The sequence below is a fragment of the Callorhinchus milii genome, unplaced genomic scaffold (assembly GCF_018977255.1).
Source record: "Callorhinchus milii isolate IMCB2004 unplaced genomic scaffold, IMCB_Cmil_1.0 Scaffold13, whole genome shotgun sequence".
Lineage (NCBI taxonomy): Eukaryota > Metazoa > Chordata > Chondrichthyes > Chimaeriformes > Callorhinchidae > Callorhinchus > Callorhinchus milii.
This window is the reverse complement of record NW_024704754.1, coordinates 17945475-18089653: the sequence shown is the minus strand read 5'-3', so window position 1 is coordinate 18089653 and position 144179 is coordinate 17945475. Positions and strand designations below refer to the sequence as shown.

The 144179-nt window shown below is 51.9% G+C and overlaps 1 protein-coding gene across 5 annotated transcripts; it reads right to left on the bottom strand.

The window, feature by feature from the left end:
- Window positions 1–49006: 49006 nt before the first annotated feature.
- On the bottom strand, window positions 49007–109080 carry LOC103172138 (protocadherin-1-like). 5 transcript variants are annotated; one of them, XM_042339892.1, is made up of 5 exons: window positions 108627–109080; window positions 102248–105289; window positions 71191–71442; window positions 65598–65673; window positions 49385–49434 (listed from the first exon to the last, which is right to left on the bottom strand). In XM_042339892.1, exons 2-4 carry the CDS (start codon window positions 105221–105223, stop codon window positions 65599–65601), a joined length of 3303 nt encoding a protein of 1100 aa, XP_042195826.1. In that variant the 5' UTR covers window positions 105224–105289; window positions 108627–109080; the 3' UTR covers window positions 49385–49434; window position 65598. The 5 variants fall into 5 exon arrangements, with proteins under 5 accessions (XP_042195824.1, XP_042195825.1, XP_042195827.1 ...); XM_042339890.1 differs by lacking the exon at window positions 65598–65673 and having other exon boundaries at window positions 49007–49434; window positions 71223–71442; XM_042339891.1 differs by lacking the exons at window positions 65598–65673; window positions 108627–109080 and adding an exon at window positions 107272–107343 and having other exon boundaries at window positions 49007–49434; window positions 71223–71442.
- Between the last annotated feature and the right edge of the window lie 35099 nt (window positions 109081–144179).

Genomic DNA, 144179 nt, shown 5'->3' with positions numbered 1-144179 from the left:
TGCACATCAATCGAACTCTATACATAATAATCCACAAAATGAGGGCTGGCTTTGGGAAGTAGACTTACTCAGTTTGTTCCAATTTCTTCTGGCGGTTGAGGGCAGGAAGCTGAGACTCGTTCGAAGAGCAGCTCAACGCTGCGATGGGAGGGCGGGCGTTCTGGAGGGACGAGATAAAATGGGACTTTCTTCATCCAAACCAGTCATTCTCTCCCCTGAGCTCCCAACCCAACCAGCCAGGGCTGCCTCCATCTGGTTGTCTATGTGGTGCACCTGTGCCTCTCCCAGTCCCCTTATAAGGGCTACTCCCTCATTAACAAAAGGAGCTTTCACTGGGCCCATTCTTTTTGCAGCCTCGGTCTCTCAGTCCCGGCCTCCCCCGCTGTTCAGCGCTCCGAGACGCTACCCCCATGTGAAGTGCACTGCGTAAATAATAATAATAATAATAATCCTTGCACTTGACACAGCCCTTCATCACGTCGTCGAGACGCCTAAAAACACTTCAGAATATACTGTATTAATTAAGGGAATTAATTGACTGTATATTTTGTGGGTGAAACACAACAGTCAGCAGTGTCCCACAAACAGTCATGGATTGAGTGACCAAATTATTATTATTTTGCTTCTGAAGGGGATTGTTACCCCTGGAAAGTGATCTGATGCCCATCAACTAACCACCGGGTTCCTACTTACTGTTAAGTAAACAGGGGGCGGGTGTGTGTGTGTGTGTGTGTAGTAAGGAAACTTGCCTAAGGTTTCGCCCTGACCCGCCCGGGAATGGAACCCAGGTCTTCTCGCTTGCGAGGCGAGCACACTAACCGCTATGCTACACGATGAAGACCTCTTTCCCGGCTGGAACAGGCAGATGCTTAGCAAACTGACAGCGATGATTTATTGCTGTTGGAATGTCTTATCGACGGAGCACCTGAGAGATTATTATTGAGTGTGTATCTTGTGGAGGCTGTTGATGTTCTCGCGCGTTCATCACAATGTGTAACCGTTCAGTTTACAGTCTTCACTGACATCCCAGCAAAAAGGATCATCGTCAACAGACCTCGACAGCATACAAAACAGCCTTGCCCTCAGTTTAGCTTTGTTGTCCAAAAAACCTTCCATGTTCACGAGTTCTCTTCTGCACTGCACATTTCTTCCGGTCTGTATTGCTGTCAGATTTCCCTCACCGGCGAAGGCATAGAAGGTGGAAACCAGGCAGTGGCTGAGGTATTTTATTCCTGAATGCCATTTACAAGCCAATACTATTTTACTGTTACAAACACCCGGCCTTTGACAATTCACCCGGAGTTCTCACCAATAAAACGGCTCCATCATAACAGTCTGCAAATGCTTGACGTATATTCTTAATTGTATTGATCAGGTCCCACCCACAGACGTGCAATGGCATTGAGCTTAGGGGGGACACCAGCAATTTCCAGGAGATTAGAATATGTCATTGATCCGGCGAGGAATCTAGGCGTTTGTTGAATCAGAGACGTTTACAGTGCAGGAGGAGGCCATTCAGCCCATCAAGTCTGTTCTGACTCTAAGAGCAAGTCCATTCAATCCCACCTTTCCCCCAGATCCCTTCAAGCCTCTATCCTTCACATACCTATAATAATAATAATCATAATCCTTGTATTTGATACAGCGTCTTATCACATCTTAGACATCTCAAAGCGCTTCACAGAAGATACTGTAAAGTATTGACTGTATATTTTGTGGGCGAAACGCGCTCAGCAGCGTCCCCACAAACAGTTGTGGATTGACTGAAATTTTTTTGGAGGGATTGTTAACCTTCCCGGGAAAGCGATCCGCAAATCGACTAAGAACCAGGTTCGCTTCTCACCGCTGTAAACTGAGGTGTGTGGAGTAAGGAAGTCGCTGTGGGTACATCGGCTGCTGTGTTCGCCCACCAAACACGCGGTGGCTGGACTTTACAGTAAAACCCTGTGAAGCACTCTGAGGATTTGCTCGGATTATTATCATGTGGATCGTTAACAATAAAAAGGATTTTTAGTGTTGAAGTCCAAATAGAAGCTGGTGAGAGTCCCTGTCAACATTGATATCCTGTTCTGCTCTCTGTAATTACTGAGGGGTTTTAAACACTGCGGCACTTACACCGATGTTCAAAACTAGACGGTATATTTTATCTCCGAAACTCATTACCCAGTTCAGAATTTCAAGTTGAATTTGCTTTCTCCTGCGGAGCGCAGAGGCTCGACCGGTGAATTAATCTGCTAGGTCAGTAGTTTGTACGATAATCTTCCCCTTAACCCTTTCTGTGTGGTGATAATTGGATTCTAATCCGGTCGAGGAATCCTGACTGTAAATCCCCTCCGCCTTTCCCGGGGATGAGAGAGGATGGGGAGCGTGAGGAAAGGGTTGATATTGTGCACAGCCTCCGATGTGGGAAGGGGGAACCGAGGGACAGAGGGAGGGAAGGGGAATAAGAAGGACAATAGTTATCCGTTCGCTTCCCGGCTGTTTGCGGCGACGTCGCTGCCCGACTATTGACTGCCGTGTTCGCCCGCAAAACACACAGTCACTACACTTTGAAGTGAATCTTGTGAGACGTCCTCCTGACTTGAAAGGAGAGAGGGAGTGAGGGAGGAAAAATAACAGAAATAGAGAAAGAAAATATAGAGCCCAATGTTTTACCGGGGACTAGGGGGGGGGGAAGGCGGGAGGAGAGAAAGGGGTTTGGGTCGGGTTTAATTCATCACCGCGATGATGTGAGGGTGCGAAATCATCACAGGAAACGTGAGGGAGTTTGTGGCTGGGGAGAGAGGTGTCAGCAATTAGCTCCTGTCAACGTGGGATTCGTTTGCATAAATTGCGACAGGAACTTTGGAAAACACACAGACAGACACATAGGCTTTCACACACACACACACGCACTCACACACACACATAGGCTCACACACACACACATAGGCTCACACACACACGCACTCACACACACACATAGGCTCACACACACACACACATAGGCTCACACACACACACACAGGCTCACACACACACACACATAGGCTCACACACACACACACGCACTCACACACACACATAGGCTCACACACACACACATAGGCTCACACACACACACACACGCACTCACACACACACATAGGCTCACACACACACACACACACACGCACTCACACACGCGCGCGCACTCGCACACACCATCCTGCCGCAGAGTGACAATCAATAACAAAACATGTGGCTTTGGGGACATTAAATAATGAGATTCAATCTACTAAACTGGAGCAGGAACCGAGTGTGCGTGTGGGTGTGTGTACATATACAGGGCGAGGAATAAGGCGGTGGAGGAGAGAGAGGGAGATGTGATTGATTTATATCTGCTGCGTTGATTAACTCTTTCAAGAAAGAGCGGGTTAAGTGGTTTGATGGGAACCGGGTAAGAGGTTGCACCGATGATCACAGTCCAGGCTGATTCTCCAGCGCAGTGCTGCCTTGTCAGAGACGCCATCCTTCAGATGAGACGTCAAACCGAGCCCCCTCCCATCGGTGCCCCTGTTCAGGTGGATGTTAAAGATACTCAGGCGCTGTTTGAAAAGGGAAGGGAGTTTCTCTCTCTCTCTCTCTCTCTCTCTCTCGCGCTGCGACAAACCCCCAATTTTGCAAAACAAAAATCAATCATTCACTTTGCTGTTCGTGGGACTTTCCTGCAGGCAAATTGGCTGCTGCGTTTGCTCACAAAACACACACCCAGTCACTACCCTTTGCAGTAAAATCCCATGTAGGGCTTGGAGATGTCCTCTCGCCACGACACGGCGCCGTATCAAATGTGAGAACTTATTATGATTGGAGCGACGCTCATTTAGAAAGTGCACGTCCTCAGTTATTGGGGGAAAACCTCAAGTGGCATTCCTTAACGGCCGTACCTGGTGCTAATTAGCACAAGAAATGGGTTAGGAAAGCTCAAAATGCTGAGCTGTTCACTGGCATTGATACTTCAACCTTGTTGACTTGACCTGCGTCCGATAATACATCAGAGATTGTTGCCGTCGGCAGCCCGAGTACCATTAAACACACACACACACACACAACGTTATTGTTGTTAAGATCTGCCTGAAGATCTTTCTTTTCAACTGTGCATTTGGTCTCCCTTTCTCTCTTTCCACCCCGACATCCCCCCCACCCTCAAACCAACCGCCCCAACCCACCCCCCGACACACAGACACACCGCACGCGCGCGCGCACACACACAGACCCACACGCAGTCACATACACACACACGCCCAGTGCTTTGTCTTCTCCCGTTTGCTTTACGCTGTGATCCTCATTGCTGCGAATGTAAGCTTTGGTTCTCAAGTGAGGGAGGGCGTTAATAAAGGCCACAGACAGCAGGCGGGAAAGGCAACACCTATTATAGTCAGCGCGAAGCTTCCTCACAGGTTTGCTTATTGCCGCGCACTCTGCTCTCTGATCACACAGCAATCAGTCACTCTCCATCTACATCACATAAGGCATTAGACGGTTTGCAGAAGGTGCTCAGGGTTGAAGGAGCGAGGATTCGACAGGCAGTGTGTTGCGACACATTTGCTCAATGGGTCTCCTGGACTCCCTGGCCTCCTTCAAGGCCCAACTCAAGACCCTCCTCTTCATCCGTGCCGCCTTCGGTCATCCCCCTACCCCAACCCTCCCCGCCCTCCACCCCTTCCTGATCCCCAAGCCCCAGCTCGGGTCCAAATCCCTGACTGCCCAGTGGCTTGGGACGTCCTCAACGATGTGAAAGGCGCTGTGTAAATCAAATTTGTTGTTGTTGTTGATGATGAGGCAACCGGTAACCAGACTGGGCGAAGACGGCAAACCACGGCACAGACTGAGGGCTTTGAGAAGGCGTTTCATAAAAGTTCCCCAATGTGAGGCGTTTAATTATTATTATTATTATTATATAAAAATGCACCAGTCTGTGGCTCAGTCAATCGTCCTCTCGCCTGCGAGTCAGAAGGTTGTGGGTTTAAGCCCCCAACTTTACATTGGGGTTGCACCCCACCCCCCCCCACCACCAATGTAGTGGGGGGTGGCGGGGGGCGGGTGGTGGATAGGAGAGCGCTCATTCCCAGGCTGTGCCCTGTTGGGGTGGAACTTGAAGGATCCTCGCTCCTGGCATCCTGGCTGACAACCGAACGGTGTGTGCCTGTGTGTGCGTGTGTTTGTTTGTTGGCGATCTCTGCGAACAAATTGGATTATTATTACTATTATTATATTAACGTGGCGCAAATAATTGGCTTGCTTGGGAAGGAAAATCCATTGAGGATGAGTGTGAGAAACGTGGACGCTGATTTACCAAATAACACAAATTAGCTCGCATCATTTCAGACTTCAAGACGATTAAATCAAATGCAAACACGGGAAACCGTTACCCAGAAACTGGCATTTCCTCAAACTGGCGCCTCTGCCAACTCGGGCTTCCCGATCCGACGCGCCAATTTTGCAACGGGACGGAGGCATCTCTTGCGCCCTCGTAATAATCCTGGCGTTTCCCACGCCTCGCGAGGAACGTCATCGCGTCGCCTCGAACCGCCCGCACGGGATTCACCCGCAACGACAACCACAACCACAGCAACAACAACAACAACAAAAAGAGTGCATTTATAGAGCGCCTTTCACGTCGGGAGGACGTCCCAAGGCGCTGGCCAGTTAGGTCGGGACCCGAGCATTTGGGGGGAAATGGTGAGGGGAGGGGAGGGAAGGGAGGGAGGGAGCGAGGAGGGGGTAGAGAGTCGAGAGGGGAGCTGAAGCGACTGTGCGTTCTGCACCCCGGTGCGGCAGGTGTGTGTGTGTGTGTGTGTGTGTGTGGAGTAAGGAAACTTCTCTACGGTTTCTCCCCGCCTGGGAATCGAACCGAGGGCTCTGACCACAGAGCCACAGGGCTCCAGAGAAGAGGTAGGTTTTACGGTGGGATTTTCGAAGATAGATAAAGAAGTGGGGAGAGGGCGAGGAGCATTGACAGAGACAGGGAGTTCCAGGGGTCGGAGGCAGAATGGCTGAAGGCCAGATTGAATTGAAGGATTTTCCACCATTAAGTAAATATGAAGACAAAACAGTCTGACGGACTGAGGCTAAGGCCGGTCGATGAGCCGGATATCCGAATCCTGCCGCGCTCGGAGCTCTGCGCTTCCCCCTCCGGCCCGGAGCTTTCTCTCGCGATCTTGTGAACTCTTTCACGGTGACTGCCTCGTCTCAGAGCTGCACGCTGGCAGCTGTGAGTCGACACATGGCTGCGTTTCGAAGCTAATCCTGCCTTCTGGATGAGAGCTCACTGATTTAACTCCGGGTCACCTGCACGCAGAGTTCCTCTCTCTCTCTCTCTCTCTCGCCGCAACGCTCCAACGCTCCCTTTCCCTGGGACGGAGGGGACGGTTAGGCAGGGCAAGGGGGAGTTACTCCCTGACCGTCTTGAGACCCGTGGCTCCAGTGGTTGGAGCGCTCTCCTCCCAAGCGAGAGGACCCGGGTCCGATTCCCGTTCGCACGGGAAACTTAGGCAAGTTTCCTTACTCCACCCACGCGCCTCTGTTTACGCAGCAGTAAATAGGATAGCGGTTCTTGGTCGACTGGCGGATCGCTTTCCGGAGGCAATAATCCCTCCTCCCCAAAAATAATAATAATAATAATTTGGTCATTCCATCCACGGCTGTTTGCGGGGACACTGCTGTGCGCAATTGGCTGCCGCGTTTCGCCCACAAAATACGCCATCAATTCAGTTTACAGTGTATCCTGCGAAGTGCTTCGAGATGTCTCGAAGACGTGATGAGGCGCTGTGTCAAATGCCAGAATTATTATTATTACGTAGTTACACAAACACTCTGTAACTGACTGTAACTAAAACAAACCACGCAGGCTTACAAACATTTTGGGAGGTAACTGGAACGTTCGCGAGAGAAAGAGAGATCTTTATTTAATTTAATATAGCGACACTTCCTACACAGTTGCAAAAAAAAAATTGTGGCGCAGTTTCTATCTGTTATGTCACATTAGTACTCCATTGCAGGATCATTTGCCGCTAAGTAATTAGCTCGTTAATAAGCATCCCATTAAAAATTAAAGATTACTCCTATTTTTTTTGTGTTGTTGAATAAACCAGCGATGTGGCATTCAATTATTTCGCTCGTTGGAAAGATTAATTGCATACGCAGACACAGGAACCCGTAGCAATGCGAAGTTGGTCTGTTACGTGAGGACATTGTGACTGTGAGTACTTTTGTGGGGGAAACGCGGAAGCTAATTTGCACACAACGTTGTCCCACAAACAGCCGTGGAGCGAGTGACCGATTTTATCAGGGGGATTGTCGGCCACTGTGAGAGAGAGAGAGAGAGAGAGGAAAACTTTGCAGGATCTTTAATGTCCTCTCGAACAGGGCACAAGTCTCTGACAACGCTCTCTCTCCCCCCCCCCCACCACCACCAGTCACCGCACTGGAGAGGCAGCTTAGACAATAAAGGGTCCCAAATATTTTGAGACGTTCTCCCGGGTACGAGAGCCTCTTCATCGAAGAGACTATTAATATTATAATCATTACTGCCTGGACAAGGAAAGAGAAAAGAGTAGGGAGTTTCTCTCTCTCTTCCTCTCTCTCTCTCTCTCTCTCTCTCTCTCAATGTCCTGGCCGACAATCCCTCCTGATAAAATCGGTCACTCGCTTCGAGGCTGTTTTGTGGGACGTCGCTGCGCGCAAATTGGCTCTTGTGTTTCGTCCACCGATAACACAGTCGTTACACGCGACAGCGAATCCTGCGAAGGGTTCTGCTTTGCCGGAGTGTGTGATCCACTGCTGTCTGTGAGGCTACTGTGAGGCTACAGCGCCTCGGGACGTCCTCCCGACGTGAAAGGCGCTCTGTAAATGGAATCTTGTTGCTTTCTGCAGCGATGAGAGAGAGGGGGAGCGTGAGAGAGGGAGGGAGAGAGAGATGGGAGGGAGCGAGAGAGCATGGCAGAAAGCTGGAGCGAGAGAGGGGGAGAGATAAAGAGGGCAAGAGAAAGAGAGAGAGAGCAAAGAGAGAGAGAGAGTGGGAGAGAGATGAGAGTGAGCTGGCAAGAGAGCGGGGTCAAACGCGAGGAATATTGTTCTTATTAACAACGGATGAAAAAGTTTAGAGAGACTGCGTCTCGTGAGTGTGTGTGTGTTTGTGAGTGTGTGTGTGTGTGTGTGCGTGAGTGTGTGTGTGTGTGGTGAGTGTGTGTGTGTGTGAGTGTGCGTGTGTGAGTGTGTGTGTGTGAGTGTGTGTGTGTGTGGTGAGTGTGTGTGTGTGTGAGTGTGTGGTGTGTGTGAGTGTGTGGTGTGTGTGTGTGTGTGTGTGTGAGTGTGTGTGTGTGTGGTGTGTGTGTGAGTGTGTGTGTGAGTGTGTGTGAGTGTGTGTGTGTGTGAGTGGTGTGTGTGTGTGTGTGTGTGTGAGTGTGTGTGAGTGTGTGTGTGTGTGAGTGTGTGTGGTGGTGTGCGTGTGTGTGTGTGTGAGTGTGTGTGTGAGTGTGTGTGAGTGTGTGTGTGTGAGTGTGTGTGTGAGTGTGTGTGGTGTGTGTGTGTGGAGTGTGTGTGTGTGAGTGTGTGGTGTGTGTGTGTGTGTGTGAGTGTGTGTGTGTGTGTGGTGTGAGTGTGTGTGTGAGTGTGTGTGTGTGAGTGTGTGTGTGTGAGTGTGTGTGTGTGTGTGTGTGTGTGTGTGAGTGTGGTGTGAGTGTGTGTGTGCGCCTATTGTGTGTACAGATACTGGTTCAGAAGCTCCGAGGGGATCATACATCATCTGATGTGCGGATCACAATCTGTGCAGATCGTACAGGTTCGAGCGATCAATACAGCATATCCATTGTGCTGAAGAGCTTTCACATCTCCGGCCCAGTATCTCTCTCTGCTACCAGCAGTAATCAGTCCACACTTTGTACCAGATAATCTCCTGTGGGAGAGGGGCTTGGTTGCTCTCCCCCCACCGCCACCCACCCCCCCATACCCCACGCTCGACCCCAAACAGAGCCGTAAAAGTCAGGCTATTCTCTGCCTCAGTCCCTGCCTCCAACTCGCGCTCCCCACTCCCCCCCTTCATCTTTGACCATCTTCAGATCACGCGTTGGGTAGAGCTCTCGCCTCGCAAGCGTTTCGGTTCCCGAGCGGCTCAGGGGGAAACCTTAGGCAAGTTTCCTTACTCCACACACCCACCCACCCACCTCTGTTTACCCCACAGTAAGCAGGAACTCAGTTGTTAGTCGATTGGCAAATCGCTTTCCAGAAGTGACAATCTCTCCAAAAAAAAAACCCCACTAATGATAATTTGCTCACTCAATTTGTGGGGGACGCTGCCGTGCGCAATCGGCTGCCGCGTTTCGCCTATAAAATACGCAGTCCATTCACTTTACAGTGTGTCCTGTGACGCGCTTTGAGACGTCTCGAAGACGTGACACGGCGCTGTGTCAAATGCCGGGATTATCATCAGCAATTGCGACAGGTGAGGAACGATTGAGAAATCCGGACGTCATAGGTTCAGCCGATCTCAACCAACTTGTGCAATCTGGGCAAACACCACAGTGACTGTAAACGTACTGAGCACAGTGACTAACCCCGCGTTTCCTGTGAGTAACTTGTGCCCGTGTCAGACTCGGCTTGTGGCTGGATTTGCAATGTGGTGTCTGCTCTGTCGAAGGCGGCAGATGGCAATTCTAACCCTGTTGACAAAAAGTGGTGAGATCCCGACTTGAGACTTCCTTCCAGGTCAACTATAGCTGTTAATGATTTAGAGTGCGAATGCTCCACGATCGCACGTCACGCTGGCTAGGGTTGTTTACCGATCTCTTCACTACCCTGGCACCTCCCTACCTCTCCGACCCGCTTACCCCCCAACCTACTGCCTCCGCTCAGCTGGCTCCGACCTCCTGCTCGTCCCTCGTCCCCTCCGCTCCACCATCGGCGGCCGCGCTTTCAGCCGCCGCGCCCCGAAGCTTTGGAACTCCTCCCAATCCCTTCTCCGTCTCCGAGACGTGAAGGGCGCTATATAAATGCAAGCTGTTGTTGTTGTTGTTACTGTTGAACTAACGCACTAGCGCGTGGCTCGTTCACCCACAAAACACACAGCACAGTCACTTCGGTCAGTTTGAGACTGACATGAAAGGAGCTGTTGCCAAACATAAGGATTATTATTATTGTTGTTGCTGTTGTATCGACATGAGCAAAGCTGATTTATTTCCCTGCTGCTTTTCCCCAATCCCGTTCTGTGCTCAGTCACTCGCCCTCTCACCTTAAGCGTCAGGAGATTGTGGGTTCGAGCCCCAAGTCGGGGAACTTTGAGCTCAGCACTAGGGGAGGCGTCCTCCAGTTCAGACGTTAAACATTGTGGACTCCTGTCGCTCAGTGGTTAGAGCACTCGCTTTGCAAGCGAGAGACCCGGGTTCGATTCCCGACAGGGGGCCAAACCTTGGGCAGGTTTTCTTACTCCGCACGCCTGATAATATTCCCTCTAACACACCAATAATAAATTAGCCATTTCAATCCACGACTGCTTTGCGGGGACGCTGCTGTGCGCAATCGGCTGCCGCGTTTCGCCCCCACAAATATACGGTCAACTCACTTTACAGTCTATTCTGTGAAGCGCTTCGAGACGTCGGGAAGACGTGAAAAGCGCTCTATCAAATGGAAGGATCATTAAGCTCCTGTCTGTGCCTGGTCAGGTGTATGTTAAAGCTCCCGTGGAGCTGTTGGAAAAGAGAAGGGAATTTCTGTCAGTGTCCGAGCCAACAGTTCCGCCCCCACCCCCCACCCCCCAAGGATTAAAAAATTGGTCCCTCACTTCAACTTGGCAGCCGTGTTTCGCCCACAAGACACACAGTCACAGGGCTTGACAGTGATTTCCTGCGAAATGCCTTTTGATGTTACAGGCACTGCATCAAACACGTGGATTATTATTGTTATAATGTGACGCCCTCACATCTCAAGCCAGTGAACTCGAGACCCTAATCCTTCACATATTTCCTGGGTTTTTTGTTTTGCAAATCCAATCGCTTCGCCTACCAAACACACAGCAGGACCCTTCGAGATATTCTCCAGGCGCCTTAATAACAATAATGATAATAAAAGTAATAATAATAATCCTCGCATCTGATACAGCGCCTCATCACGTCTTTGAGATGTGTGGGTGTGTGTGTGTGTCTCTCTCCCCCGTCACTCTATGTGTGGGTGTGTGTGTGTCTCTCTCTCCCCCGTCACTCTATGTGTGGGTGTGTGTGTGTGTCTCTCTCTCCCCCGTCACTCTATGTGTGGGTGTGTGTGTGTGTGTCTCTCCCCCGTCACTCTATGTGTGGGTGTGTGTGTGTCTCTCTCTCCCCCGTCACTCTATGTGTGGGTGTGTGGGTGTCTCTCTCTCTCCCCCGTCACTCTATGTGTGGGTGTGTGTGTCTCTCTCCCCCGTCACTCTATGTGTGTGTGTGTCTCTCTCTCTCTCCTCCGTCACTCTATGTGTGGGTGTGTGTGTGTCTCTCTCCTCCGTCACTCTATGTGTGTGTGTCTCTCTCTCTCTCCTCCGTCACTCTATGTGTGGGTGTGTGTGTGTGTGTCTCTCTCCTCCGTCACTCTATGTGTGTGTGTGTGTGTCTCTCTCTCTCCTCCGTCACTCTATGTGTGGGTGTGTGTGTATGTGTGTCTTAGCCTTGAAGTGTGATCCATTGTTCGAAAACACAAACTCCCCCAAACAAGTTACGAATTAAAAGGCTGAGCAAACACTTTATCCGACCGATCGATTCCCATTGTTTGGAGTTTCATTCAGGGTTATTGAATCTTCAAAGGAGGCCTTCATCCCACAGACAACCAAACCCTGCGATCTTACAACGGTGATGGTCACAAAGCAACAAGGCACGGAAGAGCACAAGGCAGCAGTCAGCAGTATAAATGACTAACACTCACATCTTGGTACAGTGTCCCCCCCCCCACTCCCCTCACCACCACACCCCCCCCCACACACACACACACACAATCCCCCTCAACCCAGCTCTGAGGGTCTCAGCCTGGCTCAGTCGGTAGCACTCTCAAGCCTCGGAGTCAGAAGTTTGTGGCTTCCAAAGTCTAACCTCCCCCACACACATCCCTGCCCTAACCCATTTCGACAGCGGGTGGGTGGGGGGGGGGGGGGGTTGGGGTGAGGGTGGGGTGGGGGGTGTACCAGATACAAGGATAATTATAAATGAGCAAATTAGGAGAAATTTAGGAGCTAATTAGTTAGCGCTGAGCCACGGGGAATGGAGATGCGTTGCCTCTGTTCCTGCCCGCCCCCCCCCCCCCCTCACCACCCCCCGCCAGCACTGGAATGCTTCCTGTTGGTGAGTTAGTAACAGTCGGCCTTGGCTCCGAGCTCCACGGGGTGTATCAGCAACGATTACAGAGGCTGAACAGAATGTACAAGGTGTGTCTGAGGCAGGGAGCGAGTCTTTACACATCGCACTCATTTAGAACCGGGGCAATGTCAGCCTGACACACAGCGCAGGTTTTATCGTCCAGGCAGAGGGCGAAACCTTGGGCAAGTTTCCTTACTCCACACAGAGCCTAATAATAATCCCTCCAAAACCAAAAACAATAATAAATTGGTCATTTTCAATCTACGACTGTTTGTGGGACATTGCTGTGCGCAATTGGCCGCCGCGTTCGCCCACAAATATACAGTCAATTCACTTTACAGTGTGTTCTGTGAAGCGCTTTGGGACGTCCTCCCGACGTGAAAAGCGCTATATCAAATGCAAGGATTATTATTATTCTTATTATTATTATTTATCGGGATCGTGTCAGCCCGTGGGTCGGCCTGGCACAGCTCGTCTCGCCTCTGAGTCAGAAGGTTGTGGGTTCGAAGCTCCCTTCCCTTTACCAATAGCTCCGCTGGATATTTAACGTCCAACTCAGCAGGCAGACGGGGAGCGAGGTTTAACGGCAATGCAATACATCCCCTCACCTCCGCCCCCAACACCCCCCCATCTGATTCAAACCTCGCGTGTTTGGACACAGTATTCAGGATTTCAGGATCTGGGTAGAAACTTGCCCGAAATCCATAAAGTTTTTAAGTGTCTCAAGTCCAATTGCCCTCCAGGGCAGACATAGTTGTTTCATGGCACAGATATTTTCACACACACACACACACAACACACACTCAGAGAGACAAGTTTCAACTGGTGAAGAGCGTCAGTGCCTTGGGAACCGGGTCGATATCCCCTGGGCTTCACCTGCACGTTTCGCCCACAAAACACACAGTCACCACACCGGACTGTAAAACCCAATGAGACGCTTTGAGACGTCCTCCCGGCTCGAAGGGGCACCGGCCACTGTTTTATAATAAAGAGATCTTTGTACTCGACACAGCCGTCGAGACGTCTCAAAGGGCTTCACAGGATATATTGTAGAGCGCATTGACTGTGTATTTTGTGGGCGAAACGCGGCAGCCAATTGCGCACAGCAGCGTCCGGTGGGTTGAGTGAGCGGATTTTATTTGTGACGGGATTATTACCTTCAGAAAGTGATTAACCACCAGGTTCCTACTCACTGCTCGGTAACCAGAGACGCGTGGCGTAAGGAAACTTGGCTGAGGTTTTGCTCTGCCCCGGGAATCGAACCCAGGTCCGCTCGCTTAATCACAATAATTTGGTCTCTCAATCCACGACTGTTTGCGGGACGCTGCTGTGCGCAATTGACTGCCGTGTTTCGCCCACAGAGAAAAAAAAATCGCTCCACTTGACAGGATATGCAGCGAAGAGCTTCGGGACGTCTCGACGGTGTGACAAGGCGCGGTGTGAAATAACAAGGACGCAATGAACCGACAGAGGAAAAAAACACTTTGATGCAAAATAAGACAAACCAGACGCGAAGACGTGGAAAGTCGCAACGTAAATTATGCACGAGGGGGAGCAAGGGATAAGTCAATGCTTAGGGGTATTCTCCAACTAAGATATTCGCAGAGCTAATGGGAGGCAATTCATCACACAAGTGTAATAGTCACGGGGATTTTGAAAGTGTATTTAGGTTTCTTGCCACTGAAACAGTCGCTCAAAACCTCTTTGTGAGGTCAAACGGCTTCTTTGACGACAGAATAATTTACGGGGGAGTAAATTTATTGGGCGGTAAAAGCAACTTGCGACCTGGAACACGACATGATCGTTATTTTTTAATCCCCGTTCGTTGTGGGGGTCCTGCAGTGTGGTGGTCAGAGCCCTCGCCTCGCAAGCGAGAGGACCCGGGTTCAATTCCCGGGCGGGTCGGGAAGAAACCTGAGGCAAGTTTCGTTACTCCGCGCGCTCACGCGCACACACGCGCTCCCCCGTTTGCCCAGTAGTTAGCAGGAACCCGGTTGTTAGCTGATTAATGGAGCGCTTTCTCGGGGATAATAAGCCCCTTCAACAACGACAAAAAAGAAGAATTTGTTCGCTCAATCCCCGACTGTGTGGGGCCCACAAAATGCACAGTCGCTGCACTTCACAATGTATTCGGCGGAGCGCTTCGAGACGTCTCGACCACGTGATGCGCGAAGCTCGACAGCGCACTGGGGCCCCTGAGCAACAGACAGCGCCAACGATTAATTGCATTCAAAAGGCGCCTTTCACGTGGGGAGGATGTCCCGAGGTTGACCTCCGAGACCCTGTTCTGCTTTCTCTCAGTGACAGGTCCTGTCGTGCGGACGCACACACACACACACACACACACACACACAAAGCTCTGTTGTTGTGCCGAGATTCGTTGCGTCCGTTGCTTCCTAACAGCTCCAACGCTCTCATAAATAGGGCTAATTATCCGTGCGGAACATCTGAGACTAGTTAGCGAGCGTCTGGGAAGGATTCAACCAACGAACTTGTCCGCGTTGCCTCGCATGAGAAGGCAAGGGAGGAGACAGAAAGGGACCTCGGTCACAGAGCCGGGGAAACGAACCAGTTCCAGGCCGACCCTCCAGCCCGGCCCTGGGTCAACGCTGAGTTGTCGGAGCCTACACCTGCCCCCCCCCACCCACCACACCACCCGCCCCACCTCCCCACCCTACCCACCACACCACCCGCCCCACCTCCCCCACCACCCACCACACCACCCGCCCCACCTCCCCCCCCACCCACCACACCACCCGCCCAACCTCCCCCACCACCCACCACACCACCCGCCCCACCTCCCCCCCACCCACCACACCACCCGCCCCACCTCCCCCCGCCCACCCCACCATCCCCCCCGCCCACCCCACTTCTCATCCCCCAATTTTCTCATTGTAACTGAGGACCCTGTGAAACAGCCCTAAAGCGTGCGCGTGTTTGTGTGTGTGTGTATGTGTGTGTATGTGTGTGTGTGTGTGACCCCCCCCCCCCACCCCCCCCACTCTCCCCTCCCCACAGACTACATGTTAGCAGACAAGCTGTGCTGTGTGCAGTGGGACTCCCTTTGATGACTAGCACAGCTGTCAGACATTTCCAGCTCCGCGCTCTCTCCTCGGCGCTGGGGAGAGAGAGAGAGAGAGCGAGAGAGAGATAGAGAGCGAGAGGCATGTTCGAGGGCAACCCCACTCCGGGAACCGCGGGCAAAGGCGAAGGGGCTGAGCTACAGTTACCGGCAGATGAGCGAAAAGCTCTCGTTCCAGTCCAGTGCCGGGGGGAGGGGGGTGGTGGGCAACACCGCACAGTCAGAGACGCCGTCTTCGGGTGAGACTTTAAACCCCGCTCTCCCCCACCCCACGACCCTGAGATGCCTCGCCACCCCCCCAAACCCCACCCCACTTAACGGACGAAGGGCATGTTTGGGCAGGAAGGTGGTCGCTGGGCAACCCATCGGAAGACAGGGTACAAAGTTCACCCTCTCAAAGAGTTTGGCAGCTCCGTCCTGTTGGCACAATGGCTCCTCGCAGCAGTCGGAGCCATCGCATAGCGTTTGCTGTGACACCATAGCTCCGAGAGAGAGAGAGGGAGAGAGACGAGGAGGGGAGGGGAGGGGGTGGGGAAGAGAGCCCTCTCTATTTCACACCCCATTCCCTTTTGCCCTTTCCTTTCCAGACCTACTCTCTCTCTCCCGCCCCCACCCACCCACCTCGCCCCCCCACCCCCCTGACAGCCCGGCTCCTCACCCCAAGGGCTGACAAGTCTTGCACAAGCCACCGATGCAATCATAAGCAAGTTCCCTGGAATTGCCTGTTTGCCTCGGGGGGGGCGGCGGTGGGGGGATGGGGGGGGGGGGAAGGGGTGGGGTGGGATGGGGGGGGGCGGAAATAACATATTTTTATCAGAAAAAAAGGCGAAAAAAAAGGCTTTTCACATTCCAGTGGAAGGAGTTTCCACGACGTGTGGAAAAATTAGAGGCAGAAGAGTTTCGGCAACAACAACAACTTGCATTTACACAGCCCCCGCCCCCTCAAGCAGGATAGCGTCCCCCCACAGAGTGCCTGACAATGGCGGGGCACGACCTCTGAGCCGGGGGGGTGGGGGGGGGGGGTTGGGGGTGTTGGGGGGTGACCGTAATCACGGTGGAAGGGGAAGGTCTTCGGGGACCACCTGAAGATGGGGAAGGAGGGGACAAGGCGGAGGGATAGAGGAAGAGAGTTCCTGAGTTTCAAGGACGTAGATGGGGCAATGGCGGCGGGAGGGGCGCGTGGGGTGTTGGGGGGGGTGAAAGAGAGCAAAAGCGCCGCATTGTGAGAGGCTCTTTGACCGTGGCTTCTGTCAGCCCACCCCCACCCCACCCCGTGTCTTCCCCACCCCCAGCTCGGGTGCAAACCCTTCACTGTCCAGCGCCTTGGGAGGTCCTCCCGATGTGAAAGGCGCCGTGTAAATCTAATATAAATTTGGTGTTGGAAGCTGAATGAACACTAGGTGGCAGCACGCTCTTCCCTCATGCTTCTGCCTCAACAACAACAACAGCAGCAGCAGCAGCAGCAGCAACAACAACGTGCATCTGCACCGAGCCCTTCACGTGGGGCAGCGTCTCAGAGCGATGCACAGCGGCAAGGTGAACCGGGGGGGGGGCAGGGGGGGGGGGAGGGGGAGGTGACTCTAGGCTCGGTCGGAGAGGAAGGTCTTCAGGTGAGATCTGAAGATGGAATAAAGAGGGGACGAGGCAGAGGTCGGTTTCCACAGCGTTTAAACCCCGAGGCAACTTTCCTTACCCCACACGTCTCCGTTTACAGCGCAGTAAATAGGAACCCAGTTTTTAGTTGATTGGGGGAATCGCTTTTCCGAGCGGTAATAAGCCCTTCAAAAAAAAATCTGGTCACTCAATCCAGGGCTGTTTGTGGGGGGACGCTGCTGTGCACAATTGACAGCCGTGTTTCGCCCACACGATACACAGTCACTCCGCTTTACAGTATATTCTGCGAAGCGCTTTGGGACGTCGAGATGACGTGAAAAGCGCTATATCAAATGCAAGGATTATTGTAACAATTATGATTAAGAGACGGTATTCCTGGCTGAGCGCTGTCACACAGTGAGTGATGGCTTGGACGGTGATCTGTCTCTCGGTGTCGCGCTGATCTCTGCTGACAGCTCTGCCTCGGGCGGGCAGGTGGCTACTGGTGATCAGCAGACGACAGGCCAGGCTAACGTGCTAAGCTTCTGGCAAGGAATATTCTGGAGTTGGCCAACACATGTCATCCTGTGACTCAAACCTCCCAAAGACATCAGTTTTTGTTACGATGCGAATAATAATCCTCGCATTTGAATACAGCGCCTTATCACGTCGTTGAGACGTCTCAAACAGCCTCACAGGACGTACTGTCGAGTGGAGTGACTGTATATTTTGGGGGTGAAACGTAGCAGCCAATGGAGCAGCGTCCCACAAACAGCCGTGGATTGAGTGACCCATTTTTTTCCCCCTGGGATTATTACCTCCGGAAAGCGAACCATGGAGCGTGTGACTGATTTTATCTGGGTGGGGTGGTGGGTTGGGGGGGGGGGGGGGCGCAGATTGTTGGCCAGGACACCGGGGCGGGGAGTGAGAGAGAGAGAGAGAGAGAGAGAGAGAAACTCAGCTTCTCTTTTAGAATAGCGCTGCGGAATCCCAAACTTCCAACCGAACAGGATGCAGGTGGGGAACTCGATTTAAACGTCTCATCCATAGGACGACACCTCTGACAACGCATCGCTCGGGAGAGAAAGAGAGAGTGTGAGAAAGAAAGAGAGGAGAGAGGGAGAGAGAGAGAGAGAGGGAGAGAGAAAAAACATGCAGCTCTGTCCCGGGAGCACAGAGGATCCTGAGAACCCGGTGTCCGAACAAGAGAGTCAACGACTTCCCACAACCCAGAACATTCTGGGACCGAGCGTGGGAATTGCGGAATGTCGTTGACACGCGCGAGCGACGACAAATGGACATCCCCTGCACGACTCTCTCCCCAATCCCAGCCTGGCCCACGAGCTGAGTTTTCTCGCCGAAGCCACGGAGGAGAGCGGAAAGTTGTGATCTTTAATACTTGTCATTCCCGAAGGCTGGATTCAGTGCGTTCAAATGCCAAGTTCCTATTTTAGTCACACGCTGTTATATTTATGTATGTATATATATATATACAAACACACACGCGCGCGCTTAATGATTCCCAGGGACTAAGCGAGGACTGAATAGCAGGGATTGGGCTGTCGTGTCTGTCCGTTTAGCTGGATGTTGGCGAGTATCTGGGTCACTGACCCTCAGGGCGAGTGGGCAAACCAGCAATGGAGTCATTCAGGGGGAAAGAAAGTGGCAGTTTCTTACATTTGCTTATTTCTGGGCGGCTGGAACGTCAGCAGCGCAGCTCGCACATAACTAGGGCTCGCTCTAATCCCCTCTCTCCCTCGCTCCCTTCATCTCTTCCCCCCACCCGCCTCCCTCTCGATCTACCGCTGCGTCCTGTGAAGCGCGTTGAGACGTCTCGGCGACGTGATGAGGCGCCGTATCAAAACTCGAGGATTATTGGTATTGTTAATCGTATTATGATCTTATTAGTATTAAGCAGTGACCGGTCCTGCCCCTGGCCAGGCGAACGCCGAACGTCCCCGACCGGAGCCTTTACCAGACGACAGGTGGGGTTCTGACACCGAGCCACAAGAAAGCCAGGAAGCAGCTGTGTCGCTCAGCTCTGCTGTGAGGTTCACACTCGTCTCGCTGAATGCAAGGAAACACTTTCGTCCACGACCGTGAGAACTCGAGGAGAAGCCATTTCTCCCCCCCCCCCCCACCTTCCTCCCCCCGGGGCAGGTACAATACACTTCCCTTGTCTTGCTCTGTTTCTTTCTCTCACTCCCCTTACATTGTGTATCCCCCCTCTCTCTCTCTCTCTCTCGCGCGTTCCCTCCCTCAACATAGACCGCTCGCATCTACACAGCGCCCTTTCACGCGCAGTAGAGTCTCGGAGTTCTTACTCTTTAGACCGCGACGACAACTTGCGTTTACACAGCGCCCTGCGCGCAGGTTAGCGTCCCAGAGCGCTCGATGCTGGTGGAGGGAGTGGGGTGGGGGGTGAGAGAGCTGAGCGGAAGCGCGGCCCAAGACGGGAGGGGAGAGCTAGAGGTCCGTCTCAAGACCCTCCTCTTCGACCGACCGCGCCTTCGGTCACCTCGTCATAATAATCCTAATAATAATAATAATCCCTGCATTTCCATACAGCGCCTCATCCCATCTTCGAGACGTCTCAAACCCCTTCACATAAAATATGCTGCAAAGTGTAGCGACTGTACTTTTCGTGGGTTGTAAGCTTGAGGCTGAAATGAGGGGAGGGGAAAGTCTCTGAGAGAGAGAGAGAGATCCCCCCCCCACCCAACGCAAGCCAATTCCGCCAGCGCCGTCTTAACCAGAGGAAGGCGGTTCAATGAAAAATGGGAGCATTAGAGGAAGAGCTTTATTATTCCTCCATCGTGACGGTGCGAAGCAGGCGCGGGCACAAAGCCTCATAAAGTATTTATCCTCAAGAACACTCTAATAAAACCAGGCATCGTAATAAACTGCCAGGATGTGGTCGGAGGCAGGAGATGTAGAGATGGTTCTCTTGGTTTGAACACACTGTTCGGCGATGATGAATGACGGTTATTTCAAACCACTGCAATCTGCAGGGTTATTTCGCTTGTACTGTGGAATGAATCAAATATAAATATTGCCTCTGTTTGATCACCTCTCGTTGTAGCATCATTTTTTATGCTACAAAATTGTGTCAGGGGTTTTTTTGTCTTGGTGTAGATTAGTGCTGCTTCGCGCACTCTCTCCCTCTCTCTCTCTCTCGCACTCTCTCACGTTTTCTCCATTTCTCTGAACTCTGCTTTTCTTTCTTGCACTCTCTCCTTCTCGCTCGCTCTCTCTCTCTTGCACGTACTTTCTCTCGATTCCCCCCCCCCCCCCACCCCTCAGCCCTACCGCATCCTCCTCTCTCTCTCCTTTTCTCCCGCACCCTTTCTCTCGCACTTTCTCTCTGCTGTGTGAAAATTGTCGGCCGCGTTCACCCACAAATACACTCAGTCACTGCACTTGACAGCAGTTGGGTGTGAAGTCCTTTGAGACGTATAGATGTTAAGAGGCAGGTCTCAAAGTGCTTCAGATTATACCGTAAAGAGAATTGACTGTAACTTGTGGGCGAAACTGGGCAGCCAATTGCACACAGCAGCGTCCCATGAACAGTGGTGGATGGAGTGACCAAAATTATTAATTTATGGATTTATTTTATCTTTTGAAAGCCATCCGCCAATCGACGAACAACCTGGTTCCCAGTTACTGCTGGATAAACAGAGGTGTGTATGTGTGTGGAGTAAGGAAATTTGCCTAAGGTTTCGCCCTGACCCGCTCGGGAATCGAACCCTGCTCCTCTCGCTTGCGAGGCGAGTGCTCTAACCCACTGAGCTACAGGACTCCAACGAGGCGACGGAAGGGAAACTATCAGGAGACGGCCCGACCTTGGGATTCGGGAGTTACTGGAGAGCAATCTCCGCCAAGCGCTCGCTCTAAAACTGCCTGACCCTCAATCACATTGTGGTCTCATTCCTCACGTGAAATTATAATATTGCGACGTGGGTCCTTTTGTTTTTGTCCCGGATCCAAGCTTTTGTCCTTCCAATTTCCTCTTGGCTCAAAATCCTGACTGTATTTTTGGAGTTGCTCTTCCTGTCCAGCTGTTTTCGGAATTAATTCCAGCAATGACAGTGCTCTGGGTGATCAGGGTCTTTCAAATGCTTTTCCCGGGGGGTTGGTGTGTGGGGGGGGGGGGTGGGTGGCGAAGGGCGTCTGATTCACAATCTTCTCTCCGCTCCTCGTTATGGAATCTTGTCGCTCAGTGGTGAGAGCGTTCGCCTCGCAAGCGGGAGGACCCGGGTTCGATTCCCCGGGTGGGACAGGGTGAAAGCTTAGGCAAATTTCTTTATTTCGCACACACGCCTCCGTTTACCCGGCAGTAAGTAGGAACCCAGTTGTTAGTCGATTGGCAGATCGCATTCCAGGGGTACTAATCCCTTAAAAAATATAATATATACATATATATATAAAAACACATAATAATAATTGTCACTCAATCCACGGCTGTTTGCGGGGACGCTGCTGTGCGCGATTGGCTGCCGCGTTTCGCCCACAAAATCTACAGTCGATTCACTGTGCAGTGTATCCTGTGAAGCACTTTGAGACGTCTCAACGCCATGATAAGGCGCTGTATCAAATGCGAGGATTATTAATATTATTAAGACAGCTATTTTATTCCCATTTCCCTGCCTTTCCTCCGCACCCCTTTAATCCTCTCCCCTTTAAACATCTCCGTTGATTTCGCCTGCCCGGCCTTCCTTGGGACGAGACACTAAGGCAGGGGTTCGAAGGGGGGGGCGGGGGAAAAAGGGGAGAGAAATGGGGAGTGAAAGGGTCGTTCGCAAAGGAGCTGGCACGGACACGATGCGAATCGCTGCGGTTCTGAGGAGCGCCACACAAAGCCGAGGGGTTGCCTTGTGATTTCAAGCTCCTTCTTGGCTTTTGGGATCTGCTCAACAGAGCATCAAAGCACTAATCCCGAAGGTGTAGGCCAGACAGCAGCTCGTGTCAGCAGATGGGTCAGACTCGCCTGTTCCTCACTGTGTCTCTTAACAGATGGCTTCAACCACAACACCGCCCCGAAAATTCAACAGGTGTTGGAGAAGGCGCGAAGAATTTTTAACTCCGGTCTTCGGTGGGGAGGATAGGATGTCAAGCTCAATATGATTCGATCATTCAGGCCATCTGTCTCGCTTAATAATAATAACCACAATAAGAATAGCAACAACTGCATTTGCTATGGCGACTTTCACATCAGGAGGACGTCTCAAAGCGCTTCGCAGGTTATGCTGTGACGTGTAGTGACTGCGTGGTTTGCGGGCAGTCAATTTGCGCACAGCGACGTCCCTGCAAACAGCAGCGAAGTGAACCACCAGTTTTGTTTGGGAGACTGACTTGACGCAGAGAGCTCCAGTGTGTGTGTGTGTGTGTGTGTGCGCGCGCGGGTTTGTGCGTGTGGGTGCATGGGTGGGGGGGGGGTAGCAAACGCCAGCGCAGACACGGTGGGGAGGGTGGTGGGGGAGGGAGTGGAGATGAGAACCGAGAGCTTGAGTGAGAGAGGAGCGAGCACCAGCACGGACGCGATGCCAGCATAAATTAATAAACGGTTTGTTGGTACGATAAACAGCGAGGTATTGACATTCTGTTCCTAAAGGACGGAAACACTTAGGCAGCCATGGACTCAGTGAACTATTAAGTGCAGTTTTGAAACCCTGGATTTCAAAGGACGTCTCAAACCATTTGCCGTTCTCCCCAGCGGTTGTGTTGGGCTCCCACTTCCTTCGCCGTTTTAACCTAATCGGAAGCTTTATGCTGAAATGGGTTTCATTTCCCCCTCTGCTCTGAGAGAAGATACAGCGCCTTATCACATCTTCGAGACGTCTCAAAGCTCTTCACAGGATATACTGAAAAATTAATTGACTGTATATTTTGTGGGCGAAACACGGCAGCCAATTGCGCACAGCAGCGTCCCCGCAAACAGTCGTGGGTTGAGTAACCAAATTTTTTGGGGGGAAGGGTTTATTACCCCCAGAAAGCGATCCGCCAATCGACTAACAACCGGGTTCCTACTAACTACTGGTAAACAGAGGCGTGTGTGAGGAGTGAGGAAGCTTGCCTAAGGTTATGCAATCTTCCACACTCACTTAAGGGTGCCATAAAGAGAAAACTTCACTCTACATCACAGGAAAGTCCTGTGAGGTACTTTGGGACGTCCTCCCGATGTGATAAGGTGCCTTGCTACCAAATGCAAGGATTATTATTATTATTATTTTTATGTGGAACTCCACCCTGGAGTTCCTCTAACTCGCTCTCTTTCCCTCCCCTGTTTCAAGGCACATTCTCACAGATATTTTGAGTGTGTTTTCAGTCACTCCTTTCCCTCCTCCACCAGCCAACCCATCCCCCCACTCACCCTCCCCACATCTCGGGGAAGCTCTTTGAGACAACCAGGGGTCCATAAAACTAAATTGCTTTGTATAACTAGAGAGAGGTAAAGAGCGGGTCGTTACCATTGGAAATTAATTGGAATGGCTTCACCTTACGGTTACGATTGAAAGTCAGGAAGATGGAAAGATTCATTTAGGAGAAGTTAGGGGTTAATGTTATGACTCCCGCCTTGGGCTACTGGAAGAGGTGCCTTGGTGTGATGTGCCAGACAGGTTTGCGTGTGGTGTGGGTTTGTGCAGAGTCAGCAAACTGTTCGGAACATGTTTCACATGTTTCTTCGTCAAGGGCGAGAGAGCAATCATTCCTTTCACTGTAGAACCGCAGAATAATTAATAATAATTGATAATAATAATCCTTGCATTTGGAATACTGTGCGTTTTGTGGGTGAAACGTGGCAGCCAATTGCGCACAGCAACGTCCCACAAACAGTCGTGGATTGAGTGACCGCATTAATTTTTTACTTATTTATTTTTTGGAGGAATTATTACCTCCAGAAAGCGATCCACCAATCGACTAATGACCAGGTTCCTATTTACTCTACACGCCCCTGTTTACCTGGCCGTAAGGAAACTTGCCTTAGGTTTCGCCCCACCGCCCGGAGAAATCGACCCCGGGTCCTCTAACCACTGAGCTACAGGACTCCGAGGTGGGGGAAACTGTCCTTGTTGGTCACCTCGATGCCCGGCTTTGAACCTAATGAACACGTCTCGAAAATACTTTAAAGGGAATGTAGAAAGTTCTCCCTCTGGTTCCCAGCAAAAGGGTTTTTCTTAAGTTGTTATTTCTATTACTGGTCGGGGCTAATGAGGAGAATATATGCAACAGTTTAGGAGATCAAAGAGCTGCACTGGCTTCGTGACTGCAGCCTCTGATCCCTTGCGCTGGTTTTCGCGCTGGTGTTGCTTCGCAAAGCCTCCGCTCAAACCTCTCAGTCTTGCTCCATATCTCTTCGGAGGCCACTATCAAGGCTGTTACCTCACCCTGAGTCACAGAGCAATGGCTCAGGTGCCTGTGGGTGTATGAGGTGTGTGTGAGCTGTGTACCTGGCTATCCACCGAACTGCCTGTAGCTGTTTTTTGTGAGAGGAGTTTGGTTCGATTCCCGGGCAGGGCAAAATCTTAGACAAGTTTCCTTTCTCCGCACGCTCCAACACGCTTCTGTTTACCTAGTAGTCAGGAGGAACCCGGTTGGTAGTCGACTGGGAGGATGCCCCAAAGCGCTGGACAGTGAAGGGCAGACAGGCAGAAGGCCCGACTGTTGATGGTGGGGCGGGCAGGGCGGGGTGGGGGTGGTGAAGGGGGAAGGTGGAGCAGGTCAATGGGGGGGGGGGGGGGGAATGCTTCGACCAGACGAGGGGAAGGGAACAGAAAGGGAAGAAAAATGCACACAGGAAGGAAGAGCCAACAAAATATCCAGCGTTGGAAACGTTCGGTACAGCGAGCAGCACAATAAGTGTCCCAATATAGGAGTTCAGCCCTGCGCTGATCGATATGTCTCATTGCCTCACATCCTCTCAGACCACAGCTTGGCAGAAAATGCTAAGGTTAAGCATCCGATGGGAGCAATCAAGTCTTCAATTAAGGAGAGATTAGACTGCGACTGATAGTCATATAACCCACTGACATCCTGGAGCCCGACTCACACAAATGTCAAGTTGTAATACACATGTTAATGTCAGGAGTGTGCCTTGGTGATGGGGTAGCCTAGAGCAAGCTCAATCCAGAAATGGCTAAGGGTAGATTTTCTCACGCAAAGGGTAGTGGGAATCTCGGACTCTCTCGCGCGCTCTCTCTCTCTCTCTGTCCCCCTAAAGGCTGTGGATTATGGTTGGATTCACTCACATTTTCAAGACTGAGGTGGATAGATGTTTGTGAGGTCAGGGGATCAAGGGATTCGGGGCATCAGCCCATCACGGTTTATATAAAAAAATAGATTTGTCTCTCCCCCTTCCAAGTAACTCAGGAAATGCATTAATAACAACAACAATAACACAGTGGGGTTTCCTTCCCATACCCTGAGGTGGACAGATATATTTCAAGACTGAGTTGGAGAGATATATGTTAGGTCAGGATATCAAGGGATAGAGGGCAAAAGCGGGTAATTGGAATTGATGCACAGATCAGCGATGATCTTATAGAATGGCAGAGCAGGCTCGAGGGGCTGAATGGCCTCCTCTTGTTCCAATGTTCCGCCCCATATACATATGAAATAAAATGAATTACAAGGAACACCAGTTGTATTTCATGCAGTTGGCATGTCAGTCTTGCCGTACACGATGATAAACTGAGCTCAGTGCCTGAGGCAATCAATACATTATCTTATCTCCCCCCCACGCTACAGACACACTGGCAGATGAAGAACAAGGGGCTTATTTGAAGGAGGTCTACAATTTTCCCACCAAGAGCGCATAAATCACAATGTGTGATGAGGTGCATTCCACCCTTCAGTTCAGGCAGGCAACCACACGCTATGTCGAACTTTCTTTGCATCTCTCTATCTCTCTCTCTCTCTCTCTCTTTACTCTCCCCATCTCTCCTCCTTCTCTCACCCTTCCATAAGGTATTTTAAAATAAATGTTTTATTAAAGATGACTCTTCGCTTGACTACGAGTGCACAAGATCATGGAATCAGGACATAATAATAATAATAACATTTGATATAGAGCCTTATCACAACGTTGAGACGCCTCAAAGCGCTTCACAGAATATATTGTGGATTGACTCTGTACTTTGTGGGGAAAGTGCAGCATTCAGCTGCGCCCAGTAGCGTCCTACATTTATTTTCTTGGAGGGATTAGGGATTATTACCCCCGGAAAGCGAGGTGTGTGCGTGGAGTAAGGAAACTTGCCTGAGGTTTCGTCCCGCCCGGGAATCGAACCCGGGTCCTCTCGCTTGCGAGGCGAGCGCTCTAACCCATGACACATCAACTCTCATCCAAAGTCCAAATCAAAATCTCCTGATCGCAAGTGGGCGAGGCAGTTATTAGACAGCAGAAAAGATAATATCTTATTATGAATCACTAAACACACTCCCTGCTGTGTTTAACAGGCTAATTAATATCCCCAGCTCTGCCTTCCTTTCATTCCCTCGATCATTCCGCAAACATCCGTGACTCCTATTCCTCCCGCCCCGTCAAGCGTTCCGAGCTCTCCACGTCTTTGTTAAGCGGAACAAATGGCAGAGTTTCCCTTTGAAGTTTGGGACCAAAACATGCAAAATAAAATAAAATAAAAGGCTTCCTTCCTTTTCTACAAACCGCCATAGAAAGCATCACATTCGCTAAAATACTGTAGCAATAATCCTTGCGTTTCGATAATATGATAATAATCCTTGCTTTTTGATACAGCGCCTTATCGGGTTTTTGAGACGTCTCAAAGTATTCACAGAATATACTGTAAAGCGGATTGACTGAGTATTGAAAGACGGCAGTCAATTGCGCGCAGCAGCGTCCCCACGAACAGTCTTGGATTGAGTGACCAAGTTATTGTTATTCATTTTGCTGAAGGAATTATTTTTCCGCTCGTGGAAAAAAAAAACCACCTCCCACGCTCCACTTGTGAGCGAGGAAAGGGCTCGATTGTGACAGCTTCAATTGCTCAAAAAACCTCTCCCCTCCAGGTCGACAACTCAGAAATAATACATCGCATGAGAGGTTTGGATGAAGAAGCCCCTATTTGATCCTCATCCCTACAGAAACCCACCCAACCATCCACCCGTCACAGTTATGGAGCTACTTGTTAGACGAGTCCCAGCATCCTGGCCTCAATCACCCTTCCTGCTAACCTTGTTCCACTCTTTAATTCCCCGCTGAGTAAAGAAAAACTTCCGGTCTCTGTCCTGAACTTGCCCCCTTTGCAACTCTAAACCTGTCTCCTTTTGTTCCATTGTCTCGGTCCATCTGGAATTGTCATTATTCTGGGCTTATTTTCTCCGTCCAGTTTAAAATGTTACGTATCTCTGGGAGGTCCCTTCCCAAGGAAACTTCCCTCCAGACTGAAGAGCCCCGAGCTTGTCAACTCGTGGCTCGTTCCCCCCCCCTTGGGACGTCCTCCCGACGTGAAAGGCGTAATTTTGTATTGTGTTTGCTGGGTAAACAGAGGCGTGTGTGTGTGTGTGAGAGTGTGAGTGGGGGGGGGAGTGGGGAGTAAGGAAACTTGTCTAAGGTTCTAACTTGTCTAAGAACCCGGGTCCTCTCGCCTGCGAGGCGAGGGCTCTCGCCACTACGCTATGGGATTGCACAAATCGCTGCTTAATCGCTGAACCGGGTGTCACAGTACGGAAGTGTGGGTGGAGATGGAGAGAGTTCAGCGTGGCTGTGATTGTGACTTGCTCCTATTGAGAGGTTAACCGTTGTTTACTGTTTGGCCTCTTTTACCTTAAGCCACTTTACATAATAGCATTAATTGCCTATTTGTACTCACAGTGCCTGATGTTAACTCTGATCTCGGTGTACACGTCAGCGCAGAGGTTAACCTCACCACCTGCTCTCGAGCTTAGCAGCAATTTCCACTTAACAAAAGAAACTGAATTGGAGCTTTCCTCTTGAAGCCCACACACACACACACACACACACACACACATACACCACACACATACACACATACACACACACACACACACACAAACACACATACACACACACATACACACACACACCAGCACTGCACTGAAGCATCAGCCTAGACTGTGAGCTCAAAGTCCGCCCGTTACCCCCCCACCTCCCCTCACCCTGACTCCCCCAGTTCCTTTTTGAACGATCACATCAGGGGGGAGGAAAAAAAACACAGGGCGTTCAGAAAGTGGGGCGGTGGGGGGGGTTGGAGGGGGTGGGAGGAGAGAGGATTATAGACTGGCAGCGGCAAGAAGGCAGTGGGCGACAGAGAGAAAATATTTCTCCTTCCAGAGAATAAATGTTTCTCTTTAACTCCCTCGTCCTCATTTTAAAGTTAAATCATTCAAATAAGCTCGATTCCTCCTCCCCATCATCTGTTCTCCTCGCCTTTGTACATCCTCCAGAGTGTCTAATTGTCCAACACACACTGTCTGAGATTCTGACATCGTTCTGTTTGTTATAATGCCTCTCTCGCTCTCTCTTTGTTGTTTGCATTTTAGATTGTATTTGAAGCCTAACTTAACTGTTTCACTGCTGCGCTCCGAGGACTACACTGAGCTATGCATCGCCCTTCGGATGAGACGCCAACATGTTGCGGAGTCCCATAGCGTAGCGGTTAGAGCACTCACGGCCCCACAGCTGTCTGTGGGGACGCTGCTGTGCGCAATTGGCTGCCGCGTTTCACCCACAAAATACACAGTCACTACACTTTGCAGTCTATTCTGTGAAGCGCTTTGAGCCGCCTCAAAGACTTGATAAGGCGCTGCGTCAAACGGGATTGTTATTTTCATTATCATTTATAGTGTTATTGTTTTTATTACCATTGTCATTATTTTTGTTGTTATTATTTTTGCTTTTATTATTGTTATTACAATATCGGTCATTCACTTTGTGACGGTTTGAAAATCACAAATCACTGCGTGTGCTGAGAGAGAGAGAGAGAGAGAGAGAGAGAGAGAGAAAGATAGAGAGAGAGAGAGCGATGGCTCGAAGCACCTGATTTCCATGTAATGAGGGGGCGATGGGGAGGAGACGGCACAAGTGATCCAATATGACATGACACGGCGACGGGAAGCGAAGTCAGCCCTTGCGGATCAGATTTCCCCAAATGGCGCTTAATGTCGGGGTTGGGGTGGGGTGGGGGGAGGACCGAATGGAGGAGTTAGATGATGGGTTAGAGCCGGAGGTTGCCCGGCGCAGGTTAAGACTTGCATCAGGTAAATGAGGAAGGACTTTTTTTTAAAGCTCTCATTGGGGGGAAGCGGAGAGATGAGTAGTGTCCCTTTGATGAGGAGCGAGCCGGTTGATATTCTGGCACAGGTTTCTACAAAGCAACACTGCATCCTCATTCCTCTCTCCCCCCGCCCCACCGCCCTCCCTTTCCCTTCCTCCCTCCCGCTCATGGCCCCCATTTCCCCCTCCCCCTGCCACAGTCTCATTGCCTTATAATGTTAGCCTTTTCACACAGACACAATGCAGCCATTCTGAAGGTCTGTGGGTCTTTTCAATCGTCAGTCGGACACTCAACTAATGGGACTGATGCCCGCTGGCAATTTAGCGGCTGAATCCCAGTCGGAATGCCAAACGCACACATCAGCGGGCACCAGAGAATCAACCAGCACAGATCACCCATTGTGCCCGGAGAGAGAGAGAGAGAGAGAGAGAGAGAGAGAGGGGGGCGGTGGAGAAAAAAGTAACGTCAACTGCATATCACTGATGTTCGCTCATATTGAAGCATCTTCTAAATATAGTTCGCAGGGGAATTTTGGAACACAAGGGGGTAATAAATATTAATAATAATACTCCTTTGCATTTGATGCAGCGTCTTATCAGGCGTCTTGAGTCGTCTGAAAGCGCTTCACGGGGAGATGACGCTGCAAAAGTGGAGTGATATTTTGTCGACGAAACGCGGCAGCCAATCGCGTCCAGCGGTGGCCCGCAAACCCTCGTGGATTTAGCGACCGAATTATTAGTGTTGTTATTATTTTGGAAGAGATTATTATTAACCCCGGAATGCGATCCGCCGATCGACCAATAATCAAGGTTCCGAGTTACTGCTCGGTAAACGGAGGCGTGCGTGGGGAGTAAGAAAACTCGCCTCAGGTTTCGCCCTGACCTTTCCCGCCCGGGAATCGAACCCGGGTCCTCTCGCTTTGCGAGGCGAGCGCTCTAACCCACTACGCTACAGGACTGCGGTAGTATTCCATCAATTTCACTCGGTGTTTGGTTCAGGAGCGAGGGAGTGAGCGAGGGAGGGAGGGAGGGAGGGGGGGAGATGGGGGGGGGGGGGGAGCTGAGATGTCAGAACAAACGTATGCTGTGTTAAAGATCACCAACATCCTTGGCTGGAGGCGACGTTGTCAAGTGAGATAAAGGGATGCTTTTCCCTCTTGCTGTTATAAATAGTTTACCTTAATCCATCCCCGTATCACGGGGGGAAAGCGAGGAGGGCGTGGGGAGAGGGGGTGGGGGTGTGTGTGTGTGGGGGGGAGTGCGGGGGCATTAGATGTGAACCTGTCTCGCTGGGGGTTCTTTAAAGCCGGACGTAAATCACCTGAGAGTGAAAGCGACCAAAGGGGAAACCCACACTCGCTGTGTGTCAGCTTTCAGAGTAGGATTCATACTCCTCTCCATCTCTCCCTGACAGCTCCTGGCTCCCGCTCAGGAGATCAGTCAGCTTAATGCTCGCCCACTCGCAAACACTCTCTACACAAGAGCTGTCAGGGACACACACCCAGGACTTGGCGTTACTGATTCCAAACCGAGAGCGAGAGAACACACCAGGCCCAGGGCTGATTACTGCCGAGTATCAGCCTGTGGCTCAGTGCTAGCGCTCGCTCTCTCTACTCTCTAACCCCCACCCAGGTGTCCTGGCCGACAAACCCCCCTCCCCCCCCCCCAAATAAAATCAGTCACTCGCTGCACGACTGTTTGTGGGGGGACGCTGCCGGGCACAATTGGCTGCCGCGTTTCGCTCACAAAATACCCAATCACTCCACTTGACAGTATATTCTGTGAAGCGCTTTGAGACGTCTCGAAGATGTGAAAAAACGCTTTATGAAATGTAAGGATTGTTACTATTATTGAGCCCTCTCTCTGTCCTAAGAATAATGTCCTTGCAGTTGGCGCAGCGCCTTTTCAACATCAGGACGTCCCAACGCGGATATAGTGTAAAGTCTAGTGACTGTGCGTATTGTGGGCGAACAGAGCAGCCCGATTCGCGCACAGCGACGTCCCCTCAAACAGCCGTACGTTGAACGACCGATTTTATTTGGAGGCTTGTCGGCCGGGACACTGGGTGGGGGCGGGGAGTGGGGGGGGGGAGAAAGAAAGAGAGGGAGAAGGCAGATGACAGAGTGAACTAACAACACTCCAGCCAGAACATGCGATTATTTTGCTAATATGAACCTCGCAAATGAAAGGGCATTTTGTGTCATAAATGTATAATTTCACAAATCATAAGCAGTTCCAGAGTATCAACAAATATGTTTTTATTGCTGCGTTACCTTAAATTATAGATGGATGGATACATATATCTAAAAGTGAGTAGCCACTTCACTGTGCAAAATAAACACTGGGATACAAAGCTGCGTTTCCTCATCAAACCAAAAAAAAAACACAAGCACCACCAACAAATAAGTCACGTTCTCCGCCACAGAGAGCGACTGTGGGAGCGGCTGTGCATTTTGCGGGCGAAACGCGGCAGCCAAGTGCGCACGGCAGTGGCCCCGCAGACAGCGGCGGGTTGAACGACTCAATTTTTTTTAACGTTATTATTACCGCCAATCGATTGACTAACAAAGGGGTTCCTGCTAACCGCTGGGTAAACAGAGGCGTGTGCGTGCGCGCGCGCGTGCGTGTGTGGAGTATGGAAACCGCCTGAGAATCGAACCCAGTTTGTCGACCAGGACACTGGTGGAGAGAGAGAGAGAGAAAGAGAGAGTATGAGAGGGAAGGAGAGAGAGAGACTAGCGAGCACCCCGCTTAACGCTCACCTGAACAGGCGGACGGGGAGCTCGGTTTAACATTTCATGCAAAGGATAGAAAGTCCCAGAAAAATCCGTCTGATTAAAACCCCGCTCGCTTCATTAACATTGCTAATGGGGGAAAATTACAACCGTCTCTCAGAAGAGTGGCTTGCAGCCTGTCCTGAGCTCCCAGCCATGGGAACCGGTCGAATACACAGCCTTCAATTAAACTTTAATAGAAATCTGCTACGTCTCAAATAAGCGGTAATGGGAACTGACAAATAAAGCAACAGAAGTGGCGCCCAACTCTGCTGGGTGTTGGACGAGGGAATTCTATCTCTGCCTCCGCTGCCAGGAAGCAAAATAGGCCTTAACTTTGCTGCGTTTTCAGAGGTGCTGGTGTGTGTGTGTGTGTGTGTGTGCGTGTGCCGAGCATTGTCATTGCGCTTTGAGACGTCTCGAAAACACGATGAGAATAATAATAATAATAATCATCCTTGCGTTTGATATAGCGACTCATCGCGTCTTCGAGACATCTCAAAGGGCTTCACAGAGTGCAATGGCAAGGGAACCGACTGTGTATTTTGTGGGGAAATACCGCACCGCATTGCGCACAGCAGCGTCCCACAAACAGCGGCGGATTGAGTGACCGACCGCATGATTTTTTTTTAAAGAAAAAGGAATTATTACCCACGGAAAAGTGATCCACCACTCGACCAACAGTCTGGTTCCTACTTACTGCTCGCTACACAGAGGCGCGCGTGTGTGTGTGTATGGAGTAAAAAAAACATGTCCAACATTTCGCCCTGTCTAGTTCCACGTGGGAATCGAACCCGGGTCCTCTCGCTTGCGAGGCGAACGCTCTAACCACTGAGCTACAGGACTCCCACGTTAAATTGGTGGGTCACACGCGCCAAGTCCCAGACTCGCTCGCTTTCAGCGTCCCGGAGTTTAAAAATGAAAGGCAGATTGTCCCCCCGAGCCATTTGCTTCTGAGGCTCTCATCAATTCCAATGACTTCATTGCTTCAAAGGCATTACTCACAGCTCTGGATTTGTGGGGTTAGTGGTAGAGCACTGAAGTGGTGGGTGGGGGGGGGGGGGAGGTGGGGAGAGGAATTATGAGGGGCTTTAATAGAGTAAATGAGTAGTAACTGTTTCCTCTGGCAGACAAGACAGATTTAAGATAATTGACAAAAGAAGCAGAGGGGAGATCAGATGAGGAGACATTATTATCATTATTATTATTATTATTTTTTTTAAAAAAAAAATCAGAGAGTTGTTCCGGTCTGGAAAGCGCCGCCCGAAAGGGAGGGCGGAGAGCAGGTTTGATGGAGTCTTTCAAAAGGGAATTGACCAGGTTCTCGAGATGTTTTAAGCACAAATGGGACCGATTTCTGCTGGAAAGTAATATCTGGGGGGTTACGGTGTACAGTTTGCCACACGACATGTCAAGATGGTGGAAGACGCCCTCGGTCAAATTTCACCAGCAAATTCCTACGTACCTAAGAATGTGCGGGGTTACGGAGCGAGAGCTAACGTGAGTGGGGGGGGAAGGCGGGGAGTGGGACTAGTTGGTAGCTCTTTCAAAGGGCCTCCTTCCGAATGGCCTCCTTCTGTGCCTGTACGATTCAAGGACTCGCAAAAAAACGGGGGATTTTGCTCCTCGCCTCGACGCAAAAGCAAAGGCTGGTGCAGAAATGGTGCGTCCGTGTCTGAAACAGGTTGTGCTGCGTGTCTGCCTGCTCTGTTTCTGCAGCCCCGCGAATAGATTTCCTCTCCCAGTTAAATCAAATCACTGACAACAAATAAATTCTGGTGAGGCCAAGGCAAGCGGGCGACAGAGGCAGAGAGAGAGAGAGAGTGGGGGGGCGGGGAGAGAGAGAGAGAGTGTGCGCCTGGGGCTATGAAACACACAGTCAATGACTTACTATGTTCTGTTAATGGAAGAATAAGGACAATAAGACTCAATATCTCTTCCACGAAGGGTGAGCATATTTTTTCAAACCAAATCTGGGGACAGACTCACACACACACACACACACACACACTGAACTCACATCTCCTGACACAGGCAGTTGGTTACTGGAGAGACGTGTGAGATTTATGGCTGAGTGGCTCTGGTCCTCTTCTATTTTATAAAATAGCATCGCGTCACACTTGATGCAGTGTGTGTTTTTTTTGAGGACGTCTCAAGGCACTTGGCAACGTGGGTTTATACGTTGATTTGATGCGCAGTGACCGCACGCGTGTGTGTGTTTTGTAACCCGGCCCTTTTGTAGTTCCGTAGAAGGCAGAGAGTTCTCCTTAATCTTGTTAATAACAACAACAGCTGCATTTATATGGCGTCTCCGAACACCTTATAGCATTCGGTCTGAGCCAAAGCACCTCCAACCTCACCACACTGCAGGTGTGTTCTACAACAGCCATCAACCCAGCGAGCCATCCTAAAAACCATTAAACTCCCCCCCCCACCCCCCGCCACCCACCTTGTCCCACCCGCACGCACAGGGTCGCTGTTAACCGCTTTGTGCCCTCCCTTCCCATGGGATCCCCAAACGAACATGAAACCACAGGATGCCCTGTAGCTCAGTGGTTAGAGCTCTCGCCTTGTAAGCGAGAGCACCTGAGTTTGATTCCCGGGCGGGTCGGGTCAGGGTGAAACCTTAGGCAAGTTTCCTTACTCCACACTTACACTTACACACACACAAACACACACACTCGCGCGCGCCTCTGTTTACCAGCAGTAGGAACCCGGTTGTTAGTCGATTGGCGGATCGCTTTCTGGTGTTAACAATGCCCCCCTCCCACCCAAACAATACATGCGGTCACTCAATCCACGACTGTTTGCGGGGACGCTGCTGTGAGCAATTGGCTGCTGTATTTCGCCCACAAAATACACGGTCAATCCACTTTAGAGTGAAGCGCTTTGAGACGTCTCGACGACGTGATAAGGTGCTGCATCAGATGCAAGGATTATTATTATTAATTATTATTATGCCTTTGCCCGGCTCTGCGCTGCAAGCTGTTTGATGGACTGGGAATTGGCACCAAATTGCAGCTCCTCACTTCATTTCCAAGCCACGAGTTTCGAGCAGGCAGTGAAATGTCAGCGATTGATTAAAATGCGGAGCGTGATGGAACACAAGTCTAATGGGCTTCACCCAAACGTGCTCTGACTGGTCTCTGACTCCAGCTCCCAACATAACACCCGCTCGCATTCACAGGCCCCGAGAATTCCACCGGCCTCAGCTCACAAATGCAGGCAAAAACCATCAGCCTTACAAAACCCACAGTCACTACGCCACACTGCTCCCGACCTCGAAAGACGCTGGATCAACCGAGAGGATCATTAACTGCATTCATTATCCTGCGTGAAGGACGGTACCCTGTGTGAGGGGACAAGTTGTTGTTGATGATCAGTGGGCAGGATGTTGGGGCTGGGGGAGGGGGGAGGAAAGAGGGGAGAACCCCCCGCGCCCCCCCCCCCCCATTCTCATCAACCCACTCAGTGCCGTGTAGACATTTCCAGTGTGGATGAGGCCATTCGGCAAATTACACCGGTAATCTTTTTGTTTCTACTTAACCTCCACTTCCCAACGGGTTCTCCACATCCCCTCAGCGTATATAATAACCGTCGCATTTGATATAACGCCGTCTTATCACGTCGTCGAGGTTTCTCAAAGCGCTTCACAGGATGCGCTGTTAAAGTGGAGTGACTGTGCATTGCGTGGGTGAAACGCGGCAGCCAATGGCGCCCAGCGACGTTCCACAAACAGCCGTGGAGCGAGACGAGGAGTCAACTGTGTACCAGTTTCCCCGCCAAGTTTCTCCTCCCTCTGTTCTGTCCCTTCAACTTGTCCAAGTCTAGTTTCTCTGCTCGGTCCTGTCCAGTCCTGCCCTTGAGATGACTGTTGAGGTCTCTGTGCTGACAGAACATCTCACTGTGTCCCCGAAGGAACATCAGCGGCGATGGAGACAAGTGGCGTGTGGAATAATGTCTTGAGATGCTACAGCGCGCACCTTGCCATCAGGTTCCTCAAGCTGACCCACTGTGCTAAAATGTCACCCCGCAGTTTGTAAAACACTGACCTTACCGGCTGCCGGCTCACAGATCAGCGCTCACACCGACACGAGAGAACGAGACAGAGAGAGAGAGAAAGGCAGCGGAGAATACGACTTAACCTCTTTCCTCCCTCCCACTCCCCGAAGACCTCGTAAACAGCTTCGGATGATATTATGAACTCAACCTGCGTTTACAAGTCATGGTTGACAAAAAAAAAAGCTTTGATACCAGTGTCTCTCTCAATTCCCGGTGAGATTGGTTTCTGTGGATTGTTGTTAAACTCTGTTTCCCTGGAATCCCCTTCTCTCTCTCTCTCTTTCTCTCGTAAACTTGGCCAAAATCCAGAGAGAGAGAGAGAGAGACAGCAATGAGTCCCAGATAAGCAACTTGTGGATATAAGGAGAGGATTGTAATAATAATAATAATCCTTGCATTCGACACAGCACCTGATCACGTCTTCGAGACGTCTCAAAGCGCTCCACAGGGTATACTGTCAAGGGGATTGACTGTACATTTTGTGGGCGAAACGCGGCAGCCAATTGCGTCCCGCAAACAGTCGTGGATTCAGCGACCAAATCATTTTTATTTATCTCGAAGGAATTATTACCCCCGGACAAAACGATCCACCAATCCACTAACAACCGGGGTTCCTACTTACTGCCGGTAAACAGAGGCGTGTGTGTGGAGTAAGGATACTTGCCCAATGTTTCGCCCTGGATGGGAATCGACCCCCATGTCCTCTTGCTTTAGCGAGGCGAGAGGGGTCTCACCGCTGAGCGACAAGACTACAAAAGCTTCCTGCATCGCTCTCCCCTCCCCTCCCCTCTGGGTAGTAATAAACAAATCCTCCGAATATCTTTCGGAGACGAAGGGTGACAATTGCTACGGGCTGGTGAATTGAAATTGCCGTTTCCTGAAGCTTTTATCTGGTTACGAAAGGTTAAACCACTCTCACGTTCTCGTGGCTTTTCAGAGATTTATACTGAATTGTGTCAGCCTGGCTCTGTCACTGTGCACAGCTTTTTTTTCTACACACACACACACACAATTCTCCAGTCAAAGGCAAGGGGTGAAATTACATTGATCCCTTATCTGAAATGCAGACATTGTCCTCTGGCTGGTAAATGTAATGGTATTTCCTCACTTTCTCACTCTCCCCCCCCCATCTCGCGCTCTCTCTCTCTCTCTCTCTCTCTCCCCACCCCTCCCTCTCTGCTGGATGGAGTCCCATAGCGTAATAATATCTTGCATTTGATGCATTGCTTATCGAGTCGTTGAGACGTCTCAAAGCGCTTCACACAATATACTGCAAAGCGAATCGACTGTGCATTTTGTGGACGAAACGCGGCAGCCAATTGCGCACCGCAGCGTCCACCACACACGGCCGTGGATTGAGTGACCGAATTATTCTAACTTTTTTTAAAAAAAGGGGATTATTACCCCCCCTGGAAAACGATCCGCCAATCGCCGATCAGCCGGGTTCCTACTTACTGCTGGGTAAACAGCGTGTGCGGGGAGTAAGGAAACTTGCCCCAACGTTTCACGGATTTTGACCTGCGCAAATACTGTCTCGCTCACAGTCACTTCGCTTCACCCTAAAAACCCTGCGAAGCGCTTTGAGCCATCTTGACGACGTGCTAATTCGCCGTATCGAACGCAAGGTTTTATTGTGTTCCATTATCTGCGGACGAATCGCTCTCTCTCTCTCTCTCCCTCCCCGCAGAGACAGACAGAGAGAGAGAGAGAGAGAGAGAGAGAAGCACACAAAAAAAAGTGAATTGCCAGGCAATGTCTTCTGAAAATAAAGATCAAAATCAAATTAAATTTGAATTTAGTTCGAGGAAAATGTCGCCTCCAGCTACATTCTCTTCTCTCGACTTCCCCGTGTTAGAATTCAATTGGAATCCGTTGCTGTGCGATACCAGTCGAGGAGACGGGCTGCACAGACTCACTGCTCAGCACATGCGAGACAGGGAGATGGAGGAACGGTAGAAAGCAGGGATTTTCTGCAGAGATTCTTGTGATAATTAAGCTACGGAATGCCTCCAATTCTACCCCACAACTTGCAGACAGTAGCGGCGAGGTTCCCGCTGCTTGTCCAGCTGGCGTCACCCTTCCCGTCAGGGCTTTGGCTTGCGGGGTCAGCAGGAGCCGAGTGGGAGGACTCCCTGCCCCCAGCGACTGGGCATCAGGACTTGGGGTTGAGATACCACCAACACAATGTAATGAAGCCTCGCTGTGTTGTGTTGTGTTGTGTGCCAGGCGTGAAAGGTGGGTGGAAGAGGCTAGCACCTCTCATCATCTCGAGATAAAACACATTACTGAAGGATTGCAAAGGCAGGAAGATTTGATCAAGTCGTTTTATCCCCTGAGACACAGGAGGTGTGAGAGAGACAGAGTGAGAAAGTGAGAGAGAGAGAGAGAGAGGATCTGGAGTTAGAATGAATGAATATCTTGACAAATCTACCTCCACACAAGACACGATCTGCCCGTTTACTGTCACACACATCTCAGATCACTGTGGGCACATTGTTAACCGCTGGGCAATCTCAGAACAGTTTTACGTGGCCCAATAATAGTTTATCACAATAATAATTGCAGCACCATTGAGGTCAGCGTCACATCATCCCAAAGCGCTTCACAGAACACACTGCAAAGCGCGGTGACTGTGTGCTTTGCGGGCCAAACGCGGACGCACAATTTGCACGCAGCAACATCCGGCAAATAGCCGTGAAGCAAGCGACCGATTTTATTTGGGGGATTGTTGGCCAGGACGACACCGGGGGGAGTAGGGGAGAGAAAGAGAGAGAGAGAGAGAGAGAGAGACTTTGAGCTCACAGTCTTGGCTGGTTCTTCACCAAGGAGTTACATGCTCCAGAGCTAAGTACACGAAGGATCAAACATGCAAAGCCGGAAGGTGAAATCACATTCTGCGGTCTCATTCATTCATTCATTCATTCACACAAGACATCGGAAGGCGCAAATTATGTTCATGTAACCACAGCAACAAATCTGGTTCCTGTTTCCTTTCCCGAGGCCTTTCTGCCACCCTCACACACACATACACGCACTCACACTCACACACACAGGGTGCTGAGAGACTGAATATCGTCCTTGTTCTGGGGACACAGTGCAAGTTAAGGCAACATCTTTCCCAAACAGGTGCAGGTCGAGCGCAACAGGAGCAGAAAGGATGTCCATTTAACCTGGAAAGCTCAGAATGGGAGGCTTACTTTCGTTCAGGAGAGACGTTAAACCGAGTTCCCCATCTGCGTCCTGTTCAGGTGGACGTTAAAGATCTCACGTACACGAGGGCGGGAAAGAGCATGGAGTTTCTCTCCCAGTATCCGAGCTGAGAATGCTTCTCCCAATCCCCTCCTGGTACAATTGGTCAATGAGCAAAGATTGAATTCAGGTGTAACCACTTCTCGGACATTCGTAACATCAGAGCCAGACTCACTCCCCCATCCATTCAAACACCAGAACTCGATTCACTCCTAACCCTTCACAAGATCAGACACGGATCCCTCACAGACACATTAAAGGAAAACACCACCAACAATCGCGGTGATAGTAATCAATTATCATCATCTTTCCATTTGATACAGCGCCTTTCATATCATTAGGACTTCACACGACTTCAAAACGCTTCACAAGTTTCACCATCAAGCGTAGAAACGCAGCAGCCAATGTCCCAGAAACAGTCGTGGATTGAGTTTTTTTTTTGAAGGGATTATTACCCCCCCCCCCCGGAAAAGCCATCTGCCAATCGACTAACAAGCGGGTTCCTACTTACTGCTGTGGAAACAGAGGCGTGTGTGGTGCACGGAAACTGGCCGAAGGTTTGGCCCTGCCCGGGAATCAAACCCGGGTCCTCTCGCTTGAGAGGTGAGGGCTCTACCCACTGAGCTACAGGACTCCACACACACACACACACACACAGAGAGACATAGGTAACTTTGCACATATTATTTACGAGCGAACTGCATGACAGTCTTGAGCTGCTTTTAAATTTGTCACAGGTGACATTTCAAAAAAATAAAAACCAGGCGCGGGTGAGAGGCAGAAAAGATAGATAAATGCCCCCCCCCCCCCTCCCCACAAAGATGCTGCGCTCTTCAAAGGGCACAACATCCTACTAATTAGAATAAAATTCTGACTGTCACTCAAGTCCCTGGTATTTGACTCCACTTAATGTTCCACAGCACTCGGGAGTGTTGGTGATATCGAGAGCAAATTAACATATTAAAGTAAGACGAGTTCTTATGAAGACTCTCAACTCCGCAGAATCTCCGAGTATATTAATCAAACCTTGCATTCTTCCCCCCCCCCCCCTTAGTCAATTCCACCCCACCGCCCCATCCAATATATTCCCCTCCTCTTCTCCAGACTTCTTCTTCCTATTCCCTCCCCCCACCTCCCCCGATTGGGGGCATCAGCGGCCGCTAAACTTTGGAACTTCCTCCCACCCGCCCGTCCGCCCATTCCTCTTCTCACTCTCGCCTCTGAGTCAGAAGGTTGTGGGTTCAAGCCCCCCCACGTCAGGACACACACAGTCTAAGCTGAGGCTCCAACGCAGCCCTGGGGGGTGTGTTGTATTGTCGGAGACGCCGTCTTTCTGATGAGACGTTAAACCTCACTCCCCGTCTGCCTGTTCAGGTGGACGTTAAAGATCCCGCGGGGCTGTTGGAAAAGAGAAGGGAGTTTCTCTCTCTCTCTCTCTCTCTCCCGGTGTAGTAACTATTTTTATTGATCGCCAACTTGCGCCCAGGTGATCGGGCACGAGTTGGTAATAAATAACATTTAACAGTAGTAATACTTCCACCTGATACAGAGCCTTATCACGTCGTTGACGCGTCCTAGACAACTTCACAGCATATGTAGTACAGTGGAGTGACTGTGTATTTTGTGGACGAAACGCGGCAGCCAATTACGCGCAGTAACATCCCCACAAACGGTCGTTCTTGTTGCTGAATAGATGCGAGTTTGCGGATGTAGGGAGTGAGAGTTGACGGTGATTGGGGGCCGGGGAGGAGGGGGGGCTGTGGGGGCGAGATGAGATTTATTGGGTCAACGACGTGTTGGAGAGGGGTGGGGGGGGGGTTCCTCTTCCGAACGTCACTTGTGCACCCCCCCCCCACCGTCCGCCCCCCACCCCCCCCCAGGATGCAAGAGGAGAGTTCAATTGCAATTGGAAGTTGAACGGCTTGGGTTCTAATAAGCTTTTACACCACTCTTCCCGCTTGCAGCTATCAATTAGCCAGATAATACATGGTTGTTCCCTCTCCTCCATCTCTTCGGGGTGGGTGAGGGGGGGGGGGTAGGCAGTAGGGGAACCTCGAGTGTAATCTACATTAATCTCTCAGACATTACCTTCCCTAACTCTGTGTGTGTGTGCCTTCACGTGGAGGCTGGCAGTCTTTATTTCGCTGAAATTGGGAGATTTGTTGAACTTTTACTTTTAATTGGATTTGAAGGTCGCCTATTTTGTTCTGGGTAATGAATCGTTATTCTCCTTCATTGTTCCGCGCCTCTCTCCTCCATCAACCCCAAGACTCTTCGCTTTGAGTTCCACGCGAGGCGTCTTGCACCCCTCCTGGCGTCCGTCTACCCTTAAGACCTTCCTCTCACAGCCCCGCTCTCTGTTTTTGGCTTCTGGGGTAGAGGTTAGACCGCACTCCTCGCACACGCCTCTGTGTACACAGCGGTAAGTAGGAACCCGGTTGTTAAGCCGATTGGCGGATTCAGGGGTAATAATAATAAAACCAAATGTGGTCACTTGAGTTCCGGTCTAAAGGGCGCTTGGGAGCGGGCAAGGTCAGGTGGGGTGGGATGGGGTGTGGATCTCATGCAGTGCGAGACCGAGGAGAGCAGACCGATGCAGCGAAGCAGTTGTATCGAGGCTTGGGGAGGTGGCACCCACACGCAGTTGGATATCAGTTGATCGCGAAGACATCAGCCTGCGGGTGCCTTGTGTTCACACTGCTGTACGGTGTCTGTCTGACAGCAGATTCACACACTCATTTCCATTGTCTTCAGGCGCTGCTGTGAATCCGTCCCCTCTCTAACACGATGCAGACAGCATCATGTTGCCAGAGAATACATTAGATGCTGACACAAATTCCTGTGTTACTCACGTGACCTGCCTGGTTGGATGTTTTCGAGCTCGCCGTCTCGGCTGACGCTCCCAACGACACGTGACATCCACACGGCGTCTTTCACGTCGGGAGGACGTCCCAAGGCGCTGGACAGTCAGGGATTTGGACCTGAGCTGGGGTGTTGGGATCAGGAGGGGGTGGAGGGTAGTGGTGGGGTGACTGAAGGCGAAGTTGGTCCAAGAGGAGGGTCTTGAGACGAGCCTTGAAGGAGGCGAGGGAGGGAGTGGGGGTGGTGGGTGGGGGGGTGAGGCGAAGGGACTGTGGGATGGAGTTCCAGAGGGTGGGGGCAGAGAGGTCAAAGGCCCGACTGTTATGGATGTGGTGGGGCAGGGCGGGGGGACCGGAACCGGACGCTGAGCGGCGGGAGCGGACGGGTTGATATCGAGTAACCGAAATTATTATTATTTTTTTAAAACATTTTCTGAACGGATTACTGTCCCCGGAAAAGCGATCCACCCGCCGATCGACTAACAACCGACTTCCTAGTCACCGCTGGGTAAACAGAGGCGTGGGCGCGCGCGCGTGTGCGTGCGTGTGCGTGTGTGTGTGTGTGGAGTCAGGAAACTTAGCTAACGTTTTGTCCTGCCCCACCCGGGATGGGAACCCGGGTCCTCTTGCTCTCAAGGCAAGTGCTCTCACCAGTGAGCTGCAAGACTCCACGCAGAGACCGAGCTGGGGTTGCCTGTCACCAGGAAAATAAATGGAAAGCTTTCGAATTTGATATCCATTAGGGTTTAAGAGAAATTCTGGGAAATGTAGGTCAAGTGGGTAGCATATTTTTTTTTAATTATGCTTCTCCGTGCTTTGCCTGGAGCTTTTCTCGGGCAGTAATTGTGGAAACGTATATAAATTACTGAAGTGGCGCAAGGCATCGGAGAAGTGATTGAAATAGAGAGAACGAGAGAACGAGAGAGAGAGAGCGAGAGAGAGTAGTCAGGCAGAAATACTATTAAACATGTCTTTCATAAATGTTGGATAGGCACTGAGTGTGTGTGTGAGAGCGAGAGCGAGAGAGAGAGAAGAGAGGACATTCCCACTATGCACAGTTTGCCTTCGGGTCATCTAGAAAATAAGATTCCAAATATCTGGAGAGATATAAAGCGCTCTATGAATTTCAATTTGCCCAGAGTTGAGCAGGGAATGTGATGGCAATAATTCTGTGGAACGGTGCCTGCACTCTCCCCGTGTTACCCTCTTATCCACACACTAGGTAACTGTGTGTCTGTCTCTTTATCCACATCAAGACCTGGACTGGGAGGTAAACTCAAGCTGCAGTGTGTCACTGAATAGCTTTAGTTGTTGCTCAAGTGTGTTACTCAACAGCGAAGAGAGCAAATGCAGGTTCGTTCGCGAGAGAGAAGAGAGACACACAGAGAGATGGAAAAGCCCAGATAGAGGAAAGGCAGACAGGGAAACAGAGAGAGACACTTACAGAGAGATGCACAGAACCACAGAGATAAGAGCGATTGTATAAAGAGAAACAGAGGGAGAGAGAAACAAGAAAGACACGTACAGAGAGACAGAAAGAAACATACACATAACACAGAGATAATGCACACAGGCAGACAGAGTGATGGAGTGAGAGGCACATACATACAGAAAGAAACACACACACACAGTATTGACTCATGCGGAGTGTTAACTCAAGCTGAAAGGCCTGTTTCTGCGCTGTACAGTCTTTGTACAGCGAGAGACACAGGCAGAATGAGCGAGAGAGACAGTCACACACAACACACACAGTGAGAGACAGACACACACACAGCGAGAAACACACACACTCACATTCAGTGTGAGAGACACAGAAAACACACACACAGTGAGAAACACACACACACATTCAGTGCGAGAGAGTCACACAGTGAGAGACAGACAACACACACAGTGAGAGAGACAGACAACACACACAGTCAGAGAGACAGTCACACACACACATTCAGTGCGAGAGACAGACACATACACACAGTGAGAGACAGACACACACACACACACATTCAGTGCGAGAGATAGACACACACACACAGTGAGAGACAGACACACACACACAGTGAGAGAGACAGTCACACACACACACAGTGAGAGAGACAGACACACACACACAGTGAAAGACAGACACACACACACACATTCAGTGCGAGAGATACAGTCACACACACAGTGAGAGACAGACAGACACACACACACACACAGTGAGATAGAGACGCGCAGAGTGACAGAGAGCAACAGAGAGAAGCCACGAAGCGACAGACGCAAACACTGGACCACAGAGACTCCACTCCGGGCGCCGTTGGGCGCGTGCGTTTTTTTTTTCTGTTTCGCGTTCCATTTTTGTTTTTGGTTTGAATTTTTTTTATTGTAAAGCTTCGAGGAAGGAATAATTACAATGAGTTTCTTCTGCTGATTGCTGCCGCGTAAAACAAAAGACGAAAAAGAAAAAAACACGAGAGGGGGGGGGGGGGGGGGAAAGGGGCGGAGAGAGAGAGAGAGAGAGAGAGAGATAAAAATCATATATCACATGCTCAATCGAAAATAATAATAATAATAATAATAATAATAATAATTCAAAACTGTGCTTACCGTCTGAACAAACCTCATAAGGTAAATTTTACCAAAAAATCAGTGGTGTAACTAGTTTAAAAAGCGTCACATATCCAAACAAACAGCTTATGGTTCTGAGTACGCATATTAAATCCCATCTAAAAATATCAATGCATGTTGTTTTTTCCCGATCGGGCTGATTTTTCTCTTAAATATAAAAGCAACACTTCTGCATGTACATAAAACTGTACAGAAAGACAATGCATACAAGCAGTTAATTTGTATATATATATTTATATATATATAGAGAGAGAGAGAGAGAGAGAGAGAGAACCGACTTCGAATGGTATTTTTATTCCCCCCCCCACCCCATCCCCACCCACCCGGCAGTGAACGAATGGTGTGTTTAATCTACCCCGAACCCCACCCTCCCTCCCCCCCCCACCCATGTTGCTGTTAGTCTTTGTTTCTCAGCCAATCCCCCCACACCCACCCCCACACCACCCAACTCCCCCTCACTCACACACACACACAAATCCCCCCCCCCCCGACCCCAAGATTGCAGACCCCATATAGGTCCAGCTGAACGCATAATTGCCTCGTTCCCGAATTTCCTAAAGCTTCCCCCACTCCCCCCCCCTGTTATCCTACGTTCCCATCCGTGTCCCCCCTCCGCACCTCCACCCCAACAGACAACCCCCCCCCCCCTTTCCCCCCACAGTGGCTGACTGACAAGAGCGAGGATAGTCAAAGAGGCTACCAAACACTGATCATATTCCCACCACACTTCCAACATCACCCCCCCCACTCCCCACACACTCCTGCCCCCCCATCACCCCCCACCCCTCAACCACACACAGATTTTCCCCAACAAGTCAAGAGGGAGGAAGGGATGGTGGGTAGGGCGGTGGGTTTGCATCGATCAAACCGCGCTCTCTTGGCCTCTTCACTCCCCCCTCCCACGTTAAAAAAAATCACCACCATTTCCTCTCCCCCCCCATCTCCCCCTCCCATGATTCTCATTGAGCTTACAGTCTCGTTGCCCGCTTCCCCCCCCATTTCCCCTCTTCCCCGTCGAGCCCTATATGGGAGTGGGGGGTGGGGTAGTAGATTGTCCCAGCGTTTGTGGGGGTGAGGAGGTGGTGGGGGGGGGGGGGGGGGAATGGGGCACAGATAGATTAACCCCTTCTACATCTATCGATCACACTGTTCGATGACACGAGTGGATCGAATGCCATAACCCAACGAGCAACGACAAACAAATTGCATTTACAAAAGCACCTTTCATGTCGGGAGGACGTCCCAAGGCATTTGACTTCTCCCCCCCCTCCCTCCCCGCTCTCAGCCTCCCCCCCTCCCTCCCTCCCTTCCTCCCCACTCCTTCCCCGCGCTCCCCACACCTCACCAGCTACGCACCGACTGCACTACAAGGCACTGTTAACCCTCTGACTCCACTCTCTCTGGGGGTGGTGGGAGGTGGGGTGGTGTGGGGGGGGGTTCTAAAATTTCTGGGGGAATGGGTGGTGGTGGGGGGAGTGGGGTGTGTGTGTGGGGGTGGGAGGGGTAAGGGAGAGAGGGTGCAGGTGACTTGGCGTCCTCGCTCAGATACCTCGGTATAAGAAACGTCGCAAAATAAGACAAGTTTAGCACATGCCCCGTTTGGTCGGGCGGTCGGTCGGGAAGTTTGCACTTTACGCACGGACGGTTTAGTTTACTACGATTTTCCACGTTAAGGCTCCGGAGTTCTCTGTATGTACGGTCAGTGGGGGGGGGAGGTGGGGGAGGGGGGGCGGGGGCAGAGGGGGACGACACCCAACATCTTCGCAACCAGAGACGCCAAACGTCCGAAACTTCCTGAGAAAAACACCAGCAAGGAACCCCAAAACATCCCAAGGTTCCCGGGCGGGGCAGTCTTATGTTGATCAACTCAATACACTCCACCACACCCCCCCCCCCACCCCACCCCACCCGCTCCATGCCCCCCCCCCACCCCACCCGCTCCATGCCCACCATCTCTCAGTCTCTTTCTCTTCCCCCCTCTCTACCATCGCCTGTTCTCATCGCCACACTCCCTATGGAGCAAGGCACAATGTAATCGCTCTCTCTCTCTCTCCCTCTCTCTCACTCACTCACTCACTCACACACTCTCTCGCTAGCGATGTCCGGTCTCCCTTGACCTCCGAGACGCGAGGCGCCAACACCGCTCTCGCCAGACGGGATAGACAGGACAGACGGACGGGTAAACAGTTCTTTCATTCCATTCACAGCCCAAGCACACATGGGGGAAGGAGGAAGCCATAGGGCGTGTGGGTGTGTGGGTGTTGGGGTGGGGGCAGGTCAATGGGATTGAAAGGGTCGCTCTATAAAAGGCCCACAGACCGGATGGGCTGTAAGTTTCTATTGGACACTGTTTTTTTTTGTGGATCGCCAAGTGTTAATTCATATTAATGTTGTTTACACACACACACACACACCCAACACGCACACCTCCTCTCACACACACAGCCAATACACGCGCACACCCACCCAAACACACGCAACATACATTTACACACAACATACACGCGCAACATACATAAACAGACACACCGACTCTCACACACACCCGGACACAAAATACCTACACACATACTGTCGCTCTCACACGAGAGAGGAGAAAGAAGCCTGAAGAGAGCAATGTTACACTTCAGCCCCCAACCCCCCACTCTCTCCCCCCTTCCACACCCCCCCGCCCACCCAACTCTACTCTCCCCCCCACCCCCAGGCCTGTGCCGCCCGCACTGCCATCCACACGGAAACTGAAAGATACGGAATCCGACACAACGCAAATGGCTTATTTTGTTTTGTTACACTGCGAAATGAGAGAGAAAGAGAGAGAGAGAGAGAGCGCAAGAGAACCAGAGGGAGAGAAAGGGAGAGAGAGAGAGAGAGAGGAAAGAAAGAGAGAAAAGGGAGAGAAAAGTTAGAGAGAGAGAAAGAGAGGGAAAGAGAGATAAACGAGAGAGAGAGATGCACACAACAACGACGACGACAACAACATCAACCACAACAGTGCTGTAAAGCTGCAAAATTAACACATGGCGCACTCGGGTGTGATTTCATTACCATCCGAAGTTCGGCTATTTACAGAGTTACAGTAAAGCAGAGCCATGGTCCGGGCGACAGCTCAGTCCCCCCCCCGGTTACAACCCAAACCAATGGCCGGACACCTTCGGTCCGTACTAGAATAATGGCCTCTTCCTTCAACCCCCCCCCACCCCCGCGCGCGCGCCACCCCACCCCACTCCCACCCCCAACACCTCGCCCCGGTCTTCATTTTGTCCGATCAATAAAAAATAGCAACACTGCAGATGTATAACCCCCCCCCCCACCAACCACCCCCCAAACCATCATAGCTCAACATCACCCCCTATCCCTCATCCCTCCCATCCCCCCCCTGTCTCCCGCCCCCCCACCCCCAGTCCCCGTCCACCACCGCTCAAAACAGATGATATGAAGATTTATTTTTTCACAGGAAAACAAACAAATGAAATAAAAAATTCAACGCATGCACCGGGGGCACGGATGGGGGCACGGATGGGGGCAGGGGCTTTGCCAGCATCAATGGCAACACGTGAGTGAAGTCCAGTGAGAAGTTTCCGTGCTCCATGTATTGGAACCAGCCTTTGGAGGAGGTGTGTGTGTGGGGTGGGGGGGCTGGGGGGGGGGGGTGGGGGTATACAGGGTAAAGGGGGTGTGAGGGTAGGGCTGAAATGTCATCGATTATCGTGGAAAAATAACCCTGTGGAAGTACGACTGGTGGGGGGTGGGGGGAAGGCTCGGTGTCAAATCTCGTACAATCTTTTTTTGTTAAAAAAAACATTCAAGTTTTTTTTTGTTTCTTCTTTCTTTCTTTCTTTCTTTCTTTCTTTCTTTCTTTCTTTCTTTCTTTCTTTCTTTCTTTCTTTCTTTCTTTCTTTCTTTCTTTCTTTTTTCTTTCTTTTCCTTCCTTCCTTCCTTCCTTCCTCTCTGCGGAATCATGGACGCTCAAAAAGAAAACAAAAAAAGTCTTTTGTGGCGTCCGCCTCTCCTTTTTGTCAGTCCTTCGCTCACTCTCTCTCTCTCTCTCGTTCCGAGCTCTTTGCACGTTGTCCGTCCGTCCGTCCGTCCAATAAAACAAATGGCTGCCGGCACAGGCAACAGTAAATGCCCTTGATCGCCGTTCCTTCCACTTCCTCCGCCTCCTCCTCCTGTCCCCCCCTCCTCCTCCTCCTCCTCCTCTTCCTTCTCTCCGTCCTTTCTTCCCTTTCTCCGCCACCTCCCCCTCACAGGTAGATCTCCCGCTTGGAGTTTTGGGAGCCGCTGGGCGGAGTGTGCTGGAAGTCCGTGGTTTGTGTGAGAGGGATTTCCTCGAGAGCGCAGTCCGGTCCCGGCTCGTGGTTGGAGAAGGCACTGTACGTGGGGATCAGACGAATGTTGGCCACCTTGGCTTTTCGCTCGTCCACTAGCCGGGGGCTGCCACCGGCCGGTCGCTCCTGCCCCGCCCGCTCCTGGTAAGGCACGAAAGTGGACAGTTTGGGGGCGTTCTTCTGCTTCTTGTTGGGGGACAACTGGCCGGGCATCCAGCAAGCGTCCGAGTGTCCGAACTCCGAACATTCCCGCGTGCAGTTCCCAGTCATAGCCACGTCAGGGAGCGGTCTGAGATCTAGAGACGGACAGAGAGAGAGAGAGAGAGAGTGGAAGCTCCTTTAGGCTTACGTTCCACCACAACAACAGATCAAACGACTCAACATTGCCTCTAAGTATTCCCGCAGGGTTGGGAAGGAGACCGTAACATGCTCTCTCTCTCTCTCTCTCTCTCTCTCTCGCTCTCTAAAATTCCCGGTTTGTCCCGTCCGCAAGCAAATATAACAAATAAATAACCTTCCCTCTAAGACATCGCCCCATTGTCATTGTAACGTCTCCTCTTCAAGCAATCCAGCGAACCCGGGTTTGATTCCCGGGCGGGACAGGATAGGGCGAAACCCTGGGCAAGTTTTCTTACTCCACACACACACACACACACACACACACACACACGTGATCGCCTCTGTTTAACCAGCAGTAAGTAGGTTGTTAGTCGATTGGCGGATCAGTTTCCGGGGTTAATAATCCATCAAAATAATAATAATAATTTGGTCACTTCAATCCACGGCTGTTTGTTTGTGGGACGCTGCTGTGCACAATTGGCTGCCGCGTTTCGTCCACAAAACCCACAGTCAATCCGCTTCAGAGTGCAGTCTGTGAAGCGCTTTGAGACGTCTCGACGACGTGATAAGGCGCTGTATCAAGTGCAAGCATTATTATTAGTAATAATAACAACACTAATAATATAGTGGCCGAGATGCTCGCGGGAAGTCTGGCATCTGCCGCTATTATTCCGAGCAGTTTACCTGTTGCCCGGAACACAGTGCAGGATTAAGCACCAAAGTCCAAACACAGTGTGAAAGCACTCCAGTGGCGATTGATTCCGATGCGTAGACAAACACACACACACTCGCTCACACATTGCTCTTCAATATCGCTCGTTCCCTTTCTCTCTCTCTTTCTCTCTCTCTCTCTCTCTGGAGCTTTCAACCTCCGCTCTCTCTCTCTCAGCGAGAGACAGCAGGAACCTCAGGCACCACGTCTTAAACTGCGAGGGACGTCTGAAACGGTCCACAGCCTGCCGCTGGAGACCAAGGCAAGGCTTCCTCAAAGGGTGCGTTAACGGCCCAAAACATTTTATAACAGTGTCTGGGGCCAGCGGAGCGACTGCGGATCTGCCAGTCAAAGACGGGGAAGATTCTCGCACTCGTCTTCAAATCCCTTTGCGGGCTTCCTCCCTCCCTCTCTCTCTCTCTCTCCCCCCCACTTCCTTCTTCTCCGTCTCTACCTCCTTCCTTCGCTCTCTCTCTCTCTCTCCCTCCTCCTCCAGTCCTGTCCTCCATGCCTCAAGACACCCACCCGGCTCAAAAAATTAAACCCCCCCAAAAATCTCTATACATGTGGGTTGTTACACAGTAAGATTCACATCAGTCGTAACAGTCGGGACCATAACATTTAATATGACTTACGCGAAGTCCGAGCTGCAGGCAGACTGTAGGAGTCGTAGAAAATCCAATTTAATCAACAATCTGCACTGCGCAAGCATAATTTAACGCAGTCGGTGAGTGTTCATGCGTTGACGGGTCAAGGCGCCATTTCACCGCGAGTCAAGGCCAGCCGGTAAGCGCGAGAGCAATGGAGGGGAACGGAGTGGCGATACGAGTCAGGAGGCGACTGATACGAGTAAGTGCAAAGGAATCTTATGTGGTTTCGAATGGGACTCGTGTGAATGTGTGACTTAAGCATGAGATGGAAGTCCTGCAGTTTAGTGGTCAGAGCTCTCGCCTCGCAAGCGAGAGGACTTTGGTTGGATTCCCGGGTGGGACAGAGCGAAACGTTGGGCAAGTTTCCTTACTCCAAACACACACACACATGCGCACACGCGCCTCCGTTGGCCCAGCAGTAAGTAGGAACCCGGTTGTTAGTCGATTGGAGGATCATTTTTCCCGGTGTAATAATCCCTTCAAAAAAATAATAATAATTTGGTCACTCAAATCACGACTGTTTGTTGGACGCTGCTGTGCGCGTTTCACCCACAAAATACCCGGTCAATCCACTTTACACCGTGTCCTGTGAAGCGCTTTGAGAGGTCTCGGAGGTGTGATAAGGCGCTGTATCAAGTGCGAGGATTGTTATTATTGTTATCGTGATCAACATGAGATTTACGCGAGTTTTACTGCGTTACCAAATTCTGAAACGTGGCATTGATCCAGCATTGGTCTGGATGGGGTTAGGGTGGAGATTATGAGGTTACAAATATTCTCGCCTCGTGGTGTTGATGGGGGGGTGCTGGGGGCGGGCGGGAGGGCGGAGGGGCGGTGGAGTAAGATGTGATATCCAGCACTAAGTGCTGACACTTGGGAGACAGCTAAGTTTGCAAGGAGTTCACCTCTTTGCCTCCGATCGGACAGGCTGGGGGCAGAGGTGAGGACCTCATCTATCACTATCTTAATTATAACAGTCCTCCTGGGCTGTGGTGAGATAGTTAGGGCCACGGACGAACTCTGGAGGCTCCGAGCTTCCTCAACACCGATGGGGAGCGATTTACACCGCCCAGCAAACACTGAGAGCAAGATTCAACCCACTGGCCGGGGAAAAATCAGGCGGGGAAAAGAGAGGGAAAGACAGAGAGTAACAGCAATAATAGTAATAATCCTCGCATTTGACCCAGCGCCTTATCATGACGTTGAGACGTCTCAAGGCGCTTCACAGGATACACTGTAAAGTGAATTAACTGTGTATTTTGTGGGTGAAACGCGGCAGCCGATTGTGCACAGCGGCGTCCACCACAGACAGCCGTGGATTGAAGTGACCAAGTTTTTTTTTGTTGCTGTTGAAGAGTTTATTGCCCCCGGAAAAGGGATCTACCAATCGACTAACAACCGGGTTCCTACTCACTGCTGGTAACCAGAGGCGTGTGAGTGTGTGGAGTAAGGAAACTTGCCTAAGGTTTTGCTCTGCCCGGGAATCGAACCCGGGTCCTCTCGCTTGAGAGGCGAGAGCTCCAACCACTAAGTTTACAGGCCTCCATAATTTGGGGAGATGGAGGCTTTACTGTTGGCCAGGAAACCGAGGGAGGGAGGCAGGGAGGGAGGGAGGGAGGGAGGGGAGAGAGAGAATTTTTTTTTATATAACCGTCTAAAGTGCTTCTGCAAACATTTTCTCCCGAGATGAAAATTCCTGGCACAGGGATCCATTCATCAACCCGGAGAAGCTCTCTCTCCGGAAGGTTTTTGGAAGCTGTAAATCTTGAGGAGTGTTTCTTTTCTTTAGTGGTTTTCAATATAGATCATCCTGACCCAATCTCATTCGCTGCCTGATCTGTACTGCGACCCCTTCTGAAATGGGGGCCTCGAGATTAGGCTTTCCTAAAATTACACTCGAACGTAACCCGTTCCGTTGTGCCTGAAGCCGTAGAGAGGGCGTAGCAGAGGTTAACCTCGCAGAATAAGAAGCATAGATTCTTACGAGCGCAGAAGGAGGCCATTCGGCCCATCGTGCCTCTGCTGGCTCTTTGAAAGAGCTTCCAACTAGTCCCACTTCCCCCCACCGCCCGCTCTTAATACTAATAATCCTTGTGTTTGATAGAGCGCCTTATCCTGGGCATTGCGACATCTCAAAGCGCTTTACAGAATGTGCTGCAAAGCGGATTTGTGCGATTTATTTGGGGGTTGTTGACCAGGACAGTGGGGAGAGAGAGAAAGGGAGAAGAGAGAGAGAGAGAGTGAGAGATAGAAACTCTCTTCTCTTTCCAGTGGATTGATAACGTCTACCTGATCCGGTCTTAAGGTGTGATCTGAGTGGACCTCAGTTTAAGGTGTAAGGCGGTCTTAAGGGACCAGGGAAAGAAGTGGGGGGGGGTGAGGGTTGATGGTTACCTGGTGTGAGAATTCCTGAATTGACTCGAAATAGACTCCCGGTGAAAAGTATGTGGAGTAAAATTTGTTCGATGATGAGCAAGGCAGGAGACTCTGAAATCTGCCTTTCTCCCCAGAGAACCGCTATCATTAGGCTTCAAAAGGAATATTTATTCAGCCTTGATGAGGACGAGAGTGTTTGACGAGATAGCCCCCCCCCCCACCAAAAAAAAATCTCGCTTTTTTCTAAAAGAAAATCTAGGCTAAAAGACGTTAAAAGTTCCAGCTTCTCACCCCGGAGTTCCCGCTCTTGTGGTCAGAGCTTTTACCTGGCAAGCGAGAGGTCCCGGGTTCGATTCCCGGGCGGTTCAGGGCAAAACCTTAGGCAAAGTTCCTTACTCCACACACTCACGCGCACGCCTCCGTCGACCCAGCAGTACGTAGGAACCCGGGTGGTTGTTAGTCGTGGTTGAGGGATCGCTTTCCCTTCAAGAAAAAACTGGGGAACTCAACCCACGGCTGTTTGTGGGGCCGCCGCTGTGCGCCATTGGCTGCCGCGCTTCGCCCACAAAAGGCGCGAGTCAATTCCCTTTACAGTGTATTCCGTGAAGCGCTTTGAGACGTCTCAACGACGTGATAAGGAGCTAACCACTACCCCTCCGGGACTCATCGCCTTAGCTTACGCACTTAAGCAGAACTCGACACTCGGTTTATTCTTCTCGATTCGGTTCTCAGTCCCTGACCCCACCTGAGCCCTCGAGACCCTGGACGTGAGTTCTTCTGTGGCTACGCACTTGGCCAGCGAGACCCATTCTTTTCAGACAGGGACCAGAGGACAAAAATCGCACAGCGCAAAACACGCTCGTTTCTTTTGTGGGGGCAGATTCGATGAACCTGACCCCTTCCTCTCACCCCCCCCACCCTCACCTCGCACCCCACCCCCCCCGAAAAGGAACGAGCATGTGAGTTGTTTCGCTCTGACAGGTCTGTCTTCAAACCCAGGGCTTGTGAGCCGGGGAGAGTGCATCAATTAGCAGCAGATGACAGCTGAGGTGTTGTAAGCTTGTCCTGAGGGGAAACTTTCCTCATCTCAATATGACAGTCATCTCCTCCTCAGGGATGTTAAGACACTTTACATTGTCCAACCTCAGCCACGACGTGTGTTCAGCGGTTAACACCGCACCAGAGGCTCACATTCTCACAGCATTCCCCCCACACACACACACACGCACGCACTCGCACGCACAACACTCACTCACTCATTCACTCGGTCACTCCTCACTCACTCAGTCACTCACTCACGCGGTCACTCAGTCACTCACTCACTCATCTAAACATACACCCCACACACAGCCTACACATACACACACTAAATATACACCACACACACACGCACACACAACACTAATACACACGCACACCATATACACACACAGCCTCACAAAACTGATACACATAGACAAAATGGGGGGAGAGCTGGTGGGTGACTGTTGAAACACAGCACGGAGATGTGTGCGCGCGTGGATGTGTGGGTGGGGGGGGGGCGCTGCCTTTAGCCACACCGGACTGCCGCGTGCGAGAAGCTCATCGCCTTGGCTGGACGCTTAACGGAGTTCGAGACCGGAGCAGAGATCATCATGACAATAGCACAAGCCTGGAGTGCTTTCTGCAATAACTATTGGGGTCTGCCCGCAAATTAAATCAATCACAGATACCCACTGGTCACGGGAAACAATGGGGCCAGTCACCGAGTGTGTGTGTGTGTCTGTGTGTCTGTGTGTGTGAGGGTCATTGCCTTGAGGATGTGAGTTCATCGCACAGCCCTGCTGTTCTGGAGAATGGAAGCCTTGTTGCCAGGACCCACCAAATAGTGAGGAGCATTCCTAGCCCGTGGCCCGCTGAGCTGGGAAACTGACCCTTCGCTGCTCGGGGGCTATTACAGGCTCAACAGCCCGGGATATTACACCGTGATGTTGACAGATGAGCTTTTTAACGGCCTGCTTATCCCTGTCCTTCGGGTCAACCCAACAAGGGACTTCGCTGTCTGTCAGGCCTGGAGCTGAACTGGGCGGATTTGGAGGATCTCAGGGGTTGGCTCTCTCTCTCTCTCTCCCACACACACGCACACACATGCACACACACACAGACACAACAACTTGCACCCCTCAAACAGGGCAGAGTCCCTGAACGCTCGACAGGGGGCCGAGCACGACGCCAAGCCGGGATGGGGGTGGGGTGGGCGGGGAGGGTTGCTCAGGGGGACGTGACCGTAGGCACTGGCCGAAGAGGAAGGTCTTCAAGTGCGACCTGAAGATGGGGCAGGAGGGGGTGAGGCGGAGGGATACAGGGAGAGAGTTTCTAGAGCTTCGTGGCTCAAAGCGACGGTGGAATGGAGGCACGAGGGACAAACACACACACACACTCACTCACTCACTCACACACTCACACACTCACAAACACACACACTCACACACGCACTCACACACGCACTCACACACGCGCACACAGACCTCCTCATTCAAACGCGAACACAACGCGCAGTCACGGCACTTTACAACGTATCCTGCTTAAGCGCTTTGAGACGTCCTCTCGACGTGAAAGGCGCCGTATCAAATGTAAGGATTATTATGAATAAATGCGAACAGTTTTAAACAGCGCCGGACTGCCTGAGCTAAGCCAACACCCTAATGAACAGGCGACTGTGTATTCGCACGAGGTAATAGGCATTGATTTCAGATTAAGAAGCTCCAAACAGAGGGGATTTTTAAAAAAAAGCCCTTTGATTCGAGGAACTTGGGAGAGAGAGATAGTCAGTATCTCGGAACTGCAAGTTAGGAGCTAAGTTTAGATTTGGTGTAATCTGAGAAATCACCAAATCGCAGACGGCGATATCACAGAGATCTGATCTCCTTGATCCTCAACGGCATTTAACACAGAGATAAACTAATCGAGTCTCATCGTGGGGAGGGCGGGGGAGTGGGGGAGAGGGAGGGGGGAGAGGCAGAATGGTTGGCCACGTGCAATGCTAATCAATGACTGCATCAAAGAAGCTCAACGTGTACTGAGGGTTCTTCAGCAAAAAACGAACAGCAACCAGAACTGAGCTGAGAGAATCGATGGGAGCGAACCCCATCACCGGCACCGCCACCCCAGGTTGGTCACTCAGCCCCGCACTAATAACCCTCGCATTTGACACGGCACCTCATCACGTCGTCGAGCCCTCGTGAAGCGCTTCACAGGATACGCAGTAAAGCGGAGTGACTGTGTGTGGTTTGTGGGGTAAACCGAATCGCACAGTTGCGCCCAACGACGTCCCACAAACAGCCACGAAGTGAGCGATGGATTTTATTTTGGGGGGGGGGTCTTTAACGTCCACCCGAACAGGCAGACGGGGGGGGGGGGGGGGGATGAGGTTTAACATCTCATCTGAAGGACGGCATCTCCGGCAATACAACACACTCCCCCCTCCACCCCACCCCCAGCGCTGTGTTGGGAGCCTCAGCTTAGACTGTGTGTGATTCCAAGTCCCGAAGTGGGGGCTTGAACCCACAACCTTCCGACTCAGAGGAGAGACAGAGAGAGAGAGAGAGAGAGAGAGAGACAGACAGACAGACAGAGAGAGGAAGGACTACCGCTGAGCCCGGCTGGAATCACGAGTCAACAGGTCTGAAAGCAAGAGGTTTTCTTTTGCACTTCAAAATACGGGTTAACAAATGATGCGTTTACTAATTCTGGCGACGATATATATATATATATGTATATATGTATAAAAAAAACTCAGCCACGTACACCCAAACACCAAGCGATATTTGTACGTATTTTTCACCTGAATTTTTCCTTAATCCCTTTTTCTCTCTGAACGATTATCAGCGATTTCAAATAGCTTTCGCCCTCTTGTCTCTTCCCCACTTCCCCCCACACTCTCTCTCTCTCTCTCTCTCTCTCTCATCCCCCCTTTTTCCTACAACAATCTCTGTTGCTACCGGGGAAAAAGTCCGAACTCTCGAAAACACCTTGCAAACAAAACAAGCATCGCCGACACATGTTCGACCCTGAAGTGAACACGTGTTGGAATGTGTTTATCTTGTGACGGAGGAACTCTGCTCACCCGCAGATAATAATAATAATAATAATAATCATCATCCTTTGCTCCAGCGCCTTACTGCGTCATTGAGACGTCTCCAAAAGCTCCACAGGATATGCTGTAACGTCTATATCTTGTGGGCAAAACACGGCAGCCAATTGCGCACAGCAGCGCCCCCATAAACAGTCGTGGATTGAGTGACCCCAATTTTTTTCGGGGGGGGAGGGGGGGCGGATTATTACCCCCTGGAAAGCGATCCACCGATCGATTAAGCGCTTTGAGACGACGTGATGAGGCGCTGTATCAAATGCAAGGATTATTATTATTATTATTATTATTATTAAGCACGCGCGCAACAACAGCGACAGCTTGCACCCCTCACACTTGACGTCCGCACTGATTTTAAAGCCACAACGGAGTGGGCTTCAGTCAGTGCAGATGTGGAGCTGTGTGCGTGTGCGTGTGTGCGTGTGCGCGGCAGTGGGAAAAGGCACAGACCAGACAGAGACTGTGACGATAACACAGGGTTTCACTGCTCCCCAGGACTTTTGATTGATCTCTTCCATCGGACAGGACCCAAACAAGCACATCCTGATTTCATTACATCAGGAAATTACATCTGCTCATCTGGTAAATTGACCAAACCCTCGCTGCTCTGGCCATCTGCCTGTGACCACGTGACGGGAGCCTGTTATCTTGCCTCACGGTGGCTTGGCTACGACTAGACTCTCGAATCTCGCTCGCTCAGTCGGCTTCAGAGCAACACAGGCCACCAACCCCCCCACATCCAACAACAACAACAACAACTTGCATTTACATGTCTGTATCTCTCTCTCTCTCTTTCCCCCTCCAACTATCCCTGTACGTGTGTGTGTGTGCGCGTTGCTGCGTGCGTGCACGTATGTGCATGTGTACTTGTGTGCGCGCTTGCATGCGTAGCTGTGTTTGCGTGCGTTTGGGTTTGCCTGCGTGCATTTGCGTGCCCGGGTGTGTTTGTGCGTGTACTTGGTTTCTCTGCCCCCCCCCCCTCCTCCTTCCCCCCACTAAGGAGAGGCACAAAGATAAAAGAAGCAACATGGAGAGAGCGCGCGAGCGCGCGCGCGTGTGCGCGTGTGTGTGGGTGGGTGTGCGCGCGGAGGGGGGAGTGAGGAGAGAATAGCAGCACAGGGGTCTGAACGGAAAGCTCCAGCAGGGCCTGAAACGAGACTTAAACCTAAACCAGTCGGAATCCGGGGCTTTCATCGCACCAGCCCAGGCACGAGAGGCCAAACCACCTTCTTCTGTGTCATGAGTTCCCACGGTTCAGCCCACACCGCCAGGTGTTAATGGGCTGGGCGCTTAATTACAGATTTGTTCCAGCCCGCCCGCCGCAAGTAACTGGTGGGGAAATATCTCTAAGGTGTTCGGGGGCGGCGGGGTGGGGGGGTGCGGCGGGTGGAAAGAGGAGAGAATGATTTTATTTTTGTTTGCTTTTGGAACTCTGCTGTGAGTCAGTCAGTCAGTCAGTCAGTCGATTGCTGCTAACGGTTAGAGCCACTCGAGAGCTTGGGGACTCTCTTATTCCTGATCAATCGGAGTCTTGGCAGTGAGGCTGGTATTGATCGGCAAGTCCCTGTGATTGAGGGCTGTTGATTGCTAATCAATACATTACGCCGGCTCATTTCAATCTTTACTGTCCGAATGTAAGATGATGGCAATAAGCTCGCAGCGCACACCAACGCCACAGTCTATCTTCCCTCCCTTAATAACATTAATAATCCTCGCGCTTGATACAGTCTTATCAAGTCGCTGAGACGTCTCGAAGCGCTTCACAGGATACGCTGTCAAGTCAATCGACTGTGTGTTTCGTGGGCGAAACGCGGCAGCCGATTGCGCACAGCAGCGTCGCCCCCCCACAAACAGCCGTGGATTGAGCGACCGCATTTTTTTGGGAAGGATCATTACCCCCGGAAAGGCGATCCGCCAATCGACTAGCAACCGAGTTCGTAGTTACCGCTGGGTAAACAGAGGTGTGTGCGCGCACGCGGATTAAGGAAACTCGCCTGAGGTTTCGACCCGCCCGGGAATCAAACCCGTGTCCCCTCGCTTGCGAGGCGAGTTTTCTAACCACTACCCTGCAGGGCTCTGTGACTCAACGATTCATCAGAAAGGACAGAACCTCCAACAGTGCAGTGCTCTCTCTCCCCACATCGCCCCCCCCACCGCCACCACCCAACTCTGCTCGGACTCCGACCCCGCGCCCGGCCTGAGCCAGGCCGACACCTGGTTAAAGCTAAATGGATGTGTTCGCACTGTGTGCAAGCAGTAGAAGCCAGGCTCATCCTCCACGGCTCAGTCAGTCAACTGACTCATTCAGTTAATGATGGCCCCAAGGATTGAACCTCATGCAACCGCATGACTGCCAAGAGACCAGTAGGGGCAGCGTAATTGGGCTCATTGGGAGCGGATGGGAAGCCAAGTTTTCACTCTCTCCCTCTCTGTATCTCATTCCCATTGGGAGCTACAGTGGCATTTTGGGGGGAATTTGAGCTCACAGTCCAGGCTGACTCTCCAGTGCGATGGTGGGGGGGGGGGAGATGCACAGTCAGAGATGCCGTCCTTCGGCTGAGATGTTAAACTCTCTCTCTCTCTCTTTCGCTCTCCTCCCACTCGCTTGGATCACCTGGTCAGGGTATGGTATGGTGAGGCGGGGGGGGTAGGAGGGTAAGTCAATGTGGCTCAGTTTAGGTCATTTGATCGCACGTTCCTTGCGATGTTTATCCCCGAGCAATCGGTTAGCAAACGACGCAAACTGGACTGTTCCCCCAGTGGTGCCTTGTGTTGAACAGCAGAAGGAACCCAGTGGGAAATTGGAGTGGAGGCAACTTAGGAACAGGAGTGGGCCCATTCAGCCCCTCCAGCCTGTTCCACCGTTCTATTAGATTGTGGCTGAGCTGTACCTCAACTCCAATTTCCTGCCTTTGCCCCATATCCCCCAATCCCCTGACACTCACAAACATCTCTCCTCCTCAGTCTGGAAAATTGGAAAAAGAGTAAAAGGCCCAGGTGGGTCGGGTTGGGTTGAATACAAATGTTTTGTAGGCCCAATCCCAGCCCCCCTCAACCCCCGCCCCCCCCCCCCCCCCCGTTTGTCAGATCAAAGGGATTTGGAGGCTGTGAGAGATTTTATTAGTAGCGAGGATAATCGGACAATGTCTGCTAATACTAATGGCCACCACTCGGAGTCACTGGGGATTAGTGCATTCCAGGGGATTTGCTTTATGGCCTATTAGTCAGGGGCACCGCCTGGTACATCTCCTGCTGCGTCTTTCTCTCCCAAGAATGCCGAGGAGGAATGGGAGGTGGGGGAGGGAGCGAGAGGGGGAGCAGAGTTCACTCAAAGCAGCTCCAACTCCGGCAGACAGGGCAACAAAGGGAAATCTTTCAGCTGTAAAGCCCAGGCCGGCTGGGTGTGCGGATATAGTTTGCCATGGCGCGCGCACACACATACACACACACACGCGCACCCACGCGGGTATACACGCGCACACTTAGAACACACAGGCATACACGCACGAACACACACACGTACACCTGCATGCACGCAAGCGCACATACACACCACACACACGAGTGCAAGCACACATTCGCACACGCGCGCGCGCACACCCGCGAATGCAGGTTACAGTACGTCAGGTTTGCCAACCCCTCAACCCCCGGTCGGGTGTTCAGAAACATCACAAACTCTTCCTCTCTGAGAGCACGCCGTGTTAACGAAGATAATAATAAAAAGAATAATCCCTGCATTCGATACAGCGCCTCATCACGTCTTCGAGGCGTCTCAAAGCGCTTCATGGGATAATACGGTGGAGCGCAGTGACTGTACACTTTGCGGGTGGAACGCGGCAGCCAATTGCGCACGGCGGCGTCCCCACGAACAGTCGTGGATTGAGACTGGCCGAGAGTCTCTGTACCAAGAGCCTTGGATTGAGCTGTGAGAGCCTCGGATCGAGCACGCGGAGGGCAGGATACTTGACTCTAAGCCCTCAGCAGAACGAGTTTGAAATTGGCAGGTTTTATGGAAGATGATAGATTGCAGCACATATCGTTGGGATCCACACTGCAGTCATCGCAAACAGTCATTAAGTCTATCCCGAAGGCGGGCGGGTGGCCAAGGTTCGGGGGAAAGGATTGAAAGGGAAGTCAGAGGAATTGAATTGGCAGATACTGACAAATTATTAATAATAATAACAAGAAGTTATCTCTGCAGTTTGCGAACATTAGGTACTAGGTACACAGGAACATTCTCGGACGTTCAGCTCCTCGAGCCCGTTCCGTCGTTCTATTAGATCACGGCTGATCCAATAATCTAACAGGGGACTGCTTCGTTTCACAGGGAATTAATTGTGTCAATGACCGGTTTTATTAGGGGAGTGAGTGCGTGGCTGTGTGGTGTGAGCCTGCGCGCGTGTGTAAGTGTGTGTGTGTGTTGTGTGAGCGTGTGTGAGTGTGTGTGCGCGTGCGTGTGTGTTGTGTGTGTGTTGTGTGAGTGTATGTGTGTGCGTGTGTGTGCGTGTGAGTGTGTGTGCGCGTGCGTGTGAGTGCGTGTGTTGTGTGTGAGCGTGTGTGAGTGTGTGAGCGTGCGTGTGCGTGCGTGTGTTGTGTGAGCGTGTGCGTGTGTATGTGGGGAGGGAGTTAGCAGGGCAAACACAGCAGCCAGTTTGCGCACAGCAAACACGGGTAGTGACGTGATTTATCGGGGGAAGAGTGGGGGGGGTGGGGGGAAGGTGAAGAGAGGAATTCACCCCCCACCCCCCCACCCCCCCATCCCCCCACCCAGCACTTTCAGGACTGAGTAAAGCTGCAGTAAAGAGACGCAGAAACGAGGTGCAAACAAGTAATGTATAAATGTACCACTGACCCGATAACAAGAGGAGAGACTGAGATTACTTACTCTGTTTACCTGTTCTAGATAATTCCCCCCAACTCCCTCCCCTCCCCTCCCCGCTCCACATTCCTGAAACATTCCTATCCTCGCTGAACAGAGGGAGGATTTTGTCATGCGGGGAAGGAAGGGGGGGGGGGGGGGCCCGAAATCCCACCTAGTCTTAGCCTTCCCGCGATGCCGTTCAGCTCGTGGCAACCCTTCGATTCGATAAAGCGCCTTATCGCGTCTTCGAGACGTCGCAAAGGGGTTTTGCTGTGAAGTGTAGTGACTGCGCCAGGAAACCCCAGCTTGGGACCCTTCATAACCGGATCGATCGGATAATTAGTTAAGAAATGTCGCATGTCATCTCCCCCCCCCCCAGGACGCTATAAAAAGTGCAGTCGTTTTCCTTTTACTGTTGCGGTTCTGTCAAAGTGTCTCTGTCTATTTTTACACAGGGTTTAAGATATCTTTGTGCCATCAGCAATTTCTGATACTTTAAATAGAATAAAAAATTACAGATTCCAACTAATGTCTCATTTGCCTGAGAACCGATTGCCAGTTTGTTTAAGGGTAAGAGTGTGGAGGAGAGAGAGAGAAAGCTTTTTTTTTAACACCAGTCTTAGGAACGAGCGGTTCCCAAACCACTTTGTAGTATTAATAATTCTTGCATTCTAACCACCTCCTTACTGCTGGTTAAACAGAGGCGCTCGTGCGTGTTCGCGTGCGTGTGTGTGTGTGTGCGTGTGGAGGAAGAAAATTTGCCTAAGGTTTCGCCCTGACCAGGAATCGAACCCGGATTTCTCTCGCTTGTGATGCGAGTGCTGTAACCACCGAACTACAGGACTCCACAAGTTAAGTCTGAAAGTGGGAGTTAACGATAAGACAAAAGTGGGGCGAGGCGGAGGGGTAAGAACTGCGGGAGGGGAGAGGGGAAAGTGAGGGGGGGGTGGGGGGGGTGCAGGTAGAGGCAGGAACTTGATGCCCAATGCAATTAACTAACTCTCCTCACATCCACTCAGTCGGCGGTGCGAGCGTTCACAAACAGCAGCTAAAGTTTCCTTCTGAATTCAATGCTTTCAGCATCTCCGCAGAGAGAGAGAGAGAGAGCGCGAGAGAGAGCGAGAGAGAGCTTCCTGCTAATACTTATCATCTTAACCCTGCCCAAGATTCACCTAAATCATCCTTATGTATTTTTTTCTCCTTTAATCAGAAGGTATTATCTTGGGGAAGGAGCAGGGGATGAAACAGAGCTGGACGTTTTAATCCTCTAAATCCCTTCTCTCTTTCTCTTACGGAGTTTCTTGATCCCTGGACCCCAGTGTCTAACTCTCGCTCCATCTGCGTCCGCACTTCAGAATCATCCCCGAGCTAATCTGAGGAGGTCTATCCTTCTGCAACTGAGAATCAAATCCGGTCAGCGCTAAGTCGGAGGCTTGGAGGCACAAAGCCGGTCGAGAGCCAACTTATCTCACTCGTAATTCCCTCTTAATGCCTCCCACCCCCCCCCGCCCCCCTCCACCCCAAACTTACTGTGTCAAATCCCTTCAGGCCACGTTGAGACTACAGCCTTTTACTACAACAACTGCCCCTCACGCAGATGTGGAAGGAGGGAAGGGGAAGGGGAAGGGGTGAGGAGCGGAGGGATAGAGGGAGAGAGTCACTCGGCTTTTTGACCCAAACTGAAAGTCCAGCAAATGGCTTGTCGCTGTATCTACGGGTTTAACCCACTGCAAAAAAAACTCTTCTCGTTGTGTTATCCTGACGGGCGAGGGGCTGAGTTGTACTTTGACCCTCTTACAACAACAACAACAACAACTTGCATTTCTATTATTGTGTGAAGCGCTGTTCCAGACGTCTCGAAGACGTGATAAGGCGCCGAGTCAAATCAAACGATTGTTATTACTGCGGCGGCCTTCACAGGGGTGGGATGGGGGCGGGGGGGGGGGGGGGGGGGCAGCGCCGTGGAGAGGGAGGGAGGGAGGAAAATAACTGGGCTTTGAATTGCTTTCTTCGGGATTGTCTGATTGAACATCAAGCGCCATATTACGGCCACACGGATGTCTCCCTCACAGCTTGCAACTGAGCAGTGAATTGAGATGACAGAGAAGTTCTCCAGAAGGGATGCAGATTGACTGGTTTTTGCCGGGGGGCTACATCCCCAGGAGGGGCTGGAAGTTCAAACAACAGTTTGCAAGTGAAAGCTTCCCGGAATTGTACATGGCTCTGAGGATGTGAGGCCGGCTTCACAGGCAAATACAACATGTTTTTTTAATATATATATATATATATCACATGTCAAATCTTCACTGCGTTCCTCCTTCCTCAATCGCTCAGTCTCTTCGAATTTCGCACTCGCCTGTCAACAACTCACAAAGAAAACACAGCTGCACACACACGCACACGCGCGCTCGCGCGCCCACACACGTGCACGCGCCCACACACGTGCACGCGCCCACGCACGTGCACGCGCCCACGCACGTGCACGCGCCCACGCACGTGCACGCGCCCACACACGTACACGCGCGCGCGCACACACGCGGCAGGAGTTAACTGCCATTATAAAGTGGGGGGGAAGCTAAAAGCCAAGTGCTAGTTAATTCCATTGGGCACCAATATGCCACCTCCCCCTCTCCCCCCACCCCCTGCGGTTCCTACCCTCCCCCCCCCCCCCCACCTCCCTTCATTTATCTTCAAGGTTTTTTTTCACAATTAGCCTCCAGGGTGGGGGGAGACTCAGGAACTCCTGTTTGTCACTACAGATCGCAACAACAACTCGCACTTATATGGGGGAAACGGGAAGAGCAAAGGACACTGGGGTAATGGGGTGGGGGGGGGGGGGGTGGTGGGAGAGGGAAGGAGGTGAACTCTTACAAAGAGCCCTGTAGCGCAGTGGGTTACAGCGCTCGTCTCACAAGCGAAAGGACCCGGGTTCGATTCCTGGGCGGGAAAGGTCAGGGCGAAATCTTGGGCAAGTTTCCTTATTACACACACACACACACACACACGACTCTGTTTACTGAGCAGTAAGTAGGAACCCGGTTGTCGGAATCGCTTGCTCTCTGTGTGGCTGTTTGCAGGGCGCACAATAATAATAAAAATCTGGTTACTCACTCCACGACTGTTTGTGGGACACTGCTGTGCACAATTGGCTGCCGCGTTTCGCCCACAAAATACACAGTCAGTCCACTGTGAAGCGCTTTGAGACGTCTCAACGATGCGATAAGGCGCTATATCAAATGCAAGGATTATTGTCATTATTATTATTAATCAATAAATAAAAACACGAGGACCTCAAAGTGAGCCCAAAACCTGCTGCCCGACAGATACTAAAGTATGAACCAAACCAGTTCCACTTGACACTGATCTCAGTTCCTGCAGTCTCTGTAGCGGACCTTATAGTCTTATAGTTCCCCTCTCGCTGTTCTGCTGATAACCAAATGTCGATCTAGGAGATTTTGCTGGTGGCAACTGCATAATCAAAACAAAATTAAAAGGGAGAGAGAGAAAAGAAGAGGGGCGTGAGGGTTAAAGCTTTTTTTTTATTTAATTAGATATATATATAAAAAAAAGTTCTTTTTTAAAACTACAATCGGGGGGAAAAAAAAATTTAGGGGGAAAAAAAACTGTATATATGTATATATCCACACATATATATATGAATAAATAAATACATAAAGGAATGAATGAAATTAAAGAAGAAGGAGATTTCTATTCTATTCCGCGTTCTCGCGGTACGTTCCACACTTGGAATTTCACCAATTCCCGTTAGTATCGTGGAGACGGCTGTGTTGGTGATGGCCATTTGGCTCATCAACTCTTAGCTGTTGCTCGCTCCCCCCTCTCCCCCCCCCCCGCCCCCATATCTCGGAGCTCTCTACTCTAATCATCTGTGCTCCCTATCGCATTAAAGGGTGAAGGACGCTATCTAAATGCAAGTTGTTGTTGATGCCGTTGTCAGACAGGACCCTGAGATAATTATTCGCTTTAAGATTGATTTGATTTCACCCGAAGAGCAAAGGCCGAGATCAGATATTTTTTATGCCAACGAGAGACAGTAGCACACACACGCGCACACACAAGATACACACCCACACGCGCACACCCACACCGACACACACCAGCGCAGGCAGGTACGCGCACACAGACGCATGCACAGACACAGGTATGTACGTCCACAGCGTTGTCAGGAAGCGGAACATCTGACCCGTAACTATGGCTGAGGCGGAATGCAAATGATCTTTTATGAGGAAGTAGCTAATTATCTGCCGACGGTTGGGGGGGGGGGGGTGGGGGTGGTGGGGGGTGGGGGGGGGAGAGATAGGGGTGGGAGGTGGAGGGGGATCTGACAGGGAGAATGGAGAAAAGAGCAGGTGAAGAGGAGTCAACGGAGCTCGCTGTCGCACTGCCAGCTCGGACGCGATGGGGTGAAAAGCCTCCTCCTGTGCTGTAATTAGCAAGCTTGGAGCGTGACATCTTGTGTGTGTGTGCGTGTGTGTGCGTGTGTGTGTCTGCGTGTGTGGGGCACAATTCCTTACGTCCACAGAATTCCAGTCTCAAAAAAATAACCCCATGATCTGAGGGGCCTGAGAGAATCTTATTTAACGAACTTTCAAATCGAATTAAATCATTTCCTTCCAATAAAACTGCGGCTGATTTGCCACGAACGGAGGCCGTGGGGAAAATTCCGGTGGCTCAGTCCACGGCCGTTTGTGGGGACGCTGCTGCTGCTGCGCGAAAAATTAATTGGCTGCCGCGTCTCGTGGATAAAACACACAGTCACTCCACTTTGTAGTGTGTTTTGTGAAGCGCTTTGAGACGTCTCGAAGACGTGATAAGGCGCTGTATCGAATGCAAGGACTATTATTGGTGTGTGCGCGAGCACGAGTGTGTGTGCATGAGTGTGTGTGCATATATGTGTGCACGTGCGTCTGTGTGTTCATGAGCGTGTGTGTGCGCGCGTGTGTGTGTGTGTGTTCATGAGTGTGTGTGCATATGCGTGTGTGTGGGAGATGTGTTGACGCTGTGGGCGAGATATCGAATGTAAGAGATTACCGGGATAACAGTCGGGCTATTTAAGGTGGAATAAGACACACAGGGACACTCTCGGCAGAGAAAAGGGGCGCAAGAGATTTGGCAAGATATTTCTCCCTGTCCCCCTCGCTCGCTCCCTCCCTCCCTCCCTTCCCCCATCAGAGGATCAGAGCATTAACACAACCCCACCCCCCCCAAACCCAACCCCCCGCTTGTCCCACTCCGGCTCTGACTGCTGGATATTAATTAAATCTGGAAGCAAAACATCTGTGGAATCTCCATGAGGTCAAAGGATTCCTTACACAGAATAACGTGCGATTGAGTGAATGGGTGTGAGAGAGAGAGAGAGAGAGGCGGGTGGGGGGTGGTGGGGGGAGAGGGAGAAAGCGAGAGGGAGGGAGCGAGAGAGCGAGAGAGAGTACAAATTAACCCCCGGGCGGGTAAGGACTCAAAGCTGCGGAGGTTTAACAGACCCTCCATACATCAGTAACACAAATGTGGACCAATAAATCTCAATTTGGATACAATTGCCGTGGATCCCTGTTATAAGGCGGTGGTTTGTGGTCATGGGGGGGGGCGGGGGGTTTGGGGAGGCGAGTGATGGGTGGGTTGGCGGGTGGGGGGAGTGGTGAAAGGACAGATGGGGACGAGGAAAAGGGAGAGAAGTCCGTAAAATCCCCCAAACCCCCCAACACCCACCCTCCCACCCCCACTCAAGCCCTAAAACGCGAAGCAATCGCCGGCCCCGTCCCTCCCCTCGTACCGTCACCGTCGCATCGCGGGGGACGACACACGGAGGGTATAAAAAAAAATTTTTTTTTATATAATAAATGGCCGAACATCAGGTCGTCGTGACCTCACAGGAAGTGACTCGGGTCGGCCGGAAGTGAGGACACCTTCCCGCGCGGTCTATAGGATAAAATGGCCGACTCCTGCGGGATCAACGGCGGCGACCTGATGACTTGGAAGTCGGGCATTTTCGGTTTAGCGGGAAGGGAAGGTCCCGCCAACGGTGAAGCGATGCGATAGCGTTGGTGTGGTGGGGGGGGGGGGGGGGAGGGGGGAGGAAGTGGGGGGAGGGGGTGTGGGGGGACACACATACACAGCTTATAACGGGGTTCCGTGTGAATATTAGCCTGAAAATAAGGGAGGATTGGGAATTTAACCCCCTCGCCGGAGGCTGCCGAGGCCGGAGTGACGGATGGATTATTCTCCGGCAAAGAGCAGGTTAAGGAGCTGAGCAGCAACGAGGTGGGGAGATGGACAGAGATAGAGGGAGAGAGAGAGAGAGACAGAGAGAGAGAGAGAGAGAGAGAAGATAGCGAGAGAGATAGAGGGAGAGATTACAGAGACAGACAAAGAGACGCAGACTGTATCGTGAAAGATTATCTCGTCTCTGGAGTCTCCCAAAAACCCGCTGACTTGTCCAGGGGTCAAGGAGTTTGAGTTGGCGCTCGACAAGTCGGTGCAGGTCTGGGCTTCCATGCCAACCGCCCATGGTAGCACATCGAGGCGGCGGTGGGGGGTGGGGGAGGGTGGGTGAGAAGGGAATAGGGGGGGCTGGAAATTCATGAGGAGGGGTGGGTGGGTGGGGGGCGGGCGGGTGGAGGCAAGAGAATTCCCGAAAGAGGGAATGTTTCCGTGCTCACAGTGCCAACACCAGCGCCTGCGCCAGGCTGGGCCGCGTCTCGAGTTGGGAGAGGTTTGAGCGAGAGGCACTTTGTCAACACCAGCCCCCCCCAACTCCCACCCCGCACACACCCACCCCCCACCAATCCCCCCCCCCCCACCCCAGGGGTGTGTAAACGTGCCCGAACAGGAGGAGCGCGCTCCACACGGAGTGAGAGTGACGCAGAGAGCGTTCCGAGCCCAGGTTTCCTGCCTCGGCTGCTTTTTTTAGTCACTGGTGCCTATGTGTTAAATCGGTCGCGGTTTCTCGGGGGAATCATCAACCAACTCAGTTTTAGCTCCAGACAAGCCGAGGCCTGTCCCCCGCTTCCTCTCGGAAGACCCGTAACTCTGGGCGACCGATCAGTGCGTTCAATCGCACAGTTTGTGACGCGATTACCCTTCCCCTCTCCCCCCCCCCCTCCACCAACGACCCCATCCCCTACATCCCCCACTTCCCTTCCCCCTCCCCATCCATTATCTCAGCCACTCCCCGCTCTCGCTCCCTCCAATAATAATAATAATCCTCGCGTCTGATGCAGCGCCTTATCGCGTCCTCGATGCCTCTCAAAGCGCTACGTAGAAATGGACTGTAAAGCGTAGTGACTGTTGTATTTTGCGGGCGAAACGAGGCAGCCCGTTGCGCACAGCAGCGTTCCCGCAAACAGTCGGGGATTGAGCGACCGATTCTTTTCACGTAGAGGGATTATTTCCCCTCGGAAAGCGATCCGCCCATCGTAACCCTTGTTCCTCTCGCTTGCGAGGCGAGCGCTCTAACCGCTACCCTACGGGACTCCAGAGTTTAGGATTAATGGCCAGGACGCCGAGAGAAACTCCCTTCCCTTTTCCTCGACAGCGCGGCGGGAAATCTTTAACGTCCACCTGAAAACGGGGCAACAGGACCAGACCTCGTGCACACGTGCCCTGGTTTGCTACCCTGGCAGATCGTAAAAGCCAAACCGGTCTCCTCTGCTCTCTCTCTCTCTCTCTCTCTCTCTTTCTCTCTCCCTCCCCCACAGCTTCATCCCCCCCTCCCCACACCCCGTCTCGGGAGATTGGAAGGCAATTTTGTGAAACTTAAAACGTCCCCCTGTTGGACACTGGGGAATTGACGTCACATTAAACAAAATCAAGTGACTCATTAATTCATTATGTCATTAGTCGACCTTCTCATTAAAGGCTCATAACACAAGACCATCCTGATGCTGAATCACATTCCCCCTCCTTCCCTCCCTCTTTTTTCCTTCCCTCCATCTCTCTCTCTCTCTCTCTCCTTCTCTTGTCCACACGTCATGTGCAGCATATTCCAAAGGTGTCAGCTTCCTGCCCTCTGGCCCTCACCCTCACGCCCACCTCACCCCCGAATACCAAACGGGTTCCTGCTTACTGCTGGACAAACAGAGCCGCGCGTTGTGTGTGTGTGTGTGTGTGTGTGTGTGCGCGCGTATGGAGTAAGGAAACTTGCCTAAGGTTTCATCCTGACCCGGGAATCGAACCCGCTTCCTCTCGCTTGCCAGGCGAGCGCTCTAACTCACGACATGGCAGGACTTCACACGTTTAGCTTGTGATTGTAGGCCAGCGCCTTGGGACGTACGTGACATCCTCCCAACATGAAAAGCACTATACAAATGTGGTAATAATAATAATAATAATAATAATCCTTGCATTTGACACAGCGCCTTATCAGGTCTTTTGAGACGTCTCAAAGCCTTTACAGAAATATACTGTAAAGTGAATCGACCGTATTCTGTGGGCGAAACAATTGTATAACCTATTGCTGTGCGTGGAAGGAGGAGTGTCAGCGGTCGTGTGAGAGTTTGTGTGTGCGTGAGTTGTTTGTGAGCGCGTGTTTGAGTGTGTGTGAGGGTGTGCGTGTGAGTGTGTGTGTGTGAGCGAGTGTGAGGGTGTGCGTGTGAGTGTGTGTGTGTGTGAGCCAGTGTTTGAGTGCGAGTGAGTGTGTGCGCGCGTGAGTTGTTTGTGAGCGCGTGTTTGAGTGTGTGTGAGGGTGTGCGTGTGAGTGTGTGTGTGTGAGCGAGTGTGAGGGTGTGTGTGTGTGTGTGAGCCAGTGTTTGAGTGCGAGTGAGTGTGTGCGCGTGTGAGTGTGTGTGTGTGAGAGCCAGTGTTTGAGTGCGAGTGAGTGTGTGCGCGTGTGAGTGTGTGTGTGTGAGAGCCAGTGTTTGAGTGCGTGTGAGGGTGTGCGTGTGAGTGTGCGTTTGTATGAGCCAGTGTTTGAGCGCGTGTGAGGGTGTGCGTGTCAGGGTGTTTGTGTGTTGCGCGTGTGTTTACCGTTGTGGGGGTGTGAGGGGGTTGGTGTTTACCGTTCTCGGGGTGCTCGATCTCGCCGATGCTGCCATCGGGGGTGGTCCTCTCGTAGTGGTCCTCGGGGAGAGCGAGGGGCCCGAGCCGGGGCCCGGAGGAGGACTTGCTGCTGGGGGTCTCAGACTCCTCCAGGCCGCTGTCATAGCAGCTGTGCTGTGAGGGGTCTGGCACGTCCTGGGGCTGGCTGGCCGTCGAGAAGGTCACTCGTCTGTGAGACGCCTGCGGAGGAGAGAGAGAGAGAGAGAGAGAGAGAAAGAGGGCGAGAGGTCAGTCACCAGCCGGGCCCCACATTCACTGGCTCACTCACTCATTCACTCGCTCCCTCATTCTCTCCCTACCTCCCTTGCTCCATCCCTCCCTCCCGCATTCGCTCGCTTCCCTCTTGCTCTCCATTCCTCGTTCTCTCCCTCATTCATTCCCACACTCACCCGTTTACTCCCTCTCTCCCTCACTCACTCGTTCACTGTATCCCTCTCTTGCTCCCTCTCTCTCACACTCACTCGCTTTCTCCTCACTCATTCTCTCCCTCCCTCTTCAGTCACTCATTCCCTCACTCTCTCATTTTTTCCCTCCCTCCCTCCCTCCCTCCCTCTCTCCATCTCTCCCTCCCTCGCTCAACCAAACTCCTTCAAAACATGACGTCAATAATAAACGAGGGAGAGATCTTTAACGTCCACCCGACACAGCGCTGGAGAGTCAGCCTGGACCGGGAGCTTAAAGTGTTCCCCCAACCCCTTCCCCCACCGCCCCACCCCACCCAACCATCCCAATGTTTGGAGGAGAGCCTGGGGTTGGTATCTCTAAAACCTGTCAAGACCTCGTGAGACTCTCAACCGGTCTCAATCCACGGCTGTTGGTGCGCAATTGGCTGCCGCGTTTCGACCACAAAGCATACAGTCGCTACACTCCACCGTATCTCCTGGGAAGCGCTTTGAGACGTCTCAAAGACATGGTAAGGCGCGAGGATTATGATTGTTATCATTAAGGGCTTTCACAAACATTCCCTCACCGGGGTCCGTCACTACATTTCCCCGCAAAACACCGCGTCCGTCTTGTGCCACAAATAACCGGGATAGCTGACCGGGACAGTTAAGAATCAGCGCATTAGCTGAATTTTGGCCCTGTGCGTATTCACTTAACTCGAGCGAGTGATTCTCATTATATCCTGCTCTGACCGAGTCAACCCCAATCTCTCCCTCTCTCCATCTCTCTCACCGCTGTCAATGCTAAAAAAAAATTTGTGCGTGTGATCCTGACACACACGCGCGCACACACACTGTTGACTGGGCAACCGAGCGGGGATGGGAGGGTGGGATAGCCGAGAGGGTGATTGGGGTATGGGGGTGGGGGTGGTGGCGGTGGGAAAAGATGACCAAAAGCGCGGTCGGTCAAAGGGGTTGGTCTCCAGACGAGCCGGTGGGTAACGACTGGAGTTTAACCTGCTCAAGAACACGCAGCTTGAGATACAATAAGCCCAACAAGTCGCTGAATCTCACCCACTGGCCCCTCAGAAACAACGGTGCGAGGTTCCGGCGTGCGGAGGAAACGGCGGTGGCACGATGCTAAGAGCTTCATGTTTAATGGATGTCCCAGTGCAGGTGCAGCATTACGCTCCAGATATGAATATTTGAAAATTATTTATTTTGCTCGCACAGGTGGCAAAGCAAATCAGCCTCCGTCAATCTGCAGGTCCCTGCGGTTCATACAGCAACACACGCTGTCTCTGTCTCCCCACCACCCTCTCGCCGCACACCCACCCACCCACCCACCCACCCACCATCCCCCACCTCACACAAGCGCACACGTACGTTCTCCATCCCCCTCCCCCCCCCCCCCCCACCACCTCTCCCGCCCACACGGCTTATCAGGCCATTAATCACGGCTGATCTTACACATTGCTCAGCAATGCTATAAACACGTTGACCCTCCGGGGTCGAAGTCCCCCCAGGTCTGCAAGTCCTGGCAAGTCCGCGCGTACGTTCCAGTGTCTGACTCGGCTCTTGGCCTCACCCCGGATTAAACACACCGTTACGGCACTTGGCGCAGGTGTCGATTTTGCTGCGCAAACCAGTCCCTGCACTGTAACAACATAAGACGTCGCTGGGCGAAAGGAGACCAAAGTCCATCCATTTCGCCTCTAAGTTCACGACTTCCGTGGGTTTACGACTTGTGCCAATCGCTGTAACGCCACTGATTGTGAGGCTCTGACACAGACACGGATCCGGTTTCACCGCCCAACGTTAATTATTATTGAGTCTCGTCTGGGTTAAGGCTTAATGTACGTACACCACTGGTGTCGCCCCCCCCCCCCCCATATTCTCTCCTAAAGGCTCCTAACTGGCTGGTGTGACTCGTTGGGCCAACGCATTGTCCACTGTGCCCGCGGGCTGTGAGGAAGAGGGGTGAGGAGGGAAGGGGGGGGGAGAGAGAGTGAAAGAGGGAGGGGAAAAGAGGTGAAAAGAGGGGATTTGAGGTGAATTTCCCCATGTGTGGGAGCTGTTGACCTGGTTTGGTTATCGATGTCTATTTGAGGGGGTCCTGGCGTGAGCGGGCACAGCGTGAATTGCCCCTCTCCCCAGGCCCTCCCTTGCCAACCACCACCCCCCCGCCCCCACCCCCCACCCACCCACCATCACCCCGCAAGTCCTGCACTCAATCTCTCGACAAAATCCACAGACGTTCTTGGAAAGAGCAGCCGAGAGCAAGGCCTTTTCTGGAGAGAGATGTTCGTGTGACATTTAGCGAGTGTTTGGGAGGGGGTGGAGTGGGGGGGGAGGAAAGGGAGGGAGGGGGTAATTAGCTACAATTACTCTGCTTTTCTTGTCAAGTTTCTTGACAGACAAATTGTGACCTCTTAGCTCCTCGGAGAGAGAGAGAGCAGCACTGACTCCTCAAACGGTAATCAGTGTCCGCCTCTCTCCCCGCGGCTGCACCATTTCCAAATACACACACACACTCACTCACATACACACACACTCACTCACATACACACACACTCACTCACATACACACACACTCACTCACATACACACACACTCACTCACATACACACTCTCACTCACATACACAAACACTCACTCACATGCACACACTCACTCACTCACATGCACACACTCGCTCGCATACACACACACTCACTCACATACACAAACACTCACTCACATACACACACACTCACTCGCATACACACACACTCTTTCACATACACACACTCACTCACTCACATGCACACACTCGCTCGCATACATACACACTCACTCGCATACACACACACTCGCTCGCATACACACACACTCACTCGCATACACACACACTCGCCCGCATACACACACACTCACTCGCATACACACACACTCACTCACATACACACACACTCGCTCGCATACACACACACTCACTCACTCACATGCACACACTCGCTCGCATAGACACACACTCACTCACATGCACACACACTCGCTCGCATACACACACTCTCGCTCGCATACACACACACTCGCTCGCATATACACACACTCGCTCGCATATACACACACTCGCTCGCATATACACACACTCGCTCGCATACACTCACATAGACAAACACACCCACGCGCCCACAGACATGCACACAGATACAGATCAGACTTGCGCACGCGCGCACAGACACCGACACACGTTTCACATCCACACACTCTGCAATGTTTCACTCATTAGAACAATTTTCAGGCTGTGTCAGTCTGGTGTCTGAAATCTAAACCCGTCACCGTGATCAGCCGTGTGTCTGACACACACACACACACACAGGCGCGTGGAAACCCATCACTGTTCTTAAGGAGATCCAGACAGAGGGCCATGTGTGTGCGTCACCTACACACTGAAAACCCCCCAACCCCCCCAACCCCCCCACCTCCTCCCCCACCCGGACACCTCGATTAGCTCATCTCAGGTGAGGAGTGTTCCTGAGAGATGCGAAAATTATCATCTAACCACGGCTCGTTTTCACGGGCCTGTCGCCTTTTCAACAGAAGTCCGGAATAATTTCGAGCCGCAAATGAGCTGCCGTGATTAACATTCCCTGAGAAATCAACCGTTCCTCGGGAAGTCCTGCCAAGCTGAAGATTTCCTTTTCGGGGAATGAATTATTCAATTCCTGTTTCTCGCTAATTATTAATTTAGATTAAAATGCTGGATTTTACCCAGAACGACATGTAGCTAAGAGCAAATCCCTCCAGGCGATGGGGGTGGGGTGGGAGGGGGTGTGTGAGAATGAATCCATTGCGGGTGTTGTGACGTGTGCCAAACCCAGAAGTCACTGATTGAAATGTTAACGGGATCAAAGAATATCGGAGATGAGAGAGAAGAGAGAGCGAGAGAGTGGGGGGGGGGGGGGGAAAGGAGAGAGTGTGAGCGAGAGACGGAGAGAAAGAACAGGGAGACGCAAAAGAGCAAACGAGAGTTTCCAGAGGGTGGGGGAAGAGTGGCTGAAGGCCCACCCGCCCAACGGCGGGGCGGGCGAGGCGGGGGGAACGGGGACGTGAAAGCACGTCCCCAGTGGTCACCAACACGGGGACAGGGAAAGTTATTCTGGAGAGATATTCGGCGCAGGTTGGCAGGAGCCGAGGGCTTGGGTGGAGCCCAGGGGTTAGCGTGCGTGGGGAGGTTAACTGCTGGAGTCTCACCGGTCAAACCCGCATAGTTTGCCGCTGATATCACTCTCGATTCCACTCCATTAGCTCCACTTATTCATGTCACTCCATCGGCAGATGCATAGATACACCGAGAGATTTTTTAAGCAGGATTTAGCCTGGGCATGTGTAATCCAGGACAGGTTAAACCTGTTTGCGAAGGATTACACTCCACACACACACACACACATAGACCTGTACGATGTCTCCACTTAACCGTACACATGACAAGCAAAGTAGTTTGGTTAGGTCTGGTTGTGTGGGGAGGGGGATTGGGGGAGAGAGAGAGAGGGAGGGAGGGAGAGAGGGAGGGGGAGAGAAGAGAGAGACAGTGGGGGAGAAAAGAGAGAGCGAGAGGAGAGGGGAGAGAGAGAGAAACAAAGGAAGAAAGAATGAGAGAGGGAGAGGGAGAGAAGAGGAAAAGGGAGAGAGAGAGAGAGAGAAAGAAGGAGCGATAAAGAAAGAGGGAGAGGAGGAGAGGGAGATGGGAGGGGGTGGGGGCTGTCGGGGAGTGAGAGTGAGAAAGGGGGGGGGGAGACGGGGGGAAGAGAGAGAGACTCGAGCATGTGTGTGTGTGTGTGTGCGCGTGTGTGCGTGTGAGATAGAGAGATTGCCACTCCAAACAAATGACACTTGTTCAGCAGAAAAGCAAACAAATTGCTGAATGTTTGCACACAGGAGAGCTATACCCGAGCATTGATTGAGAGGGGGGTGGTGGCGGAGGGTGTGGGGGTGGGGGGGCTGGTTGTAGACTGGTTCCAGCCCAGCTGCCTGGCTGCAAATTACATTTGCAAATGAGCAGCGCATAAAACTGAATTGCCTCCTCCTCCTCTTCATTTAACTTAATTTCGCTCACCCATCTTTCTTAACGACCGGATTCAGCAAAAAAAAGGGAAACGCTGTACATCATTTCGGGCTCCGGCTATACAGACACAAGTTGTTGTTGTTGTATCTCGCACGCCCTCCCCCCCGCCCCCCCCCCCCCACCAAACAACGCACCGCTCGCTACTCTCTCCACATCTTCCCGCCCGCAGATATCTTGTCCCTCACCCACCGCAGCCCCCCACCCCCCCACCCACAAGCCTTGGCTCTTGCCAACGTGCGCCTAATATTAATCCAAAATTAGGTAAGCAGGTTGGGGGGAAGGGGAGGGGGGGGCGCGAGAGAGAGGGGGAGAGAGCGTATTCCGTTCCAACAATCTCCCTCTGGGGTTTCCAGGTGTGGGTGGGATGTGGGGAATTCCCAGTTGGGTTTGGAGACTCTTTAGGCAACGGTGACGGGTTTCCCGCCCGCGTCACGACACGCATCCGGCTGACCCACCCGTTTGGGGTGGGGGGGGGGAAAGCCCAGGTCGGTGACACTGAAACAGCCGACACAAGGACACAAAGCATTCACTGGAAAGCAGACTCGGAACGGTTGCGTTCTGGTTCAGCAGCATTCCGCAACCTGGGAAGAGGTTGGATTTGGATTCCGATTGAGTTTCGAGCCCGTTTTAGACACTGACTTCCAAAACCTGAAGCGACGGGAGCTCTGCGTGTCCTGTGTGTGTGTGTGCATGTGTGTGACGTGTGTCTGTACGTGTGTGTATGTGCGTGTGTGTGTGTGTGTGTGTGTGTGTGAGAGCAGGGGGAGGGGGAGAGTGGGAGTAAATCCCTGTCTTGTGGTGCAGAGGGAGACCTCAGGTATGTGACTACATGCTGTAATATGATCCATCGCTCCTGGGCACAGCACACACCAAACCAGACCAGACTGCGCTTTTGCCGCACATAGATAAAGGAATGCTTCACCCCTGACCTCATCAGGAGCTGATTTAAATACCGCACACCAGGAACAAGCCCCGCTTCCGTTTACGCACCGAGCCGCGCCAGAGACACGTCCGCCGGAGTGCCTGACACACACACACCCACACGGAAAACCCGTCACCGTTGCTTAAGAGTCGCCAAACCCAACTGAGAACTCCGCGGGTCGAAATCTGACTCGCCCGCGTGTATGTTGTGGGGGGTGAACACGGAATATACATGTTTTCGATGCGATAACCTAGGAATGTTGCAGGGGAGCTGCGACTGGAGTCTGGGACACACGTCGCTGATGACAGGCGGGTGTGAGGCTCGGGACGTAACCGTGTTCGGTGACATTGCTGTGAAAGCAGGTTTCACAGCCTCATCCCATCACGCGTCGCGCTCTCAACAGCAACAACACAAGATCCCTAAAGTGTCTTTGAAGTGTGGAGACAGAGAGAGAGAGAGAGAGAGAGAGACAAACAGAGAGAAGAATGGCAGAGAGATGGTGTGCGAGAAAGGGAGCGAGAGATAGACGGAGTGAGAGAGGCAGACAGAAGGTGACGGGAGAGAGAAGGACGGAGAGAGAGAGTGGCAGAGAGACAGCGCGCGAGAGAGAGAGAGAGACAGAGAGAGAGACAGAGTGAGAAAGAGTGAGGCAGACAAGAGAGCGAAAGAGAGAGACAGAGAGAGAGAGAGAGAGAGAGAGAGAGCGACAGAGAGAGCGCTCCAGTTTCTCAAAGTCCTTCGTGCCCTCATCTATGTTTAAGTTTACTTAAAAACTCCCTGGGGAATACATAAAATAAAAGATTAAAAAGGTTTATGCTTGGGATTCGCTGCTCAGTGAGTTTCTCGCAGGTTGGCTATGGGTGGAGAGGGAAGTCAGTCGTGTGTGCTGTACGCACTGTGACCTCAGTCGCTGCGACGCTTTACAGGCCTCGCACACTCACCCTGACACCAACACACACTCACCCTCACACACACACACACACACACACTCACTGACACTCACACACTAACACAACACACACGTGCTCACACGAACACACACACACACACTTGACACTCGCACACACTTGCACCGACAACACCCGCACTGCCAGACGCGCGCACGCGCACACGCACACACACACACACCGTGGGGTGAACACACGCGCGCCCCGCGCTAACGCACGCTCGCTCGCTCGCTCGCTCGCTGCACAGTTTGCGGGAGGGAGGAAGACGAGTGGGCGATCGGAGGAGAGAGCGAGAGAGGGGGAGCGCGAGAGAGAGAGAGAGAGAGGGAGAGAGAGAGAAATCTCTCTTAATTCCCGCGTCGCCTATAAATGTTTTTAAAGAGTCAACAAAATACGGCTGCAAATCAAGCGCAGGAAAACAAATCAATCAGCGGGCGTCTGGCAAAACATCTGCCGCCATTCGTTAAGAGAGAGAAAAGAAATAACCTTCCCTCAACACCCAGGTCCAGGCAAAACTTTTTTTTCTTTATAAATATATTAAACGCATTAACGCACAGGACCAGGTCCCCCCACCGCACCCCCCCCCCTCCACCCGGAGACGGAGTCACTTTACTTCAGATTCACCACTCGCTCCAACAACAACAACAACTTGGGTTTATATAATATAGCGCCTTCCACACCGGACAGCGTCTCGGAGCGTAGCACTGGGGGTTGGGAGGGGTGGGGGGGGGGGGGGGGGGGGGGTAGGGCTCCCTTTGGATGACACGTAGGCAGAGGTTAAAAGATATCCCGCGGCGCTGTTCGATAAGCGAAGGGAGTTCTCTCTCTCTCTGTGTTTGTGGGACACTGCTGCGCTGCCGAGTTTGACCCCCGCCCCCACCCCAAAACACACGGACGCCACACTTTACAGAGTAAGAGCCCCGCGAAGCCCTCTCGAGGCGTCTCGACGACGCGATATGGGGCCGCGGCGAGGATTGTTGCTGGCCACGGCGACAACTAGCGACAACTTGCGCCCCGTACAGCGCCCCGTCAGGTGGGGTAGAGTCTCGGGAGCGTCTGACGCGCGGCTGGACGATGACGAAGATCTGTCCTGGAATTGTGCGATGGGTATTTATTTGACCATCTTGTTAAAAAAAAAACTTTTCCTGTCGAGGTACTGTTTGCCAGAAAAACTGACAGCCCTCACGCACACACACCCCCACACCCCTACACAGAACACCGACACACACACGCACATGTACACATGCACGCACGCACACACACACACACCCGCGCACAGAGGACACGGACACACGCACACCCACGCCTACACAGAACACCGACCCACACCGCGCACGCGCACATGCACCCGCACGCAGAGAACACGGACACACGCGCGCACGCGGAAGCACGCGCGCAAACCACACACGCGCGCACACACACACGCGCGCGCAGTCATTTGCATTTCTCATAAAATGAAACAGAAAACACAGCGCCCGTCGCCAAAATAAAAAAAAAATAACTCGCAGACGTCGTTCTGTCACATCAAAGTCACCGCAGTGTAAGCTCCATCCTTAATAACATCACCGGAGGGGATTGCTCCCTTATAATTCACTCCTATCAATAACCCTGGCAGCTGGCCGGCTTTTAATGAAACGTCAGCAAATCAAACTTTCCTCCCGCTTCCACCGGCGTTATTTAGCTGCAGGGAATTCACTGCCAAATGTCAGGCTGAGGGGTGCTGTTTAATCCACACCTTTGACCCTCTCTCGCGCTCTGCTCTCTCTGTGCTGCTTTCTCCATCGCTCTCACTCTCGCTGTATCTCTACGTCGCGCTCTCTCTCTCTCTCTCTCTCGCTCTCGTTCACATATTAATCTAATATCAGCCAAACTCCCCCTCCCCTCCCTCATCTCTGTCACCCTCTTTCTGTCCATCTCTCTGTCACTCTCTCTAACTTGCTCTCACACTTTCTGTCTTTCTGTCTCGTTCTCCCTCTCGCTGTCACTCTCTTTCTCGAATATCAATCTGAATTCCAACGTGATTTGCACGCGGAGTGAAATCAGGGGAAACCTAAACGCTGCCCGAGACTGACCCTCCAGCGCAGCGCTCGGGGGGTGGGGTGGGGTGGTGGGGGGAGAGCGACATTACCGGAGATGCCGTCGTTTTTGGACGAGATGTTAAACCTGAAGTGGCAGGAGATTTTGGGGGGGAGGTGGGGGGGGGGGGGGGGGGGAGGGTTCGGACCCACAACAGCAACAACTTGCATTTAAACGGCATCCTTCAGGCGGGGCAGCGTCTCGCAAGCGTTTAAACCCCTGGATTCAGGAGGCGCGAGCGTGACTGACTGACTGACTGAGCGAGCTGGAAATGGGGGGTGTGGGGTGGGGGGGTGGGGGGGAGTCCGTGTAGAGCCACACAGGGTTGCCCCCTCATTGCTGGGCTGGTGCCTCTGCCCTTTTACACCCTCCTGTTTCGAGGAGGGTTGGGTCGGTCGGCCGGGCGGGCAGTACCAGCCTGTGGTGAGCACCAGCTCAGCGGCAGGAATCCAGGCGCCTGTTTGTCAACTTAAACAAAAGCCAAACTAAACAGAGCTCCGGCTGGATTCCATCACACACGTTCCCCCAAAACACGCCTGAGATAAGGCCAGCCAGGACACAACAGGGCACGAGGGGGAGGGAGGGAGAGAATGAGAGGGGGGGGGGGGCGGGAGAGAGAGAGAGAGAGATAGAAAGAAAGCGAGGGGGGAAGCAAGAGCGAAAAAGAGGGGGAGAGAGATAGAGAGAATGCGAATGAGCGAGAATGAATGGGAGAGGGGAAGGGGGAAGAGACGGAGAGGGAAAGGGGGAGAGACAGGGGTGGGGGAGTGGATGAGAGAGGAAAAAGAGATACAGGGGAGGAGGGGGGGAGAGAGAGTGAATGTGAGAGGGACCCGAGAGAAAAGGGGGGAGAGGAGAGAAGTGGGTGAAGGAGCGAGGGGAAGAGAGGAGAGCGAGCGATGGGGTGAGGTGTGGGGGTTGGGGGAGAGATGGTTGGCTTTCACAGCAACGTTATTAAGTGAGATGTTGAAACAATTTCAACTCCATTCGCGAGGGATCAATACGAGGATTTTGTTTACACTCGCAGAGCGATGAGGGTGTGCCGCTGAGACGGTCAAGGCACAATCTATATGATCTTTCCAAAGGGAACCAGATAATAATAATAATAATAATCCTTCCTTTTGATCCAGCGCCTTATCGCGTCGTTGAGTCGTCTCAAAGCGCTTCACAGGACACGCCGTAAAGTGTAGCGGCTGTGCGAGAAGCGACAGCCAATTGCGCACAGCAGCGCTCCCCCACAAACACAAACAGTCACGGACTGAGCGATCAGGTCCTCTCGCTTGCGAGGCGAGAGCTCCAACCCACTGAGCTATAGGACTCCGCAGATAAATACTTAGGAACAGGGGTAAACCCCAGGGGCGTGTGTGTGTGTGTGTGTGTGTGTGTGGTGGTGGGGGGTAAATGGGACTGAAAGGATCGCTCACAGACACGATGGGCCAAACGGCCTTCTTCTGCGCTGCGAATCTCTGCGGCTCTGTGAATCACGTTGAAGGCTTTGTTATTGCTGTGAGGAGGAGAGCGGGAGTCGCAGCGCGGCCCGGCTTATCAGTGGCTCGGAGGGCGTCTGTGCCTAACTCCGCAGGTCCCCGGGAGCTCTCCTCGTTAAGCAGTGACGAGCGTGTGGTTATACACAGAGGGATGGACGGGGATCCGAGAGACTTAAGGTCAAGATCATCAGTCAGTCTCTCAGCCCAGACATCAGGTCAGGGACACAGGCCTCAGCGTGTACAACAGGAGCTCAGTGAGATTACACCACTCACTCACTCGCTCGCTCGCTCGCACATTCCTGCCTTCCCGGCCCTTAAACAGACGCTGCTCTTACTGCCAACGTGTCGGAGTGTGAACTCAGCGCGAGTGTGTCTCAGCTTGTTGGGTGAGCGCGTGTGGGCGCGAGAGAGCTCGTCCGAGCGCCAACTCGGGAGCCCACGATGGGAAGCGAAGAGGGCGGGTGCGACGGAGTGGAGCCGATGGTGCGGAGAAGGGTCTAGAAATCCAAACCGGGTGGCTGCATCTTCACAAGACCCAATTACCGGCCTTCTGAACTTTGCTCCCCAGCTGTTGCTTTAATTAAACTAGTTTAGTCGAGTAACCGCGACTGACTCACACCCACCGCAGTCCAGGTTCTCCCTTTATTACTCTCTTTCTCTCTCTCTCTCTCGTTCGCTTGCTCTCCATTTCCTGTGCCATTTGGCCAACCATCTACCCTCCCCCCTCCCCCACGAGTCCCAGTCGAACCTCTCTCTCCTCTCCCCCACCCCCACAATGACGTGTGAACAAACAAGAGATAAGAGAGAGAAGGAGAGAGACAGAGAGAAAGGGCGTGAAATCTCTCTTAACACATCCTGACCAACCTTCGGAACACAAGGAACTGACAACGAAATAAGCAAATGGTCCCTTTTCTCCCTCCTCTCCCTCCGCAGTCCATCACTTCTCCAAAAGGTTTCACACGCAGCTGAGATAGATCGTGTTAACCTGTCGCACACATTGATTCCAGGAGCTGACAATTCCCATTTGCTCCTAAACTGGGAGTGGATTGCGATGTTGGCGCAAATGGTCAGGAGGGACTGACTGGGGTTTGATGGGGGTGGAGTGGGGGGGAGTGAGGGGTTCCCACCCATGTGTTTTTTGGGCCAGTGTCTGACACACACGGAAACCCGTCACCGTTGCTTAAGAGTCTCCAAACCCAACTGAGAATTCCCTGTATCCCACCTACACCAGAGAGAGATTGTTGGAATGGAATGCGCTCTCGCTCTCTCTCTCCCTCCCTGGAGGGACGCATCCTGCTTACCTAATTCCGGAAAGTATTAGGCGCAGGACACGAGAGAGAGAGAGAGAAACAAAGTGAGAGTCAGAGGTGGAGAGTGAGACTGACAGAGACAAAACGAGACAGAGAGAGACAGATAGACAAGAGAGCGAAAGACAGGCAAGACAGCGAAACAGACACAGAGACAGACGGAGACATACCGAGAGAGACCGAGATGCACAGAGTGAGACAGAGACAGAGAGAGAGAGAGACAGACAGAGGGAGTGCGTGCGAGAGAGAAAGACAGACAGAGAGAGAAGATTCAACATGAGATTGGAACATTCCAATGAAAAGTCAGTCGCAAACTACTGCAAAGCTCTGGCCCTGGCTCTCCGGGGCAGGTTGACCCGCTGTCAATTCTCAGCACTTTGCATTTCGATTCCAGATTCCTGGCGTTCATCTCTGTTCTTCGTCTCTGGGTGGGGGAGGGAGTGAGGGGTAGGTTGGGTGGGGGGGGGGGGGGGAGGGTGGATGTGTGGAGGAGGGCAGAGAGGGGGAGAGGAAAATTTCTCTTGACTCTCACTGTCGAGGTCGACCTTGAATCTGTGTCCCAGTCGCTGAATAGGCTGATTTAACTGCCTTGGCGGAGGTTTTGCAAGAACATTAATGCCGGGGCAGGTATCTGAGCAGAGGCCCTACACTCAAAGAGGTGATATAACACACCAAACCACTGCTTGCGATAAACAAGCACTTTAAAGCAGGAGAGAGAGAGAGAGAGAGAGAGAGAGCACGATTCTCTTCCTATTGGGAATAAACACGGTCTCTTCCGTTCCGGTCACTCGCTGCCTCCAAGAGAGGTTAAACATTAAATGATTCGCCCACAAAACACACAGTCAACTCACTTTACGGTTCATAATAATATTGATAATGAACCTTACTTTGGCGCGACGCCTTATCACGTCGCCGAGGCGTCTCAAAGGGCTTCACAGGATGCGCGCTGTAAAGTGCGCGGACCGTGTATTTTGTGGGCGAAACTCGGCAGCCAATCGCGCACAGCAGCGTCCCCCACAAACAGCCGCGGGTTGAGGGAACACATTTTTTTTATTCTTATTTTTAGAGAGAGAGAGAGAGAGAGAGAGAAAGTGAAAAAAACACCAAACAGCAACTCCGAGTCTTAAAAAATGCAAAGCAATTAATTCTCTCCTCCCCCACTCGATGCTCAATTCTGCTCCCAAGCAAAAAAGCAATTACAGAAACAAGGCAAATAATTAAACTGGAATAACCTATCTCTCGGATAAAAAAACATGGCCAGGTTCCTTCAGGACTTTAAGACTCATTTAAATAACCGACGGATCTGATCTCCCGTCAGCCGAAGGACATTTGGCGTGAGGGCAACGAGAATTACCCTCTGCGTCCCTCTCCCTCTCGCTCTCTCTCTCGCTCACTCACACACCCGCGCGCGCGCACACGCGCAGAAACAGCTCCATCACGCAATTCAAACTCTAATTAAAACGTAACCGTGATAGGGATCATTAGATGCTGCAATCGAAATGAATAATTGCTTTATTTTCACACACGCACACACCACTTCATCTTTCACAATGAAGTCGAGCTGAGGAGGTTGTGGGTTCAAACCCTCGCGTCAGGCGGAAATGGGGCAAGGCTTGGACTCTCACGGTCTAAGCCGACGCTCTAATGCAGGGCGGGCGGGTGGGGGGTGGGGGGGTTGTGTTGCATTGTCGGTGACCCCATCCTTCGGACGAGACGTTAAACCTCACTCCCCGTCTGCCTGTTCAGGTGGATGTTAAAGATTCCGCAGAGCTACTGGAAAAGAGGAGTTTCTCTCTCTGTCTCTCTCTCTCTGTGTCTCTCCTTCGAGACGTCTCGAAGACCTGATAAGGCGCTGTGTCAAACGCCAGGATTATTGTTAGTGGTAGTTTTGAGGAACCAATATAGTCCAAGTCAGTTGTTGATTTACGCAGTTGTTAACCCCGCAAGCCCAGGCCCTAATGGGGAGGGTGGTCCGAGCTGGACAATCAGCGGGAAAACTGGCCAAACAGCGCTCTCAATGGCAAGCTATGGGTTTAGCTGGTTAGCAGTTACCCCAACGCACACTCTGGGCTCCCCCCTCCAAGCCATGGCTCTCGCCAACTTGCGCCTAATACTGTCTGGAATTAGATAAGCGGGATGTGTCTTTCCAGGGAGAGAGAGAGAGAAAAAGGGTGTTCCATTCGAATAATCTATCTCTGGGATTTCCATGTGTAAGTGGAAGGCGTGGAATTCTCAAGACTTTGGAGACTGTTATAAGCAACGGTGATGGGTTTCCGTGTGCGTCAGACACCCCGGTTGGCCAGGAAAAACACAGCGCTAATTGAAATCGACTATCAATGGAGCGGAGGATGAAATGGACATCAAGATTTCCAACCATTTAGTCATGTAGTCCAAGAGATAGCGACTCCCTGATCATCCTACAGAAGCGTTGCCACCTTCAACTCAATTATTTTCCTGCGAATCATCACCACGGCCGGCACTGGAGGTTCTATACCAAGGCGATAGGGTGGAGAGGTTTACACTGAATGTGCTGGTTCATGCTGAGTACAGTCATGATGGGGGAAGAGAGCAAGGGGATGGGGGTTAGAGTGGAGAGCTCCAGTGGGGGAGCGATGAAGAGAGAGAAAGAGAGCAGGGAATGGGGTTGGAGAAGAGAGGACCGAGGAGTTGGTGGGGGGTTGGGGTGTGGGGTGGGGGGGGGGGGTGAGAGCAGATCAGAGAGGAATTATAAAGCGAGTGAAACCATTGCATATTTCCAATCGAGGGCAGAAGTGGGGCGTTAAATTGCAGACATTAATCTCATCTGTCAGAAGGTGCAGCCATGAGTTAAGATAGACATCACAGAGATCCTACCACTGTGTATAATCCCTGCACCGGAACAGCATTCCACGCCTCACCTCCCTCATTTCCACGCTTCACACTTGTTGGTTTCCTGGTATTTTATGCGCTCAATTTAATGGGAGTGGGGGGGTGGGGTGGGGAGGAATGGCTTTAATGTCTCTGGTTGTCCCTCGCTCTGCATGTCACTGTGGAAGGTGGAGGGAGGAATTGTCTACCAGGACACCAGAAGAACATCTCTCCCCCCCCACCACCCCACCACCCTCCCACTCTCGTTTCAAACAGCCTCGCAGGATCTTTAACGTCGGTCCAAGCAGACAAAACCTTAGCCAAGTTTCTTACTCCGCACACACCTTGGGTTACCCAGCAGTAAGGAGGAAGCCGGTTGTTAGTCGAATGGCGGACGGCTTTTCCGGGGGGCGGTCATCCCTTCAAAAATAATAATAATAATAATTTGGTCAATCAAATCCACGGCTGTGTGGGTGGGACGCTGTTGTGCGCAATTGGCTGCCGCTTGTCACCCACACAACACTCAGTCGATTCACTTCACAGCGTAACCTGTGAAGAGCTTTGGGACGTCTCGATGACGTGCTGAGAAGCTATATCAAATGCAAGGATTGTTACTATCTGGAGGTTTTTCCTGTGGGCAAAGGAAAGAGGAGGAGGAGGAGCTTTTTTTCGTTGCTGCTAATCCATGATTGATGGGACTTTGGGCTGTTTTTTTTTCTGAGCTGTCAGGAAACAGCGCAGTGTGTAGCAGCGATGAGCAAGTGAAGGGATTGAAACTGGCGCCTGCCTGGGAAATAAACACTGTCCATCACAGGCCACAGTCTCAACCCCCGCACTGCTGCACACTGAGCACCAGACAGACAGAGAGGGAGAGAGACGGGAGAGAGGGAGTGGGGCGGGGGGTGGCGGAGGGACGGGAGGGGGGTGGGGGGGGGAAGGAGGGGGAAAAAGAGGGAGAGAATAACAATCCGTGGGACACGCTGAACACGTGTGAGATGACGTTGCTATGGGTACAGGCAGCAGCCGAGCTGACACAGCATCAGCTGCACGTCACGGCCTTTTGAGAAACATCGGTCTGTTCACGGTTTGCCGCATACCAGCTCCCAGCCCCCCCCCCCGCCCTGCAAACCGGGGGCACTGGGCGATTACACACCCAGCGCCCATCGCCTCTCTCTACACCGGCCTGACTCCCAGAGGAGGGGAGGGGAGGGGAGGGAGGGAGCGAAGAAACAAAGGGAAGAGGGATTTCCAGGTTAGAGTTGAAGAGCCCCAAATGGTCGCCCGGAATAATGGCTTCATGAGGTTGGACCCTTTCCATCCAGCATCGCACCCCTCAAGACGCCACCTCACGCTCCCCTGCCACGGACTTACTTGCGTTTGACACAGCGCCTCACCGCGTCTCCGAGACGTCTCAAAGCGCTTCGCGGGATATGTGCCGCAAAGCGAATCGCCGGTGCATTTTGTGGGCGAAACGCGGCGGCCAATTGCGCACAGCAGCGTCCCCGCAAAAGGCCGTGGATTGAGTGACCATTTTTTTTTTAAAAAAAAAGGGTTTCTGACCCCCGGAAAAAGCGATCCGCCAATTGACTGTCAACCTGGTACCTACTTACTGCTCGGTAAACAGAGGCGTGCGCGTGTGTGTGTGCGCGCGCGTGTGTGTGCGTGTGGAGTAAGGAAACTTGCCAAAGATTTTGCCCGGCCCGGGAATCAACCCCAGGTCCTCCCGCTTGCGAGGCGAGAGCTCTAACCCACTGAGCCGCAGGATTCCATATCCATCACTGGTCCCAAATCGCGCTCTGAACACTGTACACAAAGGGAATAAGTAAGAAAGCGAGTTTCTCTGATCTTTTTTTTTAAAAAAGCAGCAGCTTTGTGCACGGCACTCAGGCAATTAGATCACTGAAAAGGGCACAAGCGGCAAGAAAACAAATTAAAAAAAAAAGGATGGTTGGCATTTTACACACTCGAACACACGCGGCAAGCTTCTCTAGGTTCTTTTTAATGTGGGGGTTGGTTGGGGGGGGGGTTGGGGGGAGAGATAAGCGCGGATTAAAGAGCTCAGGAAAGCAGTGTTAGTTGCAAACAGGCTGATATTGAGAGATGTGCTGAGGATAGTGTTCACTGCTCATCAGTCACTGTCAGCCAGAGAGCTGTGTGCCAGTAATTGGTATAGAACAGCATCGCTGCCTATTTAGCTTTAACGCCTCAAACACTCCTGCAGCCTCTCACCCTCACACGCAGGTGCTGACACTCAACTCACAGCACTCCTCACACACAAACACACAGCAACGGGATCACATTGGAATGCGTGTGTGTGTGCGCGCGTGAGGATTAATGAGCGGTGCACAATAGTGAGTGAGAGAGTGTGAGTATTGATGCGCGTGTAGAGAGTGTGAGTGTATTAATGCGTATAGAGTGTGAGTGTATTAATGTGTGTAGAGTGTGAGTGTATTAATGTGTGTAGAGTGTGAGTGTATTAATGTGTGTAGAGTGTGAGTGTATTAATGTGTGTGTTGAGAGTGTGAGTGTATTAATGAGTGTAGAGTGTGAGTGTATTAATGTTTGTGTAGAGAGTGTGAGTGTATTAATGTGTGTGTAGAGAGTGTGAGTGTATTAATGTGTGTGTAGAGAGTGAGTGTATTGATGTATATGTGTGTGTATATGTGTGTATATGTGTGTGTGTGTGTGTGTGTGAGGGGGGGTGTGTGGTCGTTTGTGTGTGTGACTGTATGTGAGTAACCCGTAACCCGGTTAATAATAAACATTAACTCGCCACCAGTGGCCAAACCAGCGGAAAGTTCCCCAAACTTTTCCTTTTAACTTTGCTGACCCTCGCTAGTCTGCTCACACACCACGCGGTAACCATAGGGACGGAGCAACTCTCAACCAGACCCTTTTCTTTTGGGTCACCACTTTTAAAAAAAATAAAGAGAGAGAGGGGTGGGGGAAGAGAGAGGGGGAGGGAGGAACGGAGGGAGAGAGAGGGGGGGGGGAGAGATGAGAGAGAGAGATAGAGAGACCATCCATTTAGGATTCTGACTCAATGCAGTGATCGGCTACAAGTTCGGACTGAAAGATTGACGTGAACGAATGCCAAAATATCAGTCGATAAACTATAACACTATAACACTATGAACTTTCCATCTCAGCTCCTAAGAGGAAAATTTTTATCAGGTGGTGTGGATTATTAATAATAATCTTTGCAAGTGACACAGCATCATCCACGTCAGAGAAGGTCCCACCGAGACACTTGGCAGGATTTTTACTTTTTTTTTGGGGGGGGGGGGTGATTAGTATTAATACTAAAAGTAATTCTTGCCTTCGACGTGAGCGCCTCATCACCTCGTCGAGACGTCTCAAAGCGCTTCACGGGATGTCCTGCGAAGTGGAGTGACTGGTGGATTTTGTGGGCGAAACGGGGCAGCCAAACATTTGCGCGCAGCGACGTCCCGACAAACAAGTCGTGGAGCGAGCGAGCGAGCGAGCCAGGGAGGGATTTCATCGCATTACGCGTAGGCTACGGTGACGAGATAGTAACAACTCACATTATCACGGTTCTGTTAAACTATACGGGAGGGTGGTACTGGAGGGAGGAGGGTGGGGGGGGGGGGGGGATGAGGGTGGAGAAACAGCAGGTAAACAGGACTGAAAGGGATTACTCCTTGAAAGAACCGGCAGATACGACACAGAGTCCCAGAACAATTTTGGACGCAACACGTTGCATGTTTTGCATTTGTGCTTTGGCGCGGGGGAGTGCGGGGGGGGGGGGGGGAGAGAGAACGCAACAATATCCGGAATGAGGTCCTTTTTAACGCAGTCAGCAGTTGTAAATGGCGTGTCTTGTGTTTGAGGTTATGATTGTGCTGGGCTGGGCGAGAGCCAAGGCTCCCAGCAGGAGGACAATGAGGGAGCTTGTTAATTATCTGGGCTGGAAACTTAAACAGTAGAAATTTAAACTCCTTAGTTAAGGATTGATTCCGTGGGTGAAAACAAGAGGGAGAACGTACAGACACGTAGCGCGACACCCCCCCCCTCATCCTCAAAACACCCAGCGCACTCTCTCCCCCGCGTGTAAGGCTCCCTCCGTGGCATGGTGGGGGAAGCATTAATAGTTAGAATAATCTTTGTCCTCGACATGACTCTCCCGGCAAAATAGACGGTCAATTCACTCGAGCGAGCAAGAGGGAGAAAGGAAGGGACGCAGACGCACAGTGAGACGCACACACACACACATACAGTGAGAGACACACACGCACACAGTGAAACACACACAGAGAGAGACACACACAGACACACAGTGAAACACACACAGTGAAACACATACACAGAGAGACACACACACAGTGAAACACATACACACAGAGAGAGACACACACACAGTGAAACACATACACACAGAGAGAGACACACACACAGTGAAACAGATACACAGAGAGAGAGAGACACACACAGTGGAAGAGGCAGATAATCGATAAACACGAAGAGAGAGTGAGAGAGAGAAAGAGGGAGAGGGGGAAGGACATTGCGAAGCGAGGAGGAGGAGGGCAGTGGACGCAACTGCTTCGCTCCGCGTTGGGTGGGGGGGGGGTGGGGGGGGTGTGGGGGAATGGATAGACTGCCTTGGCTGAGCTTCACTGCCCGTCGGTCAGTTAATAAAGAGAGTGGTTAGTGTGCATCGCTGGGCCTGAAACCAAGGGGGCCATTTATCAGAATAAAGCCTCTTGTGCCGGTGGTTTGCTATTGAAAGTGGCTACAGCCCACTTCACTTAACACGTCAGTGCTGTTTTATTCTTCACTCTGTTGCAAGGTGCAATACTCACTGCCCCTCCCCCACTACCCCCCCCCCCCCCCGTCGGCAAAATAACAAGGCTCTCTCGCTCTCGCTCTCGCTCTCTCTCTCTCTTGCTCTCGCTCACTCTCTCTGTGTGTCCTCGTCCTCCTATGAGCTTACTCAGCAATAAGGATTTGACACACGGGGTCTGGAAGAAGAATCCGGCGCTACTTAAATGCAAGCTGATGTGGTTGATAATAATAATAAAAATAATAGTATTAATAATCCTTTTGCATTTGGACACAGCGCTTTATCGGGGATGGGGAGGAGAGGGGGGGCTTGAATCACACAACCTTTTGACTCACAGGCGAGAGAGAGGGGGAGAGCGAGTGAGAGCCACCGCTGAGCCAAGATGACCCACACGCGCACACACACCCGCGCGCCCACGCTCACGCTAATCCAAAACACACAGCTCAGGGCCAAGGTTCGACTGCTGGAAAGTTCCTCGCTGCGGAAAACAGAAGCTGATCAGACCCGCCTTCCCTTTCAAACCGTCTGCCGAGAGACGCAAGTCACGGGTGAAACGTTCGCAGGGCTCTGACAGGCTCCAAGTGATAAGCGGCAGCTTTTGATTCCCGACGTCTTTTTTTTTTTTTTTTTTCGCGTGTGGTTAAATATGCAATTTCATACTTCACCCATTCCAAACTAATGCCTTGGCTGCCACATGCAATGTGTAATCTCTGGGAAGGGGAGAGAGCAGAGGAAAGGGGGGGCGGGAGGGAGGGGGGGAGGGAGGGAGGGAGGGAGGGAGGGAGAGAAGCCAAAAACGCTTGATGTAGTGTTGCACCTATATATTATTATCCTGACATTTGCAAAGAGGGTGCGGGGCAGGGAAGAGTTATTAATAATAATGATCCTCGCACTTGATACAGCGCCTCATCACGTCTTTGAGACATCTCAAAGCGCTTCACAGGATGTACTGTAAAGTGGAGCGACTGTGGCTTGTGGGCGAAGCCAATTGCGCCCACAGCATCCCCGCAAACAGTCGTGGATCGAGTGGCCGATTTATTATTATCGTTAAACGCTATTCCAAAGGACGTTCCCTGCAGGAGGAGGATGGAGCCTGGAACGGATGGCCCACTGCCCACCTCTAAAACCACATGTTGAGTTTGACTTCACGACTGATGGGGTCAAACCGGCGCCCGGACGCTGTGTGTGTGTTCTGAGCAAGAATCCAAACACATCTGGTGCCTTACTGCTCTCCCCCCCCACCCCACCCCACCCACCTCACCCCACCCCACTCCCTCCATGATATCTACCAGTAATATTGTGATGAATGGAACGACAATCCTCGCCTTTTGATACGGCGCCTTTCCACTTTGGGAGGACCTCTCTCGCAGGACACACTCTGAAGTGCAGTGACTGCGGCCGACGCACAGCGACGTCCCTGCCAACTGCCGTCAAGTCAGCGAGCGATTTAATCGGTTGGGTGGGTGGTCGGTTGGGGGGGGGGCGGGAGAGTGGGATCGGGGGAGAGAGTGCGGTGGGGTTGATGCTCTATGAAATGTGTTTGTACAGGAGCTTTCTTGCAGCAGTGGGTGGATTCCCACATGTAACACTGCAGCCCGGACCACAATCAGCTGGTTATGGTTAGTTGGGCCTGTGCTCTCTGTAATCAGAGGTGTACAGTCCTGTAGCTCAGTGGTTAGAGCCCTCGCCCCGCAAGCGAGAAGACCCGGGTTCGATTCCCGAGCAGGACAAAACCTTAGGCAAGATTCCTTCTCCACACACACACGCCTCTGTTTGTCCAGCAGTAAGTAGGAACCCGGTTGTTAGTTGATTGGCGGTGGTAATAATAATAAAAATTGTTCACTCAACCCACGGCTGTTTGTGGGGGACGCTGCTGTGCATAATTGGCTGCCGCGTTTCGCCCACAAAATACACAGTCACTCCACTTTACAGTGTATCCTGTGAAGCGCTTTGTGACGTCTCGAAGACACTATAGCAAACGCAAGCGATATTATTATTAGTTGGTGCTTGTAGTATTAAGGTGCCAAAGCATTGGGACGTGTGCTGTACACACAGTGGGATTCCCACCCCCACACACACACTGTTCTCCTTCCACAAACAAGGCACAAAGACCGAGGTTCCCCAGTTTCCGAGCAGTTAATGAGTCCCATCCTGTGGCTCTCACCTCGGGGTCGAGGGTCAGCTGGTGGTGGGGGGGGGTGGCAGGGGTGGGGGTCCGATTACCCGGCAAAAGGCTCATTCACACAGACAAAGCTTCCGGTCCAGATTTCTCTTTATTATAGAGTGTAAACGGGGAGTGAAAGCAGAACTCGCCGAGACTAAGGCTAATGGGAACTCGCAGATCATCACAGGGGCGGGTTCCGGTTTGGCTCAGTCACTGGCGTTCGCTGCTCTGGTTTAGGGTCTCGGGATAACCTCGGGATGAGGTTATGTCACCCAAAGACACCAAACCCGTGAGAGATAGAGAGAACAGACACAGTAAGACAGTGAGAGACACACACACACTGAGACACAGAGAGAGAGAAAGACCAACACACACACCGAGTCACAGAGAGCGAGAGACAGATGCGCACACACACATTACACAAAGCAACTTGCATTTATGTAGCGCCCTTCATAGCGGACAGAGTCCCACAAACACCTAGATACAGAGAGAGAGAGAGAGAGAGACAGAGACAGACAGAAATTAATCATAAATAATGAAACTCTTTCTGGTGAAAGACAAACTGCAGCAGATCCTAAGCCCCTGTGTCAGCCCGTGACCGGGTTCTGCACATCAGAGAGATGTGTTCAGGACGCTAAACTGTCCAGAAGGAGCACATTTATCTCCGTATAATCACACATCAAAACCAGCTCCATGCGCAGCCCGTGATAGTGATAAGGGGATTTTTTTTTTTGCCAGAACGACGTAAGATTTGTCTTTGCGAGCAGGACTCTACATCCGGAGGGAAGCGATGATCCTCAAATCTTTTTCACTCCCTCAGACTCATCTCCTGGTTTCCGCTAATTCATTTCAAAAGCTGGTATCAGTCTGTCATTTTCCGTTTGCGAGGAATAACTTGACTGGAGTGGTTATCTCCGTTAAGAATTTCTCTCTTTCTCGCACTCACACACACTCTCAAACACACACACACAGTCTCCCTCTCTCACATACACACAAATCTCCCGCGCACTCTCTCTCTCATATACAAACACGCACACATCTCCTTCACTCTTGCATACATGCACACAAACACATAGTCTTCCTCACATGTGCAGTCTCTCGCTCACAGTGCGTTGGTTACAGAGAAAATGGGACTTCGCCAAATGGGTTCAGCTCAGCTTCGGCCACACCTGCTGCAGTGTGTGCAGTTCTGGTCACTGTGACACAGTGCAGATCAGCTATTCGATGTGTGAAATCACGAGAGCCTTATGTTATTTGCTCGCCCTCTTGCTCACTCAGCCTCTCGCTCGCTCGCTCGCTCACCCACACTCTCTTGCTTTCTCGCTCACCCACTCCCTCACACGGAGGGCAGGACTGGATAGATGATGATGATAATAACCTTGCATTTGATACAGTGCCTCATCTCATTGTCGAGACGTCTCAAAGCGCTTCCCGGGACTCACTGTACAGAGGCATCGTCACTCTGGAGCGTGAGAGAGAGACAGACGACGGAGATAAGAGAGAACTTCCTAATTTCACAACCGGTCCGACCAGCTTCTCTCTGTCTGGTGAACCACACAGAGCAGACGGGCACACAGTGACTCAAAGCTTCGGTCACCCGTTTGCATAATAAATAAAAATTCCTCCCCTCGACCACTCGTCAAACCCCGGCCCTGGCCGACAAAGAGAAACTCCCTTCTCTCCCCTGGAGCAGAGGAGGGAGCTCGGTCTCGCGTCTCAGCTGAAGGGCAGCGACTCCCAACAGTGCAGCAAAATGCATTGGAAGAGTCTTACATGTGAGAGTACAGAGTGTGTGTGTGTGTGTGGGGGGGGGGGGGGGGGGGGGGAGACAGGTTTGATGTGCGACAGTTTCTAATGATAATATATCGGGGTGTGTGTGTGTGAGAGAGTGTGCGCGAGAGAGATTGTGTGTGAGGAGGAGATAGTGTTTGTGCGCGAGAGTGTGCGTGTGAGAGAGGGTTAGTGTTGGTGTGTGTGTGAGAGAGAGGGAGAGTGTGTGTTGTGTGTGAGAGAGAGAGAGAGAGAGAATGTTATATACAGGACCTGGGCACACTAACACCTATCCTGAGGATGGATGGTTCAAGTGCAGTCTCCATGCAGACATTTAAAGTTAATTGCTTGCTGAATTCACTCGAGTGGAAACGCCTTATGGCTTGGAAAAGATGAACATTAAGGAATGATTTGCTGACCCAGCACAATGTCAAACTCATTCCCGGTTATGGGGGGGTGGGGGATAGGGGAGGAGTGGGTGGTGGGGGGGTGGTCAGCGCTAGCAGTATGCTGGAGCTGGGCAATAAAAGGCGATTTATAGATGGAAGCAAAGGTCTATTACTGCCTCACACTAGCGATCAAATGGTTTGTTAAAAAGCTTCAGTGATTCAGAGAGAGAAGCCCAAGACAACTGGTTTAACCTGTTGTAAAAACACGAGGAAGGGAAGTGACTCTCTGTGAGAGCGATTCGATTGTATCTCTCTCTCTCGCTGGAAGAAATTCAGTCCCACTCTCCCCGGAAGTAATGGTACTTGAGCGACACAATGAACATAGGAACAGGAGGAGGCCATTCAGCCCCCACAAGCCTGTTCCGCCATTCTATTAGATCATGGCCGATCTGTACGTCCACTCCACATGAAACATTCAACGAGGTTATAGGGTTATACCAAATGCAAGGATTATTATTATTAATTAATGAGGGAAGTGCACAGTCGCACCACTTTTCAGGAAAATCCTGAAAAGCAACATGAGACATCTCGATGATGTGATAAGGCGAGCTGTGGTATAACTTCAGGGTGGGGTGGGGTGGGGGTAAGAAAGCCGGGTTGAACCTGGCATCATCTGTTCTAAAATCCACAGCTTGTAAAGAGTTAATATTGACATTATCCAATTTGAATTTTCTCTCCCTTTGCTCCGTCCCCAACAATAATTCTATCCACTCCTCAGCTCTCTCTCTCACACACGCAACAAATCACATTTATATAGCGCTTTCACAGCAGGAGGACATCCCAAGGCGCTGGACGGTCGGGGATTTGGACCCGAGCACACACACACACACACTCTCGCCCCCTTCTCTGGGTCTCACTGACAAGTCGACAGCAAAGGCAGTATTTCTCTCCTGTGAACCTGTGCCCATTAAGAACTAGGTTATGCCCGACACAAACCCCAGAGAACAGGAGATTATTTTTGGACGTGGGAAGCTTCGGTTACTCCCAACAAGTCCCTGCTCCCTCTATACGTCACGTTGACCCTATTTCCCCGTCTCCTCATCAAATCCCTCAATCCTTTCCATCTCCACAAATACACCTAATTTCCCTCTCCTTAACCCACGTAAGACCCACCACCGGCCCCCAGTTTTATAGTATTTCTTAAGCAGATTTATTTAAAGGAAATTATCCCACAATTATCCAAATTCCTAAAATCCAACAATAATAATCCTTGCATTTGTTGCAGCCTCTATCACATCTGGTGCACGTCCCAAAGTGCTTCACAGGATATACTGTAAGGTGCAGTGACCGTTTGCGGTGGCTAATTTGCACACAGCAGTGTCTGAAAGCTAGATCTGTTGGTCAGTGAGTTTGAGCCTCTTCTTCTGTCTCTCTCCACCCCCTCCTCCCCACTTCCACGGCAGGATTCAGGACACGAGGAGAGAGAGAGAGAGCTACCACTGCACCACAAGGCAAAATCCTGCCGTGGAAGTGGGGATGGGGGTGTGGAGAGAGACAGAAGAAGGGGTTCAAACTCACTGACCAACAGATCTAGCTTTGAGACGTCTCGAAGACATGATAAGGTGCCGTATCCAATGCCGGGATTATTATTATGATTGTTGTTATTAATAAGCACGGTGATGGGTTTTCTGTCTGTGTCAGAAACCCGGGTGACTCATCATTCACACGAGTACTCATCGTATAAACATATGAAGGGTTATTGGTGCCTGTGGAAGCACAGCGCAGCGGAAGACATTGCCCTGGAGGAGAGGAAAGAAGAATCTGCTGTCTATCATCATCGATGGAGTGCCATCACGTTTCGAGACTAACCGACAAAGTCTGATCCAAGGATTGCGTAAGCAGACACGTCTCATTTTATTTCAAACGCTCTGCCTCTCCCTCAACACCCGCCCCACCCCCCACCCAACACCATTCCCCACTCCCAGAATCGTGTGCCTTTTGACTGTCACACCCCCCACCCCACTCTCCCCTGTGAGGTTTACCTTCTCCGCGTGTGCGGTTAAAATAAAATCTTAAGCCGAGTAGGTTCAAATGGAAATGTCCCTGGTTTCCCCACTGAATGCCATGGGAACCCTGAAGGCAACCCTGCACTTGGCTGCCTTTTCCCCAAATCCCATTGCTGTTTGTCCAACTGGGAATCGCCCTGAGTGGTACTAACTTACCTCCTTCCCTTTCCCATTATTATCAGAGCCAGAGATGCCTTTTCACTCCCTCTCTCATGCTCTCCCCACCCCACAATCACCCCACCCCCACCGCCCGCAATACTTAACTTAACATGTTGCGTAATGGGTTAGAGAGCTCCCCTCTTGCCTCGCTCGCAAGAGAGAGGGCCCGGGTTCGGTTCCCGGGAGTGGCGGGGCGAAACCTTGCACAAATTTCCTCACTCCACACGCGCACACACACACACACACACACACACATAGGCCTCTGTTTGTCGAGCAGTGGGAACCCAGTCGTTGGTCGATTGGCAGATCGCTTTCGATTGCGTTCCCAAGGGACGCAGCCCGTCAACTTGCATCAGATTGTCAGCCTGCACCGGGAGCTCAAAGTCCTGACGTGCAGTTTGAACCCACAACCTCCTGACTCACAGACAAGAGACAAAAACTGAGTCAGGCTGAATCGAAGAACATTACTCAAATGCATTAGAGAGTTTTGGTGCGACTCAACCCGAACACGACAGGAATCCATTATTCCTGCTCCATATTGACCAACCGATGCATTAGGGCCACTGGAAACCAAGCAATATCTGACGGGCAACAGTGCAGCACATGGCAAGACTGCATCGGGAGCTGAAAGGCGTGAGGGAACTGCACTAGGAAATGGACAACGTATAATTAACCCATCGCATCGTACAATCGCAAGAAGCGATTCAAGCAAACCCGGGTTCTGTCTCCCACTCTGGCTCAGTGACTCCGTGCGCAATTGGGCTGCACGCGTTTCGCCCACAAAATAAAGAGTTGATTCACTTTACAGTGTATCCTGTGAAGCGCTTGGTGAAATGTCTCGAAGACGTGATGAGGGTCTAGAGACGTGCCTTGAGACAGAGGCGAGGGAGGGGGTGAGACGAAGGGAATGCAGGATGGAGTTCCAGAGGGCGTGGGCGGAAAGGCTGTCTGCTGCTGGTGGGGCGGAGGGGGGGACATGGAGCAAGCCGGAGCCCGCTGAGCGGAGGGAGGGAGGAAACAGACAGGTGCCTGGTCACAAGACTGGTCCAAACATTTCTTGCAGGATGCGTTGGGAGAAACTCCCTGGTCCAAACGCGCGCAATAGTCTGAATGCCATTCAAGTGCTTCCACACTTGACTTGAGATCCTCGCTCGACTCCCAGACCTGCCTCAGGCAAAACAGCAATCAATGCAATGCATTCCCTCGCTCGGAGCAGCTCAACATAAAAGCAGCCTCTAAGAAAGTCCGGGTTTTTTTTTTTTCGGGTGTGGGGTCGTGGGTGGGGAGGGGGTGGGGGGGTGACAAAATGGTTGCTTGCAACACGAGAGGAAATCCAGCCCCAGATCATCTTGTGCCTTATTTTATTGCTTCCAGCACCGGTCGTCATTAACTGGGACATCTTGGGTGGTTCCTGAAGAACAGCACCATTTATCAGATCACCATCATTAAGTAGAGCACATCAATACGGATTTAGACAAAACTGCAAACTGCTGCTTGTCAAAAATTAACCGCAGTTCCTTCAAGACAGAGAGAGAGAGAGAGAGCGAGAGAGAGAGCGAGAGCGAGGGAGGATCTGGAGCTATTTCCGAGCAGTAAATCTGTCCTCACCAGACACCCACACGTACATCTACCAGGAGGTCCGCATCTATAACGCTGTCTTGGCTGAAATCAACCACCAAACTCGCTCTCGCCTCACCATGCAGTCATTATTTGCCAGGCATGCCCCCGCAGTATTTTATCATGGGTTGGTTGGGGGTGGGGTGGGGGGGAGAGGGTAGGGGGAGGGAAAGAGAGGCAGATGCACATTGTCGAGACTGGTTCCCTCTCGGAGAACATTCCTCAATTCCCCGTAAAAACAGACAAGATCACAGCAAATCTCTGACTGACACACACACTCCTGCGAAAGGCGTTTTGAGACATCTCAACGACGTGATAAGGCGCTGTATCAAATGTGAGGACTATTATTATTATTCGTCCCCGTTTCTTCCTCCCCCCCCCACTCGCAGAAAGCGCATGAAATGTCACACGAGGTTTGGGATAAGGCCGGGAGTCGGGCAAACGTCCGGAACTTTCTCGAGCAAAGCAAACAAAACACACACAGTCACTCCCATCGTACGGTAAATCCTATGAAGGGGCTTCGAGACATCCTTCTTCCAATGTCGTAAGGCGCTGTACCAAACCCAAAGAATATTTATATAACATGACAAGAACTGTGCTCCAATCTGAATCCATTCCCAGCAGAAGGCAGCGACGGAAATTATTCCCTGCCTCTCCTCGGCAGGCAGTGAAAGCTTGGCACTCGCTCTCTCTCCAGGAACATGAACGCAGAGCAGCAAAGGTCCTGAGCTCTCGCCTCTGCAATCAATATTCCTCAGCAAAACAGCTCTTCCCCTCCATCACTCCCCGCGCTGCCTCTGCTCTGGCTCTCTCCACATGGCCCCCACCTCGACCACCGGAGCTCTCCCCTAACCCCACCAAAATTCCTTTACTTTGCTCCACCACCCTCCTGGCTTCCAAGTTTCCTTACTCCACACAGAGCCTAATAATAATCCCTCCAAAAAACCCAAAACAATAATTAAATTGGTCATTTTCAATCTACGACTGTTTGTGGGACATTGCTGTGCGCAATTGGCCGCCGCGTTCGCCCACAAATATACAGTCAATTCACTTTACAGTGTGTTCTGTGAAGCGCTTTGGGACGTCCTCCCGACGTGAAAAGCGCTATATCAAATGCAAGGATTATTATTATTATTATTATTATTTCTACCGCACCTTTCATCACCTTCCCTCCCACCCCCTCACACTCACCTCCCATCAACTCCCACCCAACGTCAAACAAAACACAGTCACTCACTCCACTTTACGGTATTTCCTGTGAAGCGCTTAGAGTCCTCTCTACGACGTGATAAGGCGCTGCATCAAATGCAAGGGTTATTATCTTTTATTATGAAACTCCCACTCCGCCTCCTATAAAAGCTGTTTGAGATGCTCTGACTGTGTGAAAGGCCGAACTAGTTTAAAAAACACACACACACACACACAACAGAAAGGTTTACACTTAAACTCCTGTTGCGTCAACTCAGCTCGGGACAGAAATGCTCCGTTTGTAAGAGTAAAGACGGGCGGAAACTTTACCGAGTGCCATCAAACTAACAACGGGTTAATGGCAATCGGTAAGAAAAAACTCAAGACACACACACTCGCACACATACACCCAAAGTCTGGACCTAATGTACCTGTCCTGATATTACAGGCACTTAATATGTAGGAATGATCCCAGTACACTGGGCGATATCATTGGTTTTGGCAAGGCTTCAGATTTCAGCCGCTACATTATGCATTTAATGCACCAAAGGGTTACGTTCTAATGAAAGTATAATTTAGTGCCGTTGCTGAGAGTGCTTATGTGATAAGGGCTGGCAAAACCAACGCAGGGGTTAGTCAGAGAGTGACGTGTAACCCCAATCCCACCTCCCCCCCCCCCGCTCTCTCACCCCCATCCCTCCAACCCCGACACAAGGAAATAGCCTCAAATCTTAAGCAAAAAAAAAAAATTAAACCCCCTCCAACCCTCACCGCACAAAAAAAAATCAGTTCCCCTCCCAGATGCGAGCTGTGAAACGAGATTTTTACCAATCAACCGGGAACGGTTTGGCGACTGAACCTGGCGAAGGAACAAGATCTTTCACAGGCAGGCGCGCAAAAAAAAAAACAAAAAAAAATCAACGCACAATTTCTGAGGATTAGCAAAAGCGAAAGGCAAAAAAAAAAAAAAACTTCTTTCAAATTGCTGCTACGATTACTGTTAAAAAATGCCCGTCGCAATGTCACCCGCAACTTCCCCTCCGCGCTCGCTGGCTCTGACTCTCTCTCTCTCTCTCAAGGGAAAAAAAAAGCTCGAAGCGGCGTCGTAAAAAGCGAAGCTTTTTATATCCAAAAAATGTTTCGAGAACATAATAGTCAATGAACGGGAAACACGGGTACAGACTGATAGCATCAAAGCATAACACTGAGGTGGGAGATTGAGGAGCGAATGCATGACTGTGTTGACAGGTGAGCGAATGCAACACTGCAACTGTGCATTGGACTGTCTTTCCTCCATCCCTCCCCAACAACCCCCCCCCCCACCCCCCAACAACCTCCCCAACACCACCCCCGAACACCCATATACCAAACGGAACCGAAGCGAAGAGAACTGTCGTTCAACTCGGTGTCATTTTGGGGCACACAAACTTTTTTTTTTTTGCTTTGCTTGTGAAATCCCCAATGTTTCTGCTCCCAAATGTGGTCCTCTCCCCCCCCACTTCTCTCTCCCCTGCCCCCCCCACCCACCTCCCCCCCACAGACACAACCACAGCCCCACAGAATTCCACATGGTCTCAGCCCTGGAGGAGGTTTGTGTCCGGATCCTGGTCAGTCTCTAATCCCCGCGCAGCGGGACTGAAAGCTCTGAATAACTCAACCGCAACCAAATCCCGGCTCCCCCGACCATCCCTCGCTATAGTCCTGGTGTGAGCCGAGCGGAGCCGGGCGTGTCGGCGTTAACCCCTTGCCTACCTGCTTGCTGCACTTGGGGGCGCTGGTCTTGTAGCTATAATCCGAATACTGGTCGGAGCCGGTGGAGTTACTGTCGCCGGTGCCCACGAAGGTGTTGGTGGCCGGGAGATCTTGCACCACCTGGTGTTTTTTGCCCGCGGTGGGGGACTGGGCGTGGAGCTGGATGGAGGGCAGGGGAGAGTTGGACCTGTAGTGTCTGCCCAGGTCGGGACTGCCCGGGTTACAGTTGAGCGGGAGATGGATCCTCGGACTGTCCCCCGAGGCCTCGTCGATCAAGTTGAACTTCAGTGCCCTCTGGTTCCCGGCCACCTCCTCGTCCAGCGGTTTGGGCAGCTTGGCCGGCTTGTTGGCCTTCTTGGCTTTGCTCTTGACATTCTTGCCGGTCTGCTTGGGGGCGTAGAGGTCCTTGGTCTCCTTCTTGCCCGCCTGGTAGCCGCTCTTGGCCTCCCTCTGCCTGCAGTAACGGAGCACGACCACCAACACGATGACCAAGAGAACCGCCATAATCCCAGCGATCACCCCGAACAGAATGTTGCTCCTCTGCTTGCTCTTCTCGTACTCCGGGTCCCCGGCGATGTCCACGTTGAGCGGAGTGTTCAGGCTGTGGCCCACCAAGCTCTCCACCTGGGTCACGTTGCCCAGCGTGTCGTTCACGAAGATGTGGACCAGCGCCGTGGCGTAGCGGGCCGGAGTCCCTCCGTCCTTCACCCTGACCACCACCCGATGGAGCCCGTAATGCCTCCGGCTCAGCTCCTTCTCCAGAGTGATGCTGCCCCGGGGCGAGATGTGGAAGAGGCCGAAGGGGTTGCCCCCGGCGATGCTGTAGGTCAAGTTGGCGTTGCCACCGATGTCCATGTCTTCAGCCTCGACCTCCTCCACCGGCGTGCCCGCCTTGACCAGTGGGGTGAGCAGCTTGAAGGACGAATTGGAAGGCCGGGTCACCACGGGGGTGTTGTCGTTCTCGTCCAGGACGTTGATGGTCACGCTCACGTAGGCGGAGCGGGGAGGGCGGCCGCCGTCCACCGCCCGCAGCCGGAAGGTGTAGGTGCTCTGCTGCTCCCGGTCGAAGGAGACCCGGGAGAGGATGGTGCCGGTGCCATTCTGGATCTCGAACTCGCCGTGGTCGGGCTCCACGTGGAGGGTGACCTGGGCGTTCTCCCCCTTGTCAGCGTCCGACACGGTCACCATGCCCACGGGGCTGGAGGCCGGCAAGTTCTCCCTGACCGAGAAGCTGTAGCTGTTGAGCATGAAGCGGGGGTCAACGTCGTTCTGGTCCAGCACTGTGACCGCCACCGTGGCGCTGCCCTTCAGGCTGGGCGTGCCCTTGTCGGCCGCCACCACCCCGAACCGGTAGCGCTCCCGCTCCTCCCGGTCCAGCGCCCCACTGACCCGGATCTCGCCCGTGTCCGGGTCGATGGTGAACAGGTGCTGAATCTCGGGTTCCAGACTCAACGAGTAGGTCAGCTGGGCGTTGCTGCCACTGTCGGCGTCCGCGGCCTCCACCCTCACCAGGCTGGTATGGGGCAGGTTGTTCTCGAGGATGGAGACCTCGGTCAGCCTCTGGCTGAAGATGGGGGCATTGTCGTTGACGTCCAGCACCCGGACCCTCAGCGAGTTGGTGTTGGACAGCGGCGGGTTCCCCGTGTCCACAGCCACGATCTCGATCACGTGCTCCTTGACCCCCTCGAAGTCCAGGGGGGCCGTGGTCTGCAGGAAGAACTTCTTGCGCTTCTCGTCGCTGGACTCGCCGGCCGGCTTCAGCTGGAAGGGGACGTCGCCGGCCACGATGCAGGTGACCGCCCCATTCTCCCCTTCGTCCCGGTCCGACACCTGGACCAGTGCCACCGGCGTGTCCACAGGGACGTCCTCTGAGATATTGGCCACTCCGCCCCTGTGGGTCACCAGCCCGATGCCCCTAATCTCAATGATGGGGGCGTTGTCGTTCTTGTCCCTGACTGTGATGACCACGGTGGCTCGGTCTTCCTTGGGGATGGCTCCCTTGTCCCGGGCGTAGACGGTGAAACGGAACTGGCTGATGTCCTCCCGATCCACCAGGCCCACCACCGTGATCCAGCCCGTGTCCCTGTCCAGCCTGAGGACTCGGCGCAGGGCGGGAGCCACGGCCGAGGAGATGGTGTACTCGATCTGGGAGTTGGTGCCCACATCCGAGTCGCTGGCGTGGACCTGGAGCACCGAGGTGCCGGCCGGGCTGTTCTCCTCCACCGAGCCCTCATAGGACGAGCGGTCGAACTTAGGGGCATTGTCGTTGATGTCCAGGACCGTGACCCTCAAGATGGCGGTGCTGGCCCTGGGAGGTTCCCCTCCGTCCTCCACCCTGATGGTCAAGTCGTAGGAGTCCCTCTGCTCCCGGTCCAGGTGGCCGGTCACAATTAGCTGAGGGACCTTCTCGTCGTGTTCCTCGGCCACCTGGAGGCTGAAGAGGCCGTGGGCCTCGGTACCCAGCAGCTCGTAGCTGGCCACACCGTTGGTGCCGGAGTCTCGGTCGGTGGCGGTCTGGATGTTGAAGACCGTACCCACGTTGATGTGCTCGGGGATGCGGAGGTGAAGCACGGGGTTGGCAAAACTGGGCGTGTTATCGTTGATGTCCTCCACCAGGATCTTGCCCTCCACCAAGATGGGCGGGAGGGTGTGCAGGGTGTCCGTCACCGAGATCTCGAACTCCAGCAGACACTCGGAGGAGAACAACTTGCACGTCATGTTCTCCCGGTCGATGGGGGTCTCCGTGGTGTACAGGGTCCCTGTGGTTTCATCCACCCGCAGGAATGGCGCCCCCACCTCCAGCTTGAACAGGCGGTTGGTCTTCTCCATTCCCAGCTGCTCCTCGGGGCTCCAGATGCGGGTGTTGGGGGGCTGCTCCTCCGGGAAGGGGTACCTGTCCATGTTCTTGGCCAGGCACAGAGAACCCAGGGCCAACATCCACACCCACACCACGATCGGCAGCAATCGCAGATCCATCGAGAGACACACGAGCGCACACGCCAACGGTGACACCGGAGAGGGCTTCAGCAAGGACACTGGGATCTGTGAGGGGTGGGGGTGTGGGGGAGAGAGAGAGAGGAGAGTGGAGAGGGAATGGAGAGAGCGGGGAATGGTGGGGGGGGGGTGGAAGAAAGGGGGAAAAGGAGCGGGGTGGGGGGGAAAGGAGAGAGTGGGGAAAGAAAGGGAGAGAGAGAGAGAGAGAATGGAAAGGGGAGAGGAAAGAGGAGGAGTGGAGAGGGGGATGAGGATTTAAGGAGGAGGGGGAAGAAAAGAAAATGTGGGTTTAGTGTTAAGATCCATTCTGAAAATAAAACTGTGCCAACAGAGCATCGCCCTTCTCACCCACACATCTCTCTCTCTCTCTATTTATCTTCCCCCTCCCTCCATCCATCCCTCCCTCCTCCCTCCATCCCTCCCTCTCTCACTGGATGAAGCAGCACAGGTTTGGGTTTCCCATTGATGAGACAGTAAATCTAATTCAGCAGCAAAGTGCCAACCGCCATCTCATAGCAGCAAACAGACTGATAACTGGTACCAGCTGTAAAAACAGTACAGGGTTTTTTTTTTGGGGGGGGGGGGTTAGTTACCCTCCCCATCTCTCTCTCTCTCTCTCTCCTCCTCCCCCCAATTTCTCTCTCTTCTCTCTCTCCCCCAATTTCTCTCCCCTCCCTCTCCCCCTCCCCAATTTCTCCCTCTCTCCTCCCCCCCACCAATTTCTCTCTCCCTCCCCCCCCCAATTTCCGTCCCCCTTCCCAATCCCTCCCCAATTTCTTCTCCCAATCTCTCTCCCCCCCCCAATCTCTCTCTTCCCAATCTCTCCCCCCACCCCCGCATCTCTCTCCTCCCTCCAAGTCTACCCCCCCCCCCCCCACCTTATCCCCTCTTCCCCCATCTTCTCTACATCTTCAGCATCAGATTTACAAGTAACACGAAGCGCTGGAGCTGACTCCCTTCCCTGGAATATCCCCCAGAATAAAAAATACCCTCCCAACCCATCCGACTATATTCCAAATCCAGATTACATTGCTGAAATGAACATTAAAAAGGATCAGGGGTGGGGGGGGGGGGGAATGGGGGGGAATGGGGGGGGGAATGGAGGGGGAGATGGGGGGGAACAGAGAGAAACTGGCATCCTACCCATACATTGCCACACTTTAATTAGTGTTAAATGCAGTAAAGGGTTCAGTAAATGTGTTTTCTTTTGAATAGGAAAGGTTTAGATTTCGGTCTTGAATACAGGGGAGAGATTGAAAGAGTGTGTGAGAGAGAAAGAGGGAGGGAGGGAGGGAGGGAGGGAGAGGGAGAGGGAGATGGGGAGTGGAATAAAACTATGATAGTGTCTATATAATGTGTCTCAAACCCCAACACAGACAAACATTCACAACTGAGCCTTTGGTCACTGCACACACACACATCCACTGACTCAGCCATCCCCTCCCTCTCCATCTCTCCATCCTTCCCCTTCTCTCTCCAACCTCCCCCCCATTTTACCCCCACCCCCTTCCTTCCTTCCCTCTCCCCCTCTCCTCCCCCTCTCTCCCCCCACAGCCCCAGGAATCCGACTGAAAACCACAAGGCAACAAATATTTTTTAAAAACATATATATAAACCAGGATTTGGGGCTTAGACACAAGTCAGGATAGATAGTCAGGATCCCTCCCATCACACCCCCCCCCCCCCACTAACCCCCCCCCCCCACACACACACAGGCTTTACCCCTGAACTGAACAGCAAACCCCCAAACCAACCCCCATTCTCTCCATCCCACACTTCCAGTTTCTCCTCCTCTATCTCTCTTGTCCCTCTTTCCCCCTCTTGCCCCCAACCCCCCTCCTCTTGCCCCTCTCCCCCCCCCACCTCTCGCCCCTCTCTCCCCCCACCCCACCTCTCTCCCCCCACCCCCCCTCTCACCCCCTTCTTACCCCCCACCCCCTCTTCTCCCCCCCCTCTCGCCCCCCTCCCAGTTGGGTACCATCTGCAGGAACACTGTTCGATGATAAATAAACTGCCGCTCTGGTCCTCACCTCTGTTCAGTGGAGTGAGTGGTCAGTGCCTAATATTTGGGTCTCTCTCTCTCTCTCTCCTTCCCCCCATCCCTCAGCTAATTGAGTACCAGCTACACACACACACACACACCTCCCTTATGATCTCTCTCTCCCTCCACCCCTTTTCCTCTCCTCCCTCCCCCCTCCCTCCCTCCTTCTCTCTCTCCCTTTCCCCACCTCTATCACTATTTCTCCCTCTTCCTTCTCTCTCCTCCTTCCTTCTCTCTCCCTCTCTCTCCTCCTTCATTCTCTCTCTCTCTATCCCCCTTCCTTCTCCCCCTTTCCCCATCCTCTCTCTCTCTCTATCCCTATTTCTCTCCACTCTCCCCCCCCCCCATTTTCCTCTCCCCCTCCCTCTCTCCTTCCCTCTCTCCCCCTCTCCCAACCTCTCCCTTTCGTCCAATCTTTGCCAATGAAAAAAAACTCGTTCTTCTCCCCCCCCAAACCCACATTAACCCCCATCCACACCAAAATGCAGACCAGAACATTAATCCCCAATCTCCCCCCTCCCACCACCACCCACAAAAAAAAACCCACACAGCAAAGACCAAAACCTCCAGCAAAAAAATAACAGCACCCAATAAAAAACATTTCAAACAGACATCTATCTCTGTGTTTTCCCCCAAAAAAATCTGATTTAAAAAACATTTCCCTTCTTTTCACATCTCCTCCTCCCCCTCCCCCCCAAAAAAATCCCTCCTCTCTTCTAGAATCTATAACAAATTAATAATAATAATTAATTTAAAAAACACATAAGGCAGAGGGAGAAGGCAGTGTTTGTGTGTGAAAAACATTGTGTGAAATTACAAATTAAAGCTGATTTTATCGAGAGAGAGAGAGAGAGAGTGAGAGAGAAATAAAAGGGGGGAGAGGGAGAAATTAAAGTGTAATGTGGGGGTGGAAAGAGAGAAAGAGAGAGAAATAAAAGGGGAGAGAGGTAGAAATTAAAGTGAAATGTGGGGGTGGAAAGAGAGACACAGAGAGAGAGAGAGAGGAAATAAAGGGGATAAATAGAAATTAAAGTGTAATGTGGGGGTGGAAAGAGAGAGAGAGAGAAAGAGAGAGAGAGAAAAATAAAGGGGGGGGGAGAGGTAGGAATTAAAGTGTAATGTGGGGTTGGAAAGAGAGAGACACACAGAGAGAGAGAGAGAGAGAAATGGGAAAATGTAAGATGGGATTTAGCTATTTTTCTCCAAATTCCCACTGGTTTGACCGACACAGAGAGAAAGAGAGTGGAGAGACAAAGGGGTGGAGGGAAGAGAAGAAAGTGTGGGTGTTTGGGGAGGAGGGGGGAAAGAGGGAGATAGGTGTAAGGTGGGATTGAGATGTCCTACCGCATTCCACTGGATGCTCCTCAACTGCTGCCTTTAAACCAACGTCCCTTCTTTTTCCCACAGACACACACACAGCTCTCTCTCTCTGTGTCTCTCTCTCTCTTTCTCCCCTTAATCCATCAGCAGGGATGTGGGGTACCACAGGACATACCCCCCTTGTGTTTGGTCAACTGCATCCAAGCCAACCAGAGAGAGAGAGAGAGAGAAGGGGGGAAAAAAGAAATAGAGAGAGAGAGATTCCTTTGCTACTGCACACCTTCCCTGTTCTCTGACGCTGTGTGTTATAGCTTCTCTCTCTGATCTCTCCTCTCTCTCTCTCTCTCTCCCCCTCTCTGTGATGTTTATACACTGGAAACCTGTTGCAGTATTTTTTTCTCTCTCTCTCCCCCACACACACACAAAACAGGACCCTCCTTTTAACGAGAGAGGGCGACATCTACAGATAGATTTCCTTTCCAACACTTTCTTTCTCACTCTCAACCCTGCCTTCTCTCTCTCTCTCTCTCTCTTTCTCCTCTTTCTCTTTCTCTCTCTCTTTCTCCACCACCCCCCATCCAACCAATCCCTCCCCACTCCCTCCCTTTTCCAGGTGTGGACTGATTTCAAAGCAACAATAAAAAAAATGACCCAAACCCCAACCAGTTTTTTTCCGCTTCCACCCAACCAGTTTTTTTTTCCCCTTCCGCCGCTAACCCCTCCGCCCCGTCCCTGTCCCCTGGAAGCTTTGGAAGTCTCTCCCCCCCACCCCTCCAACACCCCCCCCACCCCCCATTCCCGACTGAAGACCTTCCTCTTTGATCGCGGCTTATATCACGCCCTCCGCGTGATTATGAACGCGAGTTGTTGTTATATATTGCATTGTAGGTGTCGGGTTTGTCTCAGTCAGTCAGCTCTCTCGCTCGCTCTCTCTCTCTCGATTTCGGGGACTCTGGTAGTAAGTAGGGATTTCGCCCACAAAATACACAGTCAATTCAACTTAGCGGAATATAATACTAATAATAACATCATTAATAATAAGTGCCTTCGCAGGATACACTGTAAAGTGAATTGGACGTGCATTTTTTGCGGGCGAAAGGCGGCAGCCGATTGCGCACAGCAGCGTCCCCCCGCACAAACAGCCGCGGATTAAAGTGACCGAATTAATTACATTTTTTTTAAGGGATTCTCACCGTCACCCCTCGTGAAAGGTTGGGGGGAAGGGGGGGGGGGGGGGGGGGGAGGAAGGAGAAATAAACTTTATTATATATATTTATATATGTTAATACCTGTCCTTCGCTTACCTTGTGAAATGTAAGCTTTGTGATGTGCAGGGGGTGTTAATGTTCCAATGATTGATTTGCACTATTAAAACAAAAGGGCTGCAATTGGAATGGTTCAGAGGCAAAGCAGTTTAAGGTCACGCTCTGATATGTATTGACCCGCCATTGCCCTTACCTTACTTTCCCTCCCTCCGAAACAACCAACGAACCAACCAGCCTCCCTCATGTTATCCTGACTGACTGACTGACTGACTGCCTGACTCGCTCCCCCGCTGGGAGTGGATCAGTGATTGACTCCAGCCCTCTTAAGAGTCTGATGTTAAGCGTCACGCTCAGCCTGACACAGCGGAGTCCTGTCGAGTCGTGGTTAGAGCTCTCGCCTGGCAAGCGAGCGAGAGGACCCGGGTTCGATCCCCGGGCGGAGCGAAACCTAAGGTAAATTTCCTTACTCGACACGCACGGGCGCACGCGCGCACAATCCTCGGCCACACTGCCGTTTGCTGGAGCTCGCTGTGTGATCGTGCCCTGTACGGTTCGGGAACATACCTTCCCGTTTGCGTTTCCATCAAAAAAAAAAGAGGTCACTTACTCTCTGCTGACTGTCTGCCGTGCATTAGCAAATACTAGGCCAAGAGTGATAAAAAGCAGAACAGGTTTCCCTGTGGCGTATTGGTTAGAGCCCTCGCCTCGCAGGCAAGAGGACCTGGGTTCCATTCCCATGTGGGGCGAAACTTTCCATACTTCACATACACGCCTTGAGGCGACGATCTCGTGCAAACACCTTGACCGAAATGGGCGAACGAGGGTGAGGTGTAGCTTTCCAGCCACTATATTATAGATGGTTATCCTGAGCTCAAAGTATCCCAATTGCCTGGCAACCTGTGCAAGGAGAATACTGTATCACACATGGCCTTGGTGGCTCGACCTACTTACTGCAACTGGTTGATAGGGTCCTGAGCACCAAAAAGATCTCAAGCTTTGTTGCTCTGTCTCTGTCTCTCTCTCTCTCTCCCTCTCTCTCTTCTCTTCAAGCACCCGGTTCGATCTGGGCTGGAAGGTGAGACACTTGCCCCTGATGTGCCGATCATCACTGGTGGCGACCGATGCGTTTGAACCCCAAACAGCCGTGAGGTAGGGAATGATTTGATTTTATCCGGAGGATTGTTGGCCAGGTCAGACAGAGAGAGAGAGAGAGAGAGAGAAAGAGAGAGAGAGCAACTCCCTTCTCTTTCCAGGGCACGGATGGGGAGTGAGGTTTAACGTCTGACTTGAAGGACGGCGTCTCTGAATACACAGCATCATTCCCCCCCACCTCACGCACACCTCCCCCCCCCCCACCACCCACCCCCCAGCACTGCACTGGAGTGTCAGCCTGGACTGCGATCAGTCCTGAATCACAGGCCAGAGTTCTACGCAAATAAGCACAGTCAGTGTCAATCGGAGATGTCTAGAGAGAGGAGGGAAGAGGAGATGAGTAAGGGGAGAGGGGAGAGAGGAGAGGCGGGGGGGAGGGAGAGGAGAGGGGAGAGGGGAGAGGAGAGGGGACGGTGTTAGAGAAACACAAGAGCCTCCAACACATCCTCAGTCTTCCCTTCAGCTTCTAAGCGAGAACAGAAAGGGTTTGACCTCTGTGTAACATTCCTCTCTCCTGGTGTCACTTGCCGGGCACTTATTCCCATTTTCATGGTGAGGGTGGGTTTCAGTTTGTGGACTGATGGTATTTGAACTCTGGCCCTCAACACTGGGCTCTGGCTCTGAAGACTTTAGCAGATGTGCCGGTGAGGGTTCACAACGAGTATGGGGGCGGGGGGTGGCGTATCACGGCAATTTACTGCAATAATAATAATAATAATAATAATAATAATCGTTGCATTTGATACAGCGCCTTACCATGTCGTTGAGACGTCTCAAAGCGCTTCACAGGATATACAGCAAGTTGGAGTGACTGTATACTTGGTGGGCCAAACGCGGCTGCCAATTGGGCAGTGCAGCGTTCCCCCACGAACAGTCGTGGGTTGAGTGACCAAATTGTTATCCCTGGAGAACAACCCCCGCCCCCCCCCATCGACTAACAACCCGGGTAACTACTCACTGCTGGTAAACAGAGACATGTGTGTGCGTGTGTGTGTGTGGAGTAAGGAAACTTCCCTAAGGTTTCGCCCTGACCGGGAGTCGAACCCGGGTCCTCTCACTTGCGAGGCAAGCGCTCTGACCACAACATTCTTCCCTCTTTCTTCTGTCCCCACCCCCCCCCCACCACCACAGTCGGAGAGGGGGGCGGTAGGGGGGTGGGGGGTGGTGGCTGGGCAGTGGTGGGAGAGTTATACCTGTGTGCACTGTTTGGATTCCGCGGCGTGAACAATTTTCAGAGCCAACTTGACATTGGATCCTCTCTCCGCAAATCCCTTCCCCCTCTCTCCCCCCCCCGGCCCTCTCCCCCGCCCCCACCCCCCTCACACTTATACCTGCGATGCGATCTGCCGAGCGAGCCGCTCAGCCAAAAAAAATCCAGCAAAAGAACGGAAGAAAAAGTGCAAATGCTGGAAAACTTCGGCTAAAAATAGAAAAACACTGGAATAAGACAGAAGGTCGATGAGCAAGTGAAACAAGAGGATACGGACTAACGGCTTAGTGTGACCCTCACATACACCAACGCCATATCTTTCTCTCTCTCTCTCTCTCTCTCTCTCTCTCACAATCACTCTCTCTCTCTCTGTCTCTCTTTCTCTCGTTTTCTCTCTCGCTCCGTCGCATTCTCCCTACCAGCCCTCACCGGCACCTCGTCTCGAGACTCCCTCCCGAAGTGAGAGGCGCCAGTCGTCGTTAATGATAATAAGGATAATGGTAAGAATCCTTGCTTCCGACCCAGCTCCGCCTCATATATCACGTCGTCGAGACGTCTCACAGCGCCTCACAGGGTCGGGCGCGGCGACCGTGAGTTTGATTGTCACCGCGAACGGTCGTGGGTTGAGTGACCGAATTATTGTTAAGATTAAAATCCTGCGATAGCATTTTGGGACGTTCCTCCTGACGTGAAAGTCGCCCTGACCAATATCAAGATGATTAATTCCCCCCCACCCCCCCCCGCCCCCTCCCCCCCCCGCCCCCGACGTCTCAAAGCCGATCGTCACGGCAATGCAGGAAGGTAGAGGACCAAAGGCAATCGCAAACCACCCACTGGACATCACATTCTTCTCTATTACCTAATCATCTCACCAGCCTTCTAAACTTTCCCTTCAGGGTATGAACACTCCTGCCTTTCACGCTGCGGTTATATTTTATTCATGAGGCAAACATCAGCTCCTGCCATTCCATAAACGTTCCTGCAGCCGCAGAAATTCTCCTCTCCGACAGAGCTCGCGTGGTCTAGAACTCCACCCGGTCTCAGCCCCCCACACAAACCCAAAGCCGGTTTGTCTCCCAAAAGGCAAGGGTTGCGTGCGGAATTGGGGGGGAGAGGGGTGGCGGGGGGGGGGCAGTGCGAGGCTTGTGGGGGAGTAAGGGGTGAGGGGAAGAGAGGGATTGTCGGTCAGGACATTGTGAAAATCCCTTCCTTTGTTGTATTCATGCCGTGGGATCTTTCTCACCCACCTGAGCAGACACGAGGACCTTGACTCAACGTCTCATCCGAGTTAGACCCTTATGGATGGAACTTTCCTACGGATTGAAAACTAGGAATGGGATCTCAGTGCAGCAATAACAACGACGACTTTGATTTGCACAGCGCGTTTCCCGTAGGGTAGCGTCTCGGGGAGGTAAACAACGGGGTGATAATCAGGGTGACCCAACCGGCGGCCCACGGGCCTTAGCCGGCCCTCCATCTGTTTCCAACTTCATTGTCCAGGAGGGACGATCGAAGAGGAGAGTCTTGAGATGGGTCTTGCAGGAGGCAAGAGGGGGGTGGGGGGTGGTGCGGGGTGGTGGTGGGGGTGGGGTGGTGAGGTGAGGGGACTGTGGGTCTTCAGGTGCTATCTGAACAGTTCAACATTAGACTTGGAGTTCAACCCACAGGCTGCGCGCAAAGCAGAAGATATTTTTTCCGGGACGAGGGATGGCACAGTTAGGAGGTCACTATCAGCCATCAGTTTTCAGGACAAGACTTCTTTTTCATCTCTCGCTCAGGTAGGTTCAAAGGCCTGTGCGGCTGTTTGATTCTTATTTTTGACAGACGGAAGATCTCCTTCATGTTGGAAGATGAACGTGAGTAGAAGAAGGGTGGGTTTTTCTTCAATTGTTTTGCTTTTTAACTTTTTCTGCCCCCCCACCCTCTGAAACTCCATCCCGCAATCCCACCGACTCGCCCACTCCCCTCCACACAACCCACCCCCCCCCGCCGCACACCTCCCTCACCTCCTTCGAGGCCCCATCTCAAGACCCTCCTCTTCAACCGCGCCTTCGGTCACCCCCCTACCCCCTACCCTCCCCTCCTTGCCCTCCACCCTCTCCTGATCCCCAAACCCCAGTTCGGGTGCAAACACTTGACTGTACAGCGGCTTGGGGTGTCCTCCTGACATGAAAGGCGCTTGCAAATGTAATCTGTTGACTTTGCTGTTGTTTGCCTTGTCTCAAACCAACAACAACAGCAACAACTTGCATTGATATCACGCGGGGTAGCGTCCCGGAGTATTTGAATCCATCCTCGAAGGAGCCTTGAAACAGACCCAAGATACCAGTGGGGTTGTGCCTGGGTAACAGTGGCTCCTCACCAATCCCTTGGATCACTGCTCGGTTCCTAATCCTGCAGACGCCTGCAGGAGAGAGATACGGCCTTCACGCACAGCCGTGACAGACAGGGCTTACAGCCGTGTTCATGCCGTGGTGCGGATTTCACAAGCAAGCCGGAGGCTGCTCGCTCTCAGCGCAGGCCTCAGAAGCCATGCCAGGTCTCAGCCAACACTCTACAGGTCTCACTCACTCTCTCTCCCGCACCCATCCCCTCCCCATTTGTGGAGTCCTGTAGCTCAGTGGTTAGCACTCTCGCCTCACGAGCGAGAGGAACCCGGGTTCGATTCCCGAGCGGGTCAGGGTAAACCCTTAGGCAAGTTTCCTCACTCCACACACACACACTCACACGCACCTCTGTTTACCCAACAGTGAGTAGGAACCCAGGGGGCTCGGAGTGGTGCAGACCCTCCGATGTGTGCAGGGACCTTTCTGCTGATGGGCAGAAGATTGGTAATGAAACGAAAGTCGAAAGGCAGAATTTTGCATCCGTTCATTACTCTCAGTGTATAACGCAAGACCATTAAAATGCTCCAGTTGAACGGAGTCCCCGCAGATAAAATATGGACAACATTCAGCGAAGAGGCAGCAGAGAAATCACATCGGTATCAACAGTGGAGTCTATTAAGGATCAGCAATGTCTTGGCTGCTGTGGCCTACACACAGCTGCAGATCAAAGCTGTGAAATGTAATATATGCAGTGAAACATTCAGTGGAAAGACTGGGGGTGTTTGTCGGGCTTTTTAGCGGAGAACTTCCAACATGATCTCTGGCTCTCTCTCTCCTCCGATCCCCCCTCATGCTTTTCCCCCCTCGTGACTATCGGCGCTCTCCTCCTTACAGCCACATACACGCACACACACACACACGCGTGCCTCGGTTTGCCTAGCGGGAGTCGTTAGGAATCCAGTCGATTGGCGGATCGGTTTCGCGCGGAGGTGGGGGTGGGGGGGGGGGCTTGAAACAAATGTGACCACTCCATCCACAACTGTTCGGGGGGACACTGGGGTGCGTAATTGGCTGCCGCGTTTCTCCCCCCGACACGCACAGTCACCACGCTACGCGATAAGCCCCGCGAAGCGCTTTGAGACGTCCTCCCGAAGTTTCAAAAACGCGAGCAAATAGGGTGTGTTGTTTCAGTGCCGAATTGCGGGAAGGAATGGTTGCGTGGGCTTTCCTTTACGGGGGGAGAGTGGGGGGGTGGGTTGGAGGGGAAAGTAATTAACCTAATTTGTATTTATAAATATGACTATTTAAGCATAAATCATTAATATGTTCTCCAGCATTGCATAATAAGTAACCTCCCAGTAGGTATGCTGTCCAAATCTTTAATTAAGCAAATGTAAAATAATTTTAGTTGGTAATTTATCATATTATTGCTGAGTAAGTGATGCTTGCATCCTTTCCTGGCGAGCGGAACTCAGCGCTGTGTGGAGATGGAGCAATTGTGGATTAAATTTATTGATCCCGAAGCTTAGTTTGTTGATCAACAACTGGGGGAAGAAGGGCAGAATTGCCAGCGGCAGTCAGTGTTGACTTGCGCTTGATACAGCGCCTTTCTCACATCGTTCAGACGCCGCCAATTATTATTATGATGGTAATTATTATTATTATTATTCTTGGGTGACCAAGTTATTCATTTTTGCGCGAGAGCGATCAGTCAATCGACCAACAACCTCACTGCACGGCAGGTAGTGAGTGTGTGGGAGCGCGAGTGTGTGTGTTTGCGTGGAGTAAGGAAACTCGCCTGAGGTTTCGCCCTGTCCTGTCCCGCCCGGGGATCGAACCCGGGTCCTCTGGCGTCGCGAGGCGAGGGGGTCTAACCCACTGCGCGGTGGGACTCCACAAGCCCCGAGGGGCAGCAAAACCAAGCAATGGTTGGAGATTGTTGCGGTCAGAGTTTCTTGGAGGTGAGGGATAATATCAGAGGGTGAAGCCTCAGCATTTTATTCTGCAAGTGTGTGAATAACACAAGGGATTTGTCACAGAGCATCCCAGGCAGATAGCGGTCACCAAGGGTAAACGATCGGGATACAGCTTGTGACAAGCTCCTAAACATCCTTAAAACCAGCCCTGAGCTGAGCTGCGTGCTGCGTCTTTGATGTCCCCCCGCAGAACACACTCGCGCGCACACACAGTCACTACACTTCGCAGTATGATGGCGGTGAAGCAATCTCAGATGCCTCGACGATGCGATAAGCGCCGCTATATCTACTGTTAACTGAGATGCATTCTTTTTATATAAGATAATTTTTGCCGCGCAAAATATATACAGGTCAATTCACTTCATGGTGTACCCTGGGAAGCGCTTTGAGACGTACCGAAGACATGATCGGGCGCTATATCAAATGCCAGGATTATAATTATATTATATTATCATTTATTGCAAGAGCTATGTAGGAAACAAGAGCTTGCATTTGTATAAGCGACTTTCTGCATCGAAAGCTGCACAACAATAATTACTGGGGTTATTTTGTTTGTTTAACATATGAAAAAAGAAGGATCTCCAGAAGTTTAACAAGCTCTCTCTCTCTCTATCTCGCTCGGTGTCTCTCACTCTCTCTCTCTCTCTCTCTCTCTGGTGCTGAGCAGTATTGAGGCATGTCCTAACATTGCTTGCAAAGTGCTCCAATTTGCTCCTTAGGAAAATTGGGAATAATGGTGTTCCCTGGGAGGTTGTTAATGAGGCTAATAGTCCCCTCAGCAGATGGTGAGTTGCAGTGTGGAGTTGAGCAGTTTAATGGTAAATTGCAACTTCCATCGCTTTTGGCTATGCTTTTTGCCGATGTGTGATTCACAGGCTCAGGGCTTAGGAGCAGGTGAGGCCATTCAGCCCATCCAGCCTGCTCCACCAGTTGTCAGAGCCTGACAGCTGGTTGGCAGATAATAATAATAATAACCTGTGCGTTTGAATCAGCGACTTATCACGTCTTCGAGACGTCTCAAAGCACTTCACGGGAAAGGCCGTGAAGTGGAGTGACTGTGTGTTTTTGTGGGCGAAACGCGGCAGCCAATTGCGCCCCGCGACGTCCCCACAAACCAGCCGTGGATTGAGTGACCAAATCACTTATTATCTATTTTGATTTTCTATCTATCCCGACTCATTCTCGCTGCATTGGGGCGTCAGCTTAGACTGTGTGATTCCAAGTCCCGATGTGGGGGTTTGAACCCACAACCGTCTGACTGAGAGGCAGAGAGACAGACAGAGAGAGAGAGAGAGAGAGAGAGAGAGAGAGCGCGAGCGACTGAGCCACAGGCTGACACGCAAAAGGAACATAAACACACAAGGCAGCAATCCTGACGTCTCAGTAATGCAGAGTTTATCACCAATACCAAGCGGTGATGGCTTTTACTCCCAGCTGCGGAGAGAGAGCGAGAGCGAGAGCGAGAGCGAGAGAAATAATCATATCAAATCAAATCAAAACAAAGCAGCTTCTCTCATAGTCGGGGACGACCACTAATGTTTGTGAAGCGAAGGGGAATAAATTATTCACAAAGAAAACGACATGAAAAAAAAAAACCCTTAAGGAAATATTTTCCTTTGCCGCGTTCTCACTTCATTTCACCAAATGTTTTGCGGGTAATTCTTCTACATCATTCTTCTTCGCACGCAGATGGAGGAAAACTGTGGCTGACACTCAAGCGCAGCGATGGGGTTGTGGGGGGGAGGGGGATTGGGGGGGGGTTGGCAGGGGAAAGAGAGAGAGAGAGAGAGAGAGAGAGCGCGTGGTGTTGTCAGAGATCTTGGTCTTCGAACGAGACGTTAAACACCCTAAACCCCATCTGCGACCTGTTAACCTCTTACGAACAACTGGGGGTTGAATTCAAAAAACAGTCCGTCCCGTGAAGCGCTTTGAGGCGTCTCGACGACCTGAGGATAAGGCGCTGCATCGCCTTATGTGAGGATTATTATTATTATTATTTTAAAAAATCTGCGCTCTCTTAAATGCTGTGGGAAAAGTCTAAGTAGGGAGCTATGCAGAACCCCCTACCCCTTGTTGTTGCTGGGGCATTGCGCCCCCACCCACCCAGTCCCTTACCCCCTTCCCCCGCCAACCCACCCAGACCGCCCCCAGAATAGGGGTCATTGCTGGTTCCCCATCCATTGCTTTCAGGCAAAATGGCCGCATTGACAACAACGACTCATGCAGCGTAACTCATCTTAACGATGGAGTGGTTTGACCCCCTCCCCCCACCTCTCCGAGCCAGGGAGAAAGGGGAGGCACAATCCTCCCCACAATCCAAGAGGAACATCCTCTTTTGCTATCTGAAGTCAGGCAAACAGGGGACGAGGCGGTGGGGATTGACCTGAAGCAGAGAGTAGCGGAGTTTCGGGGCGTCAGTAGCTGAGAGCGCGGTCACTGATGGCGGAGCGAGGGACAAGGAGGAGGTCGGGGCCGACTGAGCGGAGAGTTGGAGGTGGAGGCGGAGAGAAAGACTTAGAGGTTGGACCTGAAGGGCTACAAAGCTCTGGGAGGCCCTCAGCCATGAGATACAACCCAACGGAGGGCCGGTGGAAACGCACAATACAAGTTGACCCTTAATTACACACCTTCCACCAGCGAATGACTCCAGCGGCCGCTTTCATCTGACGCTTCTGCTTGTCCAGATCGCGGTGATGGATGTGCCTTGTCAGTCGGGCCCTATTATCTTAATATAGTCTCCATCGCTGCAGCAAACGGGAAGGTGAGAGACCAATTAGCTGGAGCTCCAACAACCGAGCAGGTGAAGGAGCCACAGAGCTGAAAGGAGTCACTGACGGGCGGGCAGGCCTGGTGTCCACGTTCTGGCCAAGACTCCTCTCCCCCTTCCCTCTTCCCCCTCCCACCCCATCTTCCCCAGCAAGCGCACAACAACAACAACAGCTTGTACTGACCCTGCGTCCTTCACACGGGATGAGGGGGGGAGCGCGGGAGAGAGGTCGACTTTGAAAGCAGAGAGATGGGGTGCGATGAGGGAGACGGAGTCTCTTGAGCTTATGGGTAGGGGAGTGGTGGGTGGTGGTGGGGGGGGAGGGGAGGGGTCAGTGGTAGAATGGAAGGGGCTGTGCGTGCGGGCGGAGGAAGGGAACTGGGAGACGTGCGGTGGGCTGGAGCTTGCGGAGCGGAGGGCGGGGGCGCGGTTGTGGGGGGGGGGGTGCGTTCAGGGCGCGAGGCAGTGCGCGCGGGGTGGGCTTCGGAAAGTCAACCCGTCGGCGGAGAGGGAGGGTGGGGTGGCGGGGAAGGGGGTGGGGTGGGGGGGTGGTGGTGGGGGGGCGAGAAGGGAAATATAAAATGCCAGGGAGTCAGCGGGAGGCCTGGCCGAGCCGATGGACGTTCTCGCGAAGCGGCGTTGAACGGAAGCGGACCCGTACTGTGAAAAAGAAAGTGTCCAACAAAAAAAAAAAAAAAAAAATGCCGTATCAATTTGTGATTGCATTTCAATGAGAACCTGCCAGAGAATAATGGATTCAATACATTAGTGTTATTATATTAGGGATACACGCAGACCTATAAAGTTGAGTAATTTTACGACGATAAATCAAAGCTAATAATGAGAGAGCAGCCATGGCTCGCCTGACTGATTTAGAAAGAGCTGTTTATTGGTTGTTAGTTACTGAGAAAATACATTTGAGAACCCATTACTGTCAGCCCTATTACACTGCGCTCAGTGTCTCTCTATCGATTATTTATAAAGTTTTTTTTTCTCTCTCTCTCTCTCTCTTTCGTTCAGCAGCAGCGACGCGAAAAAAAAAAGGGATCGCCGATGAGTGGAATGTCTTGCTGTTGGTTCCGCCGATGGGCCGGATGTTGTAATTATAGTTATACTAATGATAATCATAGCAGCAATATTCCTCGCGTCTGACGCAGCGCCTTCGAGACGCCGAGCGGGATGCGGCCGCCACGCGCGGCGGAGTGACTGCGTGTTTCGTGGGGGCGAAAGGCCGGCGGCCGATCGCGCACGCCGACGTCCCCACAAACAGTCGTGGGATCGAGTGACCGTCATTTTTTTTCTAGTGGGGATTATTCGCCAGGGAGGGAAACCTCTCGTATCTCCCTCCCTGGCGAGTGACAGAAAAGCCCCCCCCCCCCCCTTCCCACCCTCCTCACCACACGGGGGTGCGTAACGACATGCGGCACAGGAGACCTGCGCGACATAGACAGAAAATCAAACGCTTCTGTGGTGGACAACATCCACATCTCTCTCTCTCTCTCTGTCTCTATCTCTTTTCGAAGACTGTGAAACTACAGGAGGCCCCTGAGGATGAGTGACGACTCCTACACAGCTCTCTCGCGCTCTCGATCTCCCGCGCTCTCGCTCTCTCGCTCGCTCGCTGCACTTGCAAGGCACGGCGGAGACGTCGATAACAGAAGCCGGTCTGGTCTGAGTGCTTTGTACCCAGTCGAGCGGAGTGAGATCAAAGGCATCTCTCCTCTCTGGTTGGGACCTGCTGTAACACTGCAGTCGCCGGGGCGCTTGGCCCTGACGTGTACGTATTCCCGTTGGTCGCGCAGGTGATCGACCAGCGACGACCACGGCAGCTTGCGTTTTGTGCTGCAGCTCGCCGGTTCGATTCCCGGGTGGGGCGAAACCTTAGCCCAAGATTCCTCGCTCCGCACACGGAATACCCCAGACATCAGTAGCGGGAGGGTGGCAGCCAATTGCGCAGAAACAGGGTCCCCACAAACAGCCGTGGATTGAGCGACCGAGTTTTTTTATCCCCGTAGGGATTATTAACCCCTGGAAAGCGATCCGCCAATCCACTAACAACCGGGCTCTCACTGACTGGTGGGTAAACAGAGGCGTGTGGGTGCGTGCGCGGAGTGAGGGAACTTGCCCAACATTTCGCCCTGACCTGCCCGGGAATCGAACCGAACCCGGGTGCTGTCGCTTGCGAGGCGAGGGCTCGAACCCACCGAGCTCCGGGGCTCCACGTACACGAAAGAGCGGCGGTGGTTTCCGTGCGACTGCCCAATCCTGAACAGAGGGCTTGAAAACCCTGATTAATATTTAACGACAGAATGATTCTGACGGAGAATTAAACGTAAGTGGCGAGCCAAAAATGTTAAAGCGTAAATATTTTATTGGAAATCCACATGAGCCACTTTATATACTTTGAAGAACGTTAACCAACAACAATATTATAATGTCTGTGTTTAATTTCAGGGTCACCTGCTGTTTAGTTACAGATGATTGGGACTATTTTCTGTTTTGATGAGTCTTCTTCTGACGGTTAACCACAACCGCCCACACCCCTCCCCCCCACCCCTCCCCCCACCCCACCCCCCACACCACACACACACATGTCTTTCATACAGTATTAATAACATTATTATTAATAATAATTTATTTCTATTAGGTCAGGGTATCAAGGGATATGGGGCGAGGTGGGTAATTGGAGTTGAGGCACAGATCAGCCATGATCTCGTAGAATGGGGGAACAGGCTCGAGGGGAAATGTCGGCCAGGACATCGGGGGAGAGAGAGAGAGAGAGAGAGAGAGAAACTCCCTTGGATTGGATCTGCAAGGTCCACCTGGACCAGGGCACAGGTGTGGCTTAACGTCTCATCCGAAGGAAGTATGAGACATGCGAGCGAGAAGGTTTGAGTGGAAGAATACTTGGGTCGATGTCTCATAGAGGCAGGAGGTTTGAGGGAGGGGAGGGGAGGAGAGGGAGAGAGAGTGTCCTGGTCAATAAATTCCCCCCCCCCTTTCCCTCTCTCCCGCCCTCTATATCCCGCGATTCAGTGCGAGACACTCTCTTCAGCAAAAGCAGAAAAATGGTAATATCAGGATATTTAAAGTAACACGCATCAAACTGCTTGGAAATTGAATCATTCCCTCTATATTTAGACTAAGGCGACAAGACTGCGATGGCAATGCAATACACATGGCCCGTTTACAACACAGGGCTTATCAGCGCAGATCAGTGCGGGGCTGTACTTCTGTCTCTCGCTCCCTCTCTTTGTCGGTCGAGGAACTTTGCGAACGCTAACAGAACCGTAGGAAGTTACGGCGCAGGAGAAACTCCATCGTGTCTGCGCTGAGGCTGTGAAACATTCGTCCCTTCGGGTCCCGTTCAACAACAACACCAACGACTTATTATAATAATAATAATAATAATATAATAATAATCCTTGCATTTGATAGAGCGCTTTTCAGGTCTTCTCGACGTCTCAAAGCGCTTCACAAAATAGACCGTAAAGTGAATTGACCGTATATTTGTGGGCGACTATTTATGGGCGACGAAGGCAACCAATTGCGCACAGCAGTGTCCCCACAAACAGTCGTGGACTGAAAATGACCAATTTATTATTGTTTTTTGGAGGGATTTATTATCAGGCTGTGTGTGGAGTAGGGAAACTTGCCCAAGGTTTTGCACCGCCTGGAATTGCACTTATACCTCGAGTCCTCCGCGCAGGATAGCTTCTCAGAGCGCTTAACAGTGGCGGAGTCTGACTCCCAGCCGGGTGGTGGGGGCGGGGATGGTGGGGGTTGAGGCGGGGGGTGGGGGGCAGAGGGCCGTAAGCGCGATCGAAGAGGAAGGTTCTCAGGCGGGACTGGAAAAAGGGGGCAAAGCGGAGGGATTGAGGGAGAGCGTTCCAGAGTTTCGGGGCACAGTGGATGACAGGCGCCAACTCCGATGGTGGTGGGTGGGTGGGGGGGGGGTAGGGGGGGGGGGGTGGCGGAGAGAGCGTGACATGGTGTTGTGGGCACAATAACAAACACCGTGCTCGCGAACGTCTGTGACATTTCAGAGCCACTGAGGGTTGCCTTGGTGACGGTGGGTAACGGAATCAGTTATTATTCTCCGAGAGAATGGTGGTGAGTCACTGACCCGCGGCGATGAATTCATTCACCACCACCCACCCACCCCTCCGCAACCCCCCCCCCACCACCCCCCCACAGCCAGCCTTCATCTTACACATCGTAAGATAGGTTCAGTCGACCTCTTCGATCTCTCACCCCTCCTCCCCTCACTGCATCTTAAACGTAGACCGAGTTCCTCCTCTCGACCTGTGCTGGTCAAGGGGTTTACTCCCAATGTCCCGCCCGACAATCTCCCAGGTAATGATCTCTCCTCCCCACCGCGCCCCCCCTCTCCGCCCCCATCGTGGAGTCCAATATGGTCGCGGTCCGAGCTCTCAGGAACCCGGTTGTTAGCCGATTTCCGGGGTTAATATTCCCTCCCAAAAAAGAAAATTCGGCCACTCGATCCGCGACTGTTTGTGGGGGACGTCGCCGGGCGCAACTGGTCGCTGCGGTTCACCCGCAACGTACCCAGTCACTCCACTTGACAGTGTGTCCTGTGCAGCTCCTTGAGACGTCTCGACGACGTGACGAGGCGCTGGGTCATACGCAAGGATTATTATTATTAAAATTGGTGTTTCGCTGCGACTGACTGCAAAAAAAAAACCACACACACCCACACACACACAGTAAAATCCCGTGACGTTCTTTGAGATAACCTCTTGGCGCGAGAGGCGCTGTTTTATTATTATTTAGGTCAATTAGGTCTCCTCAAAGTCTCCACGAGTGCCACAAAAACCGCCCAACATTCCTGTTATTCCTGAGGATTTGCTTGTTTCCTTGACATTAACCTTGAAGGCAAAAATTCTTTTAGCTTCCCGTGAATTGACGAGCAGAAGAGAGGAGGACTCAGCAGGAATGTTCTTCGTGGGGTCGCTATTCTTTTTCTGTGTGTGTTGTGTGGTGTGTGTGAAAACTATACCACGTCCATTCTTATAATTTCGTGGGCCATTTCTAGCAGTAGATCAAAGAGAATGACTGTATTTGTCGCCGAACGCGCTGGAAAGGTCAATTGGTATCAAAGGCAGCAACGCTTCCACATTTATAGCAATTAAATTAGCTTCTCGGATAAACGCATGTCAGCCTTGCGCCGACCAGCAATGCAAACACCCGAATGAATAGGCTTTCTTTCGATCACGTACGCGCTAATTCGCGGGGCTCTGAAATGCGGGTTGGGCTATTAGCCCGTGGACAAGCCAAGCCAACCCGTGTGCAAACTTGCACCGTACGTGCCTGTACTGGACAGAGAACTCGCCTCGCAAGCGAGAGGAGTCGGGTTCGACCCCCCCCGGGCTGGGCAAAACCTCACTCAACGCACACGGAGGGGGTAATAATCCCTTAAAAAAAAAGATATGGTCACTCAATCCAGGACTGTTTGTGGGGGGGGACGCTGCTGCGCGCAATCGGCTGCCCGGTTTCGCCCACAAAACGCACCATGTATTCGCTCGACGATATGTTCTGCGAAGCGCTTTGAGGCGTCTCAACCACGCGATGAGGCGCTGAGTCAATTGTAAGGATCGTTGTCATGTAATCGGCCAACGGAGAGAAACTCGGAGCCACTTGTCAGCATTTTCACGATTATATAGCGAGCGAGAGAGAGAGAGAGAGAACGAGCGAGTATTCTCAGCCCTCATGGGGGCTATTAGCCCAAGCCGCACTTCGGACACGCTCTCCCCCGTTCCCCCCCCGACCGCCCCCCCACCACCCACCCGTCGTACGCCTGGTGAGGATAACACACGCAACTGAGTCACCGACGACGGGGAAACGCAGGGGCTGAAGAATTGTGGGACCGGCTTAAAAAAAAAAGGTGATCTTTTGCCTATTTGCGCGCAGTTATACAGTCGGGGAGCTGGCCACCATGATTGATTTGCGGAGGTTTTTTCTCAGTCGTGTAATATCTTAGATCTGACAAGAGAACCCATGAGCTATTTGTCTTATTGAGGCAATGCCTTGTCTGGAGAGCCGGGAGAAGTTTAAATTAATGTCGGATCATTTTTATTTAAAAAAGGGCATTGTTCGGGGTACGCGGTACTTTTTTTTTTTAATTTGTTTCTACGGCTTTTAATTTAATACCACAAAGAGACTGTTCACGCAGGCAGAAAAGCCACTCGCAATGATTTATAAGCTCGGAGCCACCGACTTTTTAATTATTGTACTGCTTTTCCTGCTGGCTATTACTTTCCTTCCTTTCTGGCAGGAAAGTTCACAGAGGGGGAGAGAGTGTGTGAGAGAGAGAGAGAGAGAGAGAGAAAGAAAATCAGCGTGTCAGCTTGGCGCAATGGTAGCGCTCTCTCTCTCTCTCTCTCTCTCTTCTCTCGCCTCTAAGTGAGAAGGTTGTGGGTTCAAGCCCCCACATTCGGGACTCGGAATCACGCACAGTCTAAGCTGAGGCTCCAACGCAGCGCTGAGGGGGCGGTGGGGGGGGTTGTATTGTCGGAGATGCCGTCCTCCGGATCAGACGTTAAACCTCACTCCCCGTCCGCCTGTTCAGGTGGACGTTAAAGATCCCGCGGGGCTGTTGGGAAAGAGAAGGGAGTTTCTCTCTCTCTCTCTCTCTCTCTCTCTCTCTCTCTCCCCACCGGTGTCCTGGCCGACATTCCCCCCCCCCCCCACACCCAAACAAAACAGCAGCAGCTACAAAAATAAGAAGGATAATCCTTACATTCGATACGGTGCCTTTCACGTCGGGAGGACGTCCCAAAGAAACTTACCGGACAAATGAGGGCAATCTCATCATTTTTCCTTCCACAGAGAATATCCGGTCACATTTAGAAAAATTCCCTTTCTGCCACACAATAAACTTGCACTTTATAAAAGCGCTTTGAATAATAATAATAATAATAATCCTTGCATTTGATACAGCGCCGTATCGCGTCTTCGAGACGTCTCAAAGCGCTTCACGGGATACGCTGCAAAGTGAATCGACCGGATATTTTGTGGGCGAAAAGTGGCAGCCAATTGCGCACGGCAGCGTCCCCGCAAACAGCCGTGGATTGAAATGACTAATTTGTTATTATTATTATTATTTTTTGAAAGGATTATTACCCTCGGGAAAAGCGATCCGCCAATCGACTAACAACCGGGTTCCCTACTTACTCACTGCTGTGTAAACAGAGGCGTGTTTGTGCGCGCGTGCGTGGAGTAAGTAAGGAAACTTGCCCAACATTTCGCTCTGACCCGCCTGCGAGGTGAGGGCTCCAACCCACTGAGCTACAGGACCCCGTACCGCGACGACTGGAGCGCAGTTGTGTATGAAAGGTATAAACGTGAGCGGGCGGCAGGAAGGAGTTAATGGTTAGCACTTCATGTCCGCCGCTTGTATCTGCTGGCAGCCTGTCAAGCTCCCTGTGGGCTTGTCTACCTAATTACACAGCTGATGCCTTTTGTCACTGCACAGTCACTTGTAACTAAATCGTGCAGCATTCAGTAAACCGGAGTCTGTCAACAGAAACTCACACTGACGAGCTGTTTAAGTAATATTTACGCACCTGTAGCGGCAACTCACCACCGTACCTAGCGCCGGGCCACACAGAGGCACGTGGGCCGAACGGGACGCCAAATGGAACGTGATAGCACTGACGTGCCTCAGTCCGCCCGACGCACACAACCACTACGCTTCACAGGACGTCGACAGCAACCAGTGGCATTTTTTCGTTACAGGCAGCGCCTTTCACGCCGGGAGGACGGCCACAAGGCGTTTCGCAGTGTACGTCCCGTGAAGTGCGTTGAGACGTCCTCCTGACCTGACAGGCGCCGTAGCTAAACTCGTATTATTATTATTGTTAATATTATTATTATTAGGTTAATTGCCAAGATGGTGAATTTTTATTTTCGGCTTTCGTTGTCCTTACTGCATTGTCGGTGGCTCCAGACCCAATCTGTGCCGCAAAACAGTCGCGGGTTTGAGCGATCGACCGCACCGGATGGACAACATCCGGGGAGATTCTTACCCGTTGGGTTTTTTTTTGAGGGCGAAACGGTGGAATTGACGCGCTCGGTGTGTGTGACCCGCTGGGGTTTGAGCGGCAACGATTTGCTTCCGTTCGCAAAAGCAGGAGGAGGAAAAAATCGGAAAGGGAAAGGGAGTAACGGACGGGGTGGGGGTTTTGGCTGTGCCAACCAGCAGCAAAATATTCGGTGTTCTGCTTTCCAAAGAAAATCACACCCGAATCTGACACTTCAAAGTAAAAGGAAATCTATCCACACCCACACCCTCTGCTTTACTGGCGGCATCTGAAACCCACGCATTGTCTCAGTCGAGGCTGTTTGTTTCAAGCAAATGACTTTCCGTGCCTCTTCTCTCCTCCGCCCTCTTCAACCCCCACCCCACCATCTCCCCCCTCCCCCACCCTTCACCCCCACACTCCGCCCTTAGCCCCCGCCCACTCCCTCTCTCCCCCCAGCGCTGCATTGGAGCATCAGTCCAGACTCTATAAGCTCCGATTCCCTGACCCTTCTGACTTCCGCTCGAGGCTTTGCACGTACAGAGTTCATCGACAACAATGACAACTTGCATTTATATATATATAGCGCGGCCTTCACCCTGGGCAGCGTCTCCGAGCGATTAACAGTGCGGTCGAGTCGGGAGGTGGGGGCGGGGGGAAGGGAGCGAGGGGGAGAGGAAGGTTTTGGGTCGTGATCCGAAAGAGGGGAAGTGGGTGGTGGAGCGGGTGGGGTGGGGTGGGGGGTGTGAGGCGGAGGGAATGGGGGGAGAGATTCGGGGCGGTAGCGGCTGAATGGTCGATGGTGAGCGGAGGGGATCTCGTATCCGGAAGAAAGTAGGTGGACAATCGAGTGAGCAATCCCACTCAAGGTGATACGGGAAATAGCTGTGTAATCCAGTAAGTGGGATGTGTGTGTGTGTCTGTGTGTGTGTGGTTGGGGGGGTGGGGGGGGAGGTGGTGTGTGTGTGGGGGGGGCGGGATGGGGAATGAGCAGAGAATGCAATACAACTAAATGTTCCCTGCGAGGTATTCACATGGATGCAGTCAGCAAATAAATCCATTAATAAGGTGCGGTTTTATTGCTCCAGGAAACAGCGCAGTAAACAGTGATGTGAAAGGATACTTTGCTCGGTATTGGTTTTTCAATCTCTTGCATTTAACGTTCCCTGATCAAATTTCCACCGAGTTGGAATTAGAATTGAACGCTTCTCCCATCCACCCACGTGTGAATTAAAGTTATCTACCTGCTCGGAAGTCTAGCTTTTTTCTCCCCTTTCCCGCGGTTAAGTCGGGGTACGAAGGGATACGGGGCAAAGGGGGGAAACTGGTCTTGAGATACAGATCAGCCACGATCTTATAAAATGGCCCAACAGGCTCGAGGGGCTGAATGGCCTCCTCCTGTTTCTATGTCGGTCGCATTCATCGGATGACGGGCTTTCAGCTTCTCTCTGGAATTCAGGGCGCAAAATTGGCGGCCGAGTCTCGCCCGCAACACGCACAGTCACACGCACTTTACAGGGAATCCTGTGAGACCTCTCGACGATGTGAAAAGCGCTTCAGCAAACGCAAAGACTATTGTTAAAGTCCCTGACGTGTGTGTGCGTGGGTGCGCGGTGGGGGTGGTGGCTGGTGGGTGAGGAGAGACAACGAGACAGAGTGGGGTGAGGGGGGGTGGGGAGGGAGCTCAATTTTACATCCTTCCGAACCAGGGAGAGATAGCGTTAAAAACACAGCCGACGACCTGTACGGAGCATCTTTCAGAACACAAGGCCTTATCTGCTTTGGCTGCAACTCCCGACCTGTTTGCGGTAATCACCAGCTCTGCAATGGATGAACGATTGGTAGCGAGAGAGGCTTCCTTATGTTTGAAAGAACAACAGAGGTGTTTCACTCGGAGGAAGTATCCCAGTCCACGACTTGTGACCGTTAGTCTCTCCAACACGCTTAGGGGACTTTGCTTTTTTTTGAGAGAGAGGATGGAGGTTGTTGATGATGACGACGACGATGATGAAAACAATAATCATTATAATGAAAATGATAAATCCTCGCATTTGATACCGCGCCTCATCACGTCCTCGAGACGCCTCAGAGCGCTTCACCGGGATATCCCGCGGCGCGGAGCGTGGTGACTGTGTGTTTTTGTGAGCGAACCACGGCAGCCGGTTGTGCGCGGCGCGACGTCCCCACAAAACAAAACAGTCGTGGATTGAGTGACCCCGTTGGGATCACGTAGTCTAAGCTGAAGCTACAATGCAGCGCTGGGGGGGTGTGGGTGGGTGAGTGCGTGGGAGGTGGGGGGGTGGGGTGGGGGGGGGTGGTGGGTGGAATTGTCGGAGGTGCCGCACCTCGGATAAGACGTTAAACATTAAATATTATTATTATTATTGCTATTATTACTCGTGAAATCTTTGTTCCCAGATTGTTGGGGGTTCGCGGGCGATTTTTGCCGCCGACTGGGGGAGGGGACGAGATCGAGCCCGGGGCTCTGTCACGGAGAGCTGCGCCGCGGTGTTCCTGGGGGGACTTTATGCACCTCCGTGGGAGTCAGGGACGCTGGCGATCACTCAGCCTCTAATGAACAATCAAACTGTGCTCCGATTTGCTTCAGCCCCGGCACTAATTGCCTGGCAGCCGCACTCCATGAACCAGGGAAATATCCATCACTTCCTTAACCAGAAACTGGCTCGTTTATGTCAAGCGAGTCGTGTCTCTCTCACAGTAATCGCTCGGCGGGACCTTACACTTCAGCGTCTCAGTCTCGGCCCGTAGCTCAGTCGGTCGCACTGTCTCTCTCTCTCTCTCTCTCTCTCTCTCGTCTCTGAGTCGGAAGGTTGTGGGTTCAAGCCCCCCACGTCGCGGATTGGAATCACACGCAGTCTAAGCCGAAGTTTCTCTCCCTCCCCCCCTCTCTCTCCCTCTCTCATGGTGTCCTGCCCGACAATCCCCCAAATAAAATTGGTCGCTCGCTCCGTGGCTGTTTGTGGGGACGCTGCTGTGCGCAAATCGTGCTGTGTTATTGTAGCGTTTTGGTTAGAGCACTCGCCTCGCAGGCGAGAGGACCTGTGTCCCCGGCAGGGCAAGACGTGTTAACTCACAACAATAAACCTTGCGCCTGATCACGTCTTCGAGACGCCTCAGAGCGCTTCGCGGGGTTACACCGTACAGTTTGTGGGCGAGATCAAATGAAAGGATAATTATTATCCTTGATAATTTCAGTTTGCCGCATTGGCCAGAGTGCCACGGAGCTTGAGCCCGGGCTCGCTGGCTTTACAGAGCGATCAGGCTAGCGTGTATAGTACCGCGGGGCGGGGAAGCAAACCTCACCACAAACACAGCCTCCAACACCGTTACCTCAGCCACTCAGCCTCCCGGGCTCTAATAGCTTGGCCTCTCCAGTCAGCTCTCGCTAACAGCTGAGGGCTGTTTGTTTGAAGAGCCTCCTCACCCACATACCTGACCCCGACACCGCCCGACCGACCCACATAACGCAGTAAATAAACCCCGTCAGCGACAGGAACGCAGAAATAACAGAGAAACAGGCCACGACTCGAGCTCAGCTCCACAGCCTGAATCATCAGATGTCTCTCCTCCGCTCTGCCACCCGGGTTGCTTTGCTTTCAGGAAGTGTTTTGGAAAGAGTTTCTGCTCTGGCGGCTCCGAATCGCTTCCTCAGCGAGCCACGAGGCTGAAGGCCGACTGCATTCTCCCCCCACCCGCTTACTCCCCAACCCACCACCCTGCTCGTGAGGGTCTCTGAGCTCCCGTTTCCTCTTACTCCCGCTTCGTTCCAACATCGGTGGCCCCACTTTCAGCCACCGCGCCCCGAAACACTCCCCGCCTCCCCCCCACCTCTCTCTCTCTCTCTCTCACCTCGCCCCACCCCCTCCTTCCCCATCTTCAGGTCGCACCTGAAGACCTTCCTCTTCCACCGTGTTTACGGTCACCTCCCTTCCCTCCCTTCCCCCTCCCCCCCGGGTCTCGGGGTCCTGTTCCGACACCGTCAAGCTCTCCGGGACGCTAACCTGCGAGAGTGAGGGGGGTGGGTGTGGGGGTGTGGGGTAATTACAAGCTGTCGTTGTCTTGTTGTTTCCAAGCAATGCCAGGCATTTAAGATTGTTACAGCAAGCAACTGCCAGGAATTATTTGAGAGAGAGGGAGAGAGAGAGAAAGTGACAGTGTAAGAGGCTTTTACAGAGCATAAAGAAGATGCAAGTGGGATTTGAGCCAACAGCTCTCTCTTCTATCAATACTGTTGCAGGCGACCTGAAAAACAGGGAACACTGCACTTTACTGCTAAATGCTCTAATTCTGAAAGTGATTTCATGTCATACAATACTTATTAAAAATGCAGGAGTAAGTGTTTATTTGGATCCCGGTGGATTTCACTCTCTCCGGCAAAACAGGAAGTGCGCTCGGTCCTAATGGACTGCGATGCACTTCACACTCAGATAGAGTAACGTGCAACTACGGTGCGCGAGGCAGGGAGGGAGGGAAGGAGGGAGAGAGGGAGGGAGGGAGGGAAGGAGGGAGTGAGTGTGTGAGAATGTGCAAGTGACTGCGAGAGAACGAGTGGATGTGTGCGTGAGCGGAAGTGAGTTTGTGACCAAATTATTATTACTTCTTCGATTAATTTCATTTATTTATTTATTTATTTATTTATGTATTTGTGTATTTATGTATTTATTTATTTATGTATTTATTTTTGAGGGGAGGGATTATTACAGATGGAAAGCGATTCGCCAAATCGACCATAACCACCGGGTTCCTAATTATTAAGGAGTAAGGAGACTTGCCCAAGGTTTCGCCCCGACCCGCCCGGGAATTCAACCCGGGGTCCTCTCACTTGCGAGCGTGCTAAGAGTCAGTTCCGCACCCCCCCTCTCCCCCACCCCCCCCTCACCACCCCCACTTAATGTTCCCCAGGCTTTGGTGAGAACAAGCGTCCGACCACACCTCCTCTCGCATTCTCCTCGCAGGTCCCCTAATGGCCACAGTTCATTGGTCTCCGATGCCGATAATTTGCAGACGTAAAGCAAATTTGACCCATTGACTTATATTACCTATTGATTGTCTCCGAGAATCTAATGCTCACATTAGCATCGCGAAGGGTTTCACGTTTCCGTAAAAATCAAATCAAAAGACCATCCGGACAAGAGCATCGCCGGGGCTCCATTTCCAGGTCATTATCCCTCTCTCTGTGTGTTCTTCGGCATCGCCGGTGTGACTGTGACTTCGAGTTCGAGTAATAATAAATCGGAAGAATCCTTGAGTTTGATGACAGGGCCTCTTCTAACGCTTCGCAGGATTTGCTGTCAAGTGTAGTGACTGTGTACACGGCACGATTCAAAAAGAGAAGGGAGTTTCTCTGTCTCTCTCTCTCTCTCTCTCTCTCTCCCCCCGTGTCCTTAGCCAACAATCCCCCCGAATAAAAGCAACATTCTCACTTGTTTAACGGCTGTTCATGACACGTTGCTGTGCGCAGTTATGCTGTACTTTTGCCCACAAATGCGAGGACAAGAGAAGGGAATTTTTGGCCAGCGACGCAGCGTAGACTTAAAATTAGCCATTCACCTCATGGGCTGTTTGTGGGACCTCGCTGCGCGCAAATTGTCTGCCTCGTTTCGCCCATAGAAAGCAGGTACAATTACCGTAAAGCGCTCAAATTGTCTCGAAGCCATAGAACCGCTGACAAAAACAAAACTGCCAAGTCAGTTTCTTTTTGCTGTCGGCAGCTGTGGGCTGGACGGACCTTGGGACAGGGTTGGGGATGGCGTTCGCTGGTGGAAATCCGTGCCAGGACCGTGTTGCGCGATGCCTTTGCGTCCCGCGGTTCCTCCTCCCATCATTTGCCAGAGATTAAACCGACAATGGAGCTGTCACTGTGGATGAGTGTCAGCGTACAGAAGATTAGCCACTGGATTAAAAGACAATTCTCTCAGGTTTTGCGAGGCACTTTGCACAATGTCACGCCATGAGAGGTTGTTTTTTTTTTTGACTGAGATACAGGCATTAGATTTCTGATTCTCAGCTCGCGCTCTGGGCTGACGTGTAGTGACTGTGTGTTTTGGAAGTCTCCTTGGAGCTGGTTGTCGGAAGCGAGTCAGCCCTCACTAGTCCTGTTCCCGAGCCAGGAGGGGCCTCGGTATTCCAGGGCACTCGCTGCTGATGGCAGCACAGCCCGGCCCCTGGCTCATCGCCAGGACCTGGAAGGGCCGACCAGTCAGTGGGGACAGGGAATCCTCCCTCTCAGCTCCTGTTAACCCTGCAGCCCAAAGCCCTAACGGGGAGGGCGGTCCTGGCTGGACAAGCAGCGGGAAAGCTAGCGATGGTGAGCTATGCCGGTCGAGCTGGTTAAGCTCTGTTCCATCATCGGTGGCCAAGGTTTCAGCCACTGCGTCCCGAAACTCTGGAACACTCTCCCTCTATCCCTCTGCCTCGCCCCCTTCCGTCCCCACCTTCAGGTTGAGCCTGAGGACCCCCCTACCCATGCCCCACGCCCAGCTCGGTGCCGTGCTCCGCCAATGTCAAGCCTCTGGGACGCTACCCTGTGTAAACGCAAGGTTTCTCGTGCGGCCAAAACGTGCGGAAGGACTGCTCGCGGATACAACCGAGATGCTCGTTTGTCAGGCAGGACATCAAGAGCAGCTCTGACACACAACAACAACAACAACTTTATACAGCGCCCTCCACACCGGGCGGCGTCTCAGAGCGCTTCACAGTAACGGATCCCGGGACCGAGCCGGGGAGAGAGGGAGGGGCGGGGAAGGTGACCAAAGGCGCGGTCGAAAAGAAAGAAAAGAAAAAAGCAGAGACCTGAAAATGGGAAGGGAGGGAACGAGATGAAGGGAGTGAGGAAGGTAGTTCCAGAGCCTCAGGGCAAATGGCTGAAGGCCACGGCCGCCGAGGGTGGAGCGGAGGACTCGGGGGACAAGGAGGAGGCCAGACCCGGAGGAACGAAGACAACAGGTACTGTTTTGAGGAGAGAGGTCAGAGAGGTCGGGGGGTGCAGAGGAGTGCAGGGACTTGAATACGAGGGTGAGGACCTTGAAGTCGATCCTCTCTGGGACAGACAACCAGTGCAGTCTTGGGGGACCCCACAGGTAACCGGGTGAGAGCGGGAGGAGAAGCCGTTGGTGCAGATGTACTGCTGGCGGTTTGTGAGGTAGGACTTGAACCAGTCGAGTGCGGTCCCACTGAGGTGGATGACGGAGGACAGGCGGTGGAGGAGGATGGAGTGATCGACTTGTGTCGAACGCGGCCGAGAGGTCCAGGAGGACAAGGAGGCAGAGGGAGCCCTGGTCACAGACAGAGAGGATGTCGTTGGTCCTGTAGTTTGTCACACCTTGCCCTCTGTATGTCAAACCTCTGACAGTTATCCAGGGCACGAGAGCTACTTTAAGATCATCGCCGGAGGAATCAAAGGGGGAAAAAAAAATACCTTTCGCCAAATATATGTTCCCCCCAAATCAAAAAGAAATCGGTCGTTGACTTCAGAATAGTCAAAATAATAATAATCCTTTCATTTGATATGTCACGTCTTCGAGACGTCTCAAAGCGCTTCACACCCTTCATACCGTGAAGTGAATTGACTGTGTATTTTGTGGGCGAAACGCGGCAGCCAATTGCGCACAGCAGCGTCCCCGCAAAGAGTTGCGGGTCGAGCGAACACGTTATTGGTATGTTTTCCTTTAAAATGTGTGTGGGATGTCATGTTGGCTGCCTCACAAAATGTACAGTCGCTACACTTCACAGTGTATCCCGGGAAGCGCTTTGGGACGTTTCCCCCACCCCCCCGACGTGAAAGGCACTATATCAAGCACAAGATTTATTATTGTTGTTATTCACGCGTAGAATTCAGAATTCTCTGCTTTCCGCAAAGTGTAGTTCCACATAACACACAGCCACATACGTGTCATGTTCCTCAATGTCGCCGGTTGATGTCTTACGTCCTTAAATAAAATAATCCTCTTCCCCTTTCTTAATGACGTCTTTTGTGCCGTCATTACACGGCTAATTCCACAAGTGAAGCTGATTCCTCGCCTTTGTTTTACTTTCTCGGTGATCATTACTGAAGCTGACGATTGATTTTAATAGCATTTTTTTTTGTGAATCCGCACAAGGTTGCGCTTGTTGCGTGGCTGAGCAGTCTCTAGCATCGGCTGCTCAGCTCCATTCCGTTTCATTTCCCCTTTTGTCATTCCATAATCGTGGCTCTGCGGTTCTGGGGCCGACAGAGTCCTCGCCTCGCAAGCGAGAGGGCCCGGGTTCGATTCCCGGGCGGAGCGAAACCGTAGGCGAGTTTCCTTACTCCGCGCACACACGCACACACGCACACACGCACACGCGCACACGCCTCTGTTTGCTCAGCAGTAAGTGGCAACCCGGTTGTTAGTCGATCGGCGGATCACTTTCCGGGGGTAATAATCCCATCAAAGAATAAAAAAAAATAATAATTTGGTCGCTTCAATCCGCGACTGTTGGTGGGGACGCTGCTGTGCGTAATTGGCGTTTGACCCGCAAAATATACACTTTACAGTCTATTCTGCGAAGCGCTTTGAGACGTCTCAACGATGTCATGAGGCGCTGCGTCAAAGAGCAAGAAAGGGATTATTAAATGAGACTGAAAGGACAGCTCTTAAAAGAGCCGTCACAGACACCATGGGCCGAATGATCTTCCTTCAGCGCTGCAAATCTCTGCTTCTATCAATTGTTCAAACCCTTTGTTGCATTTTCGTACACGGTTTTGGGCATTATATAAAATTGTTGCGGGGTGACATTAGCAAAAAAAAAAGCATTTGTCCGTACATCTATAATGCAACTCATGCTCCACTGTGTTTCTTTATATTCCAGTTAAAATAAAATTCAGAGAATTGTCATCAGTGTTGCTTAATGGATCGTAAGGCATTAGTGAGTTTGAAGTTTCCTGTGATCCGTTCTGTCAAGTGTCTTAAAAGCAGCAAAAATCAAAGTTATTGACTTGGGTTAATGGGAATAAAGCCTGTCTCAGAAGTGGCTTGTGTGTCTGTCTGTCTGTCTGTCTGTCAGAGAGAACTGGCAATAGAAGGGTATAATATAATATAATAACAACTAATAATAATAATAATAATCCTTGCATTTGATACAGCGCCTTATCAGGTCATTGAGACGTCTCAAAGCGCTTCACAGAACGTATTCTAAAGTGGAGCGACTGCGTATTTTACTGGCGAAACGCGGATTATTTTCACAAGGATAGTCGTGGATTATTCGAACGGTAATCCTCGCGTTGGATCCAGAGCCTTTCGTGTCCGGAGGACGCCTCGAAGCGCCTCTCGGGGGCTTTACTGTGAAGACCGTGCGGATTTTTCGCCGGTGAAAATGTATTTATCTTTCTCTTTCCGTCAAAACTGGTTGCAGTGCCATCAGCGTCTGGTTTGATTTTAATCCTGTTATCTGTCACTCGTGTTGCCTTATACTGCTGCACTGTTTATACTGCTCTTTTCATATAATTACGCAGCTGTCAGTACGGCGATGGCTTCATCTTGTCCAACCGCTGTTAACTCTCCCGACAACATCACCCGCCTGTCAATGTGACATTGCAGTTTATCAGAGCATCGTAACGTGATCTTATTAACCTTGTCTGACCTCCCCCAAACTCCCCTCTCTCTCCCTCCCTCCCTCCTCTCCCAGTCCTCTCTCTCTCTCTCCCCCCTCCCTCCCCACACCCCACTCCTCTCTCTGTCTCCCTCGTCCTCTCTCCCCCCAACTCTCTCTCCCCTCTCCTCTCTCTCTACCCCCTCATATCTCTCGCACTCCCCCTTCACTCTCTCCCCCGCCTTTCTCTCCCCCCCCACCACCCCCTCGTTCTCGCGTGAAACGTAGAGCGACGCGTCTGCCACACACAACAGTCGGGTGATTTTCTCAGATATTGACCAGAACGTAAGAATTTGCTGGTGAAAGTAGTCTAAGGTCCATCCAGTTCGCCTTCCACCATCCCTGGCCGTCGCTTGACGTGTTGTGTCCCAAACTATACACTGTATCCCCAGATATTCGCAGGATTTACCGTGAAGTGTAGTGACCGTGTGTTTTGTGGGGGAATGTGGCAGCTGATTTGCGTACAGCGATGTCCCTGCAAACATTCAGGGAGTGAGTGACCAAATCCATTTGGGGGAAGGATTGTCAGCCAGGACACTGGGAGACAAAAACTCTCCCTCTTTTTTTTAAACGGCACTGTGGGGGTCTTTAAAGTCCAGCGGAACAGGCAGAGCGAGCGCGAGAGAGAAAAAAAAGAGCGAGAGAAAGAGAAAACGTGTGCAAGAGAGAGAAAACAGATAGAGACAGAGAGAGAGAGAGAGCACGCAAGCAAGAGAGAAAAAGAGTGAGAGCGACAGAAAGACAGAGAGAGAGAGCAAGAGAAAGCGAGAGAAAGAGGAAAAGGAAAAGAGCGCGAGAGAGCAAAAGAGCGTGAGCGAGAAAACAAACGAGACAGGGCGGGCGGGTGGGCAAGCGAGAGAGGGAGAGAGAGAGAGAGAGAGAGAGAACGAGATCAGTACGGTCAGAGGGATGTGACCTCAGTTTAATGTGTGGCTTCCCACTCCATCAACCAGAGGATTATCTGTCGGTTTGCCATGAGCCCAGGCCCTGAAGGCACAGATGGGGAGAATGATGGAAAGTGTCATTTACTCCTTATTCCTCGCTGCTGTACACGATGTAAACATCGGCAGACAACACGTGCGCGTTCGACGACCGAGGGCTTGTCTCTCCGCACCCCCATTCAGCAGCGCTGCTCCTTTGCAGCCAACTGCGTCCCCACTAAACAGCCGCGGAACGAGGGACCGGCTTTAACGGCAGCAGAGCCAGGGACGGGTGGTCGAGGGTGGCTTGGTATAAAAGATCGCGCAGGACTGAAAACCGCGGCGTTAGCAGGCGCCGGGAGCTGATCGCTATGTGAGGTGTCGGGGTTCAAAGCACATCCGTAAAAGCACATCAACCTTTTTTGCTTCCAGTAGTGATATCAAGCCCCCTTCTGTTTGGAGTACGTTCTCGCGCCTCTTTCGATTCAATTAGCCCCGATGTTGATTCTGCTGCCGACTTTTGATGAACAATTAACATCAAGGACATGTGGAGGAGTTGCTGGAGTGTTAATTACAGGTTGCCTTTGGATAGTGTTGGATGCCATTCTCGTAGACAGATAGAGACGAACGTCGGAGCCAAGCTTTCGCCTTGATGTGCGCGGGAAATTTTCAGGAGGGGAAGGTGACCGAAAGCGCGGTCGAAGAGACAGCTCTTGAGATAGACCACTTCTTTTTGGTCAGCCGGTGTCCCAGAAACAGTCGCGGATTGAGGGGCCAAATTATTATTATTATTGTTTTATTTTGAAGGGATTATTACCCCCGGAAGAGCCATCTGCCAATCCACTCTCCCTCCTATCCTGCCGAGGAGATGTTTCGTGAGAGTCCTTCGCTTGTTAAACCGGGTAGGTTTATCCCCCGAAGATTCGCGTCCAAATCACACGGGCTTTGTTAACGGGAAACTCTAAAAGCTGCTTAGCAAAGTTACAGAGAATTAAGATTAAAAGGAAGATTCACTAACAAGGTTAACAGGCTGTCGGACTGAGGGTTCTGTCACCACATGAGTGTGTTGACCTCGGGCGAGACCACAAACCGTTGCAAACACCAACTGGCACTTGTGTCAGCGCCATTCGTGCCAGAGGACATCTCGTCATAAATCCTGTGAAGCTCTTTGAGACATCCCATCCCATCCCCATTCACCCCTCCCCAATGCGCGAATGGCTTCCGCGTTTCGCCCGCAAAAATACGCGGTCAATTCACCACCCGACACATCGCGTGAAGCGCTTTGAGACGTCTCAACCAGACCTGAGAGCAAAAACCCCATTTTCTGGCACAGAACGGGGTTAAGCCCCCGCTAGGTGTAGTCGGTCTTGCTATTATTATTCCTTCACACTCCGTGTTTGTTGCCCCCACCCCCGCCAACCCCGACAAAGTCTGCCGCAAGTCGCCTGCCAAGACAAAGCAAGCCTCGGTAACAACACAGCACAATACTCGTTTGTGGTGGGTTCCGTGGCGGGCTGGTGCCCTCCCAGGACCGTTAGCTATTGAAATGAAATGAACCGAAATGCAACGCAATGGCAGCAAAACTGAAGAAACGTCACTGTTCTCAAACTTGCGGCGCGAGGCTGCGGAACGATGCTAATTACGTGGAACCCCTCGGTACTTATTTTCAAACGATCCGAGCCAAAGCGACGTGGAACCCGAGAACCTCAGGTATCTCGCAAGAGAGAGAGAGGGTTTTTTTTTTAAACCTTCTTCCCTCTCCCTTTATGAATTGCCAATGATATGCTTTTATGATCTCCGCAAAGCAGAACAGCACAGACGCATTTGTGCTCCTTTCAACGCTGAACACAGACGATCAAAGGGAGCGCGTCGTAAACATTCACACCCCACCCCAACACCGCGCCCGTGAGAAATGGGGGCAAACCAAGTCCGTGATAATTAGGCTGATGCTCCAGTGTGGTGCTGGGGGGTGGTGGGGGGTTGTGTTGTCAGCGGCTCTGTCCTCCTGCTGAGACATTAAACCGATCTCCCAGCCCGTCTGTGCCCTGTTCAGGTGGACTTTCTCCCGCGGTGCTACTCGGAAAGAGAAGGGGTTTCTCTCTCTCTCTCCATCCCAGTGGCCTGGCTGACAATTCCCCCCACCCCCCCACCCGAATAAAATCACTTACTGACTTCATATTTGTGGGACGTGCTGTGCGCAAACTTTACAAACAGCTCCGCGGGATCTTTAACGTCCACCTGAACAGGCAGACGGGTAGTGAGGTTTAACGTCTCATCCGAAGGATGGCATCTCTGATAATGTAACACACAACCCTCCCCCCCTCCGCAGCGCTGCGTTGGAGCCTCAGCTTAGACTGTGTGTGATTCCAAGTCCTGATGTAGGGGCTTGAACCCACAACCTTCTGACTCAGAGGCGAGAGAGAGAGCGAGCGCTATGGACTGATTACTGGGGGCAGTGGCTGCTTTCAACGATGGAGCTCTAAATGGATTTGGGATTGGGTTTGGCTGTGGAGTAACATAGCGTAAGAAAAGTGTTAAGAAATGCGGTAAACATTACCCCTCCCTCCCTCTCTCTATCCCTCTCTCTCCCTCAATCACCCTCCTCTTTCCCTCCCTCCCCTCTGCTTCCGTTCCCCCACCACAAAACAACAAACTCTCTCTCTCTCACTCTCATGTTATTGACCGAAGCCAATCGATTCATTCTTCCACCAGAGTCCTGTGTTCCCGGCTGCCAATTAAGGCGGTTGAATGAAATTACCTCACGATGTGGAGCCGTGTGAAATCAAGAGGGGTTTAGGTTTTTGGTCGAGGACATATCTGTAGCTCTTGAGGCACGGAGCCTAAAATGGATCTGTCATGAAATTACTCCCGTGTTCTCTCTCTCTCTCTCTCTCTCTCTCTCACACATACTGTCTCTCGGCCAAATTGTGAAGGAATAACAAGAGAGAGATTATGGTTATTACCGACGGTAAGTGGTAAATTGCACAGGTGCGCAGTCTTATTGCAATTAGAGAATTAAATACAAAACCTCATCGTTGCTCGAGGGACAAGAGCGATGCCTTTGAGACGAGGTGACAGGAAATTCCGCCATAATCATCCTCGCACTCCACACGATGCTTTGCCACACAGCCGTCGAGACTTCTTTCACAGAGCTTCACGGTATTTCACTGTGAATTGCAGCTGCTCAAAAGGTCCCTCTGTGTGTGGGGGTAGGGGTAGGGCGGGATGGGGAGTCTTGAACCCACTACCTTGTTGGACTTTCAATTGTTTTCTTTTTCCCGATTGGAGTTGAGCTACAGCCATGTTTTGATAGAATGACGGAACAGGCTCGAGGGGCTGAATGGCCTCCTCCCGTTCCTGTGTTCCCTACGCTCCTGTGGCCTGAGCCAGGCTTGAGATGGATTTGAGTTGAGGAGGAAATTGGATGCTCACAATCATGTCTGTGCCTTTTCCCCCAGCGATTCGCTAATTGGGCGTCTTAGCTCAGACATGGCAACCTGCCATCTTTTATCTGGGTTTTGCTGATAATTAGCATCTCTGAGTGTAATGCCAGTAGACTTGGGGGACACCACACTCTCATCTTTGGGAAATCTCTGAAATTAATCCTCGGTGCAGCTTAAATGGGCTTTGATGATCTCGGTCTCCCAAAGACCACAGAGAAAAGCACAAACTGGTTATTGATTGATTGATTCATTGATTGATTTTTTTTGGAGAGGAGACGCAGAAACTTATCACCACCATTGAAAGCCTCCAAACCAAACCAATGTGTGTTCTATACATGAAGGTTTTTTAGTCCGTATAGAGTGGAGTGTGCACTTCCTCTCTCTCTCTCTCTCCCCCCATCTCTCTTCCCCCATCTCTCTCTCCTCATCACTCTCCCTCTACCCCTCCCACCCCCAACTGCTCACCCGCCAGTCAATTTACACACAGCGACCGTCCCGAAAACCAGCCATGAAGTGAACGACCGATTTCATCTGGGGCCGGAGGGGGAAAGGATCGTCAGTCAGGAACACCATAAGACCCCGAGAGAGAGAGAGAGAGAGACAGAGAGGAGAAACAATTCCCTTCTCTTTTTCAAACAGCGCCACAGAATCTTTAACGTCCACCTGAACAGGCAGACGGCAGCCGATTTATGCGCACAGCGACCTGCCGCGAACCGCCAGAGAGAGAGAGAGAGAGAGCGAGAGAGAGCCACCGATTTTGTTTGGGGAGAAGGCGGGGGTTGAGGAGGGGTTGTCAGCCAACAAGATACGAGTCGCTGGACTTAGCAGTGTGCGTGTGAAAAAAAAAAAGGGAAGAGTTTTGTGACAACCCGATGAGCAAACGGAAGGAGTCAGTGAGCCGGTGGCAGTAAAAATGTATTTAAATGACTCTCTGGAAATGGATCCAGTTCGTAACTTTACTCAACGGCTTTGAATTTCCTTAAAGCCCACGTCTCTTTGCCCCTTCCACTTAACACGGCTGATTACCAGAATCAAACCTGGGAGGGAGTGAGGGAGGGAAAGGCTGGAATATTGATCGATTTTAAAGCTCCCTTTTTCCTGGCACTGGAAGGATAAACGGTGATGGTAAATAATCTGCCCACAGCTCAGCGGCCAAACTGGGTTCGCAGCCTTTTAATGTCCACTCGGAAGCCTTCCCTGCGCCCTCCACCCCCCAAACGTCATTTCGTCCTGAAAGTTAGCGCTGAAGCGAATACAGTCATAAACGTTTCAGGGGCCGAAAGAGGTTGTTTGACCACCATGTCTGCACCAGATCAGAGCAAGTCAGAGTTATTCAACACCCCCGCACACCCCCTCCAGCCCCAAGCCCCCTCCCACCCCACCACCATCTACAGTCAGACCTTCAGCCTCTCCACCCCCACTCTTTGGAACTCCATCCCACGGTCTCCGTCCGCCTCGCTCCCTCTCTCGCCCCCTTCAAGGCCCATCTCAAGATCTTCCTCGTCGATCGGGCCTTCGGTCACCCTCTTCCCCCCCCCCCCCACCCACCCTCTCCTAATCTCAACCCCCAGCTCGGGTGCAAATCATTCAACCGCCCAGCGCCTTGGGACGTCCCCCCCCCCCACCCCCCAACGTGAAGGGCGCTGTGTAAATGCAACTAGTTGGCGTCGTTATCCACAAACTCCTCTTCAAACCTCTTAACTTTCCCCATATGCCGCTGAGGGAGGGAGTTATTTTCAAGTGCATTTGTGGCTGCGTTAGTATTTTTAGCTGAGTGTGAAAATAACAGTGACAGGAGCTGTGAAAATTAAATCACATCTGTCTTGTGTTTCACATCAAACTGCGTTGTTTTTAACAAGGATTACATGGATATTTTTTATGTTTCGTCTTTGCACAGAAAGAATTTAAGTCCTGTGATCCTTCACCCCCTTTTTATCTATTTCTCTCTCTCTCTCTGTTTCTCCCTCTCTCTTTTTCGCTCCCTCTCTCCCTCGCTCACTCTTTCGGTCTTCTTTTGGAACGAGACGAAATGGAAAAAAAAAATCAACCCAGCGATAAAATGAGTCATTCGAGTCACGTATGCACAAAACACGTTAAAAACAGTCACCGCACTTGAGAAACTCAGAGACAATGCGACGATAAAAAACGCAGAGCAAACCCTCTTTCAATTTCTATACGTCACCAAATCCGTCAATTTTTCATTTTAATTTTTTAGTTCATTTTGTCACCTCCTAACTTGGGGTGGTGTGGGGGGGGGGGGGGGGGGGGGAGGCATCTGATACAGCGCCTTATCATGTCTTCGAGCCGTCTCAAAGCGCTTCACAGAATAGACAGCAAAGTGAATTGACTGTGTATTTTGTGGGCGAAACCCGGCAGCCAATTGCGCAGAGCAGCGTCCACCACAAACAGCCGTGGATTGAGCGACTAAATTATTATGATTACCATCATCGTCACCAAAGCAGACGGGGATGACATTTAATAAAAAAAACACACAAGAGAGTTGTTTTTCACGGCCTTTGAGTTTGTGACCAACAGTGAAAAGGTTCCCTCGTACCTTTGTGATTGTGAAATAAATTCAGTGACACGGGACAGACCGGTCCTGTCCTGAGCTGAGCTGAGCTGTGCTGTGCTGTCTGGCGTGTTCATTAAACGGGAATAATTTCCCTACAATGCTGTTGGATTTTTTTTTCTCGACTTATATTGCTGCTGAGCGTACACGAAGCACGTACTGTGCCGTGTGCGTGTGCCAGCCGGGCTCAGTCGGTAGCGCTCTCTCTTTCTCCTCTCTCTCGCCTCTGAGTCAGAAGGTTGTGGGTTCAAGACCTCACCTCGGGACCTGGAATCA

What these genes read in the sequence shown, in the direction of transcription:
- LOC103172138 (XM_042339890.1), bottom strand. Translation starts at nt 105,223, where the DNA reads ATGGATCTGCGATTGCTGCCGATCGTGGTGTGGGTGTGGATGTTGGCC. An exon ending in CCCCCAAGTGCAGCAAGCAG is followed by an intron (nt 71,443 to 102,247) that starts GTAGGCAAGGGG and finishes TCTCCTCCGCAG; the next exon opens with GCGTCTCACAGACGAGTGAC. An exon ending in GATCGAGCACCCCGAGAACG is followed by an intron (nt 49,435 to 71,222) that starts GTAAACACCAAC and finishes GTCCGTCTCTAG; the next exon opens with ATCTCAGACCGCTCCCTGAC.